The following is a 144179-nucleotide window of genomic DNA, read 5'->3' as shown; positions in this document are numbered from 1 at the left end:
ATTTGCTTTGGGGGGAGAACAGTGCTCTGATGATCCCATGTAATTTTGGTTTTTGTTGCTTAAGTTCCTGAGTTTGCCTCTAGCCATCAGGTTGTCTCTGGTGTTAGCTTGTCTTGTTGTTTCTGACAGTGGCTTGTCCCTCCTGTAAGCCTTTCTGTCAACACTCCTGCAGACCTGTTTTCTTTAACCCAGATCTGGGAACTGAGAGCTTCTCCTGGGTTTGTGTGTCCTGGTGCCTCCAGGCATGTGGTTTGGAGCAGAAGAGTTGGTCTTACCTCTGCTCTCAGGTGTGTTAGTGCTCTTGCTATTGGCTTTCAGCTCTGGGCTCAGGCAGAAACTAGAAGGATCCTGCCCCTGACTGTTCCTAGGTTCCTGTATCCAGAGGTAGCCAGGCAGGTTCCTCTTGTGTCAGGAATGTGAGCAGAGTGGAGGTCTCCCCTGAGCTCTCAGGATTGTCTGCACTTCTGAGAGTCCAACTCTTTCCCCCATGGGATTTGGGTACAGAGAGCTGTCTCCATTGTCTTATGTTTTATTATTAGTATTCTATAGAATCCTATTCTTTTCTAATGAAAAGGAGGGAATGCATATAAACAAGTGATGGTGTGGGGAAGAATTGGGAAGGGAAACTGTGGACAGAATGTATTATGTAAAAATAAATCTATTTCTAATATGTAAGACAAAATATTTGGAATTCAAGTAAGAAAAATTGAAATAAGAACTTAACATTTTATTTCATTCTTAAAAAATTCTAAAGTGTTACCCAACTTAGTTTATTTAACATAGAATAGTACTGATAATTGGTTATAAGAATTGTGTGAAATTTTGTGGGGTATGGCATACTTGTTGTTAGATATATTTTAGCTATTATGTATTAAATAAAATCTCATCACTTGCAAAACAGTTTAAAAGCCACATGATTTATTCAAATTTACTCATCATTTTAGCAAATATTTACTGACAACAACTGAAATCAACCAATCATTATGGACCTAAGAGAAAGTGAAGAAGTCTTCTCAATTATGATTGAATGGATGACTGCTATGCTACATACAATCAACCAATGGAAAAAAAATCAAAGAGCAAAAGGTTATATTGCCAGGTATAACCTTCACACATTACAGCAAATTTTGCCATCTAATGCCAAGAATATAGCTGCTTATAGGTCATAATAGCATGTCAAAACATCAAGGCAACACATCTTTGCCTAGCACTTGGAAAGCTGGGGCACAAGATCAGTGAGTCAAGGATGGTCTTGGGTATTTTAGGATAGTATGATGTCATCAAAGAAGCAAGCAATAGACAATGGCAGACACTGCACCATCCTAATTACCAGAATGGGAATGTGTGTGCATGCATTGTTTTTGTTGTGTTTTGTTTTGTTTTGTTTTGCTGCGTGTGTGTGTGTGTGTGTGTGTGTGTGTGTGTGTGTTAACAGTTGTTAGTCCATTTTCTTGTGAAAGTTAACAGTAAGTGCAGTCAGTGGGGCAGGAGAAAAGTGTGTGAGTGTTTAGCCTTCTTAAAGAATGTGTTTGATCCATGTGAAAATTCTTCTAATTTAGTTTTAGAAAATTGATGTTCCTTTAATAGGTTATGGGTAAATTAAATTTCTGTGGCAATGTCTATTATGTAGAATTCTTTCTTGTGTTGATATGCAAAAATGAGTGTTAAAAGCACATAGGTATATAAGATTTTTTTATCTCTGCTTTGTTTATCTATTAGCTGCTAAGAAACACAAATATACATAGGCTCAAGGAATCTCAGGTTTCTTAGATACAACAAACAACTGATTCATGCGATCAAAGACAGGCAATATGCCAAATGCTTACTTTCAGCACACTTCTAAATCAGAAGTAAGTAAATAGAACAGTGTGTTGTCATGGTAAAATGCAGTCAACAAGTTTCCTATAACTATGGGCTTCAGGTGGCAACATTTGCGTAACTGTTTAATGGTATATACTTTCATTTAAGTATAAAGTTTTCACTTTTACTTATTCTAACCTGAAGCAAATGTAACTACTCAATTGTATTAAAAATTATCTTATGATCCTGGCCCGCAGCAGCTCTCTGCTCCCAGACCTGGTGAGAGAGAGACCCAACCGCCTGGTCAGGTGGGCACTCCTGAGGCTGCAGAGCGGAAGAGACCACCAACACTGCTCACCCCTGCCCACATCCCTGGCCCAAGAGGAAACTGTATAAGGCCTCTGGGTTCCCGTGGGGGAGCGGCAGGACCCCTGCCAGAGACACCGCCGGACCCTGAAGGAAACAGACCGGATAAACAGTTCTCTGCACCCAAATCCCGTGGGAGGGAGAGCTAAACCTTCAGAGAGGCAGACAAGCCTGGGAAACCAGAAGAGACTGCTCCCTGCACACACCTCTCGGACGCCAGAGGAAAAAGCCAAAGACCATCTGGAACCCTGGTGCACTGAAGCTCCCGGAAGGGGCGGCACAGGTCTTCCTGGTTGCTGCCGCTGCAGAGAGCCCCTGGGCAGCACCCCACGAGCAAACCTGAGCCTCGGGACCACAGGTAAGACCAAATTTTCTGCTGCAAGAAAGCTGCCTGGTGAACTCAAGACACAGGCCCACAGGAACAGCTGAAGACCTGTAGAGAGGAAAAACTACACGCCCGAAAGCAGAACACTCTGTCCCCATAACTGACTGAAAGAGAGGAAAACAGGTCTACAGCACTCCTGACACACAGGCTTATAGGACAGTCTAGCCACTGTCAGAAATAGCAGAACAAAGTAACACTAGAGATAATCTGATGGCGAGAGGCAAGCGCAGGAACCCAAGCAACAGAAACCAAGACTACATGCCATCATCGGAGCCCAATTCTCCCACCAAACAAACATGGAATATCCAAACACACCAGAAAAGCAAGATCTAGTTTCAAAATCATATTTGATCATGATGCTGGAGGACTTCAAGAAAGACATGAACACACTTAGGGAAGCACAGGAGAACATTAATAAACAAGTAAAAGCCTACAGAGAGGAATCGCAAAAATGCCTGAAAGAATTCCAGGAAAACACAATCAAACAGTTGAAGGAATTAAAAATGGAAATAGAGCAATCAAGAAAGAACACATGGAAACAACCCTGGATATAGAAAACCAAAAGAAGAGACAAGGAGCTGTAGATACAAGCTTCACCAACAGAATACAAGAGATGGAAGAGAGAATCTCAGGAGCAGAAGATTCCATAGAAATCATTGACTCAACTGTCAAAGATAATGTAAAGCGGAAAAAGCTACTGGTCCAAAACATACAGGAAATCCAGGACTCAATGAGAAGATCAAACCTAAGGATAATAGGTATAGAAGAGAGTGAAGACTCCCAGCTCAAAGGACCAGTAAATATCTTCAACAAAATCATAGAAGAAAACTTCCCTAACCTAAAAAAAGAGATACCCATAGACATACAAGAAGCCTACAGAACTCCAAATAGATTGGACCAGAAAAGAAACACCTACCGTCACATAATTGTCAAAACACCAAACGCACAAAATAAAGAAAGAATATTAAAAGCAGTAAGGGAAAAAGGTCAAGTAACATATAAAGGGAGACCTATCAGAATCACACCAGACTTCTCGCCAGAAACTATGAAGGCCAGAAGATCCTGGACTGATGTCATACAGACCCTAAGAGAACACAAATGCCAGCCCAGGTTACTGTATCCAGAAAACTCTCAATTAACATTGATGGAGAAACCAAGATATTCCATGACAAAACCAAATTTACACAATATCTTTCTACAAATCCAGCACTACAAAGGATAATAAATGGTAAAGCCCAACATAAGGAGGGAAGCTATACCCTAGAAGAAGCAAGAAACTAATCGTCTTGGCAACAAAACAAAGAGAATGAAAGCACACAAACATAACCTCACATCCAAATATGAATATAACGGGAAGCAATAATCACTATTCCTTAATATCTCTCAATATCAATGGCCTCAACTCCCCAATAAAAAGACATAGATTAACAAACTAGATACGCAACGAGGACCCTGCATTCTGCTGCCTACAGGAAACACACCTCAGAGACAAAGACAGACACTACCTCAGAGTGAAAGGCTGGCAAACAACTTTCCAAGCAAATGGTCAGAAGAAGCAAGCTGGAGTAGCCATTCTAATATCAAATAAAATCAATTTCCAACTAAAAGTCATCAAAAAAGATAAGGAAGGACACTTCATATTCATCAAAGGAAAAATCCACCAAGATGAACTCTCAATCCTAAATATCTATGCCCCAAATAAAAGGGCACCTACATACGTAAAAGAAACCTTACTAAAGCTCAAAACACACATTGCACCTCACGCAATAATAGTGGGAGATTTCAACACCCCACTCTCATCAATGGACAGATCATGGAAACAGAAATTAAACAGTGATGTAGACAGACTAAGAGAAGTCATGAGCCAAATGGACTTAACGGATATTTATAGAACATTCTATCCTAAAGCAAAAGGATATACCTTCTTCTCAGCTCCTCATGGTACTTTCTCCAAAATTGACCATATAATTGGTCAAAAAACGGGCCTCAACAGGTACAGAAAGATAGAAATAATCCCATGCGTGCTATCGGACCACCACGGCCTAAAACTGGTCTTCAATAACAATAAAGGAAGAATGCCCACATATACGTGGAAATTGAACAATGCTCTACTCAATGATAACCTGGTCAAGGAAGAAATAAAGAAAGAGATTAAAGACTTTTTAGAATTTAATGAAAATGAAGGTACAACATACCCAAACTTATGGGACACAATGAAAGCTGTGCTAAGAGGAAAACTCATAGCGCTGTGTGCCTGCAGAAAGAAACAGGAAACAGCATATGTCAGCAGCTTGACAGCACACCTAAAAGCTCTAGAACAAAAAGAAGCAAATACACCCAGGAGGAGTAGAAGGCAGGAAATAATCAAACTCAGAGCTGAAATCAACCAAGTAGAAACAAAAAGGACCATAGAAAGAATCAACAGAACCAAAAGTTGGTTCTTTGAGAAAATCAACAAGATAGATAAACCCTTAGCCAGACTAACGAGAGGACACAGAGAGTGTGTCCAAATTAACAAAATCAGAAATGAAAAGGGAGACATAACTACAGATTCGGAGGAAATTCAAAAAATCATCAGATCTTACTATAAAAACCTATATTCAACAAAATTTAAAAATCTTCAGGAAATGGACAATTTCCTAGACAGATACCAGGTATCGAAGTTAAATCAGGAACAGATAAACCAGTTAAACAACCCCATAACTCCTAAGGAAATAGAAGCAGTCATTAAAGGTCTCCCAACCAAAGAGAGCCCAGGTCCAGACGGGTTTAGTGCAGAATTCTATCAAACCTTCATAGAAGACCTCATACCAATATTATCCAAACTATTCCACAAAATTGAAACAGATGGAGCCCTACTGAATTCCTCTACGAAGCCACAATTACTCTTATACCTAAACCACACAAAGACCCAACAAAGAAAGAGAACTTCAGACCAATTTCCCTTATGAATATCGACGCAAATATACTCAATAAAATTCTGGCAAACCGAATTCAACAGCACATCAAAACAATCATCCACCATGATCAAGTAGGCTTCATCCCAGGCATACAGGGATGGTTTAATATACGGAAAACCATCAACGTGATCCATTATATAAACAAACTGAAAGAACAGAACCACATGATCATTTCATTAGATGCTGAGAAAGCATTTGACAAAATTCAACACCCCTTCATGATAAAAGTCCTGGAAAGAATAGGAATTCAAGGCCCATACCTAAACATAGTAAAAGCCATATACAGCAAACCAGTTGCTAACATTAAACTAAATGGAGAGAAACTTGAAGCAATCCCACTAAAATCGGGGACTAGACAAGGCTGCCCACTCTCTCCCTACTTATTCAATATAGTTCTTGAAGTTCTAGCCAGAGCAATCAGACAACAAAAGGAGATCAAAGGGATACAGATCGGAAAAGAAGAGGTCAAAATATCACTATTTGCAGATGACATGATAGTATATTTAAGTGATCCCAAAAGTTCCACCAGAGAATTACTAAAGCTGATAAACAACTTCAGCAAAGTGGCTGGGTATAAAATTAACTCAAATAAATCAGTTGCCTTCCTCTACACAAAAGAGAAACAAGCCGAGAAAGAAATTGGGGAAACGACACCCTTCATAATAGACCCAAATAATATAAAGTACCTCGGTGTGACTTTAACCAAGCAAGTAAAAGATCTGTACAATAAGAACTTCAAGACACTGAGGAAAGAAATTGAAGAAGACCTCAGAAGATGGAAAGATCTCCCATGCTCATGGATTGGCAGGATTAATATAGTAAAAATGGCCATTTTACCAAAAGCAATCTACAGATTCAATGCAATCCCCATCAAAATCCCAATCCAATTCTTCAAAGAGTTAGACAGAACAATTTGCAAATTCATCTGGAATAACAAAAAACCCAGGATAGCTAAAGCTATCCTCAACAATAAAAGGACTTCAGGGGGAATCACTATCCCTGAACTCAAGCAGTATTACAGAGCAATAGTGATAAAAACTGCATGGTATTGGTACAGAGACAGACAGATAGACCAATGGAATAGAATTGAAGACCCAGAAATGAACCCACACACCTATGGTCACTTGATTTTTGACAAAGGAGCCAAAACCATCCAATGGAAAAAAGATAGCATTTTCAGCAAATGGTGCTGGTTCAACTGGAGGGCAACATGTAGAAGAATGCAGATCGATCCATGCTTATCACCCTGTACAAAGCTTAAGTCCAAGTGGATCAAGGACCTCCACATCAAACCAGACACACTCAAACTAATAGAAGAAAAACTAGGGAAGCATCTGGAACACATGGGCACTGGAAAAAATTTCCTGAACAAAACACCAATGGCTTATGCTCTAAGATCAAGAATCGACAAATGGGATCTCATAAAACTGCAAAGCTTCTGTAAGGCAAAGGACACTGTGGTTAGGACAAAACGGCAACCAACAGATTGGGAAAAGATCTTTACCAATCCTACAACAGATAGAGGCCTTATATCCAAAATATACAAAGAACTCAAGAAGTTAGACCGCAGGGAAACAAATAACCCTATTAAAAAATGGGGTTCAGAGCTAAACAAAGAATTCACAGCTGAGGAACGCCGAATGGCTGAGAAACACCTAAAGAAATGTTCAACATCTTTAGTCATAAGGGAAATGCAAATCAAAACAACCCTGAGATTTCACCTCACACCAGTGCGATTGGCTAAGATCAAATACTCAGGTGACAGCAGATGCTGGCGAGGATGTGGAGAAAGAGGAACACTCCTCCATTGTTGGTGGGATTGCAGACTGGTAAAACCATTCTGGAAATCAGTCTGGAGGTTCCTCAGAAAATTGGACATTGAACTGCCTGAGGATCCAGCTATACCTCTCTTGGGCATATACCCAAAAGATGCCTCAACATATAAAAGAGACACGTGCTCCACTATGTTCATCGCAGCCTTATTTATAATAGCCAGAAGCTGGAAAGAACCCAGATGCCCTTCAACAGAGGAATGGATACAGAAAATGTGGTACATCTACACAATGGAATATTACTCAGCTATCAAAAACAACGAGTTTATGAAATTCGTAGGCAAATGGTTGGAACTGGAAAATATCATCCTGAGTGAGCTAACCCAATCACAGAAAGACATACATGGTATGCACTCATTGATAAGTGGCTATTAGCCCAAATGCTTGAATTACCCTAGATCCCTAGAACAAACGAAACTCAAGACAGATGATCAAAATGTGAATGCTTCACTCCTTCTTTAAATGAGGAAAAAGAATACCCTTGGCAGGGAATGGAGAGGCAAAGATTAAAACAGAGACTGAAGGAACACCCATTCAGAGCCTGCCCCACATGTGGCCCATACATATACAGCCACCCAATTAGACAAGATGGATGAAGCAAAGAAGTGCAGACCGACAGGAGCCGGATGTAGATCGCTCCTGAGAGACACAGCCAGAATACAGCAAATATAGAGGCGAATGCCAGCAGCAAACCACTGAACTGAGAATAGGTCCCCTATTGAAGGAATCAGAGAAAGAACTTGAAGAGCTTGAAGGGGCTCGAGACCCCAAAAGTACAACAATGCCAAGCAACCAGAGCTTCCAGGGACTAAGCCACTACCTAAAGACTATACATGGACTGACCCTGGACTCTGACCCCATAGGTAGCAATGAATATCCTAGTAAGAGCACCAGTGGAAGGGGAAGCCCTGGGTCCTGCTAAGACTGAACCCCCAGTGAACTAGTCTATGGGGGGAGGGCGGCAATGGGTGGAGGGTTGGGAGGGGAACACCCATAAGGAAGGGGAGGGGGGAGGGGGATGTTTGCCCGGAAACCGGGAAAGGGAATAACACTCGAAATGTATATAAGAAATACTCAAGTTAATAAAAAAAAAAAAAGAAGGAAAAAAAAACTCAAAAGGAAAAGTAAAAAAAAAATTATCTTATGCTTTTAGGGTGAATTTTCACATACTCATTTCTATTACAAAAGCAGCTACTGAAACTCTGTTACTTAAGAATTGTCCTTTTTACAGTCATTAATTTTTAAAATCACAGAGAAAAAACTGTTTATTTAAATGGTCTAAATCCAGAGAACTTTCATTCTTTGGCATTAGTAAAAATCCCCACCACCAACCATCAGCAGCAGCAGCATCTGCACCAGCATTATCACCACCAACACTTAGTCCTTCTGACAAGCATGCTTGATCAGCTATAGAAAGACATTATGATTAATAATAACACATAAAGGGGAGTGTGTAGATTTTTCTCTTTTTCCCTCTGTTTCCTTTTTATCCTGGTATTAAAAGAATATTTAAAAACTTTTCTAAAAAGTTTTGCAATATTTAAAAACTTATCTAAAAGATAAAGGTAAAGTTCACAATTTCAAATCAATTTGGATATTGGTACCTATTCGAATTGTTACTTAACCACCAACATTTAAAAATAAAACACTAGAAAATATTTTATTATTTCATTCATTTTTGGATATTTTATTTACTTATATTTCAAATGTTATCCCCTTTCCCAGTTTCCCCTCCGCAAACCCTCAATTCCATTTCTGCCCCTGCTTCTGTAAGGGCTCTCCCCAACCTATTCACTCCAGCGTCACCACCTTAGCATTTCCCTACACTGGGGCATCAAGCCTTCACATGATCAAGGGCCTCCTCTCCCATTGATGCTAGATAATGACATCCTCTGCTACATGATCGGCTGGAGCCATGAGTCCCCCAACCTGTACACTTTGGTTGGTTGTTTAATCCCCGGGAGCTCTGGTCAATTGATATTTTTTTTCCTGTAGGGTCGAAAACCCCTTCAGCTCCTTCAGTCCTTCTCCTTAAGGACTCCTACGTTGGGGTCCCCATACTCAGTCAATGATTGGCTGCTAGCATCAACAGCTGTATTGGTATGGCTCTGGCAGAGCCTCTCAGGAGACAGCTAAGCTATATTAGGCTCCTGTCAGCAAGTTCTTCGTGGCATCAGCAATGATGAGTGGGTTTGGTGGCTACATGTGGGATGGATTCCCAAGTGGGTAGTCTCTGGATGGCCTTTTCTTCAGACTCTGTTCCACTCTTTGTCCTGTTTTTCCTTTAGACAGGAAAATTCTGGGTTAAAATATTTTGAGAAGGGTGGGTGGCCCCATCTCTCAAAAGGGGGCCTTGCCTAACCTATGGATATGATCTCTACAGGTTCTCCCTCCCCTTTGTTGGGTATTTCAGCTAAAATAATCCCTGTTAGGTCCGAGAGCCTCTTGCTTTCCTGGCATCTTGGACTTTCTGATGGTTACCCTCAGCTCCCCATCCCCAATTGCTACAACCTCTGCTCAATTTCCTGAGCATCTATGAGTCTCCCGCCATCTGCTCCCATACCTGATCCTGACCTCCTTTCCCCCTCTCAATACTCTCGTCCTCCCAAGTCAATCTCCTAAGTTTATTTTGTTCCCTCTTCTTTTTTTTATTTTTAATTTATTTAATACTTAATAATTCTTTGGTTTCGGGCAAACATCCCCCTCCCCCCTCCTCTTCCTTATGGGTGTTCCCCTCCCAACCCTCCCCCCATTGCCGCCCTCCCCCCAACAATCTAGTTCACGGGGGGTTCAGTCTTAGCAGGACCCAGGGCTTCCCCTTCCACTGGTGCTCTTACTAGGATATTCATTGCTACCTATGAGGTCAGAGTCTAGGGTCAGTCCATGTATAGTCTTTAGGTAGTGGCTTAGTCCCTGGAAGCTCTGGTTTCAATTTTGTGGAATAGTTTGGATAATATTGGTATGAGGTCTTCTATGAAGGTTTGATAGAATTCTGCACTAAACCCATCTGGACCTGGGCTCTTTTTGGTTGGGAGACCTTTAATGACTGCTTCTATTTCCTTAGGAGTTATGGGGTTGTTTAACTGGTTTATCTGTTCCTGATTTAACTTCGGTACCTGACATTTGTCTAGGAAATTGTCCATTTCCTGAAGATTTTCAAGTTTTGTTGAATATAGGCTTTTATAGTAAGATCTGATGATTTTTTGAATTTCCTCTGAATCTGTAGTTATGTCTCCCTTTTCATTTCTGATTTTGTTAATTTGGACACACTCTCTGGGTCCTCTCGTTAGTCTGGCTAAGGGTTTATCTATCTTGTTGATTTTCTCAAAGAACCAACTTTTGGTTCTGTTGATTCTTTCTATGGTCCTTTTTGTTTCTACTTGGTTGATTTCAGCTCTGAGTTTGATTATTTCCTGCCTTCTACTCCTCTTGGGTGTATTTGCTTCTTTTTGCTCTAGAGCTTTTAGGTGTGCTGTCAAGCTGCTGACATATGCTGTTTCCTGTTTCTTTCTGCAGGCACACAGCGCTATGAGTTTTCCTCTTAGCACAGCTTTCATTGTGTCCCGTAAGTTTGGGTATGTTGTACCTTCATTTTCATTAAATTCTAAAAAGTTTTTAATTTCTTTCTTTATTTCTTCCTTGACTAGGTTATCATTGAGTAGAGCATTGTTCAATTTCCACGTATATGTGGGCATTCTTCCCTTATTTTTATTGAAGACCAGTTTTAGGCCGTGGTGGTCTGATAGCACGCATGGGATTATTTCTATCTTTCTGTACCTGTTGAGGCCCGTTTTTTGACCAACTATATGGTCAATTTTGGAGAAAGTACCATGAGGAGCTGAGAAGAAGGTATATCCTTTTGCTTTAGGATAGAATGTTCTATAAATATCTGTTAAGTCCATTTGGCTCATGACTTCTCTTAGTCTGTCTACGTCTCTGTGTAATTTCTGTTTCCATGATCTGTCCATTGATGAGAGTGGGGTGTTGAAATCTCCCACTATTATTGTGTGAGGTACAATGTGTGTTTTGAGCTTTAGTAAGGTTTCTTTTACGTATGTAGGTGCCCTTGTATTTGGGGCATAGATATTTAGTATTGAGAGTTCATCTTGGTGGATTTTTCCTTTGATGAATATGAAGTGTCCTTCCTTATCTTTTTTGATGACTTTTAATTGAAAATTGATTTTATTTGATATTAGAATGGCTATTCCAGCTTGCTTCTTCTGACCATTTGCTTGGAAAGTTGTTTTCCAGCCTTTCACTCTGAGGTAGTGTCTGTCTTTGTCTCTGAGGTGTGTTTCCTGTAGGCAGCAGAATGCAGGATCCTCGTTGCGTATCCAGTTTGTTAATCTATGTCTTTTTATTGGGGAGTTGAGGCCATTGATGTTGAGAGATATTAAGGAATAGTGATTATTGCTTCCTGTCGTATTCATATTTGGATGTGAAGTTATGTTTGTGTGCTTTTCTTCTCTTTGTTTTGTTGCCAAGACGATTAGTTTCTTGCCTCTTCTAGGGTATAACTTGCCTCCTTATGTTGGGCTTTACCCTTTATTATCCTTTGTAGTGCTGGATTTGTAGAAGGATATTGTGTAAATTTGGTTTTGTCATGGAATATCTTGGTTTCTCTATCTATGTTAATTGAGAGTTTTGCAGGATACAGTAACCTGGGCTGGCACTTGTGTTCTCTTAGGGTCTGTATGACATTTGTCCAGGATCTTCTGGCCTTCATAGTTTCTGGCGAAAAGTCTGGTGTGATTCTGATAGGTCTGCCTTTATATGTTACTTGACCTTTTTCCCTTACTGCTTTTAATATTCTTTCTTTATTTTGTGCGTTTGGTGTTTTGACTATTATGTGACGGGAGGTGTTTCTTTTCTGGTCCAATCTATTTGGAGTTCTGTAGGCTTCTTGTATGCCTATGGGTATCTCTTTTTTTAGGTTAGGGAAGTTTTCTTCTATGATTTTGTTGAAGATATTTAGTGGTCCTTTGAGCTGGGAGTCTTCACTCTCTTCTATACCTATTATCCTTAGGTTTGATCTTCTCATTGAGTCCTGGATTTCCTGTATGTTTTGGACCAGTAGCTTTTTCCGCTTTACATTATCTTTGACAGTTGAGTCAATGATTTTCAGGGAATCTTCTGCTCCCGAGATTCTCTCTTCCACCTCTTGTATTCTGTTGGTGAGGCTTCTATCTACAGCTCCTTGTCTCTTCTTTTGATTTTCTATATCCAGGGTTGTTTCCATGTGTTCTTTCTTGATTGCTTCTATTTCCATTTTTATTTCCTTCAACTGTTTGATTGTGTTTTCCTGGAATTCTTTCAGGCATTTTTGCGATTCCTCTCTGTAGGCTTCTACTTGTTCTCTAAGGGAGTTCTTCACGTCTTTCTTGAAGTCCTCCAGCATCATGATCAAATATGATTTTGAAACTAGATCTTGCTTTTCTGGTGTGTTTGGATATTCCATGTTTATTTTGGTGGGAGAATTGGGCTCCGATGATGGCATGTAGTCTTGGTTTCTGTTGCTTGGGTTCCTGTGCTTGCCTCCCGCCATCAGATTATCTCCAGTGTTACTTTGTTCTGCTATTTCCGTCAGTGGCTAGACTGTCCTATAAGCCTGTGTGTCAGGAGTGCTGTAGACCTGTTTTCCTGTTTTCTTTCAGCCAGTTATGGGGACAGAGTGTTCTGTTTTCGGGCGTGTAGTTTTTCCTCTCTACAGGTCTTCAGCTGTTCCTGTGGGCCTGTGTCTTGAGTTCACCAGGCAGGTCACTTGCAGGGGAAAAGTTGGTCCTACCTGAGGTTCCGATGCTCAAGTGTGCTCGTGGGGTACTGCCTAAGTCCTCTTCGCGGCGGCAGCAACCGGGAAGATCTGCGCCGCTCTTTCCGGGAGCCTCCGTGCACCAGGGTTCTAGATGGCATTTGGTGTTTTCCTCTGGCATCTGGATGTGCGCAGAGTGCAGTCTCTTCTGGTTTCCCAGGGGTGTCTGCCTCTCTGTAGGTTTAGCTCTCCCTCCCACGGGATTTGGGTGCAGAGAACTGTTTATTCGGTCTCTTTCCTTCAGGTTCTGGCGGTGTCTCAGGCGCAGGGGTCCTGCCGCTCCTGGGCCCTCCCCTACGGGAACCCAGAGGCCTTATACAGTTTCCTCTTGGGCCAGGGATGTGGGCAGGGGTGGGCAGTGTTGGTGGTGTCTTCCACTCTGCAGCCTCAGGAGTGCCCACCTGACCAGGCGGTGAGGTCTCTCTCCCATGGGGTTTGGGAGCAGAGAGCTGCTGTGGGCCGGGATCCGCAGGTGTGGGACTTCTGGTAAATACAGGAAGTGCCCGGTCCTAGAGGAATTTTGCCTCTGTGTGTCCTGAGTTCACCAGGCAGGTCACTTGCAGGGGAAAAGTTGGTCCTACCTGAGGTTCCGAGGCTCAAGTGTGCTCGTGGGGTACTGCCTAAGTCCTCTCCGCGGCGGCAACAACCGAGAAGATCTGTGCTGCTCTTTCTGGGAGCCTCCGTGCTCCAGGGTTCCAGATGGCCTTTGGTGTTTTCCTCTGGCGTCTGGATGTGCGCAGAGTGCAGTCTCTTCTGGTTTCCCAGGGGTGTCTGCCTCTCTGTAGGTTTAGCTCTCCCTCCCACGGGATTTGGGTGCAGAGAACTGTTTATTCGGTCTGTTTCCTTCAGGTTCCGGCGGTGTCTCAGGCGCAGGGGTCCTGCCGCTCCTGGGCCCTCCCCTACGGGAACCCAGAGGCCTTATACAGTTTCCTCTTGGGCCAGGGATGTGGGCAGGGGTGGGCAGTGTTGGTGGTGTCTTCCACTCTGCAGCCTCAGGAGTGCCCACCTGACCAGGCGGTGAGGTCTCTCTCCCATGGGGTTTGGGAGCAGAGAGCTGCTGTGGGCCGGGATCCGCAGGTGTGGGACTTCTGGTAAATACAGGAAGTGCCCGGTCCTAGAGGAATTTTGCCTCTGTGTGTCCTGAGTTCACCAGGCAGGTCACTTGCAGGGGAAAAGTTGGTCCTACCTGAGGTTCCGAGGCTCAAGTGTGCTCGTGGGGTACTGCCTAAGTCCTCTCCGCGGCGGCAACAACCGAGAAGATCTGTGCTGCTCTTTCCGGGAGCCTCCGTGCTCCAGGGTTCCAGATGGCCTTTGGTGTTTTCCTCTGGCGTCTGGATGTGCGCAGAGTGCAGTCTCTTCTGGTTTCCCAGGGGTGTCTGCCTCTCTGTAGGTTTAGCTCTCCCTCCCACGGGATTTGGGTGCAGAGAACTGTTTATTCCGTCTGTTTCCTTCAGGTTCCGGCGGTGTCTCAGGCGCAGGGGTCCTGCCGCTCCTGGGCCCTCCCCTACGGGAACCCAGAGGCCTTATACAGTTTCCTCTTGGGCCAGGGATGTGGGCAGGGGTGGGCAGTGTTGGTGGTCTCCTCCGCTCTGCAGCCTCAGGAGTGCCCACCTGACCAGGCGGTGAGGTCTCTCTTTGTTCCCTCTTCTAAGTAGGTCTGAAGCATCCACACTTGGTCTTCCTTCTTCTTGAGCTTCATATGGTCTGTGAATTGTATCATGGTATTCTGAGCTTTATGCCTAATATTCATTTACTAGTGAGTGCATACCATGGTTTTTGTTCTTGTTGTTGTTTTGTTTTTTTGTTTTTTGTTTGTTTTTATTTTGACTGGGTTACCTCACTCAGGATGATATTTTTTTTAGTTCCATTCATTTACCTAAGAATTTCATGAAGTCCTTGTTTTCAATAGCTGAGTAGTACTCCATTGTGTAAATGTACCACTCCTCTATTGAAAGACATCTGGGTTCTTCCCATCTTTGAGCTGAATAGCCTTATAAATAAGGATGCTATGAACATAGTGGAGCATGTGTCCTTTTTATATGTTAGAGCATCTTTTGGGTGTATGCCCAGGAGTGGGCTAACTGGGTCCTCAGGTAGTACCAAGTCCAATTTTCTGAGGAACTGCCAGACTGATTTCTCCAGGGATTATACCACCTTGCAATCCCCCTAGCAATGGAGGAGAGCTCTTTCTCCATATCTTTGCCACCATCTGCCATTTAGTTATCTCTGGTGTTAGCTGGTCTTTCGGTCTCTTACTGCAGTTTGTCCTTCCCATAAACCTATGAGCTTGTGATCTCAGCTGTGGCAGCACTCTTGGGAGACAAGCTCTCTCAGTGTGTGATTGGGGTACAGAGAGCTTTGGCACAGGGCTGACTTCATGGAGCAGAAGGATATCTGAAGGATCCTGTCCTCTGCCCTCTCTCCTAACGTATGTGTTCTGCAGTTACTGGTTCAAAGTAACAATGAGGTTCACTTCATTGGAGTCAAGGCAAGAACATGGCAGCATCCAGGCAGGCATGGTGCAGGCAGAGCTGAGCGTTTGTGTCTTCATCTGACAATTGCTAGTGGAATGCTCTTCCTTCATTTTCTAAATCATCTTTTTGGGGACCACAGTTACTCTGAACATAGGACAAAGACCTCCATTCTTTCCCTTCCCTAGACAATAACTTACCTCAAAATCATTTCTGCTAGAGACTGATGCATGTCCCATCGAAGATCCTGGTACCGGAGTATTTTACAGAAAAATTCATGTATAGTAAAAATTATGCTGTTATTACGATTTTTCTAAAATTTGACAGAATCCTTTTCTCAATTTAAATATTAATTTATTGATTCAATTTGTATCCTGATTGAAACCCCCTCCTTCCTCTCCTCCCAGTCCGATCCTTACAAATATTTCTATCCATTATCCTTTCCCTTCCCCTCAGATGGGTGCCACACTGCCCTTGGACATCCAGTTACAACAGGACTGAACATCTTTTTCATTGAAGCACAACCGGGCAGTTCAGCTAGGGGAAAGGGATCTAATGGCAGGAAAGAGAGTCAGAGTCAGCTCCTGCTTCAATTGTTAGGATACCAACATGAAAACCAAGCTGCACATCTGCTACAAATGTGCACGGGACCTAGGTCCAGCTCCTACATGCTCTCCAAGTTGGTGTCTGGGAGGCCCCAAGTGTACAGGTCTGTTGACTCTGTTGGTCTTTTTGTGGAGTCCCTATCCCCCTCCTGTTGCTCAATCTTTCCCAACTCTTCCACAGTACTTTCAGAGCTCCCTCTAACATTTGCCTGTGGGCCTCTGTATCCGTTTCCATTAGCTCCTGGGTGGGGCTTCTCAGAGGACACAGTTATGCTAGGCTCCTATCTGCAAGTAGACCAGTGTATCTTTAATCACATTAGTGGTTGGCTTTCTCACAAGGGATGGGTCTCAAGTTGGGGTGGTCATTGTCAGGTCCCTTAATTTCTGCTCCATCTTTTTCCCCTGAGAATTCTGGATCAAAGTCTTTGTGGGTTTGATGTTGCACTCTGTTCACTGGAAGTCTCACCTGGCTACAGGAGGTATTCACTTCAGTCTCCTTATCTCCTGCTGGTTGGACTCTCAGCAAGGGAAAGGCCATCTCCATTGAGTTCCAGGAGCTTTCTCTGTTCCAGGTTTTCAGCTCATTCCGGAGAGATGCCACCTCTCCCAAATGCAGTTCTCACTCCCAGCTCTCTCCCACAACTGCTTACCCTACAGCTGATCCCCATCCCTGGTCGGTCCTCTCCTCACCCCTCTTCCATCCAATATACTCTCTCCATCTATCTCCAGTGACTATTTTGTTTCCCCTTATGAGTGAGAGTCATGCATCCTCTTTGACTCTCCTTACAATTCTTTAATACCAGAATTTGGGAGACAGAAGCAAATGGATCTCTGAAAGTTAGAGGACAGGTCTAGAATTATTATAATCTATCAGACAGACAGACAGAAAGAAACAAAGAAAGAAAGAAACAAACAAAGAAAGAAAGACAGATAGACAGAAAGCAAGCAAAAGAAAGAAAAAAGAAAGTTTGCTAAAACTCTCATGAGTCCTTTCCTGTTTGAATAGTAAATTAAAGAAAAAATAAATATAAGCCACATGATTTGTTTAACAACTTCCATACTGTTCATTTAATTTACCTACCTTTTTATTTCACCAGGAGAGATATTCATCCTTTCTCTGAGTCTTCTTTTTTTTAATTTAAATTTTACTTTTATTTTTTTACAAACAGTTTTTTCTCCACTCCTCCCAACCCCACTTTCCTCTCTCCTAATTTTAATCCTCCCCCATTTTCCCTTCAAAATAAAAAGCAGTCCATATCAACCAAACATGGCAGATCAAGTCGTGGTAATACTAGGCACAACCCTTCATATCAAAGCTGGGTGAAGCAACCCAGCGGGAGGAAAAGGGTTCACAGGCAAACGCTAGAGATAAGCCTCTCCTACTGTTGGTATTCCCACAAGAACACCACTAGGGTCCATGATCGTAGCTTTTATCTGAGTTCTTGGTAAATAATCTTTGTCTGAGTTTACTTCCACTTTTTGGAGCAAATTTTAGAAGCACTGATTTTGTTTTTATTTATAAGGAGATAACTAAAGTTGGATTTTGCATACATGTCATACACAAAGGATTCCTGATGGAATAAAAGCCAAATGAATTATTAAAGGTAGAAATTCTAACACTAATAAAAAATGTATAGGAAAATGCATTCTTAGCCTGCAGGCCAATATAAAATTCAGTATAAATGAAAGTGCAAAGCTCATAAAGAAAATATACAATAGTTTCCTTTATTCATGATCCCCCTTCAGGTTTATTAACTGAAGTCCAGAATATTAAATGCAATATTGTAAAAATGAAATGTACATTTCTATAAATTTTAAATTTTACACTTTCCCTGTTGAATAATGATACCTAATGCTGCTCTTCTCTGTCCTGACCAGGGTTTCAATCACTCTCTGCTGAGCACAACACCCTGTAGGTGACGTGCACTGGGATAGTCACTCAGTAACTTTTATCATTTATCATTATGAGATACATCATTGTCGTGGCATTAAAGCTTTTCTGTTTAAGCAATTCTCATGGTAGAATAAAAGTAGTAAATATGGCAATTTCATTAGTGTATGTTGCAAGAACTGATCTATTGTTACCTATATTGTGACTCTCTCATTGATTATAATTATAAAATAAATTGATAATAGGCCTGTGCTTCCAGGTGTCTGCTGAGATTCGGAAATGTGTTTCCTGCGCATTAAGGAGACTATTAGATTAATGGAGATGGCAGGAACACTGTCAAAATAATTGTTTTCAATGGAACATCAAAAGGAGGATGAACAAACTGGAAAATATTTTAAATTAAATTTGCTAAGATTAAGTATCTAAAACATGAGATATTTACAAATTCATTTAAAAAAATTGAAAAGAGATCAAATTATAAAGTATGAAAGTCAAATCTGAATAACCATGTATATAAAGAAGCAAACAAACCATAACTGTGAAAAATGGACAAAAGTTAGCGGTGAGGCAGCAATGAAATGTAGGAAGGAGGATTTTCCACATGCTGCTGAGAGCAGTGTACACTAATTCTATAGCATTGTAGAGAGCAATCTGGGCATACTTAGTGGAAATAAATATGACCTAGTGATCTGTTCCAGGGATTCATCCAAGAGGAACACGAGCCCCAGTTCACAAGGGGACACACACAGCGATGTTCATTGTAGCAGCAAGTCTGAGGCAAATGACTGTTCTTTAATTGGGTTGGGAAGACAAATTGTGTATCTGGTTACTATCCATCATTCAGAGCAGTAGCCCAGTATTGCATCCTTGTGAATCCTTGGACATATGTAAAAACTTGAATTCAAAGATAAAAATCAAACCCAGGATTAGTGACGTGTACTTACAATCTCATTTTCTGGGAGACCAGGTCCAGAGGATTGGATATTCAAGGATGTCTCACCTAAATAACAAATTATACAATAGACAGTGTTCCATGAGACACTGCCTCAAATAACGATTTGAATAGACATGTAGAAGTAAACAGAAATCCATAAGAAGACCTTATTTATGTAGAATAAGATCAGAAACACATATAAACCAGCAGCATTTATGTTTGAAGGTATCTTGTACACCCACAGGTTTCTATGACTGAGGAGCATTAGGGCAACTGAATGACATCTGTGGGAGGGAACTGCTTAACAGAGCTAGGAAGGGAATGAATGACAGCACTGCAAATGGTTTGTGGATGGCAGAATTAACTCTTCACTTGTATCATGGATTAAATATGTACATTCTGTTGTCTGAACTCTGTAAGAAAAACCTACAGGAATAAATGGAATGAGCATGTATACAAGTTACAAGTACTGTGGTTTCTTTACTCTTTCTCAGAATGTGCCAGGCTGACAGGCTTTTTTTTTTAGTTGTTATTTTTGTTGTTGTTGTTTTAACAAGGCTTATAACAGTGCATTGTTAGTGGTCCCTTTCTCCCCAATGATACTCTTGATGATACGATTTAACTTCTGCCTCTTCTCTTTCAAAGATTTTCATTCATACAAATAGCTTTTAGAAATCATTACATCACATCTCAGACTTAGCTCTGTATCATGTGTTATGCGGAACTTCGCCTACTTGGTGTGAACTTCCTAGAGATCAGAGAGGTGTATATGAGACTTCCTGCCATGCCTAGAGTACTTAGGGAGATCCTAATGGAAACCTAATAGATTTGCAGTAGCAATTGAAAAATCACTTTAAAGTTCTGATTGCAGTAGCTGGATGGATGGGATCCTAAGAGGAGGTTGAAATCATAATGTTCTCTGTGTGGAAGTAACTTAGGGAAGTAGAAGATAATGGAGATGCTCTCTAACTGATTACAGATGCTGTTCATCAGCAGAAAGAGAAAGTCTGCTTAGGTTTCTCTATATCACAGTATCCTTTCTCACTTGGACTCCTTCCCAAGGCTCCGTCTCCTACTTTCATTCCTTTCTGACTATACAAATCAATAATCCCTATCCCTAACATTTCTCTGAACATTTCATGAATTTTGCCTTTTACTTCAATCCAAAGAAGAGGGGAAAAAGAGAAAAAAAAAAAAAGGAAATGAAACTTGCCTAGTTCAAAACTTGCTTTTTCAGGCTCACTTCTCCTAACTTATAAATCAAACAAAAATCTTTTTATTTAATACTAAAAACATATCTTTTGCTAAAGATTGCCTAATTATATTATTTTTTTGGATACCGAACTGTGGCAGGTCATCTGCTCTGTAGCCATGGACGAGCGAAGTGCTTGGCACAGTGAAACCGGTTAAACCAAGCAGCTGCTTCTCGGACACTTAGGTTCTTATTCGGTTGCGCTGCTGGGATGATCTGAATGAGAAGCACAGGCTGGTTTTCGAAATGGAATGTGGAATTTGCGTGAGATCCAACAAAAACCTGCAGCTTCCAAACATAAAGCTATGAATAGCTGACTGAACCCTATGAAGCTGAAGAGGAAAAGCAGAAAACCGCCCCGTGAATAATGATTCAAGGGAGCAAAATATAAAATGAACCAATTATATGTCTGAATAAGACAGAGTAAAGTATCTATTTCAGCTACTTCCTGCTTTGGGGGTGGTGTCTGGATCAGGTCAGGCAAACATTTTCTAAGTTAGTTTTCTCTTTTGTATGGTAAGAAAATGAGAAAAAACTCATTTCCAACTAATTACTAACATCATTTGACAGCTACAATAGTATACAGGTAAGAGCTTAAGAGCATAAAAAGTACACTGAGGAGTTCAGCCTTGTGTCTGTCTGTCCAATAGTAAAATGAGCCTGAAGCCTTAAGTGTAATCAATAAATGTCTGCTAAATAGATTCACGAGGAAAATGGAATAGACTATAGATGTCAGAGATGTGCGTCAAGACAAAGAATATTCACAATACAGGCTTTTAGAGGGCAGGGAAAGAAACATAGGCCATCTGAGAGGAATGTGGCTTCTTTCTGTTGGAGCCAGTGCCAGGGAGAGCTGCAGGAGGCAAGATGGCTGTAGCATTAATGTGCCAGGAGTCCAGCACAGCAGAGAAGTCCAACAAGCATGATTGCAGAATTAAGAGATGCTAAAGAAGTGTCTGACCAAATGTATGCTATGTCTGAATGCTTGAGCTCTTAATTGCTGAAGGAAGGAGACAAGGCAGGGGTGGGGCGAACGTAAGGACATCATGGTAGGCTCCAGTGTTAAACCCAGCGGAGTCTAAATCCAAGCTCTACCATTCTCTTCTGCCAAAAATAGCATCAAAACATTAATGAAGGACATATCCAGAAGATGAAGACTCTAATTCTGGAAATTGAAGACTGTAGACCTGTTTTGTAGACTGAATATATGGATATATATATATATATCCATATATATATGAATATGGCATAAACATACTTAACCCTACACATGCATTATGGTGCTGGTCAGAGTTCTCTCAGGCATGGTCTGCCTCCTTAGGCCTGCATAGTCCTCCACTAGTGGTTATTTCAGTCTACCTCTCTGTCCAGGCCCCATGGCACCATTCTGGGGGGTCATTTCTGGCAGGCTTCTCGTCTTGCCTGCCTGAGTGGCCTCGTGAGAGGGTCATCTGTTGCGGGTTCTTGGTAGTCTCAGGTTTGCTACCAGTCCTGGGAACTGTATGCACTGCCCTGGTGCCAGACTGGTATCTTCTTTGGCAGGCTTTTTTCCAGGAATGTTAGGCTAATTATTCATGGGTCAGAACACTGAGCTAGACATAGCCTCTCTCCTCTCTGCCACCTACTGACAGACATGTGACATAGCATTGTTGTTATTGCTGCTACTTTTTATTATTGTTATGGATGTGACTGCAGATTTCATGGCTAATAAGGCTTATTTCTGTCATCCTAATATTTGTCTTAACCTCAGGGGCAATACTTCAATCTGCAAAGTAAATGCCTTCTTTATTTTATATTTCTTTTTGTGTACTTTTTATTTTCCCTCGTTGGCATTCATATAAAAGCTATCCCAAACCCATCTGATTTTGTCTTAGAAGCATGGTGGGAGGGCTCTCTATACCAACATAGGGTTGCTTGTATGGACATTCCGGGGGATGTCCTTGGCTTAGAAACTCAGAAGTGAAGCCAAAGTAGAACAGGGGGAAGGACTCATGAGAAATTCCGAATGGGCAGTTTTTTACCTGATTCAGTACAAGAGATGGACTCTACCATATTCACATGCACTTTGAACATCTTCTCATGGATAAGACCTCTTGGAGTTTACGTGTTTAAACAAAACCAGAGAGTTGTTGGTTCGTTAAGTGTATACGGAATTTAGAGAGGATAACTTTCGAATTCAACAGCTCAGTAGGAAAATAATGTAAGACTTGTTACAGACAAAATGTACTGCTAACTTAGCAACGGATACCTCAGAATCAGCAAACAATACAGGTGGCTTATTCTTGTTAAGTAAATTTTTCAAAGAGTTTTAGAAGGGCGAAATGTGGTAGATTGTGAAGCAAAACCATTGGAATGGTTGGACTGCAGTTTGAATCTGACAGAAAGACACCTGTGTGCCATTGATAGGCTAGCTTCCCAGTTTAAGGTCCTCAATACAGCATAGTTTGGATGAGTTGTAGAACTGCATTAATCATAAGGAGAACAGGCTGAGTTCAAGTACAGTGCTAGGCAGGAAAATATTGTGTAAGGGGGAAGTTTCATTTCTAATTTTGGATATAACTTTTTATAGAGAGAAAACTGTTTTCAAAAGTTTGGCGCAATCTCAGTTCCACAATCCCAAACAGAAAATAGAACCTATCTAGGAAGCAATGTCTTAGCCCATTGAGCTTTGTCTGAAGAACAAGTCTAGGGGATGTTGCTTGACTTGGGGTCGGTGAACCCAGGATGGTGCGGGACGAAAGCTCCTTTATCTTGCTACAAGAGCTCAGAGGAACCTGCAAAACAACATCCTCTTACTGACTGGAGGTGAGGAGCTCCTGAATGCGTAGGCATTCTAAGCAGGAAAAGAAGGAGGGAAGCTAAATAACGCTGGAGTGGAACAAAGGACTGTAAGGATCTCAGGACGCCAACCAAAGTAGCTGCGGTTTCCAGGGAGGGTGGTTGGAAAAACCCTGGAGGGGGAGCGTCCCTGGGGAGAGAACCGGAGGCACGGCACCGCCCTCAGTAGCCCCGCCCCGCCAGAGCGGACCAATGGGAGGCCGGAATGTTAGAGTGTGGGAGGCGCGGCCGGGTTGCTACAGCCAGAGCTGGGCGGCGGCGGGTGCTGCCTGAGGATCCTGAGGCGGCGCGCCATGGACGGGCTAGAAGGTGAGACGCGAGGGGATGCAGCCGCGGGGCTCGAGCGGGCACGAGCGACCAGGGCCTGGACTCCGGGGAAAAGTGCGGCCCGCCGGCTCTGCAGCGAGGTCCCCGTGCTCGCCGACACCCGGGGCGGAGCTGGAGGTCCCCTTACCGGAGCGGTGACCGCGGGCTGCCTGCGGGGCACGGTCCTCGGCTACTCCGCCTGGTCAGAGCCCCTGCGTCCTCACACCTGCAAGGCCTAACTACCATCTCTGGTCCTTCCTGGACCCCCGAGATTCCTGTGGACACTCGGTGTCTCTGGTCAGGTCTTAGTGGCTTTGCAAAGTGTATTCTTGGTTAAGGTTCGCGACCTCCGGGTCGCCAGCTCTTACTGACCCCTTAGGACCCGCCCCATCTCCGGCGAGCTCTGGACAGGACACACACCTTGCTTACTCAGTCCTGGGTAGCCTCCCTTCCATTTCTCCCGCACCTTGCTCAGGGAGATGCTTGAGCATCTCCCAAGGAAATGCCCCTGGTGAGCTCTACAGCAGGGACAATAGCTTCAGCCTTAATGGTTTATTCAAGACTATCTAGGGAAGAACCAGCTTTGCTTCCTTTATCTTTCGCTTTATCCTGGTACCTTAGCCAAGGCTTCAGATTTTGTTTTGTTCCAAATTCTTTCGTTTTTCCCTCTTTCTAAATCCATTTTAATCCCGTGCAAGGACAACATTCGCTTAAAACACAAAGGAAGGAAGAAAAAAAATCCTAGCAGTGGTGACAACAGTTTTCAGGATTTAAAAAGATCGTGAATGTCTTTCCAATACACAAGTTTTCAGAATTTTTGGATCCTGTTGGCTTAATACAGTTTTTTTTTTCTTTAAATTTTTTTTCACTACTTAATGTACTTGGAATGAGCAGGGGAACTGATCGCTTCATTTTCTTGTATTATAGATAGTCAAATATTTCAGGACGTGTTACGAAGTGAACATTGGTTAACTGGTAACTTTCCCAGTTACTTAAGTGTATCAGAAAGAAAATACAGTAATATGATTATGAGTTATGAAGGCAGTAAAGCCTTCTTTAAACATTTTGAAGGAGATAAAGAGGCCATTTATGGGCAGCAGCAGATTACCTGTGAAGGTTTCCTTTGGTGTACCTTTCAGATAACTATGAAATGAGAAATTGCAATGACAGCACCCCTTCCTTCCACAAACCTCCTTTTGGCATATCCCTGCAGGCAGCTCATTTCAATTATTAAAAACTGTACTGGTGTAGAGACTGAATAGAGAACAGGGTTGAAACATAAGTGTGAAGATTTTACAGTGCTATCATGCTGCATGGAGAGAGTTCAAGAATACTTCCCAGTTGTTTACTGACGGATATTTACAGAGAAAGAAATATTCATCCAATGTTTCACTTATTTATCTATGCATGCAAAGAATAAAAGATTATCAAAGCTGTTGGCATCTAAATTAGAAATTTTGGAGATATAATTGAAAACTAGTGTAATATACACTGTGTGTGTGTGTGTGTGTGTGTGTGTGTGTTTCTTAAGGATACCATTTGTTAACTTTTTTTACCCAGGCTTTCACTTAATAAGCAATAAGTTATATTTGGTAATTTTCCTCTATATTGAAAGTTATAGTATGTAGTATAAAAATCTTCAAGTTTGTTTACTTTATCTTTGTCATTGAACAAAAATAATCTTTGACATTTGACTTACATTTTTAGTTGAAAGTAGTTACTGGTTGCCTAAAAAAAAAAATCTACTTAAGCTACTCTTTAAAAGTACATTTTAGTCGCTTACATATCCCCTTTATGTTACTGATCTTCTGGGAATTTTATGTCGAATTGTCACAAAATGAACTATTAAATTGTACACTGTATTTTGAAACCAAATGTTAAGCTTTCTTATAATTTCATATAATTGATAGCAGAACTCTTGTATGACTTGAGTAATTAGAGGAAAGCCTTTAATTCCTTTTCATGTGAAAGCTATATCCTAGACTTATCTAAGGAGCACAGTAGTAGCTTTAGAGTTGGGATGTTCTAATATCTTCCAAGTTTTATCATCTGTGAGATTGAGGTGATAAAATCTATGGTTTTAACCTTAGGTAAGATATTGTCATGGCCTTACTAATATCCAAAATATGCTTATACCAATTATGGCAGACATTAGGCAGGCCATTCCTCACCTGGTCTGCTAAGTATCATCTAGTATTGCCTCTGAAACTTGATTATTGGGGCCAGTTCCTCTTTATAGTAGCACAGATCTAGTGGACATCTGCTATCCCACTTTGTTACTGCTTCTCTTTTGTTTGAATTTAGCATAAATGTATACCGGTTTACTGAAACACTGCTTATCTTTGTTAGCAGTCTTCATTTCTTTCTAGATATGGTTGTTCATTGGTGCTGATTGGAATTCGGGTATTTTAATGGCCAGGGTTTAAAGAAACCTTCATCTAAACTCTTGGTTTTGCTTCTTGTTCTGTTTTTTTTTTTCTCTATGATTTGGATATAGATTTTATTTTATCTTTATCTTTCGTGTGTGAGTACTCTGTTTACATGTATGTGTGTGCACCATATATATGCTTGGTGCTGACAGAGATTGCAAGGAATTGTCAGATTGCTGGAACTACAGTTACTAATAGTTGTGAGCCCCATGTGGATATTGGGACCTAAACCCTGGGTTCTTTGCAAGAGCAGCAAATACTCTTAACTAGTTGGTCATCTCTCTCTAATCCACAGTTTGAGCATATTATTCAAATCAGAATCTCATCTATAAAAAGCAAAGCCATCAAAAATTAAACCACATTGACTATATTAAGTATTAAACATACACAGAAAAAACATTACCTAAATGTTAGGAACATTGAAGTATTTATTTATTCAATGGTTATGGAAGGATGTAAGATGCTTAAAAGTATTCCATTAAAGCTAAAATATAGCCCATCTCTACTGGCCTACCAGCTAAGGCCCAAATACCTATGCCCAAGATAAACTGGAAAAAAAGGAGAGACTTCAAATGCCTATATATGATTAAGATTAAAATTGTGGCAAATGTAAACAGAAGTAAAGGATAAATTTCAAAGGTATTTCTGAGATTAAAAAATGAGATATAAATGCTTGGTGCAAGAGGGAAAAGATCCTGACTTAATGACTCTGGCTTTAGAAATGTACTTATATGTATATAGCACTTGGGAGGATCAGATTTTAAATAAACACACCTAGATGTTCTTGGAAATTATTTACCTGCAGATCTTAGTAGTTATCATTAGCAAGTGGGAGCCATTGTCTAAGCAATTCATTCTTAACTAAGTGAGAAAAACTATTTATAAAACTAAATGCTTCAGGGTTATGTGGGATGGGAAAAATGGGTGGGTGGAATCTAAAGAAATTTTAAAAGCTGCCTAAAGAAACAAGAAAAGACAAGACAAGACAGGAATGTGGGGAGGAAACTGACCTGTGAACAAGTGAGGGAGACTTCCTTCCTGGGTGTAGGTAGGAAAGCTAGTACTACCCAGCCAAATCCTGTCTGTGGTTTGAAACCTGAGAAATTCGGAATTGGGAGGAAAGACAGGAGCAGAAAGAGGAAGAACATTAAAGGTCAGAGATTCCTGAGTAGTCCCTTGAGCTATGGAAAAGCCTAGTCAATAGGGTACAAAAGACGCATTTAAATGTGACAATTGGAAGACCGGTGGTGAGGCTCTATCTCCCTTGTTTTACTCTTTGCCATCATAGCTCTCCCTGATCCTGTCCTCTTCCTAAAGACAGCCTTGGCTAGTTTTGTTCTTTTCCCTTATTTCTTGTTATTCATGAGGTTATTCACCTGCCATTTTAAACAATCATTTTTACTTAACTTTTCCCCCTAATATTTGATGAGCAGAGTCTCTGTAAGATTGAGACATTCTTTGTATTTTATTTTATTTTATTTTATTGCCTTTAACTTCAGATGTCAGAACAGTTTTAGCTAATGCCAGGAAACCAATTAATATTTGTTGAGTCAAGTAAGAATGTAATGTAGAAAGTGTGCCTTTATAATCAGGTAGGAAGAAGCAGTAAGAGGGAGGGACTTAGTAGACAAGTCAAGTGCTTGAAAATAGACTACTGGGTCTTAAGTATTTGTTGATTATAAAACAGATTGATGGAGTAAGTGTACGGAAATCCCACCATTTTCATTTTCTTTTTTTTTAAATTGAAAAAGTAAGAAAGATCATTTAGCTTTGTTAACTATAATATTTCATAAACATTTGCCCATGTGTCAAGGAAGTTGAGAATGACTCCTGAAAGGGGAAGCAGTAGGTGTCTGTGCAGACTGGGTAGGTAGGAACGGCCCCTGGGAATGAGGAATGTGCATCTGTCTGGAGCACATCCCTTTTCAGCTCCTCGTGATGCCTGCTGGATGTGCAATGGCTCTGAGCACTTTACAATGAAACAACCAGCTTTTATATTCAGCATGCTAAGATTGACAACAAATTGAATCTGGCACTAACTCTGGAAATGTGGCCTTGAGAGAACAAGTCAAGGTTAAATGTTAATTTCATGGGTTGTAGTTGTCTGGGTGAAATTACAGTAAATGAAACCCTGGGTGAGAAGCGCAACTAAGTTTAGAAAGGAAGTCAAAGCCACTCTAAGCTAAGCTCTTGACTGAGAGCTGGAAATCCAGAGATAGGGCTTGAATATTTTAAGAAAGTGTTAATCTTTTAAGTCATATTTGTTACTCCAAAGTCATAGAATTAAAGTGGTGTGGATGGTGAAAGTTATATATAGAATATGCTATGTGTATTTGTAAAAGTTTAAAATGACTTGGAAGAGACAGTTTAAGACATTTTGGAGATTGTAGATCTGAAAGCAGATCTGCCTTATAGGATCGTGGGGAGAAAGTGGTATAACAGATTTAGGAGTTCTATTGTGTGTTAAAAGTTGGATTCAGAAGAGCTGTGCTTCTTTTTAATTTATAAGACTCCATGAGCAAATTGACATAACTATATTGGGCACCAAAATTGTTTCTATTTTCCAAAATGTCTTTGGAAAATATTTTATCCTATTAACTGTATACATTTAGAGTATTATAACCACTTTAGATTTTATATCTCCAATACTGTATGCTAGTATTGTATAAAAGTATAATTTCATCTATAAGTCTTATATATGTTTTGAAGCCAGTTAATATCCCTATACTGGATAAGTTTCACAAGGAAAAGATTGTTTTGTTTGTTTGTTTGTTTGTTTTTTGAGTTTTAGAATGCTAAAAATATTTTTAGATAAAATATTTTTATATGTAGGCAGTTTTATATTTTTCTTCGATGTATCATGATCATATATACCCCAACTTCGCCTTCCTATTCACCAGACACATTTTACAGCACATGCCCTGTTGTCACACTTTTTTCGTTATTATTTAACAGCCTACTGAGTCCAGGCTCATACTCGAGCATATAATGCAACTACGGCATTCTAAGTGCAGTACCCACGTCATTTCCTAGTGGTCCTTCCCATCTTTCGGTCGTCCTATTCATGGAGCCCCCTCCTCTGAGATGTTGCTTTAGTCTTGGCTGAGCCCTTAGCAGTCACCTATTCTTAGCACTTGATCGATTATGGGTCACTGCATTAATCGCTGCCCGATTCAGAAGAAGCTTCTCCAAGCAAAGCTAAAGGCCATACTGATCTGTGGATATAAACATAAATATTCAAAGCGCTGATTGACAATATATTTAGTCTAAACATGTCTAAAAATAATGTTTAGTGATAGGCCCTTTCTAAAGCCCATGACCACCTTGGATCAGATTTATAGTACCAGTCATGAAACACATCTTGTGGAACATGCCTCAAATCCAATAAAAAAGTAGTTAGGTTCCTCATATTCTTCATTCCAGGCAGGCTGGTATTGTAACATCTAAGTCCAGCACTAGGTAAGACTAGGTATATAATTTTTCTCCCCCAGTGGCCTCCTATATTGGTGTGAATGAAAATGGCTTCTGTAGGCTCATAGGGAGTAAGTGGCACTCTTAGGAGGTGTGTGTTGTTGGAGTAGGTGTGGCCGTGTTAAAGCAGGTGTCTTACTGAGGGTAGGCTGTGGGGTTTCAAATGCTTAAGCCAAGCCTGCTGTCACTCTCCTGCTGCCTGCTGATCCAGATGAAGAACTCGGCTGCTCCTGCAGCACCACGTCTGCCTGCATGCTGCCATGCTTCCCACCTTGATGACAATGGACTGAACCTCTGAACCTGCAAGCCAGCCCAAATTAAATGTTTTCCATAATTTGAGTTTCCATGATCATGGTGTTTCTTCACAGCAATAAAACCCTAATGAAGACAGCTCCATAGCACCTTTTGGCATATTGAAAGCTAGCCACCAGAGATTAGGATTTCAGGTCAGTTCCAGCTTGATTTCTCTGTTGTGCAACCAGCATGTGTCTTCAGCAGGAGGTTCTTAACCATCTAATAATGGTGGGCAGCCAAGAACGGTGGCAGTAGCTTGTTGGTTTGGAGGCCTCTTGATCTCTATGACAGTAACTCATCAGGAAGTATCCTGTATGTGGCACTGACCCGTTCATTTAATATCCCATGTCTTCTGGGGGAAATCATTGTCCACCCGTGCAGGGTACCTGTGGCACAATAAAATCCTTTATTGACTTGTTTCCATCAATCTGAGTGCTCTTTCCCCAACAGTGCTCAGTCTCTGTTACAATTTTCACCCCTGTGAATTATGCCATCTCTCTACTGTATTTTTGTGTGCCTTAAGATTTACCAGTTTTTGACATGTGGGAGAGCTTAGCAGTGTTTTTATAACTGAGAAAGTATGAATATTTCTTCATGTAAGGTAAATGATTTTGTTATGTAACATCTTAATTTCAAATTTTAGGTAAATTTAATGCATATCATCCATATGTGACAGGTGCTAGGCTGAACTTCTCCATGTGATTAGCTTCATATTTATTTTTAGTTCAGTCGGTAGAACCTATAGCGAAGAGAAAGCACATTTTCCTTGATGTAGATCCGTACGTCCTGTCCTCTGTCTGGACTGGAAGTGATTTCTTCAGGACAGTCCGTGCTTCCTGGAGGGCTTTTTCTCCTTATGCATTGGCTTCTTAGTTCTTACGTCTGAGGAACTTGCAAAATACAAGTGTTCTGTTTTCCATTTATATTTCCTGCTAACTTACTTGTGTTTTGTTAAATTTTGGTATGTTGTAGAAAAGAACCATGTGCATCATGTAATCTAACATTCCTATTTTATACCAGAGAGAATAATTCCTTGCTCAGGGATTCAGTTCCCAATGGTAGAGCTACAGTTTAAAGTTAGATGATATATGGCAGATTCCAATTATTTTTCTACTACACTTTATTACTATTGCTGTCGTATCTTTTAAAAAGTTGCATAGAACAAAATATAGCTTCTGGTTCTTGAGACCCAATTTATTTATCTTAACGTCTTTGTGTAATTTTTTTATTAGGTCTTGATGATATCAATGAAAATGCACACACTATTAAGTCAAAAGGAAAGTAGAAATTTATGTTTTCCTTATTTTGAAGACTTTTTTTTTTTAAAGAGAGTGGTCCCCATATGTTAATATTTGGTCCCAAGTTGGTGGTACTGCTTGAGAAGGATTAGAAGGTGTGACTTTCTTACAGGAGGAGTGTCACTGGGAGTAGGCTTTGAGGTGTTAAAGCTCATGCCCTGCCCAGTTGAAGCTCTTCCTGCGTTGCAGTCACTGTCTCAGGATGTGAACCAGCAGCTACTGCTCCAGTGCCATGCCTGCTGCTCTGTCATCAGCTAATCCTCTGAAACTGTAAGCCTCCAATAGGGTCTTTCTTCTATAAGGTGCTTCAGCTATAATGTCTTCATAGCAATAGAAAAGTAGTTGGAAGGTGATATCAGCAAGTGAGCTATTCCTGTGACAGGCCAGACCATGACGTTGTTTGAGGGATGTGGAAGACTTCGGGACTTTGGATGGAATGCTGTAAGTGGAGTCTTACAGGTTATCCCTATAGGAGCTTTGACGACAGAGTGCTGGGAGCAATGTGGACTCTGGCAGGGCTCACAAGACTCCAGAGGTCACAATATTAGTAGTGGAAATAGAGAGCATTCTTAGGATATTTTGGCAAAGAATGCGGCTGCTTTTCCCCTTTGTCCTAAGAATCTGCCTGAGTCTAAACTGAAGACTCTTGGACTAATTCCTTCATAGAGGAGATTCCAAGACAGCCTAATTTTGAGTCTGTCACTTGGTTATTAGTAATCGCACTTTTGCAAATACACAGTGGAGCCACAGGAGAGGCGCAGAAGGGAATGGAGCCAGCCCAAGAGAGATTGTGTTGTAATCAGCAAAGCTGGAAGGGTGGAGACACCTCAGCCCTTAGAGTCAAATGTTAAGCCACATACAGCATCTAAAGTTTGCTTTGATGAGTTCCAGTCTTACTTTGGTCATCATTTCCCCTTTCTCCCCTTTGCAATGATAATATATATTTTGTGCCTTTGTATGTTGAAGTAAGTAGTTTGAGTTAATTTTACAGGAGTTAATATTAAGGATTATCTTGAGTGTTAGAAGAGATTCTGGACTTTTAAATTTTGTTGAGATTGAAGGACTAGGGATTTCTGAAGTTGGACTAAATGCATTTTGATTTGGCTATAAGCCTGTAGAGGCCAGAGAATGGAGAGTGGTGGTTTGACTGACACTGGCTTCTATGGCTTACATGTTTGAATACTTGGTCTCTAGTGAGTGGAATTGTTTTGAAATCATGTGTGGGTTGTTGGAAGACATGTGTCACTGGGGGCTGGCTTTGAGGTTTCAAAAGCCCATGCTATTCGCCATTCTCAGCTAGCTCTCTCATTCTGTCTGTATCTGTCTCTCTGTTTGTCCCACCCTCCTTCCTTCCCTCTCTCCATCCCTCTCTCCTTCCCTCCTTTCCTTCCTCCTTCCCTCCTCCTTCCCTTCCTCCTGCCACCTCTTTCTCTCTGCTACTGCCCAAACCTGCCCTGCTCCATGCCAGGATAGTCATGCCCTGAAATGGTAAGTCCCCAATAAATCTCCTTGGTCGTGGTATATTTACAGCAACAGAAAATTAAGACACTATCTCTCCACTGCACCTTTAAAACATGGTCTTGCTGAGGAGCCCAAACTGGCCTTAACATATAACCTGAGATTTTATGTTAACACATCCTGAGATTATTGCTGCTGTATACATTCATTTTTAGGTTTATTCTAGTGACAGTGTTTTTTCCCCCTTTAAAGACATTTTGAAGATGTTTGATGGCTCGTAAGGATTAATTCCAATAATTATATTTTATCATATGGTACAATTATTAAGTTTTAAAATTTTTACTGAAAACATGAGAGATTTCATTCCTGCTGAGTTGAATAGATAAGTAAATACGTGGATTGTGTTGGCTTTAGAGAGTAATGTGTGCATTGTTCATCCCTTGTGCTCCAGTGTATGCCTGGTTACGAGTAGGTGCTCAAATAGCCACTCAAATCATGTCAGAATTGAATTCATTTTTTCTGAATGGTTAAGAAAGGAGTATGCGTGTTGGGGCGGGGCAGGGATTAAACCTGTGGCTTTAGGTGTGCCCAGTAAGCACATGTAGGATAACTAAAGAAATATATTTCTAACCAAGTTAATTGTGTGTGCTTTAATTTATAATACTGAATTTTTAGATCATGAAAATAAATAAAATTTCAGGAAATGTAATAGATTGTTAAGCATTTCCAGTTATTTTGACTCATTAATTTAAAAACGTAGTTATCTTAGTAAGCCTAATGAGGTTTCTTATGGAAACCACTTCAGCCTTCACAGTCCAGGGCAGTGGTTCCTCTTCTTAAGTGACCTTTTTTATGCCAGCATTCGAAGAGGGAAACACCAGGCGAATCTAAGGCTTGCTTTTCTAAAGTGCAGCTTAACTACTACACAGACACCTCACCTCCATCTGAGTGGAAGATAGCCACTGTTCACCAGTGAAATAGGTCAGTGGGGTACGCGGAGGATGCAAGAACAAACGTTCCTCTGTGACCACATTGACTACCTGCGTACTGGTCCATTCTGCATCACTAGAGTGCTTTTCTGTGGACTCATCTAATGATCAAAGAGCATATTTTATGAAGTGAAATTCTGCATTTTTTTCAGGAGTTTGTTACTTTGAGCAGAAAACATCTTTTTTCCTAGTTTCTCTTTATATAAAGAACTTTGACAGTGAAATTTCAACATAAGATATGTGGGCAATTTACAGGTTTCCAATTCACTTTTAAAAAAACTCAGGTATGAAAGTAAGTTTCAGTGTAATCGAAGAGTTAGGTAGAAAAATAAAGTGTTTAATTAAAACAGTTGCAAAGTATCCCAAAGAACATAGGTTTATTTTTCTTTTGAGTCCTTTCAGCAATAAAATTTCTTGTTTAATGGTACATGGTAGCTCTGCTTTTAATTGTATACAAATTATAGCTAGCTTTTATTTATTTATTTAATTGTTCCCAGTGAGTACATGTAAGTATTACATGTGTGTATAAATATGAGTAATTTTACAACATGCTGTTTGCATAACTATGTGGTCTTAACTTTGGGTGTGTCTATTTTATATTATCTGTTGATGAATGAAATAAGATGCTTTTGATTCCAGACTCCCAGATAAGCTCAGGTGATTAGCTACTCATAAGAGGCAGTTCTCCATGCCTTAGAGCATTACCAAAATAGATCTGATTCTGAATTCTTGTACTTAAAATAGATACAAGTAATTAAATGAAAACTATATATTTCTACCTATATCAATTTGGTTTTCCTTAGCTTATCACCGTTTTGTGTGTATTATTGTCTTTTAGGTCACTAATAACTCTCAAGCCTTAAGCCATTTTAATTGGTAATTTTGCTTATTTAAAATGAAAAATTTAAATAAGAGCTCTTAACTCACCTATGAGACCTAAGAGAAAACATTAAAAAACTTGGGGAAATAATTGACTTGTGAAAATTCTAACTGGATTTTTTTATGTTTTAGAAAATGGAAGTGTTGTCCAGGTTGGAGAATTGTTGCCCTGCAAGATTTGCGGAAGAACATTCTTCCCATTAGCACTGGTGAGTAGGCTGATCCTAACTTATTTGCACTGGAGCCTTGTAGATCGGATTGTTTCATAGTTGCTCTGTACTTCTGACCCCTGATGCTATGCTAAGACCTCCAACCTTGTAGGAACAATAGGGATATTAGGAGATAGAAACACTAAACATAAATTCGCGAGGCAAAGTACCTCATAAATATAAATGAAAATGTACTAGCAAAATGCTGTAATTTCTAGGATTGGCTTTAATGTACTGTAAGCACAGGGATTATTTTCTAAAATGTGAGAAATTGTTAATCCGTATGAATAGAAATTGAGGCAAAAGTAATGGCTAACACCTCTACTCCTAACCCTTGGACGTCTTGACACAAGATCCCTGCAAGTGTTCAGGCCAGCCTGAGATATGAAGAAAAAGAAGCACATTTCATGTTTTTGTTCGAGGGCTGGAGAGATAGCCTCAGCAGTTTTGAGCCCTTGTTACCATCTCGGAAGAGCTGACTTCTGTTTCCAGGACCCACGTGGTGTCATAAGGGAGACCCTCCATTTCCAGGGATCCTACTCTCTGTTCTGGCCTCTGTGCGTACCAGACATGAATGCGGTACACGTGCATACTTGAAAGTTTATGCTTACACGCATAAAAGTACATCTTCAAACCTTTGAAAAGCTATGTATAGTTCAGTGTTTATTGAAATAAAGCAAAAACCAAATACGAGTAGGCAGGGGGTTCATGTTTGGCATCAATACTAGATAAGCCAGTTTCTTTTGTTTGTTTTTCTTTTTCAGACAGACTTAACAGTGCAGTTTTCTTGAATTTACTGAAGTGCAAAAGGAGCTAAGATGCATTTAGTACATCATCTTAGTCAACAAACTTTCTGTACTGGACAGAGAATCTTTCTCTACAGAACTGATTATTTGGAGACTAGCTAAGATAATTTTAACAAATCCTTTAGCATTTGTCAACAACAACAACAACAACAACAACAACAAAAAACAAAACTGTAGATACAGATCCTTACACACTTCAGGAAAAGTCCCAGTGAAGAAAGCAAGCTTGTGCGCTAGAAGGAGGGAAAATTGAGTTCTAGGAGGAGAGGGAGGGTTTACAGGAAGGACACACATTTGACCGCTCTGCTTGCTGTTTTGAGTTAAAGTTGTATTAATCCATTCATGTTATCTTATGTAATCCAAGTACCCATGGGGTAATTTCTGTAATCCAAGACTGAGTCATTCCACTCTTACATGACTTTTACTTACCGAGGACTTCTTACTGAAGTGGATTCACTGTTGCTTCTTCTTAGAATTTTAAATGATTCCTGACAAAATCATAAGATAGTATTTCTCCATAGTTCCCTGAAAGGTAGGTGTGTGTGTGGGTGTGTGTGGGTGTGTGTGGGTGTGCCTGGGTGTGCACGTACCTTAAAGCTTAATCTAATTAAGGAAAGATGTAACTTTTTTCCACTGGGTTTTTTTTAATGTGTTTAAGCATGACTCAATTTTTAGTTTTGTTCTTTTCTGTAGAAAAGAAAATATTATGCCGCCTTTTTTTGATTTTTAACAGAAAAAACATGGACCCATTTGCCAGAAAACTGCCACTAAAAAGCGGAAGACGTTTGATTCCAGCCGGCAGAGAGCCGAGGGGACTGATATTCCCACCGTCAAGCCTCTTAAACCCAGGGTAACTGTCAGCCCCTGAGCACTGTCAGTCTTGTTCTCACACTGTGGGAACGGTTATGAGTGTCAGTCTCGGTAAACAAGACTCCATGTTGTCTGCTCAGAGTAAATATCATCAGGAACACAAATTTTAATTAGAAACAGTTGAATAAATAAAAATGTCATTGATAATGAAACTTTAAACTACATAGGAAACTCTGGGGTAAGGTAGCCATTCTTCACTGGGAGCTAGTTTATATTTAAGTGGCTTCCTTAGACTAACCATATGGTACTTTTTTGTGGTATAATTTGAATATGATGATAAATAAGTTTAGCCAAGTGTATTTTTTTTGAGACACTGGTTCTGGAGAGATGGATCAGTCAGCAGTTGCTCTTCTCTCAGAGGATTGAGGTTCAGCCCTCAGACCTTGTGTTCAGTAGCTCCCTTTCTTAGATGAGGCTATTTGATGCTAGGCTAATCTGATATTTATCTTTGTTTTGCTGTCTGTGAATATTTTCAGGAAAGATGGCAAGAAACATAAACCAGGATTTGAAGCTTTCATACTCGGTGCCATTTATGGGATCACATTAGTTAGAATAGTCAAGTAGCTGAATGTATAGGCTCATTGGTAGGTACTGAGGCCGGCTACAAGAATGAGAATCCTAGACTTTGGTGTGGTTATGTGACATTCTATGCTGATTAGACAAGTTCACCTATGTATGCTTGTTTGCCTTCACAGTGCTAATAGAGGTGGTATCTTATGGGGTTATTGTGGAGGTTACACAAGACTATATAAAGTCTGATTTAATTGTTTTCACAAAAAAAAAGTAAAGTAAAATTATACTGAATAATTTGCTGCCTTGCTTCTCCCTAAAGTGTGATCCTTCGTGTATTAATAGCAGTATTATTTGAGAACTTGTTAGAAATGCAGAATCTTGGGTATCACATATACATATATATACACACTGAATACTTGCTGTTTACAAGATTCTTGGGTGAGTCACATTCATATTAAAATTTGGAAAGCAATTAGAAGACATTGTAGTGTTTTCTTTAACATATTTATATGTATTACAGAAATCCTATAAAATTATAAGCACATAAACAATAGAACAAACTCTAATTTGGTAAAATGAAAGACAAGATGCCATGAACAAACTGCCAGACACCCGTAAGAACAGCCTACAGCAATTGAAATCCAGGCTAAATCACCCCAGAGAGAACATGTAGGAAGTTTATGGGATTCTATGGCCAAGAGTCTGACACCATATAATGTATGAGGGACTTTTCATCTTAAAGGTAGTTTCTCTGGTTTAAGAATGTGTATCTTTTAACAACCACAACCATGTGAGACACAGATAAAGTCTGCAAATTTGTATGGCCTGGATCTGGAATGGGCAGGGCTGAGGTTGAACAAAAGCCAAAAGGAACAAGTGAGGAGAGAATAGACAGCTGTGTTAGAGGTTCTCACAGCCCTTCCTGAAGGGAAGAAGGCCAGGTAGTAGGCTTTTTTCAAAGTGGTTGTTTGATGAGAAGATCATAGTTTCCTATTTCCCATACAAGTGTAGGAGGCAGGTACTTGCAGTCACACAGAGCCTAATTTATAAGAAGCAGTCTGTTCCTGCCCAAAGGAAGAGGAGTGTTGCTGTTTTCTGCAGCCTAGCAGTCTCCTTGTCTCCTCCTAGTAGCTGCACCAGTGTTGCCGCTCTAGTTGACAGCATGAGCCTGGAAGAACAGAGCTAAAACTGAGGAGGTTAAAGCCTCATGCATGGACAGCTTTATTCAGGGCATCAGATACCTTATATTCTGAGTGTTAAGCAAGGTCATGTGAGCAAAGTTGACTTTGAATTCAAGTTGTATGCAGTCACAGGGCAAGGTCATATTAGTTTAGGCTCCGTAGAGTCAGTAGGGGAGCTCATGGTTCAAATCATCATCTAAGTAACAATGGGTAAGATGATGAGTAATCTAAAGTAAAACCCATTCTTGCACAGAAGTTAATTCCTGGAACACTCAAAGTTATGGAAGAGTAGAGACTACAAGATTCTGTCTTGTTTACTTTAATTGTAGTTTTCTCAGGAATCTTCTCAAACAGCTTCATTCATAGACCATGGTACAACACACCAGGGAAACTATCTACATCCAACTATGAATAATAGAAGGCTTTTAGCTCGCACTGATAAAAAGATGGGTCTGTAAGGAAAACACATAGAAAAGACCAGCACACCTTGTCATTAGATGACTAATACTACAGAACAGGTAAATGTCACCTGTTAGCTGTAAAGTAAGAACTTCTCAATGAAAGACTTTTGTATTCTATATCCATGAGTGAAGTGGGTTTATAATTTTTATTTTCACAAAACTTTGTTGCTCTCATACATTTTTGGAAAAATATTGCTTAAATTTGGGAAAATAGTACCTTAAAATAACTCATTAGTATACATATGTGGGCCTAGGAAATTTTTGGTAGGAAAGTTTTTTAATAATAGAATTACTTTTTAAAAACAAATATATGTATTGTGAATTTTTTTGGTTGCTGTTTTGTTTTTTAAAGATGCTTTCCAGCTTTCCCTTTTCATTTATTTTTGGTTTTTAAGAGTGTTTTCCTGTGTGGCTCTGACTGTCCTAGAACTCACTCAGAGCTCCACCTGCCTCTGTCTCCCATGCACTGGGATCAAAGGTGTGTGCTTCACCACCAGGTTCCATTTTATCTTAATTAACAATTTTTTGGCAAAATTTTCTATATTTTTCATTAAGAACTATGCATCATAACTATTTTTGATTAGTTGGAGAGTTTTAGAACTTCATACATCAGTACTATATACACAGAACTCCAGGCTCAACCTTCCTCCCCTGTCTTCTTTTATTATTATATGTACACTCACATGTTTACGTACAGCATACTGAGTTCTTTTAGCATTGTTCATATGTATATGTCCCAGGGCTAACTTTGTGAGGTTGTACATACACGTGTGTGTGCATATAGTATGCATATAATTCAGAAATAGATTATCCCTAGAGAAAATGTTTTCTTCCTGTCCCAGTAGCCGTGGACCATGTGTAGCTCCTAACCAAGGATTTTTCCCATGTACTTTGATATGTCAGCTTGTATTCTCATTATGCTAGTCTTTTTCAAGCAAGCATATTGTTTAGATTTCATGTGTGCAATTTTTCTGTCATGTTTAAAGGACAGTATTTTGTACGAGGTGTCCTGTTCCTCTGGCTTTTATAATCTCTCTGTTCCCTTTTGTGTGATTTTCCCCTGAGCCTTATGTGTAGCAAGTTGCCCTACAGTTGTATTAGTTGGGGTCAGTATTCTCTACAATGTGGACCTCTGCAAGACTCTCCTTCTGTTATAAAAAGAAGCTTCTTAGATGAGGCGCGAGAGCTGTACTTGATCAGTCTAGGCCTGCACACAGGCTGCATGACCAGAAATAGGCCTGGCGGTAAGGGGTTTAGTTCTTATTGTTTAGTTTTGGATTTGTATTTTTAAATAACTGTCTCTAGATGGTGATTGAGTTCGTATTCTTGACTTAAAAATAAAGACATTAAGAATAGTTGGACCGATTAATGTAAGCCAGCATCATGTTTAGTGGGAAGATAGCAGAGGTGGTAGACTCATGAGTCAGGAGCTGGATTCAGGTACATCTAGCACATAAGACGCCAGCTGGTATGAGTAAAGAAACACCATGATGCTATGTGCAGTTTGGGAATTATGACATATCTAGACATCTCAAGGGAATCGACTGAAAATTATAATGGATAGTAAGACAAAGTAAAAAAGGGAAAATTGTAGAGGAATTTTAATTCAGTAACATGACTGCTGTGGCAAAGGATCACATCCAAAGACCTTCTGGGTCTGTGTAATCTGGCTGGAATGTAGACACACTCTGGATTATAGTGTGATCTTGCTGGAATACAGGCAACACAGGGAGAAAGGTGTATGTGTGTTGCAGTTTTAGCACTTTTAGTGGGACAGGTTACAAAGGTAACAGAGGGAACAAGCTAGACACGGGTGAAGACAGAAACGAGCCAGAGAATGAGAAGGAGCCAGAGATTAGAACAGACTCCTAAAGTTAATGTAAGGCTAAGCAGAGAAATTCAGGCAGAAGCCAAGAGAAGCCAGATTGAATCAGTGATCTTGGAAGATTAGATTGTACTGAGGCTAGAAGCTTTCAGACCTAGGCCTAGGGATAGCTAGAATAGAGGAATAAAAGCTCTGGGCACAGCCCAAGCCAGGTATTCACACTGCTTGGGTATGGATTTCATCTCATCCCTCCACCTGAGGAAATGAAGTGAAATTTATAGAAAAGGTATAAAAATCACTAGGTTTGATATACTTAATAGATAACTTCTTAAAACAAGTCATGAAAAATCTTACATATGGAAAACACAAATTGTAAAGTTACTTATGAATACATTTTTGCCATCAAAGTGCAAAAGTACTATGAAGAGTACTTGGAATACTAAAAACATTAATGAAGAATTATTAGATTCCCTAAATTATTTATGAATAAAATGTTCAATTTTTCTAGTTAAACTAATAGTTTTTTTTAATGAGAAGCCAATTATTAAATGATACAGAAAGTATGCATATAAGAATAAGACTGACAGAATGGCCATGAGTTAAAATGACCTTATCTAATAGCATATGTGCCATAAAGTTTCAGTATTTAACATTATACCACAAGGACTATCAAAGCAGTGAAATGAAAGGGAAAAATGAAGAATAGATTGACATTCATTCGTTTAACTTCTGATGCTTGTTTTCTCTCTGCATTGGGGTAGGGTCGAGGAGGGATTTAACATAGAAACAATGGCATGACTTTGTTAAAAATAAAACTGATCTCTTATGTCATCCTCTCTACCAAATGCACGAAATGCACAATGAATACGATTGAAATGACTTTAAAAAAGCCAAAAACCCAATAGGAAATATTAAATTATCTAATAATTTTAAAATAACTGAAGATCCACAGGAATTGGAGAAAAAAGGATAGTTTCCTCAGTACCTACTAAGAATTACTCCTGAAAGACTGAGAGTCGGGGAAAGAGACTGCCCAGCAATATGGCCTGCTCACAGAATGAACACAGCTGGCTCCGGGACATGATAAACATGGCTTCAGTCTCACTCACCAAGGAAAATCCAGTGCAGTCCTCAGCACTGGTCTCTACTTCTACAACCAGTTCAAACCATTCCAATTCAGAACATTTTATCATATGTAAAGGATCTCAAAAGAATTCTGGAGTGCAAGCATGGTTGTGGAGGACACTTTGCCAGTATCTACCTTGAGTAGAATTGTATTTAAAAGCCGCACACAATGTGGTTGCTGGTTTTTAATTTGGGAAAGATCACTGATGGATTCCTGCTAAGAGAACATTTAAATGATACAGCTTTACCTGGGATTTTGTTTCTGTATATTAAAATGCATATTTTGATGTTACTTCTTCCTCATTTTTAGCCAGAACCACCAAAGAAACCATCTAATTGGAGAAGAAAACACGAGGAATTCATCGCCACCATAAGAGCAGCAAAAGGCCTTGATCAGGCACTCAAAGAGGGTGGCAAACTTCCGCCTCCTCCTCCACCTTCCTACGACCCTGGTATGTGGAAGGTTGTTGACAGAAATGTCCATGTGGGCAAAGAACAGTAAAATTTAATCTAATTACACATAATCCTTTATCTGGGTATATAGACACAACCTTAAGGAGCATAAAAACACACGGCTTTTCATCCCAATTATTTTATTTAAACATCAGCTTTATGCCTTACAAATTATAATTATAAAATATTGATACATAGAAAAATCACTTGTGTTCAGTACACATTCATTAGGATGCTAATAGTTATGTTGCTTGGTTCTTTAGCATCTCCCCTGAAAAGGAAGTTATAACATTTCTAAACTATATAATTAATTCAGAATCTCTGGCATATACCAATTACCCAAATTATGTTTTCAAAACAATGTTTTATTACAGTTTCTACTGGGAAATTAGAAGTTGTACTGTTTATGAGTATCAAAGTAAAAGGATTATAGCAAATCCGTATGAGATACTAAGACTTAAAATAGTGGGATTGACATTTTGCTATTGGCTGTTAGAACATCCTTAACAGATTGTTATTTTTATGTGAACACCCAGCCACATTGAAATAGAATTGGTGCTCTAGATTGGAGTTTACTTCAGAGCAAAGAGAATATTTTTTAGTAAACCTGGATGTGATTATTTTAAACATTTTATTCTAGAGGAGACACTTGCCAGCTATTTCAGTAAAAGGCCGAGTTGTAAGAATTTTAAGTATTGACTATTGATAAGACTACTTACTTATGCTAGTTAGTTTTTTCTTGTCATAAGCCATAGATAGTATGTTAATGAGTGGGTAAAGTTATATACCAAACAACAACAAGAACAAAAACTTTTATTTTCAAAATGGGCAATAAGCAGACTGGGTTATGCTTGCAGGCTACAGCCTTGTCAACCCCTAAAGTATCATTGATGCTGTGTGTTCTGGGATAATCCAGCCGGGCTAGCCTGAGCACCTCTTAGGGTTCGTTTATGCTCCGTGAGGTTGAGCTCCCTGCTCCAGAGTCTTTGCTGTACTCAGCTTCTTAGCTGGAGTTTCCGTATCCCTGTAAGGACCGATGCCAGTTCGTCAGGGCAACCTGCGCTGCAGGAATTCTCTAAGGTCTGGACCTGCCACACACTTTGTTGTTGGATGTTTTAGACTGTTGCATTAAAAAGTAGCATTTTTTTTCTGAAATTTGACTTATGTCAGTGAAGGTTTGATTTTTAAATGGCTTCTGCCATTACTTGGAATGTCCTTTTAGAAAATAAGTTCCTCGGCAATCTGCTTACCTATTTCTTGATTTTATTTTTAAAACTATTTTATAATTTAATCTGTACCTCAGTTTATATTTTAATGTGTTTTTACTGTTTAGATACCATAAAGTTTATGTCCGTAATGAAAATAAATATTTTTCTTTTTCTTTTTTGCTGACACTTTTATTTATTTATTTATTTTCTTCAATTTTTCGCAGATCGAGTCAAATGTAGGAGATACTGGTTTTGGTCAGCCAGGCTGGGTGCTGTGTGGGATTGGGCATCACGCTTATCGGATGCAATTATGTATATTTCTCAGCTTGGGCTCCTGACCATAGATCTCCCGCCCATCAGAGATGTTCTGCCATTGATGTTGTTTCTCCTTTGCTGGGTTTTAGATTATATTCAGTGTCCGTATTGCCAGAGGAGATTCAATGAAAACGCAGCCGACAGACATATAAACTTTTGTAAAGAACAGGCAGCACGTATTAGTAATAAGGGCAAATATTCTACTGATTCCAAAGGAAAACCAGCTTCGCGGCCACAGGTAAGTGGACGATTTGAAATATTTCTCTAAGTTAGTGAGATGCCTCTTTGAGATTCATATTTTGTATTTTTTATTCATAACACTATAGATTTTTAATCAGTCAAAATGTGTTATTTCTAAAGGCTTTGGTACAAAATTCAAGTGGCAAGTTGAGAAAAATTAACACAAATTAATGTATTGGAAAGCTAGTATTGCTTTAATTACATCTTAGAATTTTTTATTTAGTTTAAAATATATTACATATTCTAATTTTTAATGTTTACGCATAGTTCATTTCAAATGAATTGTTTATTTTCAGATCATTAGAGTGTTCTAGATACATTACTGCTTCTTTTCCATCTGTTTTAGTCCAGGAGTGTATTTGCCAAAGCCTTTATGCTATTACCCTGTTGTGTGCCTTGCGTGTCGCCATCCTTTGGTATGTGCTACATCCCGCTTGGACTGTGCAGCTCTGCTGGGATGCACAGAGCCGGGTGGAGCTCCTGACTCATTGGCATTTCTTCTCGTTCTCCCACCAGTTACAGAAGGAAGTTTGATAGAAATCTCTAGCTTTGTTTATAGCATTTTCTGTTTCTCATGCTAATCTTGACTCATCAAATACTTGGAAATTTTCTTAGATTGTAATATTATCTGCATTTGTAATCCATAATATACACTATCCTTTATTGGTCCTTTAAAATATCTTTTGACTCCTGGTGATTTTAAGTGTATTATATTAGGTAAGAAAATAGTCATTTCAACTTATGAATTTTAGTTTTATACACATTTTCTTTCATTTCTCAGCTTAAATATGCTTTTGCCATTCAGAGACTAGACTTTACAGTCTAATTATTTACTTCCGTTTTTAATGCTGTCTCAGAAGCACACTGGATTGGCCTGTGTTTGAACATGTACATGGGATATAGTTATTCTTGGGAAATTGTGTTAGCTCTTCCTGCTGCTGCCTTCAGCTTTTCCACAGACACACCTCTCCTTCCGCTGCTTTATCCTGGGCGCTCAGTACAAAGGCAGGTTTTGTGTTCAGTGCCTTTCTGCTTCTTCGATAGCTTCCATCTGGAAGTCTTCCAAGTTTGGTTAAGTGGTGTCAGTGTGGCTGACTAACTTTTAGTCAGAAATCTGATCAGTGTGCTGGCAGGTGGTTCTACAATCTCGGATGGGCTAACATGGCAATTTCTTCTTGCCTGCTCTAACATTCAGTGCTTTTAAAATGGTTTTCATGTAACGCTAAACTTTTTTTTGTAGTTTCCTGAGATATTTATGGCTTTTGTAGAAGAGTTTATCTATGTAAACATTTTTGTCAAAAATAAACTGGTTTTGATTTCTGTCCTAGAGTACTTTATACTTCTGTAAACATTTCGCTTTAGCAGATTTAGGTATATATCGGTATTATTAAATTCGTTCACATTGCTGCATAACTATCACCGTCTCTCTCCATACCCTTGTCTTCATGGGAAACGAAACCCAGACATTAGAGATTGTGAGCTGTTGAATTACCAGTTTGTATCCCTTAATATCAAAATGATGTTTTTCTTTTTTAATCTTCATCATTTTAGTATAAACCATCTCCGCTTAAAAAATCAAATCCACCTGCAAGTACATCATCAGGATCTTCCCGACTACCACAACCGAGTACTACTAGCAAAACCATTGTAGGTAATGAGATTCCATATGGCCCACTAAACAGGCAAAGGCAGTCATGTCAGATGATAAGGATATGTCAAAAGTGGCCTATTTTAGAGTACTAAAAAGCTGTGCGTAAGACATTTAGCTGAGTAGTTATGTTTGGGTGAAAGAGAAGTAACCGAATAGCAAGTGCAGACCAAGCTCCTTTCTTTATTACTTGAAAGGATACACTGACTCACACATTGTTTTGTCAGTGCACTTGAAGCCGTCCTGTAAGACAAGTACTAGCAGCTTAAAGAGAAACCACTAAAGTGGGGTATTATTTCTGTGTCAGTGGTGGGGTAAGAAACGAGAACTGGATGTGTTCCTTACTGATAGTTTTAAATTCTTCATTTTATAACTATAGGCACTAAGAGACTGCTTTCCTTGTTAGAGTCTCTTTTATGTAAGTTTTCTTTCTCACTGTTGTTAAAAACTGCTGCCTTTTTATTATAAGGTGTGCCTACGGGGAAAGCATCTTCAGTTAACAGTCCTTTGGGAAACAAACCTCAGACCTTATCTCCTTCTCATAGAGCGCTAGCAGCCCCCCAGGCAGGGTAAGTCCACGCTGCATGCGCTCAGTGCTGTGTGCTACATGACAGTGCTTTGTGTGTCCTTGCTCTGTGTTTCAGCTCCATTTGTTTCTTTTAGATTTCTGCTGAAGAGACGACGTTCAGTGATACTGTTGAAAACTCTCAGTTGAACTGTTTTACAAAAATATAGTTGCTATTCATCAAGATTCTTAATGAATTTGTGGTGTGTGTTTGTGTGAAGTTTTATTTTGGTATATGTAAGGAAATCATGTGTAACATTGAAGGTTTAGTGGTAACTAATATATTGAGGACTATACTTAACTCTTTTATAGTCATGGAGGAACTCAGAGAATTAAATTTCTTTAACGGTATATAAGTAACTTTTAAGAAAAGTCAGGTGCTGAGTGGGATCTTTTTGACTAGAATATAGTCAAGTATTTACATTAGAATGCATAAAAATCACTAATGTGTACTTTTGATGGAATAATATTTATAGAGATGTATAGAAAGGTATTTGAAATCATAAAAGTATTTTCATAATAATTTTGCTATAAGAAAAATATAGGGTACAAAATTTCTCATGGAATTTTCTGTAGTATGCCTGTATTGTCTGAAGTATAATATGATGGAAACTAAAAATATGTGTAGATAGAATGGAGCTATCAATAAATTGTTATTACTAATAATTTTAGTCTTCCTATACTGTATCATTCTATATAGATGGCTTTTAATGAAATAGCTTCTACTTTCAACAATCTGTTATAATGTTGGAACACTTGAGAAAATTAGGCATTCTTTTATCTAAACACTTATTTTCAGAAATTTACTTTCCTCTGTTAATGAATTACAGAATTAAAAAGATAATACAGAAGGCGGAAACAAAGCCAGAAGACTTTCACCTTTATTAGATATGCAGTTGGTTAAAGATACATTGCTTACATAATTTTTAAGAATACTTTATTTCTGATTCACAGGCACTTATTTTCATAAAGAAGATTTACAGAGGAGTATTTGTTAGTTGTGATTATCAATCTTTTCCCCCACTCAATTCAGATAGCATAGGAAATCCAAGATATACAAAGACTTGGAATCTGGGTAGAGGCCTCCGTGGAGAACGCATTTGGCTTGTAAGCATGAATACCTGTGCTCAGATCCCCAGCACCCATATGAAAGCCAGGTGTGAGACTGCAGTAACTCTAACGCCAGTATTCTGCTGGGGCTATGGGAGGCAGAAGAGCAGAATCTCTTGAAGCTCAGACCTGCTAGCCTGATCTACATAGCAAAAAACAAGAGATCAGTGCCAAAAAGGTAGAAGTGATTCCTGACATTGCCCTCTTCCCTTCATGTGTGCCCCATGGCGCGTGTGCTCCTGCATTCATACACACCAACATGTGTTCACACAGATCACTATCTCTATACACACGCACATGCACACACAAAGTTTAGTGGGATGACTATTGGTCAGTGCTGGGATAATTGCAAGGCTTGGGGTCAGTCCCCAGCATGAGTAAGACCAGAAAGCAGAAAGAATAAAAGACTAACAGAATGCCGACAGAGTACAAGGGGTTTCCTGCCTTTTTCTTACTTATCCTCTGGTGGTTAATAAACCAAAACAATACTGATTTCTTTTTTTTTCTCTACTGATCAACTCATTACATAGTAATGTATAGACACACAGTTAATTCTATAAAACCTTTTACCATAGCATAGAGAAGTGCTTTTAGTTACCCTATAGTCCTTTTAGTGTTTTAGTTATTGCTAATTATAAATTAGAAGGCAATGTTTTACTGATTTTCTCTTTGGTTGGAATAAGTTGTATTTTAAATAGACTGCACATGAAGCTGGCTGGTAGAATTTTTCAAAAAGAATTCTGGGACTGCAAGCATGCGATTTAGAGTTCTGATACCCAGAAGCCTTGCAGCACTGAGTGGCCATAGCAGTCTGCCTGTGTTTCCAACCCTGGAAGGTGGTGTCTTGAGTTCCCAGATTAAACAGGCTAGCAAGGCTAGCTTTACCAACGAAATCAGGGTTTGACCGAGAGACTTTGCTTCAGTGAAAGGAACAGGAGGACACCTGATACCAACTTCAGTCCTGCCTGAAGACACTAATATTCAAAAATCCAGATCAAAACAAAAACCACGTACACATCCATTCAAATACCACACACACAAGACAGAGAGAGCAATCAAGCAAGAACAAAGGTGAGTGGGACAGCACACTTGCTGTGGAGGTAGAAGACAAGGCACCTACATTCCACTGTGCCACTAAGTAGGTGTGTAACTTTGAGTGTGTCTCTCTGACAACACTTTGTGAATGTGTTTATAAAGTCTTTCATAACTGATTTAAGAAGCCTGATCAAAAACCTGATTTATATGATCCCAAAGAGAAAATCATGTTTTTACTAACAGGCAAAGATTTTGAACGTATGCCTTTCCAAGTATTGCACTGCTTATAATGCCATGAAATGGAACACTTTGGATGCCCCGTAACATACTAAATTAGCAGTCATATGTATTCAGGCCCTTCTGCTTGAACCAGAATTATTGTTTACTTCTGGTCAATATATTTTCTGTATTACAGTATTAATCGGAGATTACTATTCTCCTGTTCTGTATTAGAACTAGTCCACAGCTATCTATGTAGTACCAGCAACTATTTCTGTGTTAGAATCTTTATAGCATTGTTTATAATGTTTAGCCTAGTTCACTTTACTCATGTGTTCTGACTTCACGTACCATATGTTGGGATCATGACATTTTAATATTAGTACTTGGAAAAAGTCTTATGTTTGATAATTAAGTTCTAGATAACTTGTGTTTATTTCTATAGTTTTTTAAAACAAAGTATTCAAATAGATTTTTTTTCATTCTAATTCTAAAAGTTAATTTTATTTAGCCCTGGAAAATGTCAGAAATACGATGCAACAATGAATAGCTTCTGTGACATTTGAATAATACCACAAAACTGACACAGCTGTGTTCTTGCAAGCTCTGCTTTCTACCAAACGTATCATTTTCAATAGCTGAATTACTGTCATTCAGTAATTTACTTCAGATACTGTGAAAACAAGCTTGTTTATATTTGATCGTAGTAGATGTGGTATAAAGTAGAGCTGCAGAGTACATGCAGAGAACATTTGTGAGTGTGGGTGCACATGTGTATGTCAATGTTTGCACGTGTGTTTTTAAACGGGGTCTGTCGTTGGATCTCTAGTTCATGAGTTCTGCTAGCATGGCTGGTCAGAGCTGGGACTGTCCTGCATCCCCAGTGCAGGGCACAGCCAGTGCAGGGCACAGGGTGATGCTCAGTTGTGTACATGATTTCTGCAGATTCAAACCCATGTTCTCCTTCTCCTTGTGCAGCAAACACTTTTCTCACTGAGCCACCATCTCCCTAACCCTGGAGAACATCTTTTAATAAAAAGTTGAATTTGATTATCAATACATTATTGTATTAAATTAGTAAGAAATTCACTAGATTTTATGTGATAGAAACAAGTTCCCTTAAGTTTTTTCTTTGACATCTATTCATTTTGTGTGTGCATGTGCATGCCAAGGCACACAGGTGAAAATCATAGGACATCTGGTGGGCAGTAGGTGTTCTTTTTCTCACCACGTGCATTCTGGGGATTGAACTCGGGTCATCAGGTTTAGCTGAAAGCAACTTTACCTGCAGAGCCATCTCACAAACCCAGAAACCTCTTTTTTTTTTTTTTTTTTTGTAGAATAATATTCCAGCATATGAACCTAGCATTCTTAAACAATTGAAGCTATTATGTTAGGGAGATTTTTTTTATTGTGGAGTTGATATCTGAATTAACTGTGATGGATTAGAATACACATACACACGAAGGCACGCATGCATGCACATGAATGTCATAGAATATGACATAGAATATCCCAACTATACAGAGATCCATAAAATAACAGATGCTACCTGGTGAATTTTCCAAGTATGATTCCAGAAATCCTCTTTTGATTATGTATCAATTTATGCTGTTTTCTGTAGTTAAAGACTCTTCATTTACAGGGAAGTTTACTTCTCAGTGGACGTATTCTCTGTATCAGCAGTAAACAAGGAACTTTTCTGAAGTTGAAATTTACTTCAAGCCAGAAGTAGGTTAAGATCATTACCAAGTATTTCCTAAAATGGCCATTCTGCTATGAATACTTTGAAAACTCAAAAAGTGCTGTAGAAAATCTTGATAATTAATTGACATTTATAAATTTTAGTTTGTATATACAACCTAATAATTGTAGATTATAGCAGAACATATATTTGATTTTAGTCCCAGTAAAATTTACTAAATTTGTTCTAAGAAACTTTTGAATTATGTTTTGTCTAAAATATAATCATTGATATTGTCAGTGTGTAAACTTTTATATAGGGTGTTTATATTTTATATATTGCAGTGGGATGAATGTGACTCACATGTCTGGCAAGAATAGTCCCTGAGGCCTCTATTTCAAGTAGTTTTCACAGTGTGAATATACTCTCAGCTCTTCTATATGTGTAGTACAGGAGAGAATCATCTTAGATAATTACCTTGGATTGTTATCTCATCCTGTGTTTCTCTTTCTGTTTGTTAATTCACATGTAGGATTTAAATATTTTTTACCATAATTAAACAGTCTGTTTTTAATTAAAGTATACTTAAAGTTCATGTGTGGTGGGTCTGCGGCTGAGGATTAAATCCAGAGTATGCTAAGCTGAAGTTTTTTTTTAAATATAATTTTAGTAACTGTTTCTTTGAGACAGATCTTCTTCCTTATTCATAAACCACAGATGCCCTTTTAAAGGTAGTGTTAGTGACAGTATTGCGTTCATAATTATTTAACATTTAACAATTCCAAGAAAAATTTGACTAATTTGAATTTGAAGTCATTGGATTCTCTGATCTTTTCTAAATTAAAGATACATTTTAATATCAAAGACTTGTAGAAATTACAGTTAAAACATTGCCTGAAGGCTGTTTGTAGTCTACACACTAGTACATACATACTGTGGACACCAAGTTTGACTACATAGACAAAGAACATCAAATGACTGTGACATTCTTCCTGAGAGACCCTTCCATTCTGGAATGATAATAAGATTCTTTTTTGATGCTAACCTCTTTAAGAACTCCTCTCTTTGGTTTGCCACTCTATATTCTCAAATTTGCAGTGTCTAACACATCATGTTGTGGCCCTAGGGCTTACTGAGTAAGTTAATGAGAAAAAGATAAAAGCACAATTGGGTGAGCAGATATATCTCTCTAAAAGAATATATGTGTGCATTGTGTGTGTGTGTGTGTGTGTGCACGTGTGTGTGTGTGCACGTGTGTGTGTGTGCACGTGTGTGTGTGTGCACGCGTACGTGTGCGTGTATACACACATTTGAGACTGGTTCTCATCATGTAGTTTTGTATGTCTTAGAACTCAGTATGTAGACTGGACTGTGCTAAAATTCACAGTGATCCTTTTAGACTGGGCTAAAATTCACAGTGGTGGGATTAAAGGCATGCTCTATCACACCTACCTCAAAAAATATTTTTAATGTTACAGATGGCATGTTTATTACCAACCGTTTGAGGTGCTTTTTCTAATTTGTTAATTTTCCTATTGTCTCCTGTGAATTGGTATTGGTATGTGATTGGACTATATAGTTAATGTAAAACCATGAAGTCTCCTACAGACCTGCAGTTAGCACTAATATCCGCTAGATGGAGATATTGCCTACTTTAAGTTTAAAAAGGTTTCTGACTGGTGTGATTAATGTCTTTCCTGTGACATTTAGAACGACCATATTGTTTAAAGTATAGATCATGGTTTGCCTTTTTGCTACATATATTTCAGAAATAAACTTAGTCCTCATTCGAGGATGAGATAAGGTAAATTTATAAGCACACCATATTCACTTATTACATTTTTTAAATGCAAGGAAAATTATAAAGTAAAATAATAGAGAAGGAAGGTTTGTCCAGATCAGGGGAAATGAAGATTCTGTTAATCGTGAATAAAAGCTTGAAGTTCTCTTCTAGCTTCACACAAACCACACTTTCCTGATTTATTCCGTACTCAGGATAAATGTGGCATTGGATCTGCAAAGAAACCGGCAGGGTAGCCTCGGTGGCCTGATGGGCACTGTGTGAATCAGACCTGTGGCAGGTGCTTGTCTTGGCAGTCAGGTTATCAAGGGAAAAAGGGGAATTTCTAGTGAACCAGAATGTCTTTTTTTTTCTTTAAGAAAAATAATCCTTATGTCTACATAATTCTATAGAAGCAAGCAACCAGTAGCAATCTCCTTATGGGTACACCTTTATATATTTTGATAGTAAGATGGACAAGTTAGGCCCTCCACTTCGAACTGGAAGACGTGTGCAAAGGTTGTATGGCAGTGATACAAAGTCAAACAGTGCCTTCAAAAGACATGAGCTAGTACCCGTTTGCAAGTAAGTACCTATGATGCAGTTCGGTTGGCTTTTATCAGATAGTTCTTACAGGATCTATATTATAGAATACTGTAATGTTGCCTTCGATGTAAAAGTAACCACCCGTAATCGTTTTAAGCTGTTTTAGTGCTAAATGCCCTTCAAATCCATAGAATCTTTTTATTATTATTTAGAGTCTCTATTAAAATTAACCTTGATCATGTTTTTATTCTCTTTATTATTAATGTTTGGCTGGAATCGTGGCAGGCATGGCCAACAGTTATTTTTATGAATGTAGAGATCTCTAGGAGCCTTGTGAAGCTCCTTATGAAGAGGCATGGAGGCTGAGTTACGTAGTGAAGCAGAAGATGGGCTAGAGCTAGAAGAAGATCCTCTAGGGTCTGCAGACGCCATGTGATGACCCAGACGAGCTATGATACTGACCCGTACTCACCTTTCTTCTGGCCAAGAAATGCTTTTGCAGAAATGCAGGCAGAGTCACCCTTGAAACTCTTGAGATTTCAAGATTCACAGATTTGGGATTACAACATCTATCAATTTTAGTCTTTGTTTTTCTGTGATGAAATTAGGATATAACGCATGAATATCTTTTTAAAATTTAAAATTTATTATTAACAAAGTTAACAGTGCATCCTTCTTATTATTCATCATGAAATATAATGATAAATTTAACCAGGCATGCAATGAAACAGTTACAGGGAAAGATTATAACATAGCATGGTTGCTTCTTTGTGGTCATTTGTGGAGGGAGGACATTGTGAACCTTGTGTTGATGCAGATGTCAGGGGAATTTGTCTATGAAAAGATGAAGTGTAATTTCATAATTAACCTACTTCATTATATGTTTGCACCATACCACATAAAATTCACATATGTATGTAGTGTAAATAACTAGGTTGAGATTGGGAAGAACGTTCTGAGTATTTGAGCAACATGTTAAGAATTGCTCAGCATAGTTATTTCTAGGCTTTTCAGAATGGCTCTTAAAGTCAGAGTTCATGCATTGGAAGATATTAGAAAATAGGCATATAATATAATAGATATTTAGGCTGATAATCTCATAGTTTTCTTTAATTTTAGTCATTTAAATTTGATATGTTTAAAAATATATTTTTATGTATCTTAGTATATAAAGATGGTAATATGTTTGACAATACTTGTAGAATTTTGCAAAGAAAAGGAAAAAAACCATATATTCCCTATTTGAATGCCACTTCTTGATCAATTTTTAAATATAGATATTAACTTAGAAAGGCATGGTATGACTCCAGTTCTACTTTACAAAAATAGACTAGAATAAACGTCATATAGACTTGGGAACTGTTTGAAGAAGTCTTAGGTATCTCATAGGTGCACCTACAGCATCCTCTTTGCTGAAGAAGTGACTCCTCAGAAGGACTAACTGTAGCACTGTGTTGAATGTGATATTTGTAGTGTTACATAAGTTCAGATACTAATCTGGCCACATAATAGCATTACTGATCACATAGTCTCTAAACACAAGCTCTCCAAGATAGACATATGGTACAGTATATCTATACAGTATCTCACAAAACAATCAAAATGTCAACGTGGAAGGGAACGATATCTTATAGCTAGTACAGTCAGTATTTGAAGGCTAGCTAGCTACCACTTCCATGCCCTTTGAAAGTAGTTACCATGTAAATAGAACAGGAAGAAATTTCAATTTAAAGATTGGGAAACTTTAAAGAGTTTATACAGTTTTTTGTTTGTTCGTTTGTTTGCTTGCTTTTTGTTTGTTTGCAAAATGAACTTAGTTCTAAAAGACAAGGCAGGGACTGATGCCGTGCTGGCTTTCCGAGGCTTGACTGCAGCATACGTGGAGTCCACCTTGGTTACGTCACTCCAGGGCTTTTTGTTAAGCTGTCTCAGCCTGCATGCAGTCATTTATTAGGACTAAATAACTTAGGCAATACAGAATGTGGTTAGGGTTTAGTAGTAACTATTGCAAGTTAACATGTAGCAGCAGTAAAAACAGTAGTAGTGTAATGCTGTATTTTAATATGAATTTATATCTTAAAACTTACCTTAATGTTGGTGATCAATTTACCAATGAGAAAACTCAAGTTATTGTTCCTTTTATATTGCTATTACAAAGCTAATTTTAATCTAAATATATGTATATTCCATAGCCTTTCATGGTAATGTTATATCACAGTTTAGATGTATATGTTTCTTTGATTCCTAAAGTTTCAAAATGTGATTTGAAAATAGTAAGTCTCCCTTACACAGATAATTCAGTTTGTGTACGTGGTGAAATCAAATCTTTATTTTTAGTCATTATTTTTAGTCAAGTTCATAAAACGAATAAAGTAGCAGGCAATTTTTCTCATTTTAACTATATCCTGTATTCTTTGTGTTAGCAGTAATACTTGTGTAATGTTTGCTTAGGAGTTGTCTATGAACATTTAACAATGTCTGTTGACAGCAGTTTTAACTGAGTCTTTGAACGAGGCTTTAGAAAGAAGCTATGAGGCATGAGTAATGCTTTGGTCTGTGGTACTTTGTAAAGCTGATGTTACGCAGTTCCTATTACTGTCATTAATTCTACTTGTTTTCAGATTTAAATGCTTACTTGGAAGTTATTCTGTTGAACTCTCTACAGCCTATGTTTTGCTATCTACTACTGATGTAAAAAGATAAATCCAGACATCGTAGCTTTCTCATCATGGCCATCCTTTCCTCCTGCAGAGCTAACACCAAGTCTCGAAATACCACACCTCCTAGTTTGGCAAGAAATTCTGTGGCGGGTGTGCTTACCAACAAAAGAAAGACTTTTACTGAGAGCTATGCAGCCAGGTATGTTTAGCTCTGCTAACCGAATAGTTAGAATGAAAAATAGATAATGTGCTATTTATAATTAGATTTTTCTTTATTACAGAACTCTGTATGTCTTTCAAATTGACTAGAAATTATTGAGGAATGAATACTGTTTTCTTACACTTTTAATTATTAAAACTCAAATACTTCTTACTCAGTTTTACTGGATTTGTTTATCTTTTCTTTTTCTTGCATGTTAAGTATCAAACATAGTATTAACTGCAAATAGACCTTATGAATATATCACTATTGTTATTTCTCACATTTTGACATTGAAGTCTATCCTGGAAAACTTCATATGTGAACACCACACACACACACATACACACACACACACACACACACACACACACACACACACACATACACACACACACACACACACTTGCATAAGAAACATTAACATTACTTTTGAATGAAAGGATAATGAGAAAGATGGAAAAATGAGAATTAAAAGGTAAGTTGAAAGCAGCAAGGTTGTCTATACGAGATGTCATGAGACCCTGTGCACCAATGAGCCGTGAGTTAACCTGGATTCTGAAATAGGTAGTACTGAGGGAGCAAAGGCTGTTGGGATATTGTTTTCCATGTCAATAAAGTAAAAAGGTACATTTAATCTGAAGAAGTGTACTTAGTCTGTAGGCCTAAACAATTTTCCCAGGGAGTTTCATGATGAAGATACTGGATAACACAGTGAATTACCTAAGTAATGTCCTTACTGTAAATGCAGAATAACTTCACGATTTGTTTCACTACAGACCAAGGACTTGATGCCCTGTGACTTACTACAAACTTGTGTTGTGTGTATTGTGCGTGTGTGTATATTAGCTGCTTTGTCTCAAGTGTCTAGCATTCCCAGTTGTTCAGAATTCTGATATAACCCAGGCATAGCTTCAAACTTCAGGCTTTTCCTCTCTCTGAAGTGATAATGAGATTTTGAGATCTTTGGGCATCTGCACATCTGCCATATAAATTTTTGCATAACTATGATGTGAGCAGTAGTGAAACAGATGAATTCCTGTGCTCCCAGCTAGATTATTGAATACATACTGTTTGTATCTGCTGGGGTCTTGATGTCTATATACCAACTACCAGACATGAGCCTGTTTTTTAGAGGCTGAATGTGACGTATGGCTTTGCTGTCATATATAGCCAGGCTTACACATGCATATTTCCATGTATTTTGAATCAAGGTTGTGAGTGAGATTGACATTCTCTTAAATATATGTGTACCATATAATACATGTACTGTAAAGTGTAATATCCAGAGAAGTGATCAAAAGAGAAAAAAATGCTGACCAGCAGAAATTTCACACTAGAAAATGCAGTTTTTCTTAACTGATTGCTAGCTCACAAGAAGCCAGACTTCCTAATACTCTCACATCTCATGTGGTGATAATTATGATCGTAACAGTCAAGGCAGCTGAGATATTTTTTCTTAGAAAAATAGCAGATTTACAGTCTCAAAATTGTTCTTGGAGAAACATCTACACACATGGCATGAAAGTATAAATCAGTTTTAATATATCTAATTATTAAATAAATAATTAATATTTGCTGTATTTTCTGATTAGAGATTGGTATATTAGAACTTATTACAATCTTTTTCTTAGCAACAAACAGAAAATGCACCTTTTAATAAGAATCCTACTTGAATATACAAATTTAAATTACATGGGAGTCAGTTTAAAGACAATGAAAATTTTTTGACAGAGAACATTTAAAACTTTCAATAATAGCAAAATTATAATTAAATATAATATATACTTGTCATAAAATAGAATATTTAATACCAAAAATTCACTTTTAAATCTTCTATATGGATGATGAAACTAATATACAATTTTATTAGAGATTTCTAATACTTCATGACTTTTGAGTGATCATTTTGAAAAATATGTGAAGAACAAAGGTGTAAAAACTAAAGAGGACAAGGCAAAAACAGTATTGTGAATGCTGCATGAGGTTAGAGTGGTTGAGATAGTTTGATAATAATCATGAATAAATAAATAGAATGAACTGATTAGAGGTAACGACCTTAGTTACACAGACGACTAGAAATCTGCCGCATTTCAGGGGGAGCCATGCAGATAGTTAGTGTATTCTGGAACTAACAGACTTACACGTATGGGAAAAGTGACTTAGGATGCTGGTTATGTCGACCAGTGACTAGAGCTCTTGTTGTGTATATGTGTGCAGGAGTATACACACACACACACACACACACACACACACACACACACACACACACACCCCAATAAATAAGTTACTAATAAACTAAATGCCTCAAAATTGGAAAGAAAGCCATTAAGGTTTTAGGCAAACAGGGAGTTGTTATCTGAGATAGAAAAATAATTCTTACGTAGCTTAGTAACTATCGATTGAAAGCAAAAGATATATTTGATCAGTCTAAAAGTGAATAAAGAATAATGCTGCAAAAGCAAGACACATGGAAGTCACACAGCATATTGGGAAGGTTATGTATACAGCCAGCAGTGTTCAAGCCTTTGACATTTAACACTTTGCTGTCATCTACAAAGTTCATTTTTGAGAACAGTGCAGTTGATTTATCAAAAAAACATGAAAAGTCAAATCCTACAGTATTTTAATGAGCTGGAGATTTTGCATTAAGTCTGCTTTATTGCAGTCTTTGGCCACAGGAGGCCTGTGGTCAGTGAGTTGGACTTGCCTGACTGACAAGGGTATGCACGGTTTCCTCTAAATACAAAGTAAGGGTGAACCCATCTAATTAATAGCTCTGGTGTTTGGTGGGAGTAGAAGACAGGAAGGGACAGCAAGCATATTGTCAGTAAAAGAAATACCAATGCCAGAGAAATGTGAAGAAAAATGTGAAGAGTAATACAGGAATATGTATAGATTAAATCTACGTAAGTAACCACTTCATACTTATCAGGTAAACAAAAGAAAATCTTTTCACACAAAGCATCTGGTTAAAAACCATGATAGTGAAGAACTTCATATGCTCAGTTAGAGCATACAATCACCAGCCCTTATGTACAGAATTTAGTAATGCCTAGTAAAGTTTTAATATTTATACAAAATGTTTACTAATGAGTCTTCATGTTGAGCATTTAAATGGTCTTTTACATTTTGACTTAATATATATTTTACTGGCAGAAATCTGGTTAAATTAAATTCTGTTATTCCCTTTTGATTCATTTAATACTATATTGTAGTTTACACCAAGCTGTAACTTACTCTCAACATCTAACAGTGTGTGTGTCTCCATTCAGAGAATGTTGGCGATAATACAAACTATTCCTCCTGGGACCACAATAGGGAGAGAGTACAGAATATGGTTGCATCTGCCTGTCAACGGTTTTCTCAGGGAGAAACACTTGAAATTATTTTTCAGCTGAGAATTTTTTTTTTTTGAGTCAAGGTCTTACCTACAACTCAGTTTTCCAAGAACTCCATTGGTAGCTGAAGGTGCTTTTGACCTTGCCTCCCCATGCTAGAGTTACTAGGCTGATCCACCATGCCTGCCCCACAGATTGTTAACTTGAACTAGAGAAATAGTAACATTAGCACTACGATTTTAGTTTCTCTTCTATATTAATTGCTCTGTGTTCTGTACTGGGTCATGGTAATAACTACTGATGTGAGTGAAGTTGATTCTTTCATTTCTTTCCTACTTCTGTAGACCAGATGGAGACTATACATCTTCAGTTAATGGTGGAAACATTAAAGGCATCGAGGGAAATTCATCTGGACACTTACCAAAATTCTGCCATGAGTGTGGGACAAAGTACCCTGTTGACTGGGCAAAGTTCTGCTGTGAATGTGGCATTCGAAGAATGATTCTGTGAACAGAATCACAGACGCTAAGGGTCCAGGTTCCGAATTTAATGATTATTGCTGCTTTGACACCTATGGCACTTCTTATAGTTATGTTGTGCTAAAGCTATTTATAGTATCCTTTTCCCTTAGTCTTTGGAACACAGTCCTTTGGCTGAATAATGTGTTTATGTATATGTATGTATATATATTCTCTATATAATAAATTTCATTCTTTCAGCCTGTGTCATTCAAGGAAATACTTAAGCATATGTTAAAAAATAGGTTGATATGAGATCACTGTCTTAAGTATTGCTCTTTGGCTGTCTCGATGCATCAGTAAACTTGCACAAGCTCCCACTGTAGCGATGAGCCCTGTAAGCTTTAGGGTAATCACACCGCTGAACAAGAAATTAGAGGAGGTGCTGTCATAGGAGAATGAGATACTGGAGAAACTTACTGAACAGAGTGTTTCTTATTCGTTATCAATGGGTGTGAGATCATCTTCCCAGCTGAACTCAGCAACATGTTAAATTCCTTTAAAAAATGATGAAAAGGACAACCCGAGGTCCACATTGCCATAACTTCATGCATTATCAATTACACTACCGACTGAAAGTTTTAAACAGATAATCTCCTTCTGTGAACATGTAACTATGCAGTCTCCTTTTCAGAACTCTATCTTCCTCTGCTTATAACTGAATGATCGATTACCTCCGTCTTAGTTGGCCACGTTTTCTTTTCACTTCCAATTGTGTTCTGAGATTTTATATTTCTTTCTTTTGGCATAGCTCCTCCGAAGAGTAGCTTTAGTTTATTATTCAGTCTTTGCAGTATTAAACATATGATTATTTAAGGTACACAGACTTTCTGTAATATCCTATGTGTTTAAAATTTTATTTCTGTGTATGTGTGCTTTTAAGAAATTAATGCATTTTAAAACAGATCACCCCACCCAATAAATAATAATTGTGGTTCTCATTAATTCTCAGCATGCAGACGAAGCTGCTTTTTAGTTCTTTATGGTTGGTGTTATTACAAGTGCATTGAGTGAATGTCTACTTTTTCCTATTCATATTCTCTTTAGTGGGAAGGGAGTCTAAGCTTGTGGTACTGAGTCATTCTTTTGCTCACCTTATGCTTCCTTTCTTGTTAGACTTTTCCCCTTGTGTCATACTGATAAACACATTCAAAACTGGTCAGCTTTAGTAAGCAGTAACAGTCTGAGAAGACTAATCTAAGAAGACACTTTAGATTTTCATGTTAGTAACTCCTTTTTTCTTTATTTTTGGTTACAAATATCTGAGCTTTTAATTCACCAGTGTGTTTCTATCTAGGAATGAGCACTGTTTCCTTCTGTTGTATGTTTAGGTCCATGGAGTCTTTTCTTCTACTTGAGGAGTGGCTGGATACATCAGTTTTAAGTAAATAGGCACGTGTTTGCTGTCATTGGCTTCAACAGTAGCAAGTCAGTGTTAAGCATGCTACCAAGAGACAAGCCCGTCAGACACATTCAGTTTTCAAGCCCATAGATCACTATAAGCATTAAGTCTATGAAATACATACAGGAAACCTGTTACAGCAATTTTTAACATGCCTCTGTGGTCCATACTTGACTCTCATGATGACGTGTTGTGCAATATGTAAGCACTCTTCCTATGCACCATTCATTTTTATTTATTTGCACAGTTAGTTTCGAGTGTGGTAGGATGAAAAATGATTGTACGGTTAAGTTAAAATGGAAAATAGCTTATAGATTGTTCTGAAAGTTATTCATTGAAAATATGGCCATCGTGACCGTGGTTGTCTCTCACTTTTTTTTTTTAAGTTATACATGATATATCCATTGTACCAATAAAGACACAAAATGTAAACTACTGCTTGGTATGTTTATTGATAACTTTTAGAATGATAAGAACAAACTAGAATGTAAATAAAATACTAAGAATAACTTTTGCTTTTTTTCTACAGTAAGATTTGTAATTGCTGTTTCATACCCTTTAAAACATATTTGTTACAAGTTTTTCAAGTTATAAAAATACTGGTTTTATACCCCCAAACTTTAAGTTGAAAAATAGTATTTCTAGATTAAATGCTGTATAATTTGATGGAAAAAATATTTGAGGACTAGTTAAAGAATAGATTATACTGTAAATTGTAGGAGCGTGCTATGGCTAATGAAACTATGACTATTAGACATTTTCATTTATTCATTTCAGTTTTCCTAAGCTAAAGATCAATGCTTTTTCTACTAGGAATATAAGAATTAAAATCCAATAGGCAAAACCACCAAAAGACTTCATCACAATTTGAACATGCGCTTTATACACTAAGTATATTTTTAGTACAGGGTCAGGTTATTTTATAAATACATTGTAGCATTGGATAGATCTGGAAAAAGGTTGAAGTGAGAGGTAGAATGCCCAAATGTTTACTTAGAAACATTTTGATTACATATTGTAAGGCCCATTATGGGGTTGGGGATTTAGCTCAGTGGTAGAGTACTTGCCTAGCAAGTGAAAGGTTCAGTCCCCAGCTCCGGAAAAAAAAAAGAAAAAGAAAGAAAAAGAGAAAAAGAAAAAAGGAAAGAAAGAAAGGCCCATTATTTGCTTTCCCTAATACGTGAGTTGCTTTTGTTGCCACTAGAGGGTGCTTTTGTATAACTTACTATTTTTGGCCTCAAGTCATTTATTTCTTCAAATATATTAAATTTTATTAACTAATCGATCCATTTGTTTACATCTCAAATGATATCCCCCTTCCAGGTTACTCCTCCACAAACCTACCCCCCCATTCCCTCACCTCCCTCCCCTTTGCCTCTATGGGAGAGCTCCCCAACCTACCCACCCTCTTCTTCCCTACCCCTCCAGCATCCTGGGGCATTAAACAGGACCAAGGACCTCCCCTTCCATTGATGTCAGACAAGGCCATTCTGTACTACCTATGTATCTGGAGCCATGGGTCCCTCCCTGTACACTTTTTGGTTGTTGGTCTTCCTTGGGTGCGCTGGGTTGTCTGGCCAGCTGATGTTCTTTCTGTGGGGTTGCAATTCCCCTCAGCTCCTCCAGTTCTTCAGCTAGCTCCCTAACTAGGGTCCCTGAGCTCAGTCTGTTGGTTGGCTTCAAACATCCACATCTGCATTGGTCAGTTGCTGGCTGACCCTCCGAAGGACCCCTTCCTTCAGTCTCTGCTCTTTTTTTTTTTTTTTTTTCTTTTTTTGGGTCCCTGTTCTTCCTTTGGACAGGAACATTTCTGGGTTAAAATTTTTGAGATGGATATGTGGCCCCATCCCATGTGGGGGCCATGCATACCTACTAGATAGGATGTTGTCCTGGAAACAGGGAAAGAGAATAACAATTGAAATGTAAATAAGAAATACCCAAGTTAATAAAGATGGGAAAAAAAAAGAAAAAAAAGATTTTTTTGGATGTATAGTCTTTGGGAAGTGGCTTAGTCCCTGGAAGCTCTAGTTGTTTGGCATTGTTGTTCATATGGGGTCTCGAGCCCCTTCAAGCTCTTCCAGTTCTTTCTCTGATACCTTCAACGGGGGTCCCGTTCTCAGTTCAGTGGTTTGCTGCTGGCATTCGCCTCTGTATTTGCTGTATTCTGGGTGTGTCTCTCAGGAGAGATCTACATCCAGCTCCTGTCGGCCTGCACTTCTTTGCTTCATCCATCTCATCTAGTTTGGTGGCTGTATATGTATGGGCCACATGTGGGGCAGGCTCTGAATGGGTGTTCCTTCTGCCTCTGTTCTTAACTTTGCCTCCCTATTCCCTCCCAAGGGTATTCTTGTTCCCCTTTTAAAGAAGGAGTGAAGCATTCAGATTTTGGTCATCCTTCTTAAGTTTCATGTGTTCTGTGCATCTAGGGTAATTGAAGCATTTGGGCTAATAGCCACTTATCAATGAGTGCATACCATGTGTGTTTTTCTGTGATTGGGTTACCTCACTCAGGATGATATTTTCCAGTTCCAACCATTTGCCTATGTATTTCATAAAGTCATTGTTTTTGATATTTGAGTAATATTCCATTGTGTAGATGTACCACATTTTCTGTATCCATTCCTCTGTTGAAGGGCATCTGGGTTCTTTCCAGTTTCTGGCTATTATAAATAAGGCTTCTATGAACCTAGTGGAGCATGTGTCTTTGTTATGTGTTGGGGCATCTTTTGGGTATATGCCCAAGAGAGGTATAGCTGGGTCCTCAGGTGGTTCAATGTCCAATTTTCTGAGGAACCTCCAGACTGATTTCCAGAATGGTTGTACCAGTCTGCAATCCCACCAACAATGGAGTAGTGTTCCTCTTTCTCCACATCCTCGCCAGCATCTGCTGTCACATGAGTTTTTGATCTTAGCCATTCTCACTGGTGTGAGGTGAAATCTCAGGGTTGTTTTGATTTGCATTTCCCTTATGACTAAAGATGTTGAACATTTCTTTAGGTGTTTCTCAGCCATTCGGCATTCCTCAGCTGTGAATTCTTTGTTTAGCTCTGAACCCCATTTTTTTAATAGGGTTATTTGTCTCCCTGCAGTCTAACTTCTTGAGTTCTTTGTATATTTTAGATATAAGCCCTCTATCTGTTGTAGGATTGGTAAAGATCTTTTCCCAATCTGTTTGTTGGTTGTTATTTTGTCCTAACAACAGTGTAGTTTGTCAGTCTTAATAGCCAGTAGGTACTTGCCTTGTTACTATTACGTAGCTAGGTGTTGACCTAGGTGTTCTGCAGCTTTGAAATAGTTTAAAACTTTCCTGTACTGTTTTTGTCTCCCAATTATTTTGGCCCAGAAACATACTTTTAGTAGAAAGTGATTTTGTTTACCAGTCTCCTCAAACTTACACCGCTTACATGGAAATTTCATGTAAACCTCACAAGAAATGAGTTTTAATTTTTATTTCTCAACTCTGTAAAGACTCCACTTGCCCAGTACTTCAAAGAGTGGAACAACTTTGGGAGTACAGTGTATTATAAGGTAAAGTCAGAAGGCCATTTATGAGTTTTCTGCCCTTCTGACATTTTATTGACTTGTTTATCTTGGTTTATTTAGTAAATATTGTCTCTGTGTCTCTAGAGTGAAGGGTGCTCCTGGGGCTGTTACCAGGAAGCTTTATTATGGATAAAAGCCTTAAGAACTCACCCCTCCTCCTGGCCCCCATTGCTTAAGTAAAAAACAATGAGCAATATAAGAAATTAAACATTGCCTAAGTAACATTTAAAGGTGAAACAGCTTAGATGTGTGGTGGTCTTCAACTAAAATTTTGTTGATATTTACAATGAACATTTTGCATTCTTACGGTTAGTGTCTTTGAAAATGCTCCTAGGTTTGGTGAATTTTCTAGATTGAGTCTAAATCGCTCTGCTTAGCTTTCCATCTGTTTTTATACTGAGCGTATGTATGCCTTTGTGACTGTAGACAACTGAGCAGATCTGTATTAGTATTCTCCAATAGAAGAGCACTAAAACATCTCGTGTGTGTGTGTGTGTGTGTGTGTGTGTGTGTAATGTCTGTATGCATGCACACACACACATACATACCTGTGTACATATTGGTGTATGTATGCTCCAGTATAGATATGTATGTGTAGTTGTATAAATAAGAAAGAGACTTGCAAATTTTAATTTCCACATCAGAGGCTGAATGTGTAGTCCCATCAGAGTTCACATCACAGTCCCACAAAGGCCGCCTGTAGACCAGATAGCTACAGAAATCAACCACTGCTTACTTCAGTCAGTGATACAACTCCAGTCCAGCGTCAGAGGCCCAACAGCCCTTGAGTATTACTCTTGAAAGTTCACATTCAAAAATTGAAGAATCTAGAAACTGTTATCGTAGGACCCATAGCAATTGTAAAACTAAATTAATTTTTTAAATGTACCTCTACTTAAGAACCTAGCATGTTCATGCAAGCACACTTTATCCCTTGTTTTATCTAAGTCTTCAGATAGGATGCTAGGTCACAGTGGTGCTGCCTATCAGAAAGGTGCGTCTTTCCCACCAAGAACACTGATTAACATGGCAATAGTCACTGGAATCACACCTATAGATAGTCATACAGTGTACTTTACCAACTATCAATTCAGTGTGGGAACACATAAGCTGGCTGGCCTACTCAGACTGAAATATTGTGACACCCGAATTTGCTTTGTTTTTGACTAACAACATCCAGACATTTCTGTGGGGGGTTCCCAGACATTCTCTTAATTATTTAATAGACTTTAGTAAATGAACATGTTTAACTCCATTGGCATCTGCTCTTCATATATAAAATCTTCAACCAATGTGGTCTTACCTTATGATTCCCTTCTGTAATGTGTGGTGTTCTGGAAATAGTACTTAAATCTATAGTGTTTAGTAGGAACTTTATAATATACTGAATTGAGACATCGTCCCCATCTTATGGATGGTGTTGGATAATCATAAATTGAATTTTTAAAAAATGTGTATCTTTCTGTACATAGATGTATGATGTCGAGCAAGCTCTTAGTAGATCATGAAATTGGCTAACAATGTTTAAATATGTTAGGTACAGTGAATATGGAAGTAAAATCATGGCAAGTTTGAACTTTAGAAATTGTAATGGAGGAAGAATGAAAAAATGAAGATGAATAAATATGGTTTATAGGATACTATGATACTGCTGTGGTGAAGACCCCAGGTATGGGAATGATTAGCTAGAAGACAGGAAGGGGAGACAAAGTGAGTTACGCTTTGACAAGATATTAAGAACCATTTCATCAAGGCAGTGATATTCGAGCACAAGCCTGCAAACAGGATGAGCTAGTTTTTTATGCAGCTGTTTATTTTTCTTAACTTCTGGTTGATCGTATCAAAGAATACTGAATGTGCATGAAGCATGTGGAAAACCGGTACTTTCTGAAGGGGCGGACATAGTTGATAGAGTGCTTGCCTAGCACAGACGAAGCTTTGGATTCAGCCTGAAATGAGCTTCAGTAGCACATTCCTGTAATCCTATACTTGGGAGCTCAGATCAGTAGCATCTGGAAAGCAAGTCTGCCTTGACTGTATGGGAGTGTGAGGCAAGGCTGGGATTGATGAGACTGTCTAAAGACCAAACAGAAGAAAAAGCCAGACTAGGACTTGGCCTTACTCAGATTTAGATGGGGATAAGAAAATGACATGATTTGAACTAGGCATGTATTCTAAGTGAATATTCTTTGCTGTCTGGTTGATAAAAGTAAAAATCGTTGTCTTATTCCTTAATGTGGCTGAGTATCACTGTATTCAGAGTAACCAGTTTCTAAACAAGTATGCTGTGAAACTTAAGATATGATGTGGTCTCATTTCCTCACCATACAACATTTCCCTCAGTCCATAATCTCACATCCTTTAAGAACTTACTTTAAAACACTATTTTCTCCTGACTCAGCTGTTATATCCTATTGTGCAGGCAAAGTTTATTCACTGATTAACACTTTTTTAACATTGTACCAAACATTCATAAGTAAGTACTCCTTTCTTCCTCATTAATTCTATGATCATTTTAAAGGGACTTTCACAGGTAAAGGACAGAGATCTCTCTAACCTATGTTATAACCTATGCTATACTAAAAATAGCTGAATCTACTAAAATGCTCAGGATAGCTTCAAAATCCAGGACTCAAGGAATCCTCCTGCCTCACCCTTCAGTGTTCCCCACTTCTTTTCTATCTAAGTATTGGGTGGCAATTCTCAGTGCAGCAGCACACCTGTCTTTTTCATTGTCTCATGCTGCAGTAGCTTTATAAATTCTATTGTTGGGTGAATTCAGGCTAAAATTCCTCACAAAAAGAAATATCTGTAACTCAAAATACCATGGGGATTTTGAAGAGCAGAAAACTGGATCCATTCCGGTTATCTTAATTTCTTAGAGAGTCATATAATTTCTATCTTTAACAACTCAGATTTTATTCTAGACTGTTTTATCTGAATTATTTAAGTGGATTTTAATAAGATGGCACAATGCAATTCATCTGTTTATCCATTAACCCTACCTTTTCCCATGAGGTGCATAATAGACACAAAATGATACGTTCTTTCAGAGGTCATTTTAAGCAAACATGTTATTCATGAATAATTATATTTAAAGTAAAGTTCTAAGATAGATTTTGTCAACTCACAATATATATTCCTTGAAATAAAGTATGATGTACAACAAAAAGAACAAATATTAATAGTATCTAGGGTTAACAGAACGATTAGCAGTTAAGGATAAATGTTGTGTGTAGTTTCTATACCCCACTTTAAGCTCCAAAGGTATGAGCTACTAGCCCCCATACTGGTTCCCCTAGATCTGTGGATGAAACACACACACACGTACACGATTATTTTTAATATGGTTTTAGCTCAATGACTGGGCTCTTTTAAGCCTCCCTAGGCCAGCATGCCCTTCTCTTCACTGCCAGCTTCACATCTCTAAAGCTTCTCTCAGCTTAGTTGTGTGTCTAATCTCTTGCCTGCTACCCCAGGTCCAGTTGGGGAAGTGGTCAATGGCGAATCCACCCAAGATCTCACAAGGCCTGTGCCTCTCTCTCCCTTTAAAGCATGGCAGATTTCTTTCCTCCTCCTGTGTCTACTACATAGCCTATGAGAACCCGGAATTCCCACCTCTTTTTTTCAGCCATTGGCTGCTAGCATCTTTATTGATTAATCAAGAACCACTTGGGGAATAGGACCTTCATCGTTCACATGCAGATTCCCAATCAGCATCAGAACCACCTCTTACAGGTAAAGGTGCTTAAAATTTAAGCAGAGTTTGAAGAGAATTTGAAGGAGACGTCTAGGTAAAAATTTAATAAACACAGAAAGGTTTCATTAGTACAAAGCACCAGAAATACCACTGAATTTAAAGTTTTGATGAAATGTTTGGGGTAAGACTGATAGAATTTCTTGAAACCACATGGAAGTGGAAGCATGGCCTCGGAAAAAAAATTCAGGTTCAAGTTTACCATGGTGCACCTATAAGAACATTATCAGGATGCATATCGCCTCTGTCCCCTTTGCCACTTGTTAGGAAATAATGAGGGCAACGGAACATAGATGTGTGGATAACTTCTGATGCATTTAGTACTCATGTTGTATGAACTGTTGGAATAAGAATTTTACCCACAGTTAGTCCTTTGTGAGTAAATGATAAGAAGCAACAAAGAAATTTTAAAAACTTTTAATAAGCATTTAGAAATATTATCTTTTATTTAGCCACAATCAGATTATTGTTCAATAATACTAGGGAGCCAACCAGATAGCCTTGCACGTATAGAGTTTATCTTTACACTTGCAAATGCTTTCAGTTCTCTATCTAATGGCTTATCCGTTTTGCCAGTTCTTTAAGAAAAGGGACTGCTACTTAGTAGATCTAGGAGATATAAGTACGTTATGGAAAGCCCATTAAAGAAATGAAATTTCTTAAAGTATCACATGTTCCAAACAATGTGACAGAACTGTTTTCTGGGCAAACGGTGATTATGAAATGAACGTTACACAATCAGTGATTCTCTCAAAACCTTGTTAATCCCAGCTATCTGTAGAACATTAAATGTGTTGGGGGAAAAGAAGAGCAAGGAGGCATGGCTACCACACATGGAAGGTGGTGGTGGAGCAGGTGTAGATCAAATACATCCAGCTATAGTTAGATGCTCAAGTGGCTGGAAAGAGCAAGCCGAATGGGAGTTCTGTACAAGCCAATCCTCATCTCTTTCAGAAATTTGGCCTCTGCAGGGTAGTGTTTCCATTGCAACTGAATGAAGACAGCAGACCTTTCAAACAGGTATGTACATAGTATATATGTAGGCATCTTGTAAAAGACATGAATTTAACATAAAAAAGTGTTTCTAACTGAGCATGTTGGCTCGTGTGGGCAATCCCAGCACTGGGGAGTCTGAGACAGAAGCATCATAGCCAGCCTTAGGTATAATAAGACCCAACTATAAAACAAGAAATTAATGTTTCTTCTCTTAACAAGGTTGTAAGGTGCTAATCTCATGCTGAACCTTGGCATGAGTGTGTTAAAGGAAATGTGTTCAGTGAAAATGGGATCAAATGACAGTGCAGCAGTGAACACTCTTAAGATTAAGTGAACCTGACAGTGTTAACACAGGTCATTTATTTTAAAAAGAGATACTATCCAAAGTAGGCAATTGGTAGTGTATGAAAATACTTTATATATATAAAGATAATGTCAAAAATCAAATATACACATTAATTAAAAGTCTAGCATATATTATTCTTCTAAAAATATACTTCCCAAATTGAAAATTCAGTTATATAAGCTTTATTATACATATATGACAAAAGTGACTGAATACTAAGGTTCAGTATCTTTGAACTAAGTGCATTTCTATTTTTAAGAATACTTTTATTTAAAAATATCTGCTATGCTCTGTACTGAAGCTATGTGTTATACATTCATATTTAACTACATTTGTTGATGCCTTAACCTTCTTTTTGCTGCTGCTGCTGCTGCTTTAAGATGTGACTCTCGTTTTCAAGAGCATTATCCATCACCAGGAGCCCTCCTGTATCTGCAGTCTTCCACAGGACAGTTCCACTCCCCCAGTGATTCACCGATGCATGGTTGCTAACAAAACAGTGGCGACTCTGAATCTTCAGAGCCTTGTTTGTAGACTGGATAATGGTAAACACTTGGAAAGGCTTTAAAAGCATTGCAGATGACAGGGTTGCTTTACAAAATCAGTACTGTTGATAAATTTCCATAGGCATATGCTGACCGCAGGAGTCAGTTGCATTTCTTATGTCTATCACTGTAGATTTCCCAGTTGCTTGCTTTATTTGACCAGGAGGCATCCAGAAACTTCTGGGAGGGTTTCAAACTCTCCAAGTATGCAAGGCAGTAGTTTCTTGGAGGTTGCTACTACATTTTCTGTTTATATACTGCTGTTCAAGATTTTATTCCAACAAGTTTTTATCTCTCTCAGTAGTCTCTTTAGGAAACATGGATCATTCTTTTTCTGTTCCTTTATGGTTTTTTCTTCCTATGAGAATAAATTCAATAGATTTAATGTAATATTTTAATAAAAATGAGTCTCAAAATATTTGCTTTTTATTTTTCATCACATTAGATTATAGCTATTATTTAGTATTGCAGAATGAGGACTCTTGCATGGCATCTTAAACTGTGACCTATGTTGATCATTATGATTGATTAGGAAAATCAAGGCCTCTATGCTTAATGTTTTATATGTCATTTTCCCCTCCAACAATGAACCCAACAATCTAAACTTTCATAAATGACACATTTTAATATAATGAAAATGAACTTTTTATATGAAAAAACAATTTTAGCGAAAACATTTAACACTGATGGTATTTGGATGAATAATATACCCGATTCAACTGGTAGTTTAGAATATGGTATAAAAACTTAATGTTTAATAAATTTTGGTTACTATCTGCCTCATATATTGGTTTTCCTCACCTAATTAATAATTTTTACATGTTCCTAGTACAGTATGGAGAGAGATGCTCATATGTACAGCAGCTGCTAGACAGCAGTTGGTCGTATCCCTCAGTGTCATGTGACAGACATAGTTGAGTGGCTCTTCATAGAGTAAAGAATCAGCTAGTTGAGCATTTTCTTGGTCAGATATTATTCTCAGCACTTCACATATCTTACTTTATTCTGTCTAGTGGATAAGCCTGTAATCTTGATGATTTTACTTCATTCTGCAAATAAGGATAACAAGCCACGAAGAGGTTGGAGCCAGTGTGACAGAGTTGTAATGCATTCATCTTGAGCTCCTTTCTTTTTAATTTAGTCACAATTCATATCTCTATTAGTTATATATGTAAGTAACATAAGCATGTAACCTTTAAATAACTTCAAAAAGTCGATGACAGAACTTGAAAGGAAATATGGGTCATTTTGTTCTTTAATCTTTCTAGTCTAGAGACACAGAACATTTTCACTTGCTGAAGTTGCTGTACAATCAGTTCCACGACTTTAGTGCTGGTACAGATCATGTCTCTAAGTGCCACATTCATGAATTGAATCAACTGCAATTTGAACGTACTTGAAGAAAAATGCTCCTGTACTGAACATGTGTGAACTACTTGTCATTATTCTTCAAACTACACATAATAACTACTTATCATTCGCATTGCTGTGGAACTTTTAAGAAGCCTGCATACAATTTAGAGTATACAGGAGGCTATGTGTGGGTTATAGGCAGAAACTCCATCACTTTCTCCCAAGAGTGGGAGCATGGCTAGAACTGTTTATGAGCTGTCTGACCATTACCATGGATACATAACACAGAAAAAGCAGGTGGGAACAAACCCTCCCTTTACCTCTGGAATTCTGGAGACACAAATATTTAAACTTTCTAAATTCATGGACAAGGCCCTTGTTATTTTTATGTTGCTTCTGGGTCATATATTTGTGTACTTTGAATTTTATACTTCAGATTGGAATGCCTATGGCTTCCTAATGCACTGTGTGAAAGCTCACCTGCTTCCTTACAAAGTCATGTTTTCATATCTGTGCTGATAAACAACAACAATGGAAATGTCAAAAAGAATCCATAACCCACATACCAGCATGATCATTGTTCAATGTCCCTGAGTGGTTAATCTTTGAAAGCAGATCCAAATGGGCTTTGTGACTTTGCAGCCAAGGCTTGAGTAGCTTCCCGAAGGCCGAGGCTTTGTTCTAGAGTAGGGGAATACCTTTCAATTTAAAGTGAAAAGCAGCACTTAAACTCTGTGACAATAATGGTGGCCACCGGGGAACGGCAGTGTCCTGACCAGGAGTGATGCAGTGTGATGCCCAGTTCACTCTTACCTTGCTTGTGCAGTTCACCAGTGTTTGTGTGCCGTCTGAAACTCTTAGTAAATGGTCATTGAATTCCTCACTGATATTCATTTTAAGAAATTGCCTCAACTTGCGAGCAGCACGATTTAGAAAAGCAGCTTCCTATTAGAAGAAAAGAATCAACAGTGTTGTTAACATAAGGCTAGATCCCTGTCCCTTAATTATACCCCACCTCCGCCCTAGCTATTCCTGTTAATCACATGACTGACGAGTAACCGGAATGAAACTGTTTGGCTGCAAGGAAACAGAGAGCATAAAGTGCCTAGAATTTGGTTTAATGATTATCTGACTTTTAAGAAGTCATTTCTCCATTAGGAACATGTGGCTTTATCATTTGCAGGTGAACATATTATAAGACTATGTACTTTTAACAGGATAACTAAAGAAGAAGGCTGCAGAAAACACTAGGAAATAAAGGTATGTGTGGATTTTTTGTTACCATTTGGGACACTGGAGCTCTGAAAGAATAGCTGGTACTAAAGAAAAAACGAAGAGCCATGTAGCCTAAAACATAAGCTTTATTAGATAAATTAGTTAATAAATAAAAATTGTGATTATGTGATACTATGAAGTTAATAGCTGTGTGAGTTTTAGAAAGATTACCAAATGTCAAAGAGCATCTCTTGTTTCTTTGGGGAAATTTTACAAATGTTGGGAATTTTTAGAAATTATTTTCCATTGTAATTGACCAACTAGAACTGACTCTGGCATAAACTACAGCAAATATTAAAAATATAAGACTGTCTAAAATGTAAGTGTGTGTGTATGTGTGTGTGTGTGTATTCTGTGTGTGTGTGTGTGTGTGTGTGTGTGTGTGTAGTTTTGACAAGAACTTTCCTTCATAAAAGATTTAGGAGAAAACAGACACTTGTGCCTTTTTAGTCAGTGTTTTTAGCATTTTCAAAGTAAACAACAGAAAATAAGGACAACGGATTATTATGTGCTTTGTATCTATTGGGGACAGGGTAGCTAAAAAATAACATATAATAGACCACAGTATAATATAATAGACAAATGATAATCCTGTCATTAATATAAAAAGATTATGAAATTAATTTAATTATCTAACAGAATTGTGCATAAAACCAAGCTCATAAAGAAATCCAAATTATCATTACCTTTGTATCATCACATAGATGTTTTTTAAAAAAGTTTGGTTCATTATTTGGGCAATCACTATCAGTTCCTGTCATTTTGTCCTGTAATAATATAAAACAATATAGTTAAATTCAGAGAATGTCTCTAACATATATTTATAAAAAAACATTCTAATATCTGATACTCATATTAACAGTTTAAGGAAAGCAAAATTCGCCTGATTACTTACTAGCATCAAGACTAGGTTTTCTTTATGTGAAAAATTAGCAAATATTTACAATATCATCTCAGATAAGATTCAGAATCTCTTAAGATTGAACTGAACTAGCTCTGACCACTACACTGGTGATTCCAGGCTATCGGAGCTCCTTAAAGATTTCAGAAAGCTTTAGTCTGGATAATATTGTCAAAACAATAAGTAGAGCCAGGTCGAGATTGGTAAGGGCTTCTGAGCTTTGTCTCTCTGCCACTCAGGGAAGTGTGTACTGTTCATATTACTCATGCAAAGGAGGCGTGGTCTTCTGACTTTAAAATGTATGCATTTACTGTTTTACCTGTAAGGAAGGAGTGCGTGAACACATAATTGTTTAAAATTCAATGTTTACTAATGACCGTTGTTCAAATATTTCTGCAAAACCCTATATGGAAGCTAATTTAAGAAAACAGCGACCTGGTTTCATCTGGCATTTGGCAGATGGTTCCTGTATCCTCTAACTATGATCACATCATACCTTTGAGAAGCATGCATTTTGGAAATGTGTCTGTGTCAGTCACCCAAGGCATACTGGAGTCATCACAGGAGCAAGACATATATTTTCTAAAACTACCATCTTATCACTAAAGGTAGTGAACAGTTATTTGTCTACTCAGTCGTTTTTCTACCCATGAATGACATCAAATTAGGCATACATGCTTTATTTCTACCCATGAATGACATCAAATTAGGCATACATGCTTTATTAAACATACAAGTCTCATATGAAATATGTCACTGAATTTAAATTCTTGGAGAATTCTAGCAAATTTCATAACAGTATTTGAAAATTGTTTTTGGTTAGGCAAATGCTGAGAGGAACTATTAAAGTTTCATATGCCTATAGAAGAGAGGGTTGAACTCTTTTGTATATTTGCCAAGTGTTTGACTAAAAATTAATTTTCAGTGTGATGACAATATACCTTTGACATGAGCATGAAAGATGTTAGAGTTGCCTTCTGAAGTTACCATTCAAGCCTATGAAGAGCAGCCCAGAGTATGGATTCACAATGAAAGAAAACTCCCGGGGTCGGGGATTTGGCTCAGTGGTAGAACGCTTGCCTAGGAAGCGCAAGGTCCTGGGTTCGATCCCCAGCCCCGGAAAAAAAAAAAAAAAAAAAAAAAAAAAAAAAAAAAAAAAAAAAAAAGAAAGAAAACTCCCATTTCTTGGTTTAACAAGTGTCAAAGTAAGATTCCTACAGGTAATGTAATAATGTAAACATTATTTCCAGGTTACTATAAATATGGAAAAAACACAATAGAAAAGCTAAAATTACTATGAGCTATTGTGTGACTTGCTCCTAGAAAAGGTCTTTGATTTCATTAGGTTGCAGGGATTTTTTTTCTTCTATTACATACTTAACCTTCTTGTCTTAATTGATGATCTACTGCTGTGAAGAGACACCAGACAAAGGCAACTCTTAGACATTATTTAACTGGGGGCTAGCTTACAGTTTTAGGGGTGTAGTCCATGATTATCATGGCAGGAAGTAGTCAGGCATGGCACTAAAGTGTTAGCTAAGAGCAAAGACAGAGACTGGACCTAGAATGGGCTTTTGAAACCTCAAAGCATTTCCCTTAGTGACACCCCTCCTTCTGCAGCACCTAATCCTTCCCAAACAAATTTATCACTAAATATTTAAATACATGAGCCTATAGGGCCATTATCATTCAAACTACCATATTTAGCTCCCTGTCCCCATAGGCTTCTAGCCATATTAGAATGTAAAATGCATCAGCCAACTTCCAAAGTCTCCATAGTCTTTTAATTTCAAGACTGCTTCTCACAATTCCAAAGTCTGAGTCTCCTTGAGACTTAAGCCAATTTCTTAATTGTAAAACCCCATAAAAGCAAAAATCAAAATGCCTATCACATACTTCCTACATACAGTGACACAGACTATACATTATCATTCTAAAGGGGAGGAACAGGAACTTACTAGTGAAACACTGGACCAAAGCAAGACTGAAATCCAGTAGGGCAAACTCCAAATTCTGTATCTCTCTGCGCAGTGTCAAAGGGCTGAGTAGATAGCTCTTTATATCTTCCACACTCCCCAGCTTTGCTGACTGAAACACACTTGTTATTCCTGGGCTGGTTCCACTTCCTGCCTGCAGCTTCTCTCCTTGGCAAATATGCCATACTGTGACTTTTCCAACATGTGGGATCGCAATCCAGCCTTTACATTCACAGTTTTACACAATGGCTTTCCTGGACTTCTCTGCAAAGATTCCCCTGCCATGTACCTTTGATTTAACAGCTTTCCTAAACCTTTGAACATTCCACAGTGCCGTTCCTGTGTCACACTGAATTCTAAAGCCAAAACTACATGGCTGAAGCTGACAGCTTCTCCTGCTTGCTGGAGCTAGAACCTGTGCCCTCCCTGAATTGCATTGCATAAGTGTTCCATTATTGTTTAGGCCAAAGAAAAATGTCAGGTCTTTTCCTTTCCAGGATTAGCCAAGAGGGGTCTTGGCCGGAGGTTACTACTCCCTTTTTTCCATCCAGCATCAGGGCTTTAAGCTTCTCCCAAGATTGAGCTCCAGTACCAAATGTCTTGCTTCTCTTTTTCTCTCCAAACTGTAAGTTTGAATTTCTCTTTGCCTTGTTTGCTTCTCTTCATTATAGATGTACATGAGAGTGAATAAAATCACTACTTGGCACAATTGATATTAAACTGTCTTGAAATCTCCTCCGCCAATGATATTAGTAGAAAGTTCTTCAATTTAACCACAGGTGAGTTTTTTTTGGCAGAAAGTAGTCCCATTATTTGCCAAAGTACAGCAATAATGGTCTCTAGTCCAGTTGATATTATTATTTTCACCAGTGCCTACATAGTCCAAATTACTCTCAGAACTTCTGTTTTCCATGCTTCTATGACCATGCCCCATTATGCCCCATTTATTATTCAAACAACTTTTCTTGTCCAAAGTTCCAAAGTCTTCCAAACAACTGTACCTGTTATACCTCTATTTACAAGCAATACTCACAGCATATACCTTTTACATCACTTTTAAGTGTATTTGTCCTTTAGTTTTTTGCTTTCTGTGTGTTTTCTACAAAATTTTACATATGCTTACTTAACAAGGAACTAATGAGCAGTTTAGACTTCAGTCTTTATTTTCCCCTGAAAAATACAAAAACTTCACCATTTTTCCATTTTCTCTTCTCTGATATTAATCCTGTCTGCTTTTCTGTTAGTTTCTTAAAGAGTGTAAGAAAAATGTTAGCATTTTTTACTGGTTTTATGGGTAATATCTTCAGTGCATGCATGTAGGAGAGTACAGGTGTGTGCACGTGTACGGAAATGGAGGACAATACCTTAGGGTTCTCTTCTGTCTCCTTGTGAGACCCCGGGATTGAACTCATGTCTGTAGATCTCCACACCTTTACCCATTAAGCCTTCTCATTAGCTCTAATCTGCTTTTTAATTTTTCTATTTTACTTTGTTTATGCTTTGTGTTCATTCATTATTCATTTATTCATGTTTGGTGAAATCAATAAATAGTACCTCTAACTTTATAAATGAATGTTAAAGCTGATTAAATACTGTACAGTGCTGTTAAATACTATAACAGTGCTTCTACCTTATGGTAGAATGAATTCACTTCCCATGACTGGCCTAGGAAATTACCAGAAACATGTTGGTTCAAAATAAAGAAACACATTTTGTTCCATTTCTAGAGATCAGAAATTTAAAGTCAGTGTTGAGTTAAAGGTTCACAGGGAGCATCTATGATTTGTCTCTTCTATCTACTGCTGGCTGCCAACATTCCTAGTGTTCCTGGCTTATGGCCATGCCACCATACTCCATCATTGTGTGTGTTGCCAGCCCCTCAGACTTCTGTCTTAAAAGGCCATTTGCAATAGCAGAGTTCTGGTTTTCCAGTATAATTTCCCCATGTCAAATCTTTGATATAATCACATTTTCAAAGATTCCATTACCATAAATTTCTAAGAAGAGAATTTAATATGTTCTGGTGACATAATCTAACTTATTACAGAGAAGTATGTTGTTCTTCTTATAAATGTTGGATTTTACCTAAAAATTGACTCTTCAGTTGTGGACATGAACAGGTTAGACCAGAGCATATTCACTCTTGAGACCAGCCTCTTGTGATTTGTTTACATGGGGTCAAGTATCAGGAAGCAACTGTTTCTTTATCTGTCACTGCATCATAAATTACAGTAATGGCAGCACAAATAATAATGATAATAATAATAATACCCTTATCGTTCGTCCTTTCTGAAGGTTAGTATTTGGAAGAGGCTGCTGGATCTATATGTGCCATAAAACACCATTAAGATGTTAGCCCTGTCTATAGTCACCAGGTTTTGACTAGAACTTGAAGATTTATTCTCAAGATACCTCACTAGTTTAGTTATGATAGGACCTCTCAGAGTTTCACCACTAGAGCCTTTCTACATACTTTCTTGAGTCCTTAAACACTTTTGTAAGTGAATTGCACTACATCAAGTGTTCAACAAACAAAAGGAAGAGGTTTTCTACCTTTTGTGATTCAGTTTTAGAAGACATACACTGCATTTTTCACCTTACTTCATTGGTTCAATAGAAACTATTAATTCTAGTCTACCTTCAAGGGTAAGGAATTGAACTCTATTTCAAAAGAAGTGTCAGACTTGTGTGGCCATATGTAAAAATGACCATATTCCTCCATGTCATGACTCAAAATGAATCCTTTGGAAATGATTAATCCCAGTGTGTATCTATGAATCTGAGAAATGCATGCTAGGTGCCTTCATTGTATAGGAAAAGCTATTGATAGACATCAGTTACTTGACTGAAAAAAAGGGAAGTTACAGATAAAGGTAGTCAACAGGCCAGCTATTACCCAGTTGCTGCATTTTCTGCCACAGAATAGTTCTTTTGGTTTTTCTTACAAAAGAGAATGTCAGGAGTGCTCCCAGTGAATCCTCATGAGAGCATTCTGAGCAAATTTGTGTGCATGTCTTGCACAAACAGTTCTAGTTAGTGTCTAAGTGCAAATTCTCTGCTTCCTTACATCTACTTTTTGAGATTGATCCTCACTATCCAAAATATTTCATATTAATAACCAAAAATACTCAAGATTCAATCTTAAGTTTAGTTCTAGATTTTGAAAAGTTGTTTCCTACAAAAATTTTCTATTTTTTTATTATAATCATCACAACCCATGCTTGGACAAATCTTAGTCCATTAAAGTCTCATTAGAGGGACCTTATAAAATGTTGAACTTATGTTCTCTGTTTACAGAATCCTGTTTCAATTACTACAAAATTTAGAGCTTAACAGACTGCAATTTGAACTGGCATTCATTAGATAATTTAAAAGAAAAGTCACTTAAACTTAATAAAGTGCTTTTTAAACATCTACCATGTAGATGTTTTAAAATTTAGTAATGAAGATACAGCTATAAAAATTACATGAGGTTCATTCTCTCACTGTGTTACTGTTTGGTGGCAAATACAGATATTAATCCAATAGGCACAATTAATTACCAACTTGTTACTTGTGAAATTATAAAAGATAAATGGTATTAACTTGGTTGATTTTGTTGTTGTTGTTGTTGTTACCGTGACACAAAATAGTTATCTTAGAAGGGGCACCTCAGCTGAGAAAATACCTTTATTATATTCCTGTAGGCTTGTCTGTGGGGCATTTTACTGATTGGTGATTGATGTGGGAGGGCCTATCCCAATGTGGATGGTTCCAGCATTATACAAAAGCAAACTAAGCAAGCCCCAGGGAGAATGCCAGAAAGAAGCATTTCTTTATGGTCTTTGCTTCAGTTCCTGCCTTCAGGCTTCTGTCTTGAGTTTCTGCCCTGATTTTCCTTTTGAATAGACTACAACCATGAACTGAAATAAACTTTTGTGCCCCAAAGTGCTTTGGGTCATGAAGTTTTTTAAATTTTTTTCTTTTATTGGATTTTTTAAAATTACATTTTAAATGTTATCCCTTTTCCTGTTTTCCCCTCAGAAACCTACTATCCCATCCCCCTTCCCTCACCCACCCACCCAGTCCCTCCCACCTCCCTAGCTGACATTCCTCTACACTGGGGCATTCAGCTTTGACAGGAACAAGGGCCTCTCTTCCCACTGATGTCTGACTAGGCCATCCTCTGCTACATATGCAGATGGAGCCTGTGTTCTCTTGGGAGGGTGGTTTAGTCCCTGGAAGCTCTGGGGAGGGGGTCTGGTTGGTTGATATTGTTGTTCTTGTTAATTTAACCATAGCAATAAGCAAGTACATGAAGGGCTATTTAGAGTGTATTTAGGAACTCCCATAAAGACTTTGTTTAGGATCAAGCCCCTGGACCAAGTTCTGTAACACAAGTCACCCAGAGATAAAGGCACAGGGAAACTTAAAACTTAGAAGACAGGAGTTATAATTAACTTTCTCAGGAGAGAAAGTGCCATGGCAGTGATGTCTGAATAAAAGAAATCAAAAGGAGGGAACATGTCTATAAATTTACAGATATAACATCCTAATAAAAAAGAAAGTACCTGGAGGAAGTTTTTCAGTCATAAAAAATGTTAAGAGACCTTTCTAAACTCTAAAAGTAAAAATTAGCAGTTGGCTATATTTGTATGGACAAATCCAGGGATGGTATAGTTTTGAGTAGCACATCAATAGCACACTGAGTTGGATGGGAAGGGTCAGTGTATCTAGGGATGTTTGTTTATCGTCATTACATAATGGTTTACTGATATTTCTGTGTTTTTAAAGTAAATTATCTCTTACTAAAATTATTGTTTCCTAATTGCTCTAATTAAACTTTATGACCAAAAGCAACTTGGGAGGAAAGGGGTTTATTTCACTACATTTCCTCATCACAGTTCATAACTGATTGAAGTCAGTCAGGCACTGAATCAGGTCAAGAGCCTGGAGAAAGGAGCAGATGCTGAGGCCATGGATGATGGCAGTTTATTGACTCTCTCAGTCTTCTTTCTTTACCTGCACATAGCCCACAGTGGCCTGGAATCTCCCACATCAGAAATCAATCAGGAAAATGCACCACAGGCTTGCCCACAGGTCAGTCTCATGGGGGACATACATTAGTTGAAATACCTTCTTTAATAAATTACTGTTTATTTTCAAATTGACCTAAAATCAGTCAGCATATCTGGGTTTCCTGGTAGGAAAAGGAAACTTGAAAAATATTTAGAAGCAAACTTAATCTTATTTTAAAGTGAAAATTAAGGAAGATTGATAAATTAAGGATGATTCCTAGGTTTTCTGGACCTTGTAATAAAATGTCCTGTCTAACAAGTCATTCCAATATGGAATAATAGAATTATGATGCTTAACTTTTAGGTAGTCTCAAGATTAGGCAACATCTCTTGAACTGTTTTTCAGTTTAGTAAGTTTGCTCTTAAGAGTTCTTCTCAACATAAATGCTAAATCAGTTTTCAAATACTTAACTCGCTGGTGTTTTAACTGGGATCACACTGAATTTATAAACTAATTGTAACTTGCAGCAGTCTTTCCATATATGAGCATAGGATGTGTCTTCTCTATTCCTTTGATATCCTCTGATTTTTTAAGAATCTTTTCTGCGTGTTTTTCTAGACATATACCTTAATATCTCATTTGAGGGATGGTAAAATAAAGTGATAATATTTTTATTTAAAATTTCTCTTGTTTTGCCATCATCCTTCACATAGGGAGTTAGTTTTAGGATAGCTACAGATACCAAATGGATATTAATATCTCTCAAAAAATGAAAATTAATTCTTAGTCCTAGTTTTTTTAGTTTCTAATGGATTTTATATATAAAAAGATTGTTTTTAATATGTTAATAAAATTGTGAGATTTTCATTATCCTGCTGATATAATCAATTACATTGATTAGTATTTGAATATTAAATCAGCCTTGCTTGACTGGGATAAATATTACTTAATTAAATATATATTTTTCTATGTTAGAGGATTCAGTTTGCCAATAAAAAGTGACCATAGAGACACTCTTGACACCTTTTAAGTGAATTGATCTGTGGCAGAAAAGCAAAAGTAATAAATACAATATCACATTTCACCAGTGTTTTTTTTTTTGGGGGGGGGGCAAATAGATATATACTCTTCTTACCCCAAAACAAAGTGACACAAATATCACATTTTTAATCAAATTGACTCAAGTGAATTATGATGTAACAGAAAATTCAAAACTAAACCCTGCTAGATTGTGACATAGGGGGAGACCTAGATGACCATTTGCATGCTGAAATACAACAATTTTTAAAGTGTGATCCTTTAAACATATGAGAGAAATGATTGATAAGTGAACACTTTTTAAAAATGGTCATTTGATATTTCTTTTTCCCAGTCTGCAGCATGTGTTCACATTCTTTTGACACTCTTTTTGCAAAGTTTTCACTTGCAACTTCTGTTGAAAAGAGCCATAAAACAACAATGAGAGAAAGAACAACCCATTCAAGCTGGGAAGGGAGTCCTCAGTCCTCACTGAGGTGACACCACCAGTGAGGTGGACACCTTACTAAAGACAGTATGACAAAGTATATAAAAGATATTCAGCTTCACATGTCCCTAGAGAAAGGAAAGGAAAATAATGAACTACCACATCCCTCTTGTGGCTTTTGCAATATCTAAAGCCTAAAACAGACCACACCAAACACTGGACAGGGTATGGAGCAATAAGAATTCTCAGTTATTGCCTGTGGGAATGCAAAATGGCAGTTCCAGTTTGCAAGACAGTTTGGTTGTTTATCTTATAAAATTAAGCAAACTTTTCTTTAACTCAGCAATCTTGCTCCTCAGCATTTACTTACCCAAAGGATTTGAAAGCATGCTCAAACGTTGCAAATAGACTTTTAAAGGGGCTTTGTTATTTTCTCAATAGAGAAGCAATGAAAATGTGTCTCAGCAGGTAAGTGCACAACCTATGGCATTCTAGACAATGGGATACTTTGTACTGAAGAAGGCTGTCAGACCACATGAAGAACTGAGGGAAATTTACATGCTTTTTGTTAGTGAAAGAAGAATTTTTTTTCTTTTTTTCAGAGCTGGGGACGAAAGAAGAATTTAAGGAAAGTATGGGTAGAGAAAAACATTCCTGGCTTTTAGAGAAGAGGCTGTGAAGGACAAATGGGCCAGTGAAACTTTTCTATGTGGTTCTATGATTTGAATATTTGATATTTAAGAAATCAACCCATAGTTTGAGTTTTCACCAGGAAAGAACTCTGATGTATAATAAGGACACAGGGTGATAATGACGTGCAGAATCCTAGATTACAGCACATGTACCACTGTACCAGAGTGCTATTTGAGCAGTTTTCCTAAGGCCACTGAGATGGGAATTCTATACTCTTGGGACAAATTTGGTTTTCTGAAATTAACATTGATCTTAAAAATTAATTTTATTATTTGAAAATTTTTTATGAAGATGAAATGAGAGGTACAACCGTCAAACATTGACAAATGGCTGTGCATGTTGTCAAATGTCTGTAATCTCAGCAATTTGTTAATGGAGGAAGGAAAATCAAGAGTTAAATTTATCTTTAACTACATAGCACATTAGAGTCCAGCTAGGGCTAGATGAAACCCTATTCAAAAAATGTGTTTACAATAAGCAAGTATCCTTATGCATAACTAGCACACTGAGGAAGTAAACACACACACATGCACACATACACAAACACACACAAACACAAACACATACACACATGCGCACACACAAAACACACATACACACATACATACACAAACACACACAGACACACATGAACATACACATATATACATGCACATGCACATGCACACACAAACACACACATGTATGTACACAAACATGCACAGTAACAGGTTATTACTCAAATGCCTAAAGGCCTGTAAGCCTGAAAACATTAAATCTAGACACAATAAAGGACACATTCTGAATACAGATTTTGGAAAAATGATAGCATTTTCACAAGTGATGCTGGTTCAACTAGTGGTCAGCATGTAGAAGAATGCAAATAGACCCATTCTCATTGCCCTGTACAAAGCTCAAGTCCAAGTATATCAAGGACCTCCACATAAAACCAGATACACTGAAACTAATAGAAGAGAATGTGGGGAAGAGCCTCAAATACATGGGTACTGGGGAAATTTTCCTGAACAGCACACCAATTAAGATCAAGAATCAATAAATGGAACTTCATGAGATTGCAAAGCTTCTGTAAGGCAAAGGACACTGTACTTAGAACAAAATGGTAACCAACAGATTGGAAAAAAGGTCTTTAGCAATCCTACATCTGATAGAGGGCTAATATCCATTATACAAAATAACTCAAGAAGTTAAATGCCAGAGAACCAAATAAACCTATTAAAAATGGGGTACAGAGTGAAACAAAGAATTCTCAACTGAGAAATATCGAATGGCTGAGAAGTACCTAAAGAAATGTTCAACATCTTTAGTCATCAGGGAAATGCAAATCACCTCAAAACAGTCAGAATGGCTAAGATCAAAAACTCAGGTGACAACAGATGCTGGCGAGGATGTGAAAGAAGAGGAACACTCCTCCATTGTTGGTGGGATTGCAAACTGGTACCACCTCTCTGGAAATCAGTCTGGAGTTTCCTCAGAGAATTGAACATAGTACTACCTGAGGACCCAGATATACCACTCCTGTGCATATACCCAAAAGATGCTCTAACATATAACAAGGACACATGCTCCACTATGTTCATAGCAGCCTTATTTACAATAGCCACAAAGTGGAAACAAACCAAATATTCCTCAAGAGAGGAATGAATACAAAAAAATCTGGTACATTTACACAGTGGAGTACTACTCAGCTATGAAAAACAATGACTTCGTGAAATTCATAGGCAAATGGACGGTACCAGAAAATATCCTGAGTGAGATAACCCAATCACAGAAAAAAACAACAACAACAAAAAAAAAAAAAAACAAAAGAAACCACCACACATGCTATGCACTCACCAATAAGCCCAAAAGCTCGAATTACCCAAGATACAATACATAGACTACATGAAACTCAAGAAGGACAACCAAAGTGTGGATGCTTCAGTCCTTCTTAGAAAGGGGGAAACAAACAAATACGTAGGAGGAGATATGGAGACAAAGTTTGGAGCAAAGACTGAAGGAATGGCCATTAAGAGTCTGCCCCACCTGGGGATCCAGCCCATATACATACAGCCACCAAACCCAGACAATACTGCTGATGCCTAGTAGTGCATGCTTGCAGGAGCTTGATATAGCTGTCTCCTGAGAGGCTCTGCAAGAGCATGACAAATACAGAGGCAAATGCTCACAGCCAACCATTGAACTTAGAAAGGTGTCCCCATTGGAGGACTTAGAGAAAGGATTGAAAGAGCTGAGGGTGTTTGGAACCCCATGAGAACAATACCAACCAACCAGATCTCCCAGGATTAAACATGGCTCCAGTTGCATATGTAGCAGAGGATGGCCTTGTTGGGCACCCATGTGAGGAGAAGCCCTTGGTCCTGCCAAGGCTGGATCCCCCACTGTAGGGGAATGTCAGGGAGGGGAGGCAGGAAGTAGGAGTGGTTTGTGAAGGGGGAACACCCTCATAGAATAAAGGGGGAGAGGGAATGATATAGAGGGTTTATGTATGGGAAACTGCAAAAGGGGATAACATTTGAAATGTAAATAAAAAATCTAAAAAACAAAAATAAAACAAAAAAGGATTTTTATAAGAAAAGTTACAAGCAACCCAAATCAGTAAATTTATATTTGAAGAAAAGAAGGACTGGTTCTTTGTTTGGAAAAAACCAATCTGTCATAAGAATATGTTATTAGGGGTCTTTTTATTTTAAATGTTCTGTTGTAGTAAATAGTTAATGTAAACCAAGGGTTTCTACCCCACCTTTGATCGATCATTCCATTCCCAGATAGAAGACACAACACTTTTTATAATTATCTAAGCCTTTAAAGCACTAGAGCTGGGCAGAATTTACCCTTTGTGCCATTAAGTCTACTTCTCTGCCAATAATCTTGATATGTGACTCGCCATGTTCTGCCTGAATCACTCTTATTCCAACTGGCCAGTCCTCATGGCCAATTCTCCTGATTCCTTACTCCATGGCATCTTCTTTTCTCCCGATTTTCTTTCTCCTCCCCATCGTGGTCCTGCTTCAGACCCGAAGCCCAGGATCCAAAACTCTGCTTATCTTGCTTCTGCCCAGCTATAGGCTGTAGACATCTTTTTTCGACCAATAGTTTTGAATAGTTTTAAATTAAGGAGCATGATTCGTACATAACATGACGGATCTTATCACTGGCGGCAACCAGACTTTGGAGGCCAGAATTTAGCATTACAATACATACATAGCAAAAGAACAAACCTGCACAATGTTCTTTTGGCAGAATAGTATTTGTTTCCCCCCTAGGCTCACAGCATATTTAGTCTTAAGTTCTTGGATACTTTAGAAGTGTCAAGCATGGGTTCTGTCTCATGGAGTGGGCCTTAAATCAAACCAGATAGTATTTGGTTAATCCTATATTTGTACCTGTATTGTACCATATCATACATTACCAGAAAGGCCCTCTTTTAGATAGCAGGGTTTATGACTGGGTTGGTGGATACCTTTTTCTCTGGTAATGTGCAGAGTACCTTCCAGTACCATGAAAGCTAGTTAGTAGAGGTAGAGCTTCTCCCTAGACTCCAGCTCAACTTCTAAGTGTTTAATGAGATATGTAAGTGTTATCTTCTGCAATAGGGCATTATGATCAGTTGGTGAAAAACAAGCAATAAGTAGCCTTAGAAATAGTTTGTGATGTTAGGGGTTTCCATGGGCCCCCTTGTCTAATGGCTTAACAAGATGTAACCCAATTCTGACATTGGAAATTTTACTTGTTGCATTAAATTTTCCAATTGGGATACAATCTCTTCTAATATTAATGACTCCATTTAGATTTCTTTCATTTATACATATGTTATAGAAAATTCTACAGTAGCAGATTTCCATGTGTGTTTTTCAAATGCCCTTTAGTGTGAGTTGTCCCTACTCGTGATTCCTCCATTTTCTTCCATTGCCACCCCTGTTTAATCCTTTTCCAGTTTCTCCATAACAGTATTCTATTTCCATGCCCTTAGGAGGTCATCTCCTTGCCCCAGCTCTCCCTTACAAAATATCTGATCTCAGTGGTTATAGGTATTGTAGCATGCATAACAATGTCTTAAAAGTTAGCGTCCATCAGCAATTTGGACTAGCAAAATGGAGCAGCGACTGAAGGAAAGTCCATCCAGACCCACCGTAGGATCCATCCCATCTTCAGACACCAAACCCTCACACTATTGCTGATGCCAGGAAGCACTTGCTGACAGGAGGCTGGTATACCAGTCCTCTGAGAGGCTCTGCCAGAGCAGGACCAGTATAGACATGGATGCATGCAGTCAACCATTGGACTGAGCACAGGACCCCAATGGAGAAGTTAAGGGAAGGATTGAAGGAGCTGAGGGGGATTGCAACCGCATAGGAAGAACAACAATGTCAACCAACCAGACCCACTAAAGCTCCCACAGATTAAACCACCAACCAAAGAGTGTACATAGATGGGTCCATGGCTCCAGCTACATGTATAGCGGAGGATTGCCTTGTCTAGAATGGATGAGAGTGGAGGACTTTGGTGCTGTGGAGGCTTGATGCACAAGTGTAGGGGGATGCTAGGGCAGGGAGGCTGAAGTGGGTGGGTGGGTGGTTTACCACCCTTGTAGAGGCAAAGGGGAGGAGGATGGGATGGGGGTTGTGGAGGGAAGACAGGGAAGGGGGACAACATTTGAAATGTAAATAAATAAAATAACCAGAAAAAGCTAACACCCAAATAAGGTGGCTTTCTTTTCTAAAATTTACTCACTATGACATCTTTATGCGAATGAACTTCATTCAAAAGTTTTAATGAGCTGAGTTAAAATACTTCTAAATCTTAGCCCAATCCACATATTGGTGATGGCTTTTATTTATTTACTAATGAATAAATTGACTTTAAAATATTTTATATACATATAAATAAATATTTTAGAGTAATGTCTGTGTTAATAATCAATATTAAAATGATAAAGACATTAAATTTTGACTAGCCTTTAAAAGAGCTTATTATTAGATAGTTCCTAAATTTTAATACATGATGAATAGAAAAAAAAAAAAACCAGTGGAAACAGGACTCCCAGAAGAAGGAAGCAGAGCAAAGGCACTGTGGTCCAAAAATGCATAATTTGATTGGGAAATAGAAGATAATGCTGTTTAATTATATTGTTAGGAAGGGGTAGTCAATGCAAGGCGAGAATTAGGAAAAGCAAACTGCAAAGAACAAATTGTTTCTCATGTGTGCAAAGAAGGAGTTAATTCTGCCTGCATTCTGGAATAACTACTGAGAAGTTACTGCACCAGGCATCAACTTGATCTAAGCCCTTCTTTGTAATGAAATCTTATTTAGGAAATACTCAGAAACAATCTGAAATGCATTTTTGAAAACTGTACTTATTCACTGTGCCTGAGAAGCAAATTCAGTGCTGGTTAAACATGAATCATGCAGGAATAGAGTAAGAGGAAGAACAGCTGCAGACACAGGAGAAAGGTTGCTTGCAATAATTCTGTTTTGCTAGAAGTTTGAAACCAGGATACTTGATTAAAAGCCATGGCTTCAATCTGGCAATAGCTTATTAAAAAGACAACCATGTTTCAGATTGGAACAGCCATTGGCAAGTAAATTACATGGAAATCCATGTCCAAATTGTAAGCCATGTTCTACAGTTTCTGCCTAAAACAAAAAGTGGCAAAAAAAAAACAAAACAAAATAGACATTTATGGGCTAAACTATGTTCAATATATCCAATATTTTGTATATCTCATTACAATTATCAATGAACAACTCTGCAAAGGTAACAAACAGCAGGCATTTGTAAAAGCTAATGCAGTGTCTATGAAATTCCTTACCCCTAGTCTTTCCTTAGGCTGCCCTATGCTTAATAAAGTTAACCAGGACAGCTATCTGGAAAGAGGAACTGCAGTCTTCCTGTGTGGACAATTGTTTCCTCATTATGAACATGAATAATATTTTTCTGACATGCAAGAAACAAAATATGATTAATTAAGCACAGTGACACACAATGATTAAATACTCCCAAAATGTATCCTAAAGTTTAAATAGAACTTTTTTTCTTATAAAGACAACATTTAATGGAGAGGTTCAGTCCATTATCATCAAGGTGGGAACATGACAATATCCAGGCAGACATGGTGCAGGAGGAGCTGAGAGTTCTACATCTTTATATGAAGGCTGCAAGCAGAATACTGGCTTCCAGGCTGTTATGATGGGGGTCTTAAAGCCCACACCCACCTACTCCAAGAGGAACACACCTTCTAATAGTGCCGCTCCTTGGGCAGAGCATATACAAATTATCACATTCCACTCCCTGGCCGTCATAGGCTTGTTTAAACACTTGAGTTTATGGAGGCCATGCCTACACATAGCATAATCCAAAGTGCATTTAGTCCAATTTCCAAAGCCCCCATAATCTACAGCAATCACAACAATGTTAAAAGTCCAAAGATCAACATTTCTTCTGACATTCATCCTTTTCATGTGAGCTACATTGTAGCAAATAAATTCACTAAAAATATTTAAATAAACAAATGGATAACTTTATTATACTCTTTATGGTCAAGAGAAGCACAGGGGACCTGTGCTTGACATTCTGCTCATTTAGTGCATAGTCCTAAGGCAGCATGGTTTATATTGTGTGTGTCAACTGCATATAAAACAATAGAAGAAATAGAGAAGTAAATGTTTTAACAATTAGTACTGGTGGAAATTTACTATAGAGAATTCTAAGGGGAAAACGCCAAGGTTCCAAAAAGAACCGTCACAATACTGTATTTGCAAATATAGTGTTCCAGAATATTATCACAAAGGTTCCCCACCAAATGCCTTATGAAGAAAAAGTTACATAATAAACATTGAAATGATTGGGTTTTGCTTATGAAGATATCTCTATACAATCTGTTTCATGAGATGCAGCATAAAAGGTCAATTGGTAAAATCTGCTAGAAACACTAATATTATTAAGTGCAAAAGAAAGGAAGATCTCACAAAAGGAAATCCATATATATATATATATATATATATATATATGTAATTATTAAACTCACTCTTCTACAGAATTGCGTCTACACTGGATTCCCTTTCCTGGGGGTGAATGGATGTTCTCTACTTGTGGGGTGCCTTTCCAGCTCTACTGTTGATGGAATTTCAATATATGATGTACTGTTTTATTACTTTGTGTTAGTTAAGTTGTGGTTATGTAAGACTGGTGATAAGAAAGGATGTTGCAGGGATTATATGATTCAACAACTGGCAGATTTCCTTTGAAAGCAATGTTCATGTCAAATGCAGACTCACCACAGTTATTGGAAACTTGGCCACATAGCCACCTGCACATGATACAGTGCAATAGACTATAACATTTGTATAAACTTCTCTGGTATGTAGAATGGTATTATTGTATTTGTCTGCTTAAGTACTCCTCTCAAAGTCTTCTAAGTAGACTCTAGTTCTACATCAGTGAAACAGAAAGAATGTAGAACTAAAATTAATCATGCTATTGGAATTAAATAATTTTATAGTAAGAATAGACTGCAGAAATTATGCAAATCAAAAGTCTAATTATGAATGAGAAAATTGAGGCTCTGAAAGAATTAAATGATTTATCCAAAGCCTTATAGACAATGGCACAGCAGATTCCCTGCTCACATGTTTTCAACTCCAGTCCAATGTTCCTCTTCTTAGGATGGGATGACTTGAGGGAGCCTGTATTTGAACATCCTGGGTAAAATGAATGGCTAGCTCCTAGCTCTCTCTCTCTCCCTCTCTCTCTCTCTCTCTCTCTCTCTCTCTCTCTCTCTCTCTCTTTCTCTCTCTAACACACACACACACAAACACAAACACACAAACACACACACAGTACATGAAGGTTAAGGTTCCACATGGTAACTCAAAGCCCACTTACAAGTGGACACTCTGTGACTGAGGCCAGTTGCAGCTTAGGACCTCACTGGAGTTCTGTGTAGTATTTTATTAAAAGAAAGAATGGCTAAATTCAAATTCAAAGACAGAAACTAATAAAGACCTGTTTGTAAATTCTGTAAAATGAAAAATTATTTTTCATGTCCAGAAAGATTAATTCACTTGTCCTATCACATAGCTAGAAAGTGATCTGCAGGTTCATGCATGATCTATTGTGCCATTACATATGACCTACTAGACATTGTTCACTATGGTCATCAGGGAGTACAGAAAACTTTTCTATATAAATGACATTTCTCTATCATTGTCCTTAGTACCAGTGATGACCAATGAATTAGTAGCTTGTGCAAGTAGTATGCATTAATGGAAAACCAAATAAGCACAGATATTACCATTATATGATCAAAAGTTACTAATAATAATCAGTTATCTGGCTGGATTCACCTTTTAAAGCACACTGAAAAAAAAAGATCGAAAGCAGCAAACAATGTTTAATGTTTACACAGGTGTGGATTTAAAACTAATAAAATTAGTAGAGCTTTGATAAAGTAACTATTAAAAGCACAAGTTTATTAGCCATACCAGAGTCCTCAAAGGTGAAGGCATTGGCATAAGACCCAAGTATCAGGCAAACAAGTCTTTACGATAAAGGAGGCCTATGCAAGAGAGGGTGGAAGAGGCCTCCCTTACTAAGACAGATGTGTGATCCTGTCTTGGATGGAGCATTCTCTTCATGCCCAGACTTAGAAAAGCCTTCTCTTCCTCTCCAGGTGCTGGAACCTTGCCCTCCCATAGCTCTTTCTGAGAAATTTCTGTATTGAACTTTGTTGTCTCTCATGAAAAATTATGTTTCTTATTTTCAATTTTTTCCATATTTTTCTATAGAAGTGACAACATTGCCAATCACATATCCCCAGAGGTCCAAAGCACACCTGCTGCTGTATGTCATTGTTACTATGGCTTTGTGTTAACATACTGCAATGGTCTAGGTTCAAATGTGAGTGTTGCCATATCCCAGCGGTAGGCTTTCCCTGTTAGCTTCCTCCCAGGTGCATATCTCCATCTACCACTTAGGCCCTAATATTGTCTACTCCGAACTACTTAACCTTACAAAAATCGAATTCCCACTCTGTATTAGTTGACCTCTGTATTCCAGAATCAAATTCATTTCCTCAGACTGGCATGGTCTAGCATCTATATTTTCTGTTCTTACACAGGGACCATTCACTTTTAGGTATAAATACTAATCCAGGTCAAATGAGTTGATGCCTTCAACACTTCAAACTGTAACCACCCCGTTGTGCTGTAATTATTTCTCTAAGAGACTAATCTCTCCTTCGAAACTGTTAACCACATTGGCTTCAGACTCAGTATGACAGACCAGTGTTTTTCGTATAGTTGAATACATTATTTAACTGTTTATGTATGACCCTTAAGAAAAATTTCACAGAACCATAAACCATGTCCTTCAGAATCCTGTTTTTGTTTAGTCACTGTAGTTTATTAAAAGTAGAACACATAATCCATCCTTCCCTGGCAGATCACAACCAGTAGATGCTGTTTTAATAAGCGTTTAATTAGGCGAACTGTTAAGGAACATTGGATTTTCAGGTCTAGAAAAACTGATGAGACCCCTCTTTGCATTTTATGATGTTAATCACTCATTGTCCATCTTAAGGTTAATACACAGTAATAGAGGCACACTACGTTAAAGTGGCAAGCTAATCAGTAATTAAAAATGGGCCACATAGGAATTTGTTAACATTTCTGATTATTTGCTTTACTTTATGACTGATTAAAACCAGGTCAAACTATATATGGATTTCAACTCTGGCCCACCCTCCCCCCACACCCTCACACCCCGCCACTTGCCCCCTCTCTCTCTCATGTGTGTGTGTCTATGTATCTGTATGTGTTACAAAGTGATAGACCTAAGATGTCTTAGCACAGTGCTCTACTCACGAGCTACATTCCAGAACCCTTCTAGGTTTCTTATTAAGGACACATGGGTAGAGCCAAATACAAGGTTGAATGCATTCAAAGATTCTGGAAGCCAGAAGTTGAACAGTCACCCATAGAACATGTATTTCTAAATGGAATATGACACGAAGCGACACCATCTAGTTTAGTAGGTCAAGCTATCATGCAGAACAAGAGGGGGTGCTTGATTCCACAGCTTGGTTCAACAACAGTAAGCAAGCTACTGTAGTCAGACTGAAAACACACAAGCCAACCGTGAGGACAAACCATCATTATACTCAATATATTTAAAGAATATTTGATGAATATTAGTCTTATAATGACTTTATACTGTCTTTGCTATGGTCTAACACTTTGTGTGAACCTAGACTTAATGGTTGGTATCTTCATGATTCTCTGTGTGATGAGGGAGTAGCTCTGGAGGGCAGTTATGTCACGAGGATAGAGCTGTTGTGAATGGAGTAAGTGCTCTTATAAGAGAGACCTCAAAAAGCTTTCTTGTGCTTTTCTACAACAGGAGGCTATGCAAAGTCCACAGTGAGTAGAAAGGACTGTTCCTATGCTGATACCATTGTTTCCTTGCTCTTGTTTATAAACCACCCACCTTGTTACTTTGAGATGACCACTGAAAAAGATGGCCACTCAGAACTATGCACCTCAGTTTATTTACAGTGTTATCACGAATAGTTTCTGCACTTGAATGCAAGGTAACAAAGTGTATCATATAATTAACTTATTAATTTAGTCAGTAAATGTTAGTGAAGAAGACGTTCTTGGTGCTGAGGATGTTGTGACTAACAAGGCAGAGAATCTGAACTCACCAATAAGTAATTCTGGATAGCAGTATAAGTCATGAGGAAAGTAAATTAATTGACATAATGGTAGTAGAAAAAAGTGACTCTTTTGATAATCAACTGACCTAGCACTGTACTGCATTGTGTATCCTCTTGTCATTGGATTTGCTCGTTCTCACTCCTCCCTCTCCCTCTCTCTCTCCTCTTCCTGCTCTCCCTCTCCCCTTGTGCTCTTGCACTTGCACTCTTTCTCAATCTCCAACTCTCAAGTTTTTTGTATTATGGTAAAATGGAAAGCAGGTGTGCAAAAACTGCTTTCCCCATTATCCAGCCTACTCTCCCCATCTGCTGTTATGTTTGTTTCTTTTTCTGTTACAATGTGTCCTGAGGTGTGGTGTACTGACTCCCGTGGTGAGTTACATGGTCAGTGGAATGCAAATTCTTTCCCAAGTTAGAAGTTCTTAAAGTCATTCTGCCCATCAAATTCCTCCTTGGAAATTACTTCCTCCCTGAAAAATAGTTGTGTTCCAAAAGAAAAGAGATTTAGAGAATTCAACTTATGTGGTTAAAAATTAAGTACTGTCAGTTTTTCTTTATTAAATTGTCTAAAATTATATTTAAGTATTTATGATTAGATATTCTCATATATTCTCTCCTTCTCTCAATCTAATTTTCCCCTACACTCATAAACCATTGTTGAATCATTGCTGTTCACTTAACTTCAGGGTTGAATTCATTTACCCTTTGTTTTGTTAAGTTCTGAGTTTTTACACCTGTATAAAGAGTGAAATTTCATGAACACATTTATCATCTTTTTCTTGAACAGAAGGTCCTATTGAAAACTTATCCAAAACTTATCAAATCCAATTAAATGCATGCTTCATCCTTGAATATTTTCTGTGGCTTTTATGGTGTTGATGGCATTTGATATGTTATCTTTAGGGTGAAATGTATTGTTTAGATTTGTTGTTTCATTGTTTCAAATTGGATACTCAGTTGTTCAATATACACGATTTTCATCCCTCTAGCCTCACAATGAATTTTAAATTGTAGGGTCAATTCAAATGTTTTGGTTTAGTATTGTGCTGATTATTTAAAAGCTTCTGGAATTTTGTAAATTTTAAATCCAGTTACAGGGAATGAAGGCAAGGCTCAGCCAGTGAGTGCTTACTGCTTTTGCAAAAGTCCAAGTTCAATCTCCAGCACCAGGTCAGATGGCTCGCCACTACCTGTCAACTCCAGCTACAGAGGCACCGATACTCTCTTCTGACCTCACAGGCAGCAGCATATATGTAGCACACACTCTCTGGCACACACACATACACATAAATAAAAGTAATTTTTAAATATTCAGTTCGAGGTGTCACAGAACAACTGACCCATTTAGCTTTGGAAATGCATGGATTGTACAGACGAAGTCTGAAGGGACAGATCTATTAGTATTGTGGAGTCTCCCATTCATGATGGATGCTAGTCCCTCTGTTCAGCTTCCACTCTGATTATTAAAATTTCTTCTTTCCTAATACTTTTGTTTTTTTCTGTCTAATTTTCAAGTTGGAAGCTTTGATTGCTGATATCTATCTTTCATCTTTCCTAGTACATACAACCAATGCTCTAAACACTCCCACCATTATTTTAATGCAAATATTCATTTCATTTGATACAAAATATTTTAGTTAACTTTGAGAACTCATGATTGACACACATAATCTGAAAATGGGATATTTAATCTCCCTTTGTTTTCCATCTATCTTTCTGATTTTGTTAGTTTAATTGTTTTAATTTCAGAGTATATTTTACATGATTTCTCCCTTTAAAATGTATTGTATCTCTCCAAATATGTTCAATTGAATGAATGTTCCACCATATAAGCGAGTGAAAAAACATGCTTCCTGCTCTTAATAGAATGAAGTATGTTATAAATGCAATTAGATCAGACTGATTTATCTTACCTTTTTGCTCATTGACACCTTTCTCATTTCAATTTTTCTCTTTGCTGAATCTGTCAATTACCAGTAAGAATTTACTAAAGTATTTAATAGGGAAGTTATTGATGTCTTCACATAGTTTATTATTGTAAAGATCAGATTTTGTTGCCCAGATAGGACATGTGCTCATTAAAGATTAGTGTTCCTTCCAGAACAATGGACACTTTTATTAGTATATGATGACTATTTTTATCCTGGCAATCATTTGTGGCCTGGACTAAGCTTTATCTTAAATAAATATAGCATTTCAACTTTGATCAGCGTTAACAAAGTGTATGATTCTCCATCCGTCTACTTTTAATAACTCGATGTGTTTACTTTAAAAGCGAATTCCTTGTAGACAGCACAGTGTTGACTTGTTTACAAAAAACAGTCAGATTTGTGGTTTTTTTTGAAAAGTCTGTGTAGTTTTATATTGTGATTATGCGTGTGTCTGTCTGTGTATGGGTGTGTCCACCTGAGTACGGGTGCCCACAGAAGGTGGATGAGAGCACCAGAGTCTACGCAGCATGGAACTAAAGGCAGCTGTGAGTCATCCCACATGAGGTTTGGAGAACAGACTTGTCTCCTCCGCAAGTACGAGCGAGCTCTTGACCAGTGGCTGTATCTCAGCCTGACTGCTCTTTTCCTTTGTATATTTTGTTCTGTTTTGCTTTAACCAATAATTGTAAAATAAAAAAAATCAGACCTTAATGATAATGTATTCATTCATGTTCTTATATTTAAATACAGGGAATGTTTTATAGTCTAGCCTACAATATAATTTAATTTCTATTGTGGACAATTTAAATTTTTGTCCCTTAACTGTAAACATTTAAGCATAGTATATTCAGAATTATAATGTCTTCAAATTTATAATTATTATATATGTAGGTATATGTGTGAAGGCCAGAGGACAACTTTGTAGAACTGATCCTCTTCTATCTTTATATGAATTCCATAAACTGAACTCAGGCCTCTATGCAGCGGCTTTTCCTTCTTCTTCCTCCTCCTCATCTTCTTCCTCCTCCTCCCCCTCCTCCTCCTCTTTTTCTTCTTCTCTTCCTCCTCCTCCTCTTTCTCCTCCTCCAACTCTGTCTCCTCCTTCTTCAACTTGTTGAATGATTTTACCTAACATATCTTGCCATCCCTATTTAGATATATTTTTAAGTAATAGTTTATGACGATTTGATCTTTCTTTAACCACTGTGTTAGAAAAATAAATCAAATGCAAAGTTGAAACCCACAGTGTGAAAGAGTTGTTAAATACAATAGACTGTTTTCCAAAAGAGATATATTACCAAATCTGAATTTAGAAAAGATAAGTCAAATGTCAGAAAGAAGGAAGGGTGCGCAGCAGCAGCTGGGAGTAAGCCAATACTGCTGTGGAGGAGGTCTGGGGAGATTGGGAGGGTACCTGTCCTGATATTTTATTGTAAAGCACATGGTAAGAAAATGTACTAACCTACGGAATTTAATGATGAGTAAGAGGTAGAAGAGGGGGACATTAAGGGTGACCCAGGAGTGAGCATTCAGTAGTAGGCTAAATGCTAATGCATTAATTAACACACAATAAACACAAGGAGAAGAGACCAAAAGTGATAATTGGTTCACTAGTATATACAGCACAGATAACTACATATTTCTAATCATATTTGAATTAAATGCTTTTTGAAGTTCATGGGAAAATTGTGGATCAAAAGCTATTTGAAATATATAAGTGCAAAGAATGAGATTAAATCTGTTAGGGTCACAAGAAAAGAAAAAAAGGCAAAAATATAAGTTACAAACATATCAATCACTAGATCATAAATTGTAACATCAAGACAACTTTTTATTGACAGTAATTAGATTAAGCCATTCTCAGACACTGGCCATTTGTAGCAGTGATGCTATTTTTGTATGTCATCAGAAGCCTGTTCCGATGACAAAGAATTAAAATACTGTAACCATACGAGTTAGAAATACACAAAGTGGTTTTAATAGATAAAATACTGTTATAAAGCATTTTAAACTTATTCATGTCAGAAAGCTCCTGATAGCTAATGAAAAGACTACAAAAAACTTACAATAATCACTAAATTAAGTGCAGACAAACAGAGCATTTTCTCTAAAATCTGGAATGCCAACTCTCCCTCTCATTTGATACAGAGCTTGAAGCCCTAGGGGATAGTTTGAGAGCCTATGACCCATCAGGAGTAGTAGTGCTGTTGTACTTCACAGGACAAATGACAGATCTCTCAGCATCTTCAGAATCCTACAAGCCCCGGGAATTGCTTGCACTTGATTTGAAAGACAACACGACAATCCCATCCACATTTTGCAGTCTACTAACTGTAACCCTCTGATCTACAAACCCCATCACTAGTTTTATTCTTCCTTTAATGTATTGAAGTTCTCTTCTTTGATTCGTGGCTTAGGGTTTGAAGCTTATATCACTCATATGTATTTAATAGGAACTTGGAAAGTTTTGTGTGTGTGTGTGTGTGTGTGTGTGTGTGTGTGTGTGTGCGCGCGTGCACATGCGTGCATGTGCTATATAGCGAAGAGGTCACAAGTCCCAGCATCACAGACACTTTCTGTGCTAGATCTAAAAGTATCAAAGAGCTAGAACCTCGTTTACACCAGCCACCAATATCACAACTTGTTGTATCATATGCAGTTGCTCCCATAAAACCTAAAGACAATCACTCCCATGGTCCATCTACATTGACCAGAGCTGATGGTGCAAAAACCACTGGTATCATTGTGCTTGTCCCACGTGTTCCTTAAAATGGATCCTTTCGGGGGCTGGAGAGATGGCTCAGAGTTTAAGGGCACTGACTGCTCTTCCAGAGGTCCTGAGTTCAATTCCCAGCAACCACATGGTGGCTCACAACCATCTGTAATGGGATCCGATGCCCTCTTCTGGTGTGTCTGAAGACAGCTAACAGTGTACCCATATAAATAAAATAAATAAATAAATTTAAAATAAAAGAGTAATAGTATTAATGTGATTTCTAAAAAAAAAAAAATAAAAGGATCCTTTCTCATTTTGTAACCCAAAGACTGCATTTTCCAGCATCACACACAAGAACATCAGTATGTTCCTTCCATAGCAACTAGAAAAGTTAACTCTCTGCTTTCTGAAGCTTCAAAATCACGAGTATTTCCACAACACCTGCCATCACCCATTCCTGTCTTGTGGAACCTGGAGACAGTTCTACAGATCATGCATCATAAGGACCATGACTGCTGCCATCACATATCAAAGGGTCACAGTATTTGGTTCTGTAGGGTCTGAGGACATGTACACTTAGAGATCTACATGATCTGAGAAGATGAAGCACTTCATGAGTCACTTGAATCTAGACGATCAAGGCACTCATCAGCTCTTTGATATTGGTTACACCTAAAGAAATTACATGGACATTGAACTTTTAAAGTTATCTGAACTCAGGCAAAGGATCGACTGATAGCATACTTCTTATTTTAGTGGAAACATTATTATCATATGGAAAATATTCAATAGAATACGTTTTTTATTATATTTGCAGACTTCGCTGTAGGGACCTAAGGATCACAAAAAGCCAAGGAACTGTGGCTTGAATACCTTCAATAAGAAGAGATTGTTTATCTAGGAATAGATCCCAATTAGAAGGAAATCTATAAACTGCCTGAAACACTCAAATAAGAAAGTTAAAGAATCTCAATAAAATATAAGAGGATGTGGATAGATAACACAATTAAAGAAGAAAAGAAATCATATCACGTTATCAAAAAGCTTAGGAGTTTTAAGATTTCTTCTGAGAGAAATTTCTGTAGAGAGCAACATAAAAATAAATCTTTAAACGTGGAAGACAGAATAAAAACAACAGAAAAAACAAAAGAAATAAAAAGGACAAATAAAGTATAAAGAAATATTAAAATATTCAACATACCATTAAGAAAACAATTAGTTATATTACAGAAATTCTAGGAGAACACATATACAGAAAGCATGAAGACACAATTTAATAATATGAAGGCTAAAGGGTATCCATATCTTCAAATTTGGACTCAGGCAACCAGATACAAGAAGCTAACGGACCCTGACTAGACTCATTCAAAAAAGAGCCTCTCCTGTATAGTTCTGTATGCAGAATGTGAAAGTACAAGACACATAGAATTTAAAAAAAGTGCAAGAAAAAATGTTACATAGAAGCTGAAACCAGATTAGGCCAACAGCAGATTTTCCAAAAAGATTCATATATGCCAGAAGAAAAATGAATAAAATATTAAAACCCTGAGAGAAAAAAAAACCAGCCAGCCAAGACTAGTATCCATCAAATCTATCACATGTAAATGAAGGAGAAATGAGTCTTTTCTAGAAAAGCAAAAACTAGCAGAATTTACCAGTGCCATACCAGAGTCCTTCACAGGAAGCAGGGCTAGAAGCCACTGTTCTTAAAATGTACCACTGTACAGATTCATAGGCAGAAGAAACACATACAAAAGGAAGAGAACAAAGCCTTGAGGAAATTGTAAAGCACCAAAGTACAAGATAATTAATCTAAGAAGACTTGAAGACATTCTAGTTAATTAGAGACTTTAACTTTTTCTTTTCACATCAGGGAAATAATTGAAACAGAAATCAGCAAGTAAGAATGAGAGTTAAATCATGCAATAGAATAAATGGACCTAACACATATTTAGGAAACATTTCATCCAACAACAGCAGACTCTACATTTTCTTCCTTGGGACACAAAACATTCTTCAGGATAGGTCATATATTAGGTTACAAATCTAATATCAATATTTCTTTTAAAAAATCATATCATATGTCTTTGCAGAGCTCAGTTACATTGTTTTTAAGGAGCCATATTATTGTATGTTAATATTAAGACTTCATACCTTACAATAAAATGTTACTGTTTCCTAGGCCTAATGTGTCCGGAAAACCATGTTTTCAACCTACACTGAATTTGTAATACATGATGTATATCCTTTCCTTTGCTGGACTGAACTTGTGATGCATGGTTGCTTTTTTGCATTATGGCAATATGTCCTCCCAGAAATCTTGATGACTTCACATGATGATTCCATGTGATGCATTCCTGCACTTATTGTTATCACCTCCTGTCTAACAGCCGATTATTTCCACAGTTCTTTTCTATAAACCCTAATCTTTCCCCATAAAAGAGTCCTCAAAAGCCAATGAGTTGTTGCTCTCTGGAATCCTGATTTAGGGTGAGGCAACCATCTGGACAGTCCCTTATCTGCTTCTGAATAAATTTTGCTTAATCAGACAGTTGTGAAAATGTTCCACTTCCTCAGGTCTAACAAAGATCATATGTTAGACTACAAGTAAAATAGTAATCCATTCTTTTAAAAGGAATCATCGTGTCTTTGTAGAGCACAATGAAATTAAGTTAGAAACCAGTAGAGAGCAATAGGTACCACAACCTATGAGAAACATTTTTATTGTTCTTTGTTTATAATAATAATGAATGCACTAAGAGTAAATCGAAGAAATTTTTATAGACAACCTAATAATATACCTCAAAGACTTCAAACAACAAAATGAAAAGCAAAATTTTAGTAGAAAACAAACTTTAGAGCAAAAATAAATGAAACTATAAACAAAACATCAAGTAAATGAGTTAATGTTTTGAAAATATAAACAAATTTGACAAATGTTATATTAGAGAAAAAGAGAAAAGAGCTAATCTCTTAAATCAGAAATATAAAATAAATGAAAAATTATATTCTACTATTATATATAATTTATATACTTATATACAACATTTTACATATAATATAATTGTAAGTATAAGGAAATATATAAAAGGAAACACTATAACTGATACCACAGAACTATGTAGAAGCACAAGAAACTTCAATGAACATCTACATACAAATAACTGGCTCTACAAAAGGAAATGTTTCAAAAGGGATGCATCTGAGATCATCAAACTAATTCAAAGGAGTCCAGTAAAAAGTCTGTGTACTGTCAGATTCCACTTAGATGAAATGCCTATGAAAGCCAATTTTATTAGACAGAAGCGAGATCAATGGCTAGCAGCAGCTAGTGCTGATAAATACAGAATTTCTTTTGAAGTAATGAAATCTGACCTAGATAACCATGGCAAACAATATGCATTTTGATTATGTTAGATAGATAGATAGATAGATAGATAGATAGATAGATAGATAGATAGATAGATAGATAGACAGACTTGTGCTTTTAAAAGTGACTATGATAAATAACCCATTAGATTTATTTATATTTATTTTATGGATGTTGATGCTTCGTATGCGTCTATATCTGTGTACCATGTTCATGTCTTGTGTCCAAGGGGACTAGAAAAGGGTGATGATTCCTAAACACGTGGAGTTACAGATTAATATTAACCATATGGATACTGGAGATCAAACCAGGGGTCTTCTAGAAGAGCATCTGATGCACTTGACCAATGAGTCATCTCTCCACTCTCCCCTGCTAATAATATTTATTTATTAATCTGAATCAATCCAATTAGACAATCAGATCCATCTATTGATCATCTGTGTATCTATCAATCAACTATCTTTCTATCTATCAATCAACTATCTATCTATCTATCTATCTATCTATCTATCTATCATCCATTTGTTTTTTTTTTCCTTTTTGTTTGGAGCTGGGGACCGAACCCAGGGCCTGCGTTTGCTAGGCAAGCGCTCTACCACTGAGCTAAATCCCCAACCCCCATTTGTTTTTTTTGTTTTTTTTGTTTTTTTTTTTTGAGACATGGTTTTTCTGTGTTGCCCTGGCCTTCCTGGAATTCACTCTGTAGAGCAGACTTGCCTCAAATTGAGAAAAATTCTCCTGCCTCTGCTTTCCAAGTCCTAAAATCCTGGGTAACTCGATTACAGATGGATGCTATCCATGTGGGTGCTGGGAATCAAACCTGGGGCCATAGGGAAGAATAGTCAGTGCACTTGATCATTGAGCCATCTCTCCATTTAGCCTCCTATCCAAATAATATAAAATACAAACAAAAATTAATTTCTAACTAGCAATTGAAGACATGTGAATTAAAATAAATAGTGGAGGCTAGGAAGATGACTCAACAGTTAAGAACACCGTCTGATCTTGCAGAGGACTGAGGTTTGGTTCCGAGCAACAGTTCATTTGACTTACAGCCTGGACCTCCAGTTCCAGGGGACACAATCCCACATCTGATATCTACAGGTACCCAGAAGCACTTGCACTACTCACACACAGAACATACAAATAAACATGAATGAAAAGAAAGGTGATGTGAGCATCTTTCTTTTTTGAGAATTTGCATTAAGTAATTTGCATAGGAAGAGACCCAAGTCACAGCAAACAGTTACTGACATCCCCCTCAGAAGCAAATCCTAAAATCTGTCAAGCTTTTTGTATGCTCAGAGTGACTAAATGTACCCTTCAATCCTGTTGGTAGTAGCAATTCTGTGTGACTTTCTCTTCTCTTTTCCTCAGATTAATAGAAACCATCTTTATGATCATATTGCTAAGGCTTTCTCCCATGCCTTCTCAGTCTGTCATTGAGGAAAAGTTGTACCTCCTCACTGGGAAGAGTGTCAGCACTGCTCTGGTTTCTTACTGAATGTATTGAGATAACCTATTTCATATTTTCACGAAAAGATGTTCCATGAATCTATTAAATAAACCTTTCATTTAATTTCCAACATTCTCTTCTTTCCTCTCTCCCTCCCCTACTTCTTTCCATATTTTCTTTGCATATGTTGCTTTACTCATTAACTGGTATTGAAATACTACAATTTATTTTTGTGCACACATAAAGGGATCAAATTAATTATATCCTCTTGTGAAAAAGATCAATTTAATGTACTTAATATTCAGATATCATGGAAATAAAATGTGGAAACTACTGTTTAGTGGGCACCCTTTTCTCTGTCAGTTAGCAAACAGCAAACTTTGTGTGCCAGGTTTCAGTAACCACTTATCATTTTCTAAACCTCTTCAAGAGGCAAACCATTTTCCCAAGATATCAGTGCAGAGGGACCTTAAACAATGTTTTATGAACATTTGGAAGGGACTTTGTCACACAAGGCTTCAGTCTGACTAAAAAGGTAAGATTATTTATTAAGTCAACCTTACACAATAATTTTTACATGTTAGTTTATTGTCTAGGTGGAAACCCCTCCCCCACCGCAAATGTCTTCAGCAACAAACTCCTGGAACAAAGTAGTGATTTTTAAAAAGAATGCAAGATACAAGATTAACAAACAAAAATCAAATGTCTGTGTAAGTACAGGCAATGAATAATTACAATTTGAAATGAAAGCAAGCATTATTTAGAGTCCTACTAATGTGTGGACTATGGCAGGATAAGTCTACCAGTTATAGATGGCATCTATATGTGGATGAATACAGAACCCTGATGGGAGAAATCAAAGGAAGGTACAGTCACCTACAGAGACATCTCACGGCAATGGTTAAGAAACTCTGTTTTAAAGATACAGCTTTGTAGGCCTCAGCAAATAAAATGTGTAGATGACAATAAGATATTGCATACATTATAAGGAAGAAATTGACTCACATATCTAAGTGAAAAAAAATCAACTATAAAAGCTTAACATAAGAACAGGATTTCAGCTGATTACCATTCCAAGAAAAACTCGAAGGATAGTAAATAGATCAGTGGACACTAAAGATTCAGGACAGGGTGAAATATAGGTTGGTTGAACATGGAGTGGGGAAGGGGACAGCAGTGAATCCATGGTGTGTGATATTATGCAGAAATGGCCCACTCAAAGAATTGCATAACACGAAAAATAAAATATAAAATCAGTACATCAGTTTTGGTTTATCTATTGTAACACATCCATTACATTATAATGCCTGTAACTGCAATGAGTAAGGAGGACAGGGAAGTTTTGTACCTTTCCCTCAAATGTCCCATACTGAAAATCTTCTTCAATATATAAAATCCATTATTTAGGAAGTAATCTATTCATACCAAGTAAGCATTAACTTAGAGAAAAATTATATGCTGTACACAGTAAAAACTCTATACATGGATGTATATGCAACTATACACATTAAGATAAAATAGTTATATGTTGCTTTTCACCACAATTTTCAGATATTATACTCGGTTGTTTTTTGTCTCCTAATGTAAAGCACATCCTAGGATGAATAGGATAAACAGGAGGCAAACAAATATAGGGAGTGATGATGGGTTCCACTTATTTGGAAGAAAATGGAACCAGGACCCAAACGGATAGCATTAGACTCTGTCCAGGAACGATGTGCTCCTAGAGGACAGAGTGATGGCGCCCATGAGGGGGCAGAGATTCTTGTTTACTACATTCTAGTCCATATCTGCCTCCTTTGTCAGAAGGCACAATGGGTGTATGACAGCAGAACTGCAGGTCAGAAGCATATTTCATATATTCCCAGGAAGTGAGGATGTAAGAAACCCAAACAACACGTACCAGTTGATTGATGCTGATCATCAGCACACTCCCAAAGGCTTTACCGTCCTTGTCTTTAATGTGACAGTCAGACGATGTGACCGGCAGCAGCACAAGGATCAGGGGAGGAATTCCAAAGATATATCTAAAAGAAACTGAACCCAACAATTAATGAGCACACACTGGATGGCTCAGAATGCTGCATGAGGTTATGTCTTACAGTGGGACTGAACACCTATGTCTACAGCCTTAAGAATACCTCTTGGTTCCGGCATGGCACAGAAAGAGCTGCAAACATCGCTGAAAGAAAACATATTTACAGCAAGGTTTCTTAAAGTCATATCTTATTTGACATGTATGAAAGATGTCATGTGAATGTTTAGTTACACAGAAACCATAGAACCCGTGAAGGCAAATCCAGTCCTTTTCTGGAAGAGCAATGGGAAGCGAAGTGACTTCTTTGATGCTTGTACCATGGTGATTCTTTGTAATGATGGACTTCACAGAGTTTTATCTTCCCTTAATCTGAACATGTTAAATCATGTTTGAAAACTCTTTTCCTTATGTCATTATTTTGTGTATCCATTTTCCCAAAACCTAGATTCTGTTCAAGTATATCCGTATAGTTCTCTTTAAATTCCTTCCATGTTAGGAAAAGCTCAAACTGTATGCAGAACATGACCACTCAGCTGATGGCTTATGACTACATTTGGTAAGTCACGCCAATCAGAGTAAAATGTTCAATTAAAAGGAAGGGAATTCTAAATGGAATCACTTGGAGTAAATAATTATGATGGAAACCACTGGTATGTAAAAACATTAAGACCACCTATTCATGAGTCTACATATCTTGCTTTCATTTTTTCCATGTACTCTGTTGTCTTAATAATATACTTATCATGATTTTTCCAAATTAACAGTATATCCTAGTGTTCAGCATTTTATATGCATCTTATTTATTTAAGAGTTTAAAAAAATAAAAAAGAAGACTTTAAACAATATTTCTCTAAACCCAAGGAATTGATATTGGAAACAACCTAAAGACTCTAAAGGATATCATAAGGATCTATTATACTACTATCCATGGTATTAAAAGGACAGGAATATCCACCATAAGTCATCATCTTAGTGACCATGCTTTTATAAGTTGGGTTGACAGAAATTATAGAATCTCACAGAGCTTCAACCATAGACAAAGAACTACAGGCGACTAAGTCATGCTAAACCCCAGAAAGAGCCACCACTCCTTTCCTCTCAGTTTTTGACCATGAATGGACAACATCCCAGCTCCTAACTGCCATATCACCATTCCTCACCTAAACTCTATAAACTCCCCTTGCTTTTTAGCCCAGATGCATGACTTGACTGGCCTCTACTTGTAAGGTCGGTGAACCCACGTGAGAGCTGCCTTCTAATAAACCTGCCTTTATCAATTTTTAATCTGTTCTAATCTGACCTATATGTGCCTCACAGATGGAGAGAAAATTCCTGTCATCTTGGTTCTGAAACCTGGGAGGAGTTGAGCCCCCAGCCCAGTAGGCCGGGCCTCCAGTTGCATGGAGTCTGCTCCTTCCCCCAAAACCTCCTCTCTTTATCTAAAGTGATCACCTTTGGACTTAATGGGATACCCTGCCAAGCCTTTGGATTCAGTTATCCTTTACAAGGTTTCTCTACCCCTCCCCCATTGTTTGACCTCAGACTACCACATGGGATGCTGTATCATGGGTCTCCACAAGGCTGGGAGATAGGCAACACCAAGTCTAAACCTGGTCATCAGTCACCCCCCGGGGTGCCCGCTACAAAATTTGTCCAAATTAGGACTGCCTCAGGCTTTGAGCCCTGGCTTCAGTAAATGGCCACCAGAGAACATTCTTTTTTTTTTTTCTTTTTTTTTAATTTATTTAATACGTAATAATAATTCTTTGGTTTCTGGGCAAACATCCCCCTCCCCCCTCCCCTTCCTTATGGGTGTTCCCCTCCCAACCATATCCCCATTGCCGCCCTCCCCCCAACAGTCTAGTTCACTGGGGGTTCAGTCTTAGCAGGACCCAGGGCTTCCCCTTCCACTGGTGCTCTTACTAGGATATTCATTGCTACCTATGGGGTCAGAGTCCAGGGTCAGTCCATGTATAGTCTTTAGGTAGTGGCTTAGTCCCTGGAAGCTCTGGTTGCTTGGCATTGTTGTACATAGAGAGCATTCTTGATGTTACCATACTGAACAATCTTAAATTTTCTGCTGATATGTGGGCAAATGGTCTGAATCCTTTCTGTCCCGGTTTGTTGGGAACCAAACCCTTGTCCCTCACTCTGCAGTCAATATTCTAAGGCTCAGGTCCTACTAGCAAGAATGGTCACTCCTACAGACCCCTTGCCTCCCATTGCCAGAGCCCTGCCTCTCTCCCACTTCTTCCCTTTGACACACTCATCCTTTTCTAGCTGCAATGGTTGCTCCAAACCAGGCTGCTAATCTAATCTTCCAAAAGTATGTATGGCTCACTACCTGTCTGGGGATTTGATTCTAAATTTCGAAGTCCTGTTTTTTAGCCTGCTATGTCCTCCACATGGCCCTGGCTCTTTGTACCCCATGCCCCTCCTTTCAGTTTGCATGAGTTCAGGTAAAGCTCTAGTAGCTGTCCATCCTCCTGGTAACCCAGCTTTTTTCCTTGACAATCAGGCAACACCCTCCCATGTCAAACCTAATGTCCAGCCTGGCCTGGCAAGACGGTCTAAATGCTCCTGTACTGAGCACGTCAACTTCTTCAACACCCCTTAACATTTGGTCACTTTTATTTCTCCGGGAACTATAGCTTCCTTAAACCTATGCCTGGGCCACAGTGACTCTTTTTCCCTTAGGCCCTTCATGAAGGGCTACTGGGACATTTTCCAAACTTATTAAGCCTTTTCTGTCCTAACACTGTTTAAACATAAAATACAATACTTACTATAAGCTCTTTAACATTATTAAGACATACAAATTATCAGTTACCTCATAATCATATTCTTTAATATATTCATAACTATACATATAATCATTATTAACTACCAAAATAAGCTTTATTTAACCTCCTATATATTTTCAAAGTTAAACAAAAACTAAATAGTCAAAAAACCCAAATGTTTGTCTATTTAAATATCCTTTAAATACACAAATGCTCCTCAGACACTTCAGAGAGCTATAGAATATGACATTTAAAATGTTTAATAAAAAGACTTTTCATAATAGAGAGACACTGGCTCTTGACAGCACCTATGATCTCTTCCAAAGAACAGGGCTACAGAAGAACCTCTCCCTCAAGCTTGCTTTAAATGTGACATAGATAGTAGGCTATAAAGTGTCCTATATGTCGACTATTGACAACACATTTTCCAAATGTGGACAGGTAGCACACTGGGAAGTTGACTGACTCATTTGCCTAGACAAGGTAAGACAGTCTTTTTCTCATAGTCCTGCTTCACAAAATAAAAATCTGTCAAATATTCTGGGCCAGAGGACCAAAATGGATGCAAAATCCACAGGGAAACCTTGGATGACTGACTGTCCACATAGCCCAGTAAGTCGGTGTCATTTTTTAATAGAGTCAGAACCTGCTTGCTCTTACAATTCCACCTTACTCAGATAAAATTGATCCTTTTTGGGATTCTGATGGGTTTGAGGACCACTTTAATGGCAGAAACCAAGGCTTCAGCTGTCTTCTCAATTCTCTTCATGTATGACAATCAGGCCTTGGCCTCACTCTCCGAGAGCTGCCACTACTATGTCTTGACACAATTTATCTCAAATATTTGATATAAAATTTCAACATTCCTTTATCTAAAGGAACTCACTTTGCAATGACTGCTCTCAATGACCAGACACCTAAGATTCATGGCAAATAGCTGGATAAAAAGATACAAAATTCAGAGGGGATCTGAGGAAAGAAAAGTTTAAATTCTAAGGATCTAAAAAAGTTGTTTTACAGTCTAAAAGATGTTTTAAGGTTAATAAATGCAAGTTATAAAGGTTAAAAGACAAAAGGGCTTCCCCTTTCTATGTTACTATTGTATTGACTTCAAAGTTCAAAGGCTTAATAGTAATCAAATTTTAATTGTTTCCCAAGCTTCTACTATGACAAAAACGTATGTCTACTACCTAGCGTATCTGAACACCCCCCCTCGTAAACTTATTCTACAGGCTTCAGTGGCCCTAAAAACTGTCCTGATAAGGGTGACATCTGCATGTTCCTGTTACTATTACATCAATGAGTACGGTCTGCTGGAGACCTGGACCAAGTCACTCCACAAACTGCCAAAAAACTACCCCAATACAACCAGGACACATCTCCAGTCTCTTCTTTGGGATCTTACTCTTCACATGGCTAGCCTCATTCTTCCTAGCATCTTGCCACCTCCTCTTCACCCAGGAATGGATTCATAACATTTTCTGAGTAACAATCAACCAATGCTCCCAAACCTTGTCTCCCACCTGCTCCCAACTCTGTCACCCGATACGGTCCAACCCTCTAGGGAGAAAGTAGCGGGATCTGAATCAGAGCCCCTATACCCAAAGAGGTTGGGTGTTAGGCTGGAACCCCTACTCATCTCCTGCACAAGTAGGAAACCTGCTTGGAAGCTGCTCTCCTTTTTCCAACCCTGCCTACACATGGACACCCCCCGCCCCCCGTACCCTTTGGGAAAAAACTCTAGGCTAACACATCATCACTCCTCATCCCTGAGTTTCCTGCAACACACCCAAGAATGCCTACCCAGGAGCTCGTTTTTTGACCATGTGTGCACACAGTCCCAACTCCTTGCTGGCACATCGTCATTCCCCGCCTAAGCTCTACAAAACCCACTTGCTTTACCTGGATGTGCGACTTTACTGGCCTCCACCTGTGAGATATGGTGAACCCACCAGTCAGCTGACTCCTAAGAAACCTGCCTTCATCTACTTTTAATCTGGTCTGATCTGGCCTATATCTGCTTCAGGAGGGGGAGAAAATGCCAATCACTTTTAAATACCCGTAATCAGTTGATAACATCTTGCCTGCTGCTATTCTTTTTGAAAGGCACTTTTTCAGAACACCACTCATCTAGTACTACCCTAATACTGTCTTTCACCTGGGATACACAGTTTCAGTTGTACCATAGCCATCTAAATTTCTATAGCGACACACTTTTTATTTCATCTGTTGCCTTATGGGTCTCTCAAAGTTATGGTTTGGGGGAACCAGACAAACAAAAGAGATAGTGGGTGTGACTTCAAGTCAAAGAAGAAAGTGATGTGTCATTAGTGAAGAGATTAATTTACATCTGTATCTAAAAATCATTTCAAAGGCCCACTTTCTATGTTTTAATGAGTCCATCTGTTTTACTTTCTAAGAGTGCCAGTTGTCTTCTTCTTGCTAGTTTTCAGATTCATGTGAACTTACAACTCACTGGGCAGCATTTTTTTAGTGCTTCAGACAGTTGCATTGATGGGATAGTCTTTGCATGCGTGTGCTATGTGACATTTTCAACTGTAAACTATTCTTACAATATAACCCTTCATCTGTAGACTATTTTAATTAAGTAAGGTAGCTGCTAACAGACCAGAGCAGTAGAACACATATTTTAATATTTACATATATATTAAACAAGGAGAGTTTACAGTATAGAGAATTGAGGATTTTATGTGACTGACTAAACAGCTGTGTTTCATTTCAGCTTCCTGTACCTGATCTCTAAAGTGAAAACCTTCAAGGATCTCTTAATGTATAAATCCTATCTCATGGGTTCCTGGATCTACCATCAGTAGTGTGTATTTTGTTCCGTGATTACAGTTATTTCTTTCACATACAAGCACAGTAGCAGACTAAGATTCTTCTGGTTTGAAGGTTTACTTAACATTGTTGTTCCAGTGGCATCAGAATTCAGCATTTAGCATGTTTTGCTACTTTTGTTTTATAGTACACTCTTCAGGCTACCCTGAACTTTTCATTAGGTCACAGATAAGACAAACTGCAGAAGCATTACAAGACAAGTGTTGGCTTGTAGTACTGTCTTTAAGTCTCTCAAAGGGTTTGAAACTGGAGAATTTGTTTTCAGTGGGGAATTTGGTTAAACCAGAATGATAGCTGTCTAAAAATTCTTGTTGGTTTTTAATGTAAGCCAAATAATACAGTTCAATCTTCAACTGCTTAAGTTATGAGGTCAAAGTGGACATAATAAAATTGTCTCCCCCAGTTCATCATATCCAGTCATTTATCAGTTTCTTTTAATTTTTGAGATTCTATCTATCTATCTATCTATCTATCTATCTATCTATCTATCTATCTATCTATCTATCTATCTATCTTCCTAAGTATATAAATACAGTTTGCTCAGTCAGTATGATCTTACTTGTATATATGTTTTCAGGCCAACTATTTGGATAAACCATCTCTGTGCTCCTCTCTGGGAATGGCAATCTCTCTCACCCTCAGCATTTCTTAGTTGCCTGTAATCCTTTGTCTAGGGTTGAGGCCTTGGGGACTTTCCTCATCTTCTTTAAGAAGTCTTCCTTCAGTGACCTTTCCTAAGTCTATTTCAACTGATTATTCAATTCTATGGCCACTTCATGATGCATACGCAGGTCACTCACAGTTTATAGTAGAAACTCTGGAGCCCAAAGAACAATTATCCAAAACAGTGTTTCTAGGGAAGGCAGGAGTCACATCTGAAGCTCTGGTTGAGGTGTCTAGGGAATCAGCTGTTAGCTACTGAATTACACTTCCTACAACAGAACTGCATGCACAGATAGTGAGAGGAAGTACAAAAAATTCATTGTTTTCTGCACGAACTTCACCAAGGTGCTTCCTGGCCAGGCTCTGAAACTGTAGCATATGCTCCTCTTTCAAGGGAAAGAGTAAATATTTCAATATATTATAAAGTTATCTGTTAAGAGTCAAGATAACAGCACTTCATACCCCTGGGCTGTGAGATTGGTTTTATGAAAGAACTTTCTAATTTTCTTCAAGAAGTGGACACACTGAGGTGAAATTCTAATTCTCCTTTACAGATCTTCAGTCTTCCTCTGTATTCTCAAGACTGTATATTACTCATTATTTTTCTTTATTAGTATACAAATACAACGTATATTAATTCTTAAACGAGGCAGCACAACTGAGGATCAGAGAGTGAATCCTTGTTTACTTGACGCTCACTCCAACATAACAAGGTGGAAACTAAAGAAGAATACAGCGCACAGCCTTGATGGAGTTTAATGCCTCTAGTGGATTTTGGACAGAAAATGAAAGAAAAAAAAGGCCACTCACTTTAACTCTCAAGAGTTTAATATTTTCGTATATGTATGAGGTCTGACTGGTATGGCTGTCTCTCAGTGGGAAAAGCCTCTTTGTTTAAATGACACCTTTGCTTTCTTTTGTCTTGTTTAACTCTTCAGATTGTAGGTAATCCAAGGATTAAAGTTAGGGTTGAAGCAAAAGGAAGGAATTTCAGAACCCAGCTATTGCAAAGGAAACAGGGATACAGTGTTTCTGATTGTACAGTAAACTCCTGGAGGGGCACCCTGGCAAACGCCTTCCGTCATTTTTGGGGGGCAGTCTCTCAGGTCTCCACACCTTTTATTTGGTTTCTGACAAGTACTCCCTCTTTGGTAGGTTTTGGATTCTCGCGAGTACCTAAGAGTGAGAAAGTAATTGGACCTAAAACAGTGGACAGGAGACCAATACCATGGAGCTGCAAAAGGAAAGGGCCTTAGAGAAGCTCCCTGCTCCTCCTGCACCCTCACAGTTTCTCTTGCTTGAGGAAGTATTTAAAATATCTGCATTTCCTTGGGTAGGTCCTCTCTCACACACTCCACTCTGTTCTCTCCTCCTCTCTTATAGCATTCGTGAGCATTATATTAGTTCTAGCTACAAGTGGATTTCAGCCCCTGTCAATTCTGTTCTGGTCCATTTTAAGTCCTTATTTACTTCAAACTGATGCAAGCTTATTAGGTTTGCTCAGTGGGGGTTAAGAATTTGTACTCATGGGTACTTGTAGCTCTGCCTTCCTTATGTAACAAATATATAGAAGGGAAAAAAATTCTGACCTTTTGCAATCTCAGCCCCAGTACTTGGGTTCCCAGCAAAGAAGGCGACTTACAGCCTGGGTCGGAAACTCCCAGACTTACTGAGGGAAGAAGAGGGGTTTTCCAATGATCTGTCCTTTAGGGTTTAAAAGCACATCCCAGGAGCGATTCTTTCATTCTCTATGAAGTTCTGAGCTGCGAGAGCCCAGCGACTCCCTGAAGCCAGGCAGCCTGTGAGTAACTTTGCACAGCCAGGAAACAGGGAAGGGCTGCTTTGAAGAGGTACTGGCTAGGGACAGTGTGTGGCTGATAGCTACTGGCTACTGAGTCTTAGCTGCAGGGGGCCACCGCGTCCCGGGCTCAGGCTTTGAATCTCTGGGTCTGGGGAATCTAAAAACCGGCTCGGGAACTGCTCCTCCCTGCCCGCCCAGGGTTGTACGCCCAGGTGCCAATGGCTCTGGGCCACCGAGCTCAGCGCGGGTAGTGGCTGACCATGGGAGAGGCCGTGCTCTCAGCCGGTCCAAAGTGCAAGGCCGGGCTATTCCCGGACGTGCGGAGGCGCGGGGGCGGGTGGCAGGTTCTGAAGTGTCCCAGAGTCCCCGGCGCGCTAGGCGCACCTACTTGTGCGCACCAGAGAGCAGCGCTTACCATGGAACATGGTCTGTGGGAGATGGGTGTAGTCATGATGACTGGGACTGCAGCAGGAGCCGGCTCTCGCCACCCATAATCACGCCCAGGACCCTGGTCATCCTCCGAGTAGCCGCAAGCTGGTGCTGGGCAGGGCAGTCCAGGCAGCTGACTCCTCTTACCCACGCGGCGCCTGGTCCATCCATCCCAGGAGGGGCTGCACGCATCATTGGCCACCCAGGCGCTCTGACTTTGCCATAACTTCCGTAGGATCTGCCGGCAGAGTAAGCAGGGTACTTTCAGTTTCTACTTTGCGCTGGGTCTTCAGGTTCAGTGCTTGGGTTTATACCCTTAGCGTCTTCCCCATGCACCTGGACCAGGATCAGTGGTTGCTGCAGTCAGCTGGCGTTCTGGATCAGAAAGATTCGGCTAATAGGCATTTCCAAATGACTTCTAACAGCTTTGGCAACTCTGGGAGACTGGGAGCTAAAACCACCGGTTACTAATATGTCCACAGAAGCCACAAATGGGCAGCAGAGAAAGCTCGCTATTGCAAGTCAGTTCCACTGAGAAGGCGTCACTGCTTCTGCCGCCCGATCTGGCTGACTTTGCCAAGTCATCTTTTAAAAAAAAGGAAGTGAAGGATGATTAAGAGGGTCACGCCCTCTGCCCCTCTAAGCTTCTAACTAGTTTCTTTCCTTCCCCGTCTCCTGTGCAGCACACCTGCTCAGGTGAGACTTTAAGAACAAATAATTCTTGTGAACCCACGCAGTCTAGTGTGTAAGCTGTAGCTTCAGGAAAGCAAGCATTACTTGGGGAGAGGGGTGGCATAGAAGTTCTGCATCGTAATTAACTCAAAACAGGTATCTCCTGACATGACTAATAAACTATCCATCGTGATTGTTTCATTGAAGTTTTTTGTTTTGTTTTGTTTTGTTTTGTTTTTGTAATAGACCTGACTTACCGAGGTGCTTCCTGATAAGAGTTGTTTTTCATGATCAGGAGAAACCCTGCCTAGGTGAAGGTGGGTAGTGCAAACCAGTAAGAAGAGCGATCCTAGATCAGGATCACAGCTCCCATTTATCTAGCATTTCTATGCCAGTACTGTTGGTCAGGAATTTACAAGTATTTTGGCATCTGGAGTTTTCTGTGAGGCATACGGTTTTCTTATCTACAGTTGAAAGATGCATGGGAACAGAGGCTTCCTTAAGTAACAGAGCTAAGTTCACATGGCTGAACTTGGATAAAAACCGCCTGCAGTCTGGCTTCAAAGACTGCTTGGAATCCTGTGTGTAAGAGAACCCTGTGAATAATAGAGTATAGCAGTAGACTAGGGAAATGACCTGAGGTTGTGGGTATGCCCTTAACCCTCTGGGGAACCTCAGAAAGGTGTCTGGAGTTTGTGGTTCCTGTACTGACATCAGGACATGAACTTCAGATTCTGTCGTGGTGCTAACAGTGAGAAAGGAGCGAGACAGGATCTGTCTGTGCTTTAAAGGGTACAGGGTAGGAGTTCCTACTGGACACTGGCCTGTGGCCTCTGCTGCTGGGACTCTGCCTTTCCACATCCAATGTATAAACCTGTCGTTTCAGTGCACTTCCAAAATAAACCCTATCCGGTGATGGCAGGGCTGTTTAAGACCTCTGTGTTGTCTCTCTTGCTAACAACAACCTTTCCTCCTTCTCAAAGCATCAGAAGATTTGAAGGTACTTGTCATCCTCCCTGCAGCTACTGGCCTTTCCCCGCTGTGCGTTCTGAAGACAGCTCCCCTGCACAGAGAAGGGCTATCTAGAATGAGATTAGACTCCAACATCTCAGTATGACAGGATGGAAGAGAGCTACTTTGGTAAGACAGGGCTTCAAGGATGGAACATGGAAGAATGTTCACAAAAGGAGGGAAATAGAGGAATGAGAAAGAAAACAGGGAAGAGCTGGAAAATGAAGTCAGGAAACTGAGCCTCAGGGGGAAAGGCACACACTTCCAAAAATGTCATTGAAATTCCGATGTGGAGATAAGAGGTAGACAGAGATGAGACTGCAGGGACTGTTAAAGATGAATTCTATAAACGTGCCTAGGGTTGCAGTAGCTGTATTAAACTCCCTGGCCATGGGGTACAGGTAGGGCTACAATTGTTCACACTCTCTGTTTTTTTCCCATCTGTTGCTAGACTCTTCAGAGCGGAGTCAAAAGCATCCATCAACAGAGTGCAAAAGGGGAAATCTGTCTTCCTTCCGGGCACAATCACCAGTAAGGCAGACAGAACAAAGCTTGTGCATAGGCAAAATTTGAGCAAAATGAGGGAAAGTATCTAAAGTTCCAGGAAAGAAGAAGTAACTTTTTTTTCCCCAAGACTCTATCCTTAAGTGTTAAGAATGTCTTCTGAAAAGAATATTTAGAAAGCATTTGGAATTTAAAAAGTTAGGTGAAAATGGACACCTTTGAATTACATAGTATTATGAGAGAAGTCTAAGAAAATTAGTATCGTTTTGAAAAAAAATCAATACCGCACCTTAAATCAGCTGTTGCTTTTTAAACAGAAACTGAATATACAGTTTGACAAGGATGAATGTTTTATGAATTTTTGGAATGTTGATAATTAAATAAATCAAGTAATATTCCAGGCCTGATGGTGGAGACCTGTAACCCTAGCTACTTAATCAGAGGCAGGAGAATTAAAAGTTCAATTCCTGCTTTGTTGAATGAGTGAGAAGACCCTGTCTTTAAAAATGACAAAGTAAAAGTGGACTGGGGGTATAGTTAAAGGGTGGGAGCTTGCTTAATTTGCATGAACCCCATCTCTGTCTCCAGGATCACATCAAAGAAGACAGAGGTAGTTGTGGTGGTGGAGTAGTAGCAGCAGTAGTAGTAGTAGTAGTAGCAGCAGTAGTAGTAGTAGTAGCAGTAGTAGTAGTAGTGGGTGGGAATGCAGCGAGGGGAGGAAGAGAAGGATGGAGATGAGGGGTAGGGGATGATAGAGAAGAGGAGGAAGGGGGAAAAGAATGAAGAAATAAGACAATTACAAAAACGATTAACACTGTGTAATAGGAAACACTGAAGTACATTATAGGATGGTGACTTAAGACAGAAAATTATCAATGATAAGCAATGTCTTTTTAAATTTTCACACTTTACTAATATCTCTCTGTTACCCAGGCCTGCTTTGAACTGGTCCTCCCTATTAAAGTCTCTTGACTACTACCCACATGCCAACATCCATGAGGAAAATTTACTTTTTGACTAATTATATTCATTTTATCTGAATAAGTATGATGGTTATTTGTCTGTTGGTCTGTTTAACTGTCCATGCACTCTGAGATCTAAATTCTATTGTGCTGCGACCATGGATATTTTCTGAGGTTCCTATGATTTATTTTTCTAGACAAAAATATCAAGGTAGGAAATATTCTTACACACACACTCACACATACTACAGATATGTAAGGTGCATAGATGTCTTGGTCCTATGTTTTGAGAGATCCATTCTTGATCTGCTTTTATGACCAGGAACATTTTAAATTATGTTTGGACAAAGTGACTCTTCACTTTGCCCTGAGTTTCACAAGTTCAGTTGCTGGATTGACTGTGCATGCTCACTATGGATGGCAAGTCATGCTTTCAAAGTGACTTAATATTGACAGAGAAATGGGTGTGTCATTTAAAAATTCAGTATGTTGAGAAGGAAAGACTGAGGCACGATTTTAACCAGAGAGTAAGGGGAGTATAATAAGCCCATTTCACTATGGGTATCCAAGATCAATTCACAGTTCCAGTAAGAAAATAATTTCCCAGCTTATAATTCTAAATCAGTTATAAGTTTCAAGTACTTGCACAGAATTAATTTTGACCATTACTAATTGGCAATCAAACATTTATTTATGTGCTGTTTTCCTGTTGCATTTCTGAATAAACCATACGTTGACTATGGCACTGTGTGTAAATGGCATTGATCCTTTTGCCATAACCAGTACATGTTTGTTCTTCATGTCGTGTGTAAGTGATGTTCAGCCAGTTTTGTCAGGTTTTGCTAATAACACAAAGGAAGCTGAGAACCATGTTTTATAAACCCCTGTAAAAAGGTTTCACGAAGCTATTTATATTTGTGGGAGACATGTGGACGTTCAACAATAAGATTATGTAGTGCCATGGAATGAAGCCCAGGGCAGGCTGCTACTGTCTGCTTTGAGCCACTATGTGACTCAGAAAGGAATGTTTTTTTTCTGAGAATACATTAGAGATTGGCAACTCTGCTGTTGAGATATAAATGTAACGTAGCATGGATGGTTAGAGCCGTGGAAAGTAATGAAGTTATGGAAAATAATGAGGCTTAAATGCTAAAAGAGTGAAGGGGTAATGCATGTGGAGAGAGACACCTTGAGACACAAGCTTTACAGACTAGACAGGGAAGCCAAACATGTGCCCCCAATAAAGCCAATGTAGTGACAGCTAAGTAGGAAAGCCAGCACCCCAGGAAGATAGGAGGACACATTTAAAATAGTCAGTAACCGTATTTTCAAAATCCACAGAGTCTGCAAAGGAAAATGACTGAAGCACATGCTTCCTTGGATGACTTAGTCCTGAGGACAGCCATACTGATCGACTAGTGTAGATATCGGTGGGGGCAGGAAGTGGAGGGTATAAAGTTGGGTTAAATTTTCAGGATGACAAATGATGACAGGAGCGGCGCCGTGTTTCACGAGCCTATCAGGTACAATGGAAGTTTCCAGTTTTGAGAAGGATTTAAGCATATTTACAGATTTAATGACAAACTTCAGTTCTGAAGTGGTGGGAAGAACGGAACCAAGAAGCTAAAACAACCTGCCTTTTTTCCCCTTATATTCTTTTCAGTTCAATCTCACCTTTTTATAATTCTCGATAATCAGAAACTGCTATGTATCAATATTTTTTTACTCTGAATTATTCCTTGCACACTCACTTATACGCTGCTGGACTAAGCTTTGCTTGGTCTAGGACTGTTCTTTTACATTTGAGAGAAAACCCCTGTAGAATAGGAAGTTTGTTTTACTTGACTCTTTTGTGCACTGATGAATATATGTCTGGCAGTCACGACTTTTAAAATATATACTAGAGTTGGGAAGGGACAGCGCTTTAAATCTCTGCCTTTTTTAGATGACCAGTCAGAGACGTTGTTCCTACAACAAAGTCTTCATGAAAAGACTTTGAAGAAAATGGAAAACATTTTGCCTAAATTTTTTGGTAGCTTACTTCTGTGTTATCTGATTATTACTTGAAGACACCAGTTGTTACTTTGCACTCTTGGACAGCAGTAACTCTTCCAGTCTGTCTAGAATTTTATGTAGTCAAAAGATTACCTTCTGAGTCAGACTATATACAGTTATGTCCTGTGAGAAAATAGAGACATCAACGTGAACAAGTCTTGACTTGCTTTGATCATAGAGAATCAGAACTCCTAGTAAAGCTATGCCGATATCCCAGAATGTTACAATCCCAACTGTGGGCTGGCAACTAAATACCTAAGCTTCTGGTAATATTGTCAGTTCTTACATTTGGCAGAAAATTAAATATTTTCTGATATGGAAAACTCCCAAATTTAAGTAATTTATTGTCACATTAGAGGGTTACTTTGTTTTTCTTCTCCTCCCAGTAAATCAGGTTTATCCCAGCGTATTTGTTATTGCTTTAGGTTCTTGGGATAATTATTAACTCATATAGGATGTGGAATGATGACATCTATTACAATAATGACATTAAAAAGTAGCCTGAAGGATACTGTATCTCCCTGAGTTCCTAGATATGACCATTACACCATGATATGTGTCAGTTACCTGGCATCCTCACTGCCATGAAAGTAACAACAACAACAACAACAACAACAACAACAACAACAACAACACAACAACAACAACACAACAACAACACACAAACACACACACACACACAGGAAATACTAAGTGATTAAGGTTTTTGTGACAGATAATGATTTTTGTAGACAAGAATGGGGTATTACATAGTGCTGGAAGATTGCATCCTATGAAAAGCAGTTGTTTACTTTGATTTCTTCTATATCTTTGATCAATTAGCAGTTCTATTGATACATAGAAATTTCTAACCATGTCTCTCTCTTTTGTGACCTCTTCCTCCCCCCCACGTGTGTGTATGTGTGTATGAGTGTGATTTGCCCTCTTTAAAATGTTACCTTTAAACTTCAAACTTCAATTTAGGGCTGCTGAGATGGCCTAGCATCCAAAATTCTTGATAGGAAAATGTAGTGACCCATGAGAAAGCTGGTAGTGTGCCCCTTGCCCAACATTCCTGTGACAAGAAGGGAGCCAGAGACAGGAGAATTCTTTGAAATACCCGGGCAAACTAGACTGGCATGTGTACTCCAGGATACAACGAGATCCTGTCTCAGAAAAAGTACAAGACAGGCATTGACACATTGCCATCATTGGCTAATGACCTCTGACCTCCACATGCAATGACCACACCCATACACACACATGCATGCATGTACATGCACACACATCAAAATAAAATTTAAATAAACTTTAATTTGTGTTTCAAAAGTGATATCCCTTTGATGGTAATTCTAAACTACACAAGATTATTAAATTTCTAAAGCAAATTTTATGGAATTGATGCCTTTAACAAATTCAAATATTTTGTTAGCTTCCTATTTGATTTCTGTGAGCTTTTCTATACACATCCTCTCTTTTATTTACCTGGCCATGTGACCTAAAAGGAGACCAAAACAATAAAAGGCAAATAAATCAAATATTATTGTGCACACAGGTTTACTGGCCATTCAAGAATAATTCTGCAGCCAAAAACTACAGATATTTGCAGGCAGTGACAGTCATTTTCCAAAACCTAACTGCAACCCAACCAAGCAAAGAGAAACAGCACAATTAAAGGATTGTCAATAACTTAAAAAGCCAAGTGTAAAAAGTTCTTAGAATCTAGAAAACAGTTATCAGTCTCATCAAATTCTTAGGTTTTTTTTTTCTTTTTTTTTTTTTTTTGCTGTTATTCCAAGCTGTGCAGGAGCCACAGTGTTCTTTTATAACTTCAATATTGCTGGACTCTTAACCCCAAAGCTCTCATCTTGATGACCTTGATTATACTTAGTACAATTCTTTTCTATTTTTAAATAAGATTTGTGGTGATTTTTAAGCCACCAGAGATAAACTTTATTGCCAAAGAAGCAAACTTTAGTGGCTTTCTTCTGCCCAGTTCACTTCTTCAAGTGTAGAGCTAATTCAATACAACATATCAGTAAATAGAATTTACTGGGGCTTCCCTGTGGATAAAAAGGCAGCTCGAACTGTACATATTTCCAAAGGACCCTGTTCCCAAGGCTCTGGGTCTCTTCCACTTCCACCGAGGTGTACCAGTAGTCTCTCTGCACTTGCCTGTGTCGGTAGTGCATAGCAATAAAGTCCAACCGGCAAACACACACACTAGTGGTGCTTACCTTCCATTTGCCGGTGGAATTCCTTGACAAATATAATGTTTTTACCACTCTGAGTGTACTATGATGATATGAGGGAATTTAGTCATCCTGTGTTTTATTTAGCAGGGTCATGTGTCTGCTTGGAAATCGTCATGATTAACCTACCACTCTGCTTCTCCTTCCCATCCTTTCTTAGAGTTCAACACAGTTAACCCAATGACACTATGTGCTGTGCAATATTCTACGTATTCAACTACAACAACATACAACAATCAAAAATAAATCCTAGTTAATCATATTCTTTTATGGATTATACACTGCAACAAAACTTAACTGCATAGTTGAGGTTGATGCTATCTTTTCATTTATAGATTAAGTAATTTTAAAGGACAAAAATATCAAAAATGCTCAGCAAAATTTCTATGGATGCCCCATGACTTAGAATTCCAGGTTTCATTTTTTACATTACACTATTTAAAAAGTTAAACTTTAACTACCTTGGTTGTAGTAATTATGCTGGTAGCATACAGTCCATTTGTCCTTATGTAGAAAGCCTGTATGCATGGAGATATTAACCCAAAGAAGATCACATTATGCATAATTGTTCCACAGTCTTCTGTGTTCACCTACCAATCGCCGCATTTCTTTTTGATGTTATTTTCTTTCCTCATTTCAAAGAATCTAGATAATGAAAGTGAATCCAAAGATTTGCATCACATTGGATTTTGGTTTCTTGTAGGGTTTAGTATGAGAAGCTTATGTCATATATGCCATGACTTATGTCAATATGCCTTCAGACTTAATTTCCATGAATTGATTAGTTTTATTTTTCCTTCTCTGAACATGACTTTCACTAAATTACATGTATTATATAATACACAATGACTTACTTTTACATTTGTTGATTATGCAACTTTTATAGATTGTAAATACAAATATTATTCCAAACAATAGCTTCCAAGTTCAAGTTATTGTTTAACATTTATTTCAATTGTGCTTAATATAAATTTCTTACAGCATTCTCCAAAGGACAAATGTAATATAAAATGCTATATTCTAAAGTGAATTAAATAATAACTTTTAATTTAATGGTTATTTAATCAACACGTGTTTGAACTAATTAGTTTCAATGATATTTATTTAAAATTAGTTACAGGGAAATACAAGGGACAGATGTTTTGTGGAGACTTCCCATTTTACAATTTCTGGCCTAATTAGTAAATATTTTCTTCATATTTGAATATAAATATATTTTTGTGTACTAGCCATATAATTTGTAAATGACCAATAATTTTAGTCTTTTTTTTTTTTTTCGGAGCTGGGGACCGAACCCAGGGCCTTGTGCTTCCTAGGCAAGCGCTCTACCACTGAGCTAAATCCCCAGCCCCTAATAATTTTAAAGTTAACATTTTATTACAGGTCTTTTAGTTTTAATGCAGTCTTGGAAATTCTCTTTGTGTATTCTTGTCTACATGATTGTACATGCGACATGAACAGCACATATGGCCCTTGTGTCCCTAGCTCCCCTGTTGCCATTAATGTTGCGTTCCTTTTCCTTTGCTTTTTTTTTTATAATTTTTTCTTTCCCTGCTTATTGACTATATTTCCGTTCTTCAGGGCTGTTTTTGGCCCTTTCAGATGTCATGTGATGCACACTGATGACTTTAATTGTAGCCTAACCTAGCATGCTACCTTCTGCATCTCTAAGTCAGTCATCCATGACGGTTGCCGACAGGCTATGGTGTGCTCTTCAGAACCTTCTAAGAGAACTCTCAGGCTCAATATACACAAGTATGTATGACTTCTGAGCTAGCTCTCCACAGCTTGTCCTCCCTGAGTCTGTACTCCAACTTCAATCCTCTCCCAGGTTTTAAACCTGGGAATAATAAAGGTGACCATAGCAACTGCTTGATGGTAACTATCCTTTTTCATCACCACAGCTGCCCCTGTTGGAGTTTGTGATAGATCTCTGAATATAGAACTTTTAACTAAGATGTTTTAGAAAACACTGTTGTCCTTTTGGGGTTTCCGGTTTCCTAGGCATGCCACACAACACACAAGATGCTTCATGATTTATGTCTTCTCATGACACTTAGGTGCCAAATCTTCATGTGCAGTCCTTTTAGTCAGCATGTCTAGTCTGTTTAACTATAGAATTACGGTTACATTTTTGTCTTGGGGATATTGCCATCCTTATGAAACAAGTAATTTTTCCTATCCAATACTTATCAGCTGTACTCTGCTTTGACAGTTGTCTAGATGTCATATCCTGGAGACCTAGACCTTTATTTTGCTAAGTGATAACGTTGAGCATTTGTCTTGCATTAGGTATCTGATGCCAATCTGTTGACTAGATGCATGGTATTGGCTGCTGCACAAGCCATATTATTAGGCTTTCACAGTTTTCAAAATCAGACACCCATCTTGTTTGTGGTTGAACTTACAGTGGACACTCAGAATCTCAGGAAGACTATCACCTATCATATTAAAAATGGATACATTCATTAATTCTGGTATCGTCGGCTGGAAGCTCATGTATAGATAATGTGGAACATCTCTCCCCTCAGTAACTTAAAATCATGGACTCTATCTTTAAATCACATTGAATATGTGATTTATTAGAAACCAAAGTATTAACAAACATATAAATCTATGTCTAAAATATAGTTCTAACTTTAAGGGATAGGTCCTTCCATGGGTTTAATATCTAATTGATTTTTTACTTGGGATGGATAATGATATACACGATATTCTTTTAAAAGTTATGTGTAGGTAGATTTAAAATTAACCTTTGTGTGTGTGTGTGTGTGTGTGTGTGTGTGTGTGTGTGTGTGTGTGTGTGTGTGTATAAGTTCTGTGTTCTATAACAAAATTAGATGAGCTAACATAGACCTAATAATAGAAGATATTTAAACATGAAAGACCATTAATATGTTGCCTTTAAGGATTATCAACTTCAATGTTTTCATTTGCATTGTAAAGGTAGTTTTTCTCATTTTATGCTCCTATTCTTTCTAAAGAATACAAAAGACATATCCTGTTGAGGCAAGCATATCTAGAAAGCATTCCAGAGTGGCCTGGTTTTACTTGGAACACTGACTTATGGAAGCTATTCAGTTTCAGCAATGTTTATGATTACTAGTGGTTTCTAGGTGGCCCTGTAAATACAGTTTTGCAAGTGCCTTGGCAGACAGAAGGTTGTGTTGCAAAAATTGCATCTATAAAACATGATTTATAAACTACTTTCACAGTTGCTTTGATGGTGATTTTGAGGTTCATGTTGGAAATTATAAATAAAAATAATCTCTCAATCTAAATTGTGGATGAGAAGTTGGTAATTTTCAAGCTACATTAATTGATTAATAGATATAGGTTCTAATTAATCTGTTTATATTCCCTCCATTGCCCAATATACTTTAAATACTTTGAAAATATCTCATGCCACTCATACTGCAGTCACCCTGTCTGGGTAACATGACCAGAGAAAAACTTTTCTAAAACTGGAGATATATATTGTGATTATCATAATGAATGAAAAGCGGTATGAGTCTCTGTGCGTATCAACCATTAATATAAATACTAAAATTATCTTGCCATGCTGTGGGCTCGTTTCTTAATGACATTTCTTCAAGATTCCCTTATAAATGTTTGGATCTATTAAATACTCAGGCATCTATTTTTCAGAATGTTTTTTGAGGGTCAAAGATGGCTCTGTGAATGAAGGTGCTTGCTGACAAATTTGACAGCCCAAATTCAATCCCTGTGACGCCCATAGTAAGCACAGAGAAACAAGTCTCACAAACTGTCCTCTGACCTACACATGCATACCACTCATGGCATGCACACACATTCATGTAAGTAAATATAATACATACTTAAATTAAATTTAATATATAAATATAAGTAAGTGTAATAAAATTTAAACCAGGTGTTTAAAAAACTTCTCATAAGGTAGCTTTTGGAATTTCAGCATGCTATTTTTAAAATTCTTGTGATTTAATAATGGGCTTCATTCTTGAAAAACAATAAATAAAGCAGAGCCAGTAATTCTCCAAAAATTGGTGAGTTCTAGTTGGAGAAGTCACAAGTCCAAATGAGCCCAGCAGCGAGTTAGGTGGGATGAAGGGAGGCTTCAGCCTGCTGGGGACTACATAGCTACAGAACTCAGGGCTGGGCTGAGGCAGGCTGGATGCCAACAGACATCACTAGGCTTTCTAGTCTTGCAGGTGAAGTGAGAGTTTGCATAGTTTACTGGAATTTCCCATGTTTAAATGATGCCTCTGTTTTTCTGAGTTCTTAACTTTAAAATCTTTGCTTTATAATAATTCCCTTCCCTAACGTAAGCCTTATTCTAACCCTTCATAAATTAGAATTCTCTATCCCAAGAATCTTCCTGACTAATTTATATCTAGTGTAATGCAAAGAGTGAGTGCGGTGAAAAATGCCATGTGGCCTTCCTCTACACACAGTTTCCCCTTGGTACTCTGCCATGCTTACCCCACCATAGCATTTGTCTGCATTTGACACATCACGGTTTACTTGGGTATTTTCTTTTCTTGCCACTATAATATTAATAGCATGAGACTTTTTAGTTCCCACTGATGTAGCGTCAATTTCTAGAAACCAAATACACTCTTGACATTTAGTCATGCAAATGGGTGTTCTACAGGTAACCAGTTACAGAGAGGAAATGGCTGAAGAATTACGCATATTTAACCTTGTCAAGAAAAAAGTATAATAATAATGAAACCCAGTTTGTTTGTTTTGTCTACAAGAAGTGATTCTGTGTGTATCTCCTTAATTCTGTTCTCAGACATATCCTATTTTTGAAAGCCAGCCATACTGTGATTAATTCTACCTCCTCAAATCAGGAAGTGACACAAATATCCTATCACTTGTGAGCACACCCCAGGACATGAGAGGTGTTAGAAATTGGCCAAAGGAAGAAATCTGTAGTATTTGAAATAGCTTATCACACAGAGAGTATTCAGTCCACATTAGATTTTACTCTTCTGAAATAATGTATCATAAACACTTACAGGCATTTATTTTGTTTTGTAATCATGACTGTTTTTGAACCTATAGCTCAATATGTTTTAAGTTATTTCTTAAATTTCATTCGGTATTACAATACTCTATTACAATCTATCTGATGTCCACCCCTGAGATGCTAGACTCTCTCTTGTATCCCCCAAGTCTCTTACCCTCTTCACCACATTTTCCATTTGCTTTGTCTGTCTTCCATTCTACTGCCTACTAATGTTTCTATTACATTATTAATTTGTTTGCTTTTAGTGTGTGTATGTTCACGTGTGTGCATTTTTATTGACTGAGCATTCATTTTATAAATGTAAACTCCATTTGTGGTAAATCGTGAAGTGTTTGTGGATGTGATTCTCTGCTTAATTTCTCATGCCTTTTGTTACCCTGTGGTCTGATAGTGATTATAACTACAACGTGTGCTAGATATGCATCTTAAACTTAGTTTGTAAAAAAAATTGGAGTTCTAGTGTGAAGGATACCTTCCTCTGGAGGGGGCAGTTCATTTACTTTTATCTAAGTAACTTGTAGTACTTCCAGTTGGGGACCATCTTAACACGAGTTTTTTGACTTTATATTTCACAGATCATCCACTTATGAAAACTAAGGTAAAATTCTAAGGAAGGATTGGTTCATTGTTATAACTTACTATGAAGAGACCAAATGTTATTCTCTCAGGTTAAAACAGTGAATGTTTGGTGTATTCTTCTTTTGTAGGAACCAGACTTTAACTCTAGCTTTATAGCCCCATGACATCAAAAAGTATTGCGCTCAAGGGCTGGGGATTTAGCTCAGTGGTAGAGCACTTACCTAGGAAGCACAAGGCCCCGGGTTCGGTCCCCAGCTCCGAAAAAAAGAACCAAAAAAAAAAGTATTGCGCTCATCCTCAGAGACTGTGTTAGCATTGGGCCTACCTGCCTGAGATCTTGTTTTCTCTGATAATTATGTTTTCATTTGCTCAGAGGTACATTCATGAATTTTCCTTTGTTTCTTTATTTTCACTCAATTAGAAGTTTGTTATGAATTCCTAGTGTTACACCAAGACATACTGATTTATATTTTGAGAGTTTCCTTAAGATCTTATCATTTTCCTCTCATTTGCAATGTGCATTTGATTATAGACTTTTATGTTGCCACTGTTTTTCCTTAGGTTTTCTTAAGTCATTGGCTGTGGTTTTCTAGCACACACTTAATATTATAGAGATGTCTATTCCATAGTGGGATTTGGAGGAGGAAGAGCAGGAGAACACAGGACCTCATGAAACTGGGGGTCAGGATATAACTTATATCCCTAACTGGACAAAGCAATACAAAACACAAGTCTAAGTTCAACCGGGTAGATAATGAACTCAGACTAGGAGTAAAGAAGTCACAGTGTTTCCGTGACTTTTCATACTGATGGATGTTTTCTTCTTATTTCTGAAGAAACTGATATGTGGAGACAGTAAATAATCCACTAAAGGCACTAAAGACAAGGTTATTTTACTGTGTGAACTCAGGCTATGCTCTGAGCTCCTACCTATACTTTCTCAGTGAGGATGCTAATTAGGCAGAAGAAGAAAAAAGAAGAAAGGCAAAAAATAGCAACATAGATTTGAAGCAACTACATAAGGACAACAGGGTGATTGAGAGAAAGAGAGAATGAAAGGAAGAGAGAATGAAAGGAAGAAAAAATTTTCTGCAAAAGACGATACTGACAGTCTCTTTGTAAAATGGGATAAGAGTGACACATAGCCTGTTGGTATTTGAAAGAGAAAAGATATGCTGTCAAAGATGGTTCACTTATAGGAGGCGGCATCTATGAGAACCTCTCATCTCAGTAACTGAAAGAGATCCACAGTATCAAATAAAATAAAATAATAAAATAAAATAAAATCAGTTACTACTCAAGTGGAGATGCTCTTGGTGGTGTGTTGTAAAGCCAGAGAAAGCGCTTTTGCAAATTGTACAACGTACAATATTAACTTCTACCATTTATATTTGATGAATTAAGTTGGTTTATGTTGGGAAGTTGCTGTGGGCATGTATCATGGTTGGTCCCTGGAAAAGTGCCTTCAGATCACTTCAAATTTCCTAACAAAGTAGGAAATCCCAGTAGAGACCAACAGCCAGAGGATGGGACGGGTTAGAGGCAGTTCTGGGAACTGCCATCTAGGAGCATGGGTAAATGATTCATCATGCACAAGGAATGCTGAGTGGGTGTAAAGAAGCCTTTCTAGCAATGTCACCTCCAGCCTACTCAGCACTCTAGAGCTTGTGAAAAACTCACTCGTCTGAGGTCCTGCCTGCCTGCTCCCTGCTCCCTGCCTCTGCTTCTGAAGACTCCAGTAGTTACTGTCCCCTTTACCAATTAAACTTCACTGATTGCACCTTGGAACCGATCTCTATTTTTGCCTCTCTTTGCCCTGAATGTGACTGTGAGAAAGAATACATACTTCCGTTCTAATATGTTGTGTTCTGCACTCTCTTCTTCTCTAGTAGATTGTACTTCATAAATTAGTTCATTATTGCACTAATAATTAATTTTGATGGCGGAAGCTAAGTTCAAATTTATAGGAAAGTTAAGCTTTGTTTAAAAACAAGCCCACTTGTTTCTGAACCAAGCTTGTAGATTAAGGTTATAGAAACACGATTACAACTAGTGCAACTTTTGCATTAATGAAGTAATGTCTTGACCATGAAACATTTTATCCAGAAATGTTTTATGAATGAATAAGAGTGTGGGTGTTTATGGAGGTGATGGGAAATTCCCTCTTAGTCATTTCTGTTAGTATGTAGACAGAAAGGAAAATCAAAGACTAGAGCCGGGGGGAGGTTTTCTGTTTTTAGGTCTATCAGCTCAGCAAAAACACTCTATATTTGTGCCAGGACTTTCTATATCACATGACAATGATGCATTCGAGAATTTTCCAGCAAGGTGGATGGATATGTCCACTGACAGATGTACTTTCAGTCTTAGAGAATTAGAATGAGTTAGAATAATGCTTTTTTCAATGCTCTAAATCAAACTAAGTTTGATTTTTTTAAATACCTTCTTGATCAAGTTTTGCTTTAGGCTTACACTAACCTTATCAAACATCGTTCTCTTTTCCTGTGTGCTAAATGAAGTGAGCTTTCCTTTGAAGTCTGAACTTTCCTCTACCACTCTGCTATTAAATGATAGCTTTTCCCAGGTTTTCTTTTATTGTTAATTTATTGTGCAACAATTTGATTCTTAAAACATATTTAAATAGATTTTCAAATGTATAAACAGAAAAGGAAGACAACTTGTGTCAAGACAATACCTCACGGAGAACTTGAAAGAGAAAGGAATTCCCTGTAAGTAATAGTTTATATCTTATAGATTTATAATTTTCTCAACACTACCATTTTTCTTTAAAATTTTCTTCCATTCTATGAAGAACATACTTTTTCAGAAAATATGCTAAATCTGATTTGTATATTATGATTTAATGAACCTTTGTCCCTCTTAGAATAAAATCTGTGAAGTAACATGCTTTATTCCTTTAATAGAATAAATAGGTTATCTATGGGACTTTTTTCCTGGCTTGGTTGCATTCCTGAAAATTAGATATAAATTCAGTTATGCTGTACCTGGGGAATGTAGGAAAGGGATGTGGTGATACCAATCTCTATTTTTTGCCTCTTTTTGCCCTGTATGTGATTGTGAGAAGGAAAATGCAGCATATTCTAATATGTTGTGTGAGTTCTAGAATGAGTAAGTTGGCAGGCTGTAGGGAGATTGTTTGTCCTGGGTTGATCCTGGATTATTCGCCCACGCCTATGTTAGCTAGTGAGGTAAAAACCCGGGCTGAACAAATGCCCCAGGACTAGATGCTCTTGGTTTGGTGGCCTAGGTTTTCTCCTGCAAGTTGCACAACTGAGTTGTATATATTTATGAAATATTTTTACCCTAGACTATAATAATATCTTTGCCACTGCCAAGTTTGAGAATATCTTTAAAGAACCATGGATCCATGTGTGTTGCCACAAACTAGTAATCGTAACACTGAGGCACTAGGATCTACAGTTCTGGAACAAGCTAGACTACATAGAGATTCCCAATTTTATCTGCAAAACGAAACCTTGTCTTAGAAAAGAAAGTAAGAGAGAAAAAGGAGAGAGGAAGAGAGACAAAAGAGGGAGAGTGAGGGAGAGAGAGAGAAAAGAGGAGCACGAAATAGGAAAGAAAGGAGGAAGGAAAGAAGGGATGAGATCTACAGTGAGACCTAACATTTAATTTATAGTATTAATGTATATTAATAGTTATATTAAAAAGAGTAGATCTATTGAACAGACACCGACAACAGTGCTAATGAGGGCAGAAGAGTGTTGGTCCACATTTTCATGTTTACTTAGCCTGTGGCAGAGACAGCCCATGGCAAAGATCCATCTTTCTCAAGGTGCCATTCTATTCTGACCCCTTGTTGAACCACCTGTTCTGAGAATTGAAAGACTTTGCTTCTCTTCTTTGGTTGCTAGCATTTTGTCTAAGCTCCACCCCACAGTTACCACAGGGAAAGGTTACATTTCCTTAGAAATTATGTGACGTTGAGAGAAATATGGACAATGAAACCTATTCTAATATTATTACCCAGAAATGGGGAGCAGGTATTGGAAACTTCCATAAAAGCCACTGTCTTTATAAAGTAACAAAGAACTTGGTTGAATCATGCCCATGCATGAAGACTTTGTGGAAGAAGGAGCTTAAGACCAGTGACCCGGAACATTTAATGGAAGAAACTTCTAAGAAGAGTAGTCAAAGACCCATGGCCTTCTCATGGGTGATTTAAACTGAGAGTGAAGAAAATAACTTAGATATTTTAAAATTAGATAATGTATACTTTAGATAATTTATAATTAAAAGGAAACAAAGAAGAATGATGATATGGCCAAGCTGCCCTTTGACTGATTGATAAATAAATAAATAAATAAATAAATAAATAAATAAATAAATAAGTTAAATGAGGTCAGGTGTTCTTCATCAAGATAATGGAAGAAATACACTGTATGTAGTTCAGAGGGCTTCAAGGCTGCCTTAAAGTGTCAGAGCTCCAGTGATCTAGAAGGGCAAAGTTGCTCTGGAATATGTGCCTCACTGCAGTCTGTCAACTTGTTCTCTAGTGGCCTCAGGACTCTGCTCTCTACAGTCTACTGCAGTTCTTGATCTTAGCTCAATAAGTCTTAGGGTCAGCTTGGGTAATGGGTGTAGAAGACACTTCTAATGCTTAGAAGATCCCTTCTAAGCCTGGAAGGGATCCAGTGGTTCTGGTTTAGCAAGCATGCAGGACACTAGCGCTGCAGGGAATGGCTTCTGGCACCTACATCTCAAAGGAATTCATCAACAGTCTGGAGGATCAGGCACAGACTTGTTGCAGGCAAAGGCATGGGGCTCATAGTTTATAGGTTATTTTTCTCACTTTTGATTTCAAAAGTTTTGTTTTTGAGGAAAGAACTTGGAGTTATATCCTTGGGCATACACATTTCACCTAGGGCTTTGGAGTTGGACCTGCTGAGGTTGTGATAACGCGTGAGTCAGAATCAGGTCTAGGGACACTGGCATTCCTGTCAACACTGGCTCAGTATAAGGCCAGCAAAGGGCAATAGGAATAACTGCCATATTACAGCTCACTCCTTGTTCTGAAAGTCTGAATACCAAGCAATACTGCCCCTCCAGGAGGGCCCTTGATGATCCTGGAGACAAGCCTTGGAGTAAGACTCCTTTGTAAGGACCGCATACAGAACGGAAGAGAATGACAAGCTACATGTGTCCTATGAAGTCAGACACATGGAGCTGGAGTCTAGAAAGCCTTCAAGTTCTAGTGGACAACCACCAGTTCTGTAGAACTAGGTAAGAGAGAGGGTAGGGATAAGCTTTTTTTTTAAACTGCAAGCAATTATGTCCTGTGTAGAGAGAAGGCAATCTGGAGCTTGGGCTATCAGGATATCCTCCCTGGCATCGCTAAGTGAGTACAATAGCCCTGGCAGGGTCCTGAAGAAAACAAGACTGGAATGCAATTGAATACAGATGTTTCACTCGATTATATGAATCTTTCCTCATCATATGTTGGGGTAGAGAAAAACATGGCAGAAATACACCATTCGGCTTCTATTCTCATCACAGACTAAAGTAAAGCTCACAGGTTGCAGATTAAAACCACCAATGAAGGGAATCACTAGAGTCCTATGTACTGGGGCTGATAATTGGTACCCTTATCTCTTCTTACTTCTTTTTGCCACTATTATGCATGCTCCATTAATCTGGTTGTTAATGAATGACAGGAATGGTGAGGTCTTCTCCACTGCAAAGCTGGGCAACCAAGGGAGGGGCATGAGAAGAAAACAAGATATTTGGAGGGAGGTCAACCCATAGATGTCTGTGAGAGTATGTGTGCATCTGCATGCCTCTGTGTGTTGCCCTAGAACTAGAGTAGTAAGTACTTGTGAGCCTCCTGTGTAGGTACTGGGAAGAACCCAGATCCTCCAAAGGAAGGGCAAGAAGAGCTCTTAACCACTGAGCTTCTTGTTGCGTTAAATAATAATGCTCCACACTATGTCAGACACCACAAGGCTCCAGCAGGCTGTTCTCATCTCGGCAGACTCTCTGGCTGGAGCTCCTGAAAACTCTCCACCTGATTAGCTAAGTTCCCATGGTGGGTCATTACTCCACCAGCTCCACACATCCAAATTCTGTGACTGGCTGGGGTGCTCTGTACCTTTCTCTGGAACTCAGTTGAGTCACCCTGTGAAGGAAAACACCACACAAACTTAGAGTCAACGAGTAACTCAATCACTGGGCACAACTAGTAGCATCCTAATTAGTAAGCAATACTAAATTAAATCCTCCTATGGTGGATCCTGGCAGATCTGCCATCTAACTGGGGGCCTCTAATTAGTTACATCTTCTACCCCAAGCTCTCTCCCAAAAAGCTGCAAGTCCTCCCCTGATCGCCCCTCCCCCAAGTCCCCTTTTTTCCTCCTCTCTTCCCACCTCTGACCTGGAAGTCCCACCTGCTCCTTGCCCAGTGATTGGTCCCCTGGAATTTTTATACATTAGGGGAAGGTCTGTGCCACACCATCTCTCCAGCTTGGGTATATTTTATGATTCTTAGATGACTAATATATGCAGACAAAAATAGAGATCTAGTTATAGCAATCAATAGGCCATTATACAGACATGGAAGAATGTACATTTGTATAATCAAATATAAATTACCAATAATTTATATATGTACATGGTATATAAATGCCATCTGTATTAATGCATACACACTCATAATGGCTATATTAGAAAGCATATAGAAAACCGAGATGTAAAGTGAATAAATAAATAAATTAATGCATAAAACAAGAAAGCATACAGAGGAACTCCTGTCATTTATTCTTTAAGTGCTCCTTTCATAGAAATTTTATTATGAAGTTTTATCCCAAATATGCTCTGCTAAATATTAATTTCTGAGTGTTTGCAGGCAAAGAGAACAAGAAAGATGAATTTTATTGTGAAATGTTCTTGTGACTAAATAAAACAGACATACTCTGGCTGTTTCCCCTTCACTTCCGTTTCTTCTCATTTGCAATTACTGATCTTCCACCCTTTCCTCCTTTTTCTTCATTCCTAGTTGGGATAATCCATGTCTAATCTGAAGCAAGTCCTAAAGCTGATAAGAGATTATATTTTGCTCTCATGGGAAGATGGCTCTAAAGGTGTCCTGTGGAAACATAGTTGGTCAGAAAAATGAAGATACCTTCTTGGAGGGTAGATTCATGCTATCTGATGGCTGACTCCTTAAAGTTTGGCAACTCTCAGTATCTAGGTGATTTCTCAATAAGACACCCCTTATTATGTAATAAATACTTATGAAGACTTTGACCACACCACTCAATGAATAGCTAAGGGAACATTCCAAAGAAGAAGTAGACTAGTTTACATGGCTTGACTTTTCTGTTTGTCTTTAAAATAGCCTTGGCTATGAAAGACTGAATATGTAAGCAGATGACTTTGTAGAAATACACATGATAGTCGAAGTCAGGACCAATTGTATTTTCTTTTCACAACTATTTGATAATTTCTGAGGATACTCAAATTCTGAATGTTTTTCCTAGAAATGTGAGATAATAGTTTAGTTTGCCTAAGGAGGAAAAATATTTCCTCTTGAAAGATTGTAGTTATTAATGTATAGCCATTCATTTTCTTCATGATGTCCCTGAGTTAATCTGGTGAATGAAAAAGACCCATGAAGCATTTGGTGAGTGCTGGGAAGAAGTACTAGACTCCATACTCTAAAGACTTTCTGAAGATAAGATCTACTGTCCTACCAACTCTGCTTTGAAGACATCGTCTTTTCTAGTATTCTTCCAGTTACTGTGATTATTCACTGACTGAAATTAACATGGGGAAGAAAGGATTTATTTTGCTTACTGGTTACATTCTATGATTGATAGCAGCTGAGGCATGAACTCAAAGCAGGAGCCCGAAGCAGGATTTGAAGCAGAGACTATGGAGGAACTGTGCTTACTGACTTTTTTTTTTTTTAATTTATTTTTTTATTAACTTGAGTATTTCTTATATACATTTCAAGTGTTATTCCCTTTCCCGGTTTCCGGGCAAAATCCCCCTCCCCCCTCCCCTTCCTTATGGGTGTTCCCCTCCCAACCCTCCCCCCATTGCCGCCCTCCCCCCATAGTCTAGTTCACTGGGGGTTCAGTCTTAGCAGGACCCAGGGCTTCCCCTTCCACTGGTGCTCTTACTAGGATATTCATTGCTACCTATGGGGTCAGAGTCCAGGGTCAGTCCATATATAGTCTTTAGGTAGTGGCTTAGTCCCTGGAAGCTCTGGTTGCTTGACATTGTTGTACTTTTGGGGTCTCGAGCCCCTTCAAGCTCTTCCAGTTCTTTCTCTGATTCCTTCAACGGGGGACCTATTCTCAGCTCAATGGTTTGCTGCTGGCATTCGCCTCTGTATTTGCTGTAACTGACTTTTTACCCTGAGTCCATATCCACTGAGCCAGGAATGGTATTGTTTTCACTGGGTTGGGCCATTCTAAATCACTTAGCAACCATAAAAATGTCCCATGGACATAACCACAAACTCATCAGATGGAGACAATCATTCAACTGATATTCCTTCTAATGTATGTCTGGGCTTGTGCCAAGTGGATAAAATGAGGTAGCACACTGTCTACATTTAATACTGCTTAAACATCAACAGAGGAAACAGAGGTGGTGACAAAGAGCCCGGATTGTGGAAGAGATTTCTGATATTCCATTCCATCACAAGAGACTGTTCAGATCTCCTCAATGTTTGGGGAAGAAGAACTCTTACTCCAGCTGTCTTTAGACACTTGTCATATAAGAGTTCATCATTGTTTGGTGGAAAGGAGAAATTTCTGAGAATGAATCAAAGCCATTCCTTTATGAGAATGAGTTCTTTTAATTTGGAAAGAATGATGTATATATAAATATCCCCATAAAAGAAACACTCATGGGATTATTTCCCTTTTAAAGAAACTCATTCCTCAGCAGTAACAATGTGATTTAAATAATAAACACGCCATACAACATATTAATTACAGTCATGGGAATGTCAGTCTCTTCATTGTTCTTGAGGCCATAGGTTTTGTCTTGTTTGTGAGTCTCAGAATATTTTTCTCAATTTCATTTTCTTCTAGAATTTTATTCCCTTTAAAAGTTTTTACCTTTAACTAACTAATTTATCTGCCTTTTTTATTTTTGCCAGGTTGATTTCAGTCACCTCCTCTGTTTGTGGCAATGTTGAGTCACAGTTGAACAGGCTCCATCGTATCTGTGTCACTACCTTCTCCATGGTTGTCCTCATTGCCTGATGGTATCGCATACTGAAAAAGAAAAAAAGATGTTTGTATAGTAGAGGGAATTATTTCATATGGCTTTTATTTTATTTAAATTTGTGTATGGCTAATGCAAAGTAATATTTTATTCAACCACCAGAGGGAGCCTCCAAATCTGTGGATTCCCCCAAAAAGAAATATGACTGAAGTTGTAAATTCATATATTTTATGTTTCACAATTAAAAACTCAGGCCAATCCATTTCATGATGTGGGGTTTCACCAGGGTTTTCATACAGAAAGTGCCTAAAATCTCCTGCTACACATGCCACATCATTTTGGTTAACAGTTTTTATATAGTACACTTTTTTGGCATGGTTTTGATTTTTTTTTATAGTTTGAGTATTTCTGATATTTCAGTTATATAATTTAATTTTTGATACTCATGAATCTCTTGCTTCAAGACAATTTTCCTCCCATGCATCTTAGGTCCTACCTTTTATTTTTCAGTTATATTTTGTCTATAAATTGATGATCCTTATCCATATACTTTTTCTGTACTTTCAAATTGAGGGCTTGCCACATCTCTTCCATTCAATATTTATTTATTTTTATACACTGCTTGTCTAGCCAGGTCTTATTATCAAATGTTTAAGAGGAGTCCTGGGGTTCTAGAATTATGAGTCGTTTTCATAGTTGACAATGTTAACCTAATACATGTATGACAAGTAGGGTTAACATGATATTCTCATGTGATTTCTTTCCAACATCGAAATTTTCTCCCATAGTGAATCAAGTATTTCAAAAACTTTCCACAAACATCTGCACATGATATGAGGAAGGAACTTATCCAACTGTTTCCTGCAGGCAGTGATGGCTGTACCCCATAACTAAGAGTGCTATTCCTCCCAGAACCACCACTCTTCCTCAGCTGTCATGTCCTCGTAGTTTCTTGGGTCTCTCTCTCTCTCTCTCCCCAGTTCTATCCCTCCTCATATAGACTTATGCATGCATCATGATACTGACACCACAATAGTTAAGATGGTAACTATGTACACTATCTCCAAGAATTTCCTTTTGTCTCCATCTCTTGTTATTAGAACACTTACCTTAGTAGTCCCAACTCTATCTAGGAAGTGGCAGCTTTTGAAAGAAATCTATTTATTTACTGCTTCTGTACCTCACTATTAAATGTCCTAATGTCTTTTTTTCCACACAGTAGTGTCATCAATCTTGCTTTGTGACTGTGAAAATTGTTCTGCACAGAGGTTAAACAAATTACCCAAGGTCACAAAGCAGATGAGTGAGATCTGGGATAAGGTCCAACTCCAAACTACAGGGTTGACATATTGTCTTCCATTGTTTCCCACAGCTGCTGGCGGGCCACTCCCTCCCATTGCACTAAGTAAAAGCCGGCTATTTTAGCTTGGGTTCCTCAGTTGAAGTCAATGGAGTTTCACTGTAATTGCTAGAATGTTATCTCGGTTGAAAAAAAAGAAGCATAAATAATGAATAGATGTGAAACAGATCCATCCCAAATCAGTATTGATGGAGTTATCCTTCTCTTTCTTTAACCTCTAATTCTCCTGAAAATGCTTATAAATGCACAATACTTCCCCCGTTTGCATGAAGAGACTGCCTGACTATCAACATTTTAGACCAAGTAATACTTTGATATTCACATAACTGCATAATAATTATATGTAGTTTGCTATGTAGGTAAATGAAGGCTACTTTCAAATAAAGAAAAATATGGCGTACATAAACTTGCTGTTTTGAATTTTTCTGTACAAAGCACAGATGTTCTCCAAGAGATCTAAAGAATCAAAATGTTCTGTCAGCCAGAAACAGAGTTAAGAGGCCTCCTACTTCACGGAGATTGGTCCCTGGGCCAGTTGTTTCTCTTTTGTAATCACAGATACCCATGAGCATACAAGTCAGGCCCTTCAGTGTGTAGTTTCTTTGAAGTCTCATCAGCACTCATAGGTCCCCCATTACCTGACCATACCTTCAGACACAGCTGAAGGCCTAGGTGTGTGTGTGTGTGTGTGTGTGTGTGTGTGTGTGTGTTTTGTTTTTGCTTCAGATTCATGTTCTGCTTTAATGCAGACATGTGAATGCTTCCTCCTCAGGCTGCCACATGGGGCAGTCCTCGACTAATAAAGAAACAGTCCTAAGGAAATACAATGAAAAGATCGTTTCTTCACAGAATGAATTTTCCGATATTGGAACAGGCTTGCCCAGTGAATAAAAGTTTTGCACACCCCTTACATTCCTATGACATTACACCGGCATGAAGAGCCCTATCAAATGAGTGGACTCACATCTGAAGGACTTCCTACATACGTTGCATTCAAAGACTCTTTTCGTTTTACAAACAATTTTATTGTTATTAATCTTGCAACAAAGAGGAAAAGCATTTTCAGTCTTTACATTCAAATTTATACTGTTCTGGCTATAACATTATTGATAAAATTAAGATTAGTCATTTGGGTAAAATGATGGGTGTCAGAGCTCTATGAAAATGTCTAGTTTGTTGTAGATAAGTAATCTATGTGGAGAAACTATTACTTCGAAACAAGGATATGTATAGTTTAAACCTGGTTAAATATAAATAAAAATTGAAATAAACTTTACATGGACAGCATAATAATGTTGTGTCTTGTGACTTGAATATCATAATTCAAGTTCTGTGGTGTAACCGATGCTGTACTCAGTACAAAACTCACCTTCTTTCTTCTCTTACATCTTCATCCTGTGACCTGTGTAATTGGGAACAGCTTCCTTAAGGAGGGTACTGGGTTGAAAAACAAAAACAAAAACAAAGAAATAATGAAACAAAACAACAACAATAAAAGCCAAAACCAAAACAAACAACAAAAGGACAGTACTACAGCCTTTCAACCCCATCGCACATAGTGCATTGCACCAATATGGTTTATTCACTTACAGGAAAATAAGCAATGCTTCATAAATGCTGAGGATCTCTGAGATCAGACAATAATAACGCCTGTGCTTACAAATGTTTTGTAGAAGTCATCCTCTTGATGTATATGCTTTTATACTTTTTGTTTCAAATTTAATAACTGAATATGTTTCACACAAGTGTCCCAGCTTTGCCCCGATCTCACAAATAAACAATGCCTTCTGTAGAAAACATCCGTCCCGGAGGAGAAAGCATTGTGAGCATTCATTTCCACTTGTCTTGGAGTCCGTGGTTTTCATCTTTGTGATACATTTTTAAAAGCCCGAGAAAAAAGAGCAAGAAGCACAGTTACTCTTAATGAGATGAGCCCCATGCAAAATTCAGGACTCTCAAGGCTGCGAGGCACAGTAGGAAGCATTATTCCTGCTGCCTGCTGAGCCTCGCTTGCCTGTGCGCTCTCAGTGCCATTTTTAGCATAATAGCAGCAAACTGTACCCTGGAACTCAACTGCCAAAGGTTAACACTTAACTTCTCTACTTGCCGCAATTACACTGGACATGCTTCTCCGGTTTTTGTGTCAGTTTACTTATTAAAAATGGAAACATAATTTGTAAGGGGGGTAAACATGGCTAATATTTTTGGTTATGCATAATATTTAAAGTAGCATTGTCAACGTGATTTATTTAAGCTGAACACTTTTGTGGCATATTTTCCCACTAAAGGTCAACTTTTCTGTAGTAATGATTGAGATTTCCCCTCACTAATCTAGAATTCTTCCTAAAAAGCCCATTGGTCCCATACATTGATAATTCAGTCTTTCTCACCTACTGAAAGCTTAAGTTCTGATATGAAATGGGGTGAGGCAAGAAATGCAGAAGGCTTAGAAAATAACTTGACTGCAAATAACACCAGAGAAATCTTTAGTGATAAGGGACTATGTGCAATATATTCTTTTATTTGAAATTCAAGAGGCTAAATAAATTATCACAGAAACAAATCAATTTGCTTATAAAGAGGGCCAAACTTTTAATAGAAAATTTCAATCTAGAGTCTTGAATAAATAACCTTATCCTTCTTGAATTTTATAGGCATATCGTGGGTTAGAGTAAAGAACAATAAGAATGAATTCATTAGAAAATCTTGTAGAAACAGTGCTAAACCTTACAAAATTGAATAAAAGACACACCACATGCTTGGGTTTCTATTGCACATGTTAAAGTACATGCCTAATGGCCAGTAAGTTATTTAGCATCTCAACATGGTGATAAACACCAGTCATTATAGCACTCAGAATGAGAACCCTGTGTTGAGACCAGACAGGTTACTTAAGTAAAGTTGGTGTCAAAGCAGATAATTCAATTATTATTTAAAAAGAAGCCCCTACTATGTGGTACAGAATAGAAACGTCTTAATTATAAGCAATAGAGATTTTTCTATTGCACAACTTAAATGAGCTCAAAAGTCTTCCCTTGGATCATGAAGATTGCTTGCTGGGTAAAGATGCTCGCTGCCAAGCTTGATGAACTGAGTTCTGTGGCCAGGAAGAAGGAAAGAAGCAACTCCTTCCAGTTTTTCTCTGACTCCACATGTGCAGTGGAGCAAATGACCCTAACCCCACAATGAATAAATGTAAATAAAAAATAAGTATAGAACTTCACAAATAATTTCCTTGTAGCCTCAAAAGATTTTATCCTAACACAGGCAATTCTAGTTAATTGAAAATCATTTATGTTTTGTTAAAAATAAAGAAGTCTGAGACATTTTGGTGGATGATAAGACCAGGCAGAACTTAGAAATGTAGACTCTTGGGAACATAGAGGCTCACTGAAAAGGATCAGAACATCTGGGAAAGCTCTAGAGTAGGCAACTGAGAGGGTATGTGTGGCTATTATGGATGCAGTATGAAGCCAACGAGCAAGTGATTCATGGAGAATGGAAAGCTAGAAGCACTGTGTGAAGGCAGGACCTCCACCATCAGATGGAGACTGCTCCATCCCTGAACCTGGAGTTGTAACATCTGAAAATCTAGGAGAACAGGTAAGCACAAGGTGATGGCCTATAGGGAAAGACATAGTCCTAGAGAGTAAAATTCAGTCATAAATAATACATAGGATATAGAACAATAATTTAATTTAGGACATAAGAACAAGATCTAAAAACCCCCATTTTATGGCAAACATCAGTGTTACAAACTACATTAAGGTCCAACCTGCAGGAGACAGCATTATTGTATAGCATAACACTGTCATCATTGGTATCTTAAATTTCTGACATTCTCAGGAAGGCTTTGTTAAACATCTTTCACTAAAGCAGATGGCCTCAAACACCAACGTGTAAGTCAGTGATTCCAAGCACAGCCATGTGGCCTGTACAGCATGGGCTTGTAGGAACAGCCTAAGGGGTGCTTATTTAGTGATGTTGGCAAAGACTCTAGAGTCCAAGCCACATAACTTTTCCTATGAAGATATTCAGAAATACAAATATATTTGTAAACTTATAGATGACTTATAGTATATGTCTCATTATAGAAGACAACTATTCTTATTGCCTTGAAGAAGACACATAATTCAATTGTCTTCTATTTGAACATACGGTTTTAGGGTCTATTAGAAAATTAGAGACTTGCAAGATTTATTCTGGCTTAGTCAAGTTGTGCAAAGAAGGGGCAAGACTGAGCTGTCTTCTGACATGGGAGACCATGTAGAGCTTTGCCTTCTCTCTGCTGCGGCCGTGCTTTTTTCCTAAAGAATAATTGAGAGGAAGTGGAAGGAAGGCCCATTCCTGTTTGGACTATATAAACTCCAATCTATTACTTTTATTATTTACCTAGGCACTACTGTGTGTCTTATATACTTTTTTCTAATAAGTATAATTATTTAAATGTCAACACAAGTCTTTCTTCCATGACTAAACATCTGAGGACAAATAGTTTTGCTTTGCTTTTGAAAAAAATATGTTAACCACTGAAAAGTCCTGTATGCCCTAAAATTTTCAATAATTTGCTTTGTCCATGGGAGAGCTTTTTCTTATATGCAAAACCTCAGAAACCACACTACCTACATTCACTCCCAAAGGATGCACTTGCTAGTTGAATAAGCGATTAATTAGAACACACATTACAAGGAGCAAGCTATGGGGAAAGTCATGTCAAAATGAAAGTCTTATTTGAAAAATTTGTTTTAGTTAATAAATAGCTGAAAATTTTCTTATAAATATACAACATAAAAGGGAACATGCAGTATGTACTAATAATATACTAGACCCAAGAATCTAGATTATTACAGTCAGTCACTTATCTAATTTTTTTATGATATAGAGCTGACTTGAAACATACTATGTAGCCTAGAGTGGCCACTGACTTTCAAACACATTATCTTTTTAAATACATGACTTTTAGTTATTCTTTGAGTATCCCATACATGTATACAATGCATGTCAATCATAAACACACCTCATTGCCTATGGTCCTCCCACTCAACCTGGATACACTTTCTTCTTCAGGGTACTTTTTGTTTTATATTAATTGAGTCCCCACATCCTCTTCCCAACTCATGTCCCCTTTTGTTTTACATTTATAACTCATGAGTCCAATGCTTACTGTATATGCAATTTACCAGAGATGATACCATAAAAGCAAACTGACTTTTCCTCCCTTAGCATCCACCAACTGTCAGTAATACTTAGGTAGAGTGGTAGCTCAGGTCACCATTCTCCATCTATCCTGGAATATTTACTGGCTTGGTTTTGTACAGGCAACAACAGATGCTATGGGTTCATGAGTTTACCAATCTCTTCAAATCCAGAGTATACTATTTATCTCCAGCCTTCCCAACCTACAAGGGCTAAGCAGTAAGGTGGGAATCATGGCCAGAAGAAAGAAAGTAAAACTTTATTGTTCCTTGGTTTCTATAAGGGAAATCAACAGATATAATTTTTACACCGATGTTGAACCTTTCAGATGAAGTTTACATTATGATAAATTTGTAATAGCCCATAGCTTCAGTGCCTAATGACACCATGCCTACAAGTGCTGGACACACCTAACAGAGACATTTGGATAAAAAGCAGTTTATGGGGCCCTCCCACTTACTTCAGATCTTCTGGAAACAGACAGATTATGGGAAGGGGAAAGATGTAGTTAATTCGTTACGTGCCCACTGGTGAGCACACAAAACACAAGCAGATAGTTCCAAGCCTAGGGTCAGACATTAAGACCTAGGTTACACTCTGTAAAACACATATCAAAACAAAGAGTCATAAATATGGAAAAAGTGATTTATAAGGAATAAACTTACCTGTAGGGTGGAAGGGAAATAAGAAAGTTTGGGGCGTTCAGAGTAACTAAAATTTATTGTACACGTATCTGAAATTGTCAGTGAACAATATGTATTAATGAAAGAATGCTATTGTTTGTGTAGTCAATGTAGACATAAAGCAATGTGTGGCTTATAAATCACCATAACCAAACAAATAAAGTGTTCATACAGGGTACTAGAGATAGTTAGAAACAATTCAGATTAAACAGCATTACACAATGTGCTGTGCTGTGTACATTGAACATTTCACTTACATTGAGAAATGAAAAGCAACCTAAGCCCACTGTAACACACAAATATTGAAAATCTGCACTGTTCTAAAGATCTAAATATGCATGACACACAAAAAATAAGGAAAAGGTAAAATATAAAAACTAAACTCATAAAGAAAAAAAACCCAGGAAGAGAAAAAGCAAGGCTTTCCTAGACAGGGAAATACAATTCCTAAGCTGAGTTTGTAATTGGAGTAAAGAGGAAGCCTTCACCCATGGACATGACATACAGAAACAAGCTGTAGCACAAGCAGACAAACACAGGGAAGTTAATTCATACAATGCAGAAATGGATTGAGAAAAGTTGGGAAGGAACAAGGTCAAGGGACCATCTAGTGACGTCAGAACTTCCAGTTTTTAAGGAGTAACTATTTATATAAGATTAATAAGACATAGACAATGATAGGCTTACTTGTTGAGAATAAATTTTTTGACACCATTACAAGAAGGAATATAGAACAGGCCACATAAGAAATTTCAGTAAATTTTCCAATTGGGGAAATGTGCAGGTTATATTTAATAATAATGTTTTAATAAAACAAAATTACAGAAGCATTTACAACTTTTTGGAAATTAAAATAGTTCTCTAAGGAACTCTTATTGGAAATGAAGTTGGGGATAAGTTTTTGAGTTTCTCTTTCAGGCAATAATGAAGACTATTCCCTCGGAGTACCCACTACACAAAATCCACTTCTATGGAAAAATGGAATGGACCACTTAAAATGTGCTAACTGTGGTATAAAAGCTTCATTGAGGGTTAAAAACCAAAGAGCTAGAGAATTGATTGGGAAATAGAAATGAAATACATAGTTTTCACTACAATAAATCAAAACAGAGAGTTTTCCCAGAGGACCGGTCTTGGGCTCAGGCAAGGAGCAGGGGACTAGAAATGAATTACCTGAGGACAGTGGAAATAAAAGATGCTAACAAACTAAGGTAGAGCTCCTGGATCACATCAGAAAATGTCCTGTAGATAAAGGTGAAAGACAAGGAAACATGTGTGTATTGGGTGGTGCAAACAGTGAGCAAACAGATAACAAAAACATTTCTGCCAAGAAGTGTAACCACATTGGTTTGGAATTCAGATTACCCTACTTGTGTTGATTTAGCAAACAAAATGTGACATGCATAACATTCTTCGGTAAAATGAAACAGAAAGGAGAGACTTAAAGCCAGCAGTGTAAAATAGCATGATAAATTCTGTAGACAGAAAAGCAGAAATATTCTGAAGAAGACTAGAAGATTGCTAATATCCAAAATATATAAAGAACTCAAGAAGTTAGACACAAAATAACCCAAATAACCCAATTAAAAAGTGGGGTACAAAACTAAACAGAGTTCTCAACAAAGGCATCTTTAATGACCTAAAACTAAAGAAATGTTTAATGTCCTTAGTTATCAAGGAAAAGCAAGTCAAAATTACTTTTTTCTCCTTATGCCCATCAGAATGGCTAAGATCAAAAACTCAAAAGGCAGCATCCTGGAAAGGATGTGGAGCAAGACGAACAGTCCTCCATTGCTGGTGGGAGTGCACACTTGTACAAAGACTCTGGAAATGAATTTGGCTGTTTCTCAGAAAATTAGGACTACTATCTCAAGACCCAGCTATACCACTCCTGATCATGTATCCAAAAG

General features: G+C 38.2%; 2 protein-coding genes, 1 long non-coding RNA gene and 1 pseudogene across 21 annotated transcripts; 2 read left to right on the top strand and 2 right to left on the bottom strand.

The window, feature by feature from the left end:
• Positions 1-21860: 21860 nt before the first annotated feature.
• LOC120101358 (small nucleolar RNA SNORA17) lies at positions 21861-21937 on the bottom strand (annotated as a pseudogene).
• A 1427-nt stretch (positions 21938-23364) lies between these two features.
• Zc2hc1a (zinc finger, C2HC-type containing 1A) lies at positions 23365-60615 on the top strand. Of its 2 annotated transcripts, XM_087621881.1 has the most exons (10): positions 23388-23452; positions 34400-34476; positions 36016-36132; positions 41568-41709; positions 43323-43471; positions 45025-45124; positions 45591-45690; positions 51983-52099; positions 54812-54919; positions 58605-60615. In XM_087621881.1, the coding sequence occupies exons 1-10, from the start codon at positions 23437-23439 to the stop codon at positions 58768-58770; spliced, it is 1092 nt and encodes a 363-aa protein (XP_087478007.1). In that variant the 5' UTR covers positions 23388-23436; the 3' UTR covers positions 58771-60615.
• A 7266-nt stretch (positions 60616-67881) lies between these two features.
• Il7 (interleukin 7) lies at positions 67882-118160 on the bottom strand. Of its 5 annotated transcripts, none has more exons than XM_087616519.1 (6): positions 118084-118160; positions 112773-113024; positions 104117-104250; positions 72682-72762; positions 71534-71665; positions 67882-69725 (listed from the first exon to the last, which is right to left on the bottom strand). In XM_087616519.1, exons 2-6 carry the CDS (start codon positions 112780-112782, stop codon positions 69618-69620), a joined length of 465 nt encoding a protein of 154 aa, XP_087472645.1. In that variant the 5' UTR covers positions 112783-113024; positions 118084-118160; the 3' UTR covers positions 67882-69617.
• On the top strand, positions 71764-136796 carry LOC120100774 (uncharacterized). 14 transcript variants are annotated; one of them, XR_015671311.1, is made up of 5 exons: positions 111814-112357; positions 113705-113775; positions 114442-114598; positions 128479-128543; positions 134963-136796. It is a non-coding gene; the product is annotated as an uncharacterized LOC120100774 (long non-coding RNA). The 14 variants fall into 14 exon arrangements; XR_015671321.1 differs by lacking the exons at positions 111814-112357; positions 113705-113775; positions 114442-114598 and adding exons at positions 71793-71980; positions 75544-75651 and having other exon boundaries at positions 128459-128543; XR_015671320.1 differs by lacking the exons at positions 111814-112357; positions 113705-113775; positions 114442-114598 and adding exons at positions 71813-71980; positions 75544-75651.
• The last annotated feature ends 7383 nt before the right edge of the window (positions 136797-144179 follow it).

This window comes from Rattus norvegicus, chromosome 2, assembly GCF_021556685.1.
Source record: "Rattus norvegicus strain SHRSP/BbbUtx chromosome 2, alternate assembly SHRSP_T2T, whole genome shotgun sequence".
NCBI lineage: Eukaryota > Metazoa > Chordata > Mammalia > Rodentia > Muridae > Rattus > Rattus norvegicus.
Note: the sequence above shows the minus strand (reverse complement) of the source record. Positions and strands in the feature narration are given on the sequence as shown.

Excerpts from the sequence above, each read along its gene's own strand:
- Zc2hc1a (XM_087621881.1), top strand. Across the intron at positions 45,125-45,590 it reads TACTAGCAAAACCATTGTAG|GTGTGCCTACGGGGAAAGCA; the intron begins GTAATGAGATTC and ends TTTTATTATAAG. Across the intron at positions 52,100-54,811 it reads GAGCTAGTACCCGTTTGCAA|AGCTAACACCAAGTCTCGAA; the intron begins GTAAGTACCTAT and ends TTCCTCCTGCAG.
- Il7 (XM_087616513.1), bottom strand. Across the intron at positions 71,666-72,681 it reads ATCTATGTGATGATACAAAG|GAAGCTGCTTTTCTAAATCG; the intron begins GTAATGATAATT and ends TTCTTCTAATAG. Across the intron at positions 71,419-71,533 it reads TGGTGAACTGCACAAGCAAG|GTATTCCCCTACTCTAGAAC; the intron begins GTAAGAGTGAAC and ends TTAAATTGAAAG.